The 121,896-nt window shown below is 41.4% G+C and overlaps 1 long non-coding RNA gene and 2 other non-coding genes across 4 annotated transcripts; 2 read left to right on the top strand and 1 right to left on the bottom strand.

Moving 5' to 3' along the window:
* The first annotated feature begins 7,829 nt into the window (after window positions 1-7,829).
* LOC138992030 (uncharacterized) lies at window positions 7,830-110,230 on the top strand. Of its 2 annotated transcripts, XR_011467833.1 has the most exons (4): window positions 7,830-7,958; window positions 14,749-14,856; window positions 107,234-107,369; window positions 109,519-110,230. It is a non-coding gene; the product is annotated as an uncharacterized lncRNA (long non-coding RNA). The 2 variants fall into 2 exon arrangements; XR_011467834.1 differs by lacking the exons at window positions 7,830-7,958; window positions 14,749-14,856 and adding an exon at window positions 34,723-34,853.
* TRNAC-GCA (transfer RNA cysteine (anticodon GCA)) lies at window positions 51,991-52,062 on the bottom strand. The gene has a single exon. It is a non-coding gene; the product is annotated as a tRNA-Cys (tRNA).
* TRNAW-CCA (transfer RNA tryptophan (anticodon CCA)) lies at window positions 53,949-54,022 on the top strand. Its single transcript has one exon. It is a non-coding gene; the product is annotated as a tRNA-Trp (tRNA).
* Window positions 110,231-121,896: the final 11,666 nt, after the last annotated feature.

Genomic DNA, 121,896 nt, shown 5'->3' with positions numbered 1-121,896 from the left:
GCTGCTAAGTCGCTTCAGTTGTGTCCGACTCTGTGCGACCCCATGGACTGCAGCCTACCAGGCTCCTCCGTCCATGGGATTTTCCGGGAAACAGTACTGGAGCGGGGTGCCATTTCCTTCTCCAATGCATGAAAGTGGAAAGTGAAAGTGAAGTCGCTCAGTCGTGTCTGACTCTTAGTGACCCCATGGACTGCAGCCTACCAGGCTCCTCCGTCCATGGGGTTTTCCGGGCAACAGTACTGGAGTGGGGGGCCATTGCCTTCTCCCTTGTTACTTTCTAATCATATCCAAAAAGTCAGGGAGCTGGATCCCACAAGCCACAACTAAGAGTTCACATGCTGCGTGTAAAGATCCTTCATGCCCCAACGAAGATAGACTTGTGTGCCACAACTAAGACCCAGTGCAACCAAATAAATAAATAGTTTTAAACAATTTAAAAAAACAGGATACAAAGTTGTATATGTAGCATAATCTGTACAGTGTACAGAACACATAGAAGATAAGAAGCTCTCCCTAATAATGGCCACCAAAAAGGTTTTTAAACCTAGGAAAAAACTGTATGTGCAATACCCTCATAAAGAAAACTACAAATATCCACTGAAGGAAAATTTTAAACTGCACAAATGAAAAGACATACCATGCAACCAGATGGGAAGACTCATGCTATTGTAAAGATGCCGTTTTACCCAAATAATTTACTAAATCAGTGCAATTCCAATCAAATTTATAATAGGATTGTTAATGAAACTGACATGCTAATTCTAAAATTCATCTGGAAGAATGCACACTTAAGAATAGCTAGGTATTTTTTTAAGTGTAATGAGAGGCCTCTTCCTGCCAGATATCAAAATATGTAATCACATGAAAGTGTGGTAATGGATCACAAATTTTAAAAAATAGATTACTGATGGATTCCCTGGTGGCCCAATAGTTAAGACTCTGCACTCCCAATGCAGAGGTCACGGTTTCCCATCCCTGGTCAGGGAACTAAGATCCCACATGTCGCATGACATAACCCCCCCAAAAAAAGTTATAAAAATAGATTAATGAAAGGGAATAGATCATCAAATCCTGATACAACCGTATGTAGGAGACATTTCAAAATAATTGAAAATAGGTGTTGAGACAATTGATTATCCATTTTTAAAAATTATTTATCTATTTGTTTGTTTTTGGCTGTGCTGGGCCTTCATTGCTGCTCTGACTTTTCTCTATTTGCAGAGTGCAGGGTGGGGGGGAGCTCCTCTGTAGTTGAGGTGCACAGGCTGCTTATTGCCGTGGCTTCTGTTATTGTGAAGCATGGGCTCCAGGGCACAGGGGCTTCGGTAGTTGCTGTGAGTGGGCTCAGTAGCTGTGGCTCCCAAGCTCTAGAGCAGAGTCTCAGTAGTTGTGGCACAGAGACTAAGTTGCTCCATTGCGTGTGGGATTTTCCCACATCAGGGATCAAAGCCATGTCTTCTGCATTGACAAGCAGATTCTTTATCACTGAGCCACCAGGGAAGCCCCTGGTTATCTGTTAAACTAACAAACAAAAGACATATTTCTTATATCACAATATTCAAAAATAAATTAATTCTTCACCTTCCCAGAAACCGGCACAGTCAAGGTCAAGGACTGACGAGACAACAGCCTGCAAGGTTTAATGTTATCCAGTGTTGTTGGGCAAACAAGGAAATAAAGGAGAATGGTGAAAGCAGACTTCTCTCTTTTGGAGGAGGGAGTTGCAAACATGGAAAGTGAGAAGCCCATAATGAACTCTGTAATTTTGGATTGGAGGAATTTGTGTGAACTCAAAGTTTTATATATCTGTGTTCTAATTTGGATGCTTGTGTTAAAGTTCTATAGGAGCATGTCCTTGTTTTTAGGAAATGTACACTGAAGTATTTAGAGGTTAGGGCTTCATGTCCACAATGGATCAGATGCCTCAAATGGTTCAAGGAAAAAAAAAAAAAACTGTATGTATATAACATATATGTAGGGTGGGGAAACAGAGAGAAGAGAAGAAGCAAATGTAATGAAATGATAACAATTGGGGAATCAAGGTGAACAGGTTATGGAAGTTCATGATGCTACCCTTGCAACTTTTCAGTGAGTTTGAAATTATTTCAAAATAAAAAGTTGTAAAAATAATTTCCAGATGTATCAAAATCTAAGTAATCCTCCTTCGTAGGATCTGTGCCCCCAAGTATCTCACATATACACAAAGATGTGCATGTATGAGTTCATATTTAGAAATCATAATGAGAAAATGTAGGAAATATGCATCAATAGGGAATGGTTAAATAAATTATAGTTAAACATTCCATGGAATGTTGTGCAGGCATAAAAGAGAATAAGGTAGATTTACTTGTACTGACAATGTACTGACGTGGAAAGAGCTCCAGGATGTATTGAAAGGAATAGCAAGTGACAAACCAAGAGGTAGAGTATGATCCCATTTGTGGTTTCATTTTTTTTTTTTAATATTTATTTATTTGGCCACATTGGGTCTTAGTTGTGGCTCCTGGGATCTTTCATTGAGATCTTTTGTTGGGGTGTGTGGGCTTCTCTGTAGTTGTCATGCACAGGCTTAGTTGCCCTGCAGCATGTCGGATCTAGTTCCCATGCAGGGATTGAACCCATGTCCCCTGCCTTGGAAGGTAGAGTCCTAACGCCTGGACCACAGGGAAGTCCCCCATTTGTGGGTTTTTTTTTTAAGTTTTTAAAAAACCTGCTTTGAGTGTCAGTTCTAAGTTGTATGTATGTGTGTATATCAATGCTTATAAACACATTTTAAAATAGTCTGAAAGAATACACATCCAGCTATTAGCAATGGTTAACTCTAGGGAAGGAGAATAGTATTGTATTTTCCACATTTCCTGTTTTGTTAATTTGCAACCCTATGGACTGTAGCCCATCAATCTTCTCTGTCCATGGGATTCCCAGGCAAGAATACTGGAGTGGATTGCCATTTCCTTCTCCAGGGGATCTTCCGAACCTAGGGGTCGAACCCATGTCTCCTGTACTGGCAGGAGGATTCTTTACCACAGAGCCACCAGGGAAGCTCATGCATGTAATAATTTCATTATCAGTTGGAAAAAAGAAGCCTAAGTACAAAAAGGCAGAAATATATATAATACATTCTAAAAGAATTCCTCTCAAGGTGATTATAATATTTAATGCTGGCAATTATCTCAGGTTATCTGGAAAACTCCTAGTCCAACCCCCACATATAGAGAACTGATCTTCCAGTGAAGGTGCCCAGGTACACTTGATCATTAATTTAATAGAAGATTAGGCAGCCGGCTGAGCCACTCCTCGCTTGCCAGGCCACCGTCCAGAAGCGAATTCCCTTGCAGCTCTCCAAAAGGAGGTCAAACGAGTCCCTGGGGATTCTCAACAGAAAGAAGTTGCCAGAGGCTAAATTTGGCATCGTAGCCAAGCCCTAGACTGGGATAAACTGTGCCAGCACTTTTCAGTTATGCTTTCAAGACCTTGATCAGAACAGGCAGGACTAGATAGCTGTTTCCAAGAGTGCCTTCGCAGCCTGAATTGGAAACAATTGTTCAAACCTGAATTGCGGGATGAACTTGAAAATGTCAAATTCCTCCTCTGCCTCCTTGACCTATATTATCATTTTTTAAAGGATATTTAAATTCCCTTTCTTTTCTCTTGCTCCAAGCAGTTTATCATAGTAATAATTTCTGCTGACCTGATCAGATCCTCAGTTTAGCCTTTCTTAAGACAGGAAATACAGGCTAGCCATCTGTTTTATTTTTCTTTTATCTTTTTAAGTGTAAATGGCCTATTTTGTATTTAAGTTCCTTTCCCTCCCCCCTTTATTGGCCTTTTTTTTAAAATAAAAATATTTTGGTGAACTGTAATTCACATACCATCAAATTCATCCTTTTTTAATAACTAATTTTTGTTTGTTTATTTTTGGGCTGTGCTGAGTCTTTGCTGTCGCACAGGCTTTTCTCTGGTAGTGGTGAGCGGAGGACTACTCTGCAGTTGTGGTGTACAGGCTTCTCATTGCAGTGGCTTCTCTTGTTGCAGAGCTCGGGCTGTAGGGTGCACAGTAGTCGTGGCTCCTGGGCTCCAGAGCACAGGCTTAATGGTTGAGGCACATGGGCTTAGTTGCTCCACAGCATGTAGGATCTTCCTGGATCAGGGATTGAACCTGCGTCTCCTGCATTGGCAATCGGCTTCTTTACCACTGAGCCACCAGGGAAGCCCCCTAAATTCATCCTTTAAATAATTCAGTGGGTTTTAGTAAATTCACAGAGTTGAGCAACCATCACCACCATAGACTTTAGAACATTTCATCATGCCAGAAAGAAACTGTTTACCCATTAGCAGTCATACCCCATATCTCTTTCCCTCCTGCTCTAGATAACTATTACTCTCTTTCTTTCTATATAGATTTGCTTTTTCTGGATATTTCATATAAATGAAATCTTTCAATATGTAGTCTTTCATGTATAGCTTCTTTCATATAATGTTTTGAGGTTCATCCGTATTGTAGCATGTGTCAACTCTCCATTCCTTTTTAAGTAGCAGAATAATATTCCATTGTTTGGCTATATCACATTTTATTTATCGATTCATCATTTTATGGCTATTTGAGTTGCTTCCACTTTGGAGCTATTATGAATAATGCTGCTATGAATATTTATATACATGTTTTTGTGCAAATATACATTTTCAGTTTTCTTGGGTATATACCTAGGAGTAGAATTCCCGAATCATTTGGTAACTGTATTTTTAACCTTTTTGCAGGGGAGAGGATGCTTCTCTGGTTTTGTTTCTCTTTTTTAATTTTTATTTTATATTGGATTATAGTTGAGTAACAATGTTATGTTAGTTTCAGGTAAACAGTACAGTGATTCAGTTATACATACACAAGTTTCTGTTTTCAAATTCTTTTCCCATTTAAGTTATTGCAGAATATTTAGCAGAGCTCCCTGTGCTATACAGTAGGTCCTTTTTGGTGATCTATTTTAAATATAGCAATGTGTACGTGTCAATCCCAAACTCCCAGTCTATCTATTCCTTTCCCCTACTCTCCCCTCAGGGTGGTGGTTGTTTAGTTGCTAAGTCATGTCTGGCTCTTTGTGACCCCATGGACTATATAATCTGCCAGGTTCCTCTGTCCATGGGATTTCCCAGGCAAGAATACTAGAATGGGTCACTATCTCCTTCTCCAGGGGACCTTCCCCACCCAGGGATCGAACCTGCATCTCCCGCGTCGGCAGGAGAATTCTTTACCACTGAGCCACCAAGTAAGCCCCTAGGGTAAGCATAAGTTTGTTCTCTAAGTCTGTGTGTGAGTCTGCTTCTGTTTTGTAAATAAGTTCATTTGTATCACTTGTTTTAGATTCCAAGTCCAAGTGATATCATATGTTTGTCTTTGTCGGTCTGACTTTCTTCCCTTAGTATAATAATCTCCAGGTCCGTCCATGTTGCTGGAAATGGCATTATTTCATTCTTTTTAATGGCTGAGTAATATTCCACTGTGTGTACCATTTTTAACTTTTTGAGAAATCTCCAAACTATTTTCCAAAGCAACTGTACCATTTTACATTCCTATCAGCAATGTATGCAGACTCTAGTTTCTCTATATCCTTTCCAATGCTTGCTGTTGTCCGTTCTTTTGATTATAGCTATTTTGTTGGGTGTAAAGTGGTATTTCATTGTAGTTTTTAAAAAATATTTATTTATTTTAAGTTTTACACTTTTTGGCTATGTTGGGTCTTAGTTGCATCACACAGGATCGTTGGTATGGTGCACAGGCTCCAGAGTGCATTGGCCCAATATTTGTGGTGCATAGGCTTAGTTGCCCCACGGCATGTGGGATCTTAGTTCCCAGACCCGAGCTCAAACACGCATTCCCTGCATTGTAAGGTGGGTTCTTAACCACTGGACCACCAGGGAATTCCCTTCATTATGGTTTTAATTTGCATTTCACTAATGACTAATGATGTTGAACATATTTTCATGTGCTTATTGGCCATTTGTATATTTCCCTCAGAGAAATAGCTATTTTCATCCTTTCCTCATTCTTTAATGGGGTTGTTTGTCTTTTTATTGTTGAATTGTAAGAGTTCTTTATGTAGTCTGGATAATAGTCCTTTACAAGATATATGGTTTGCAAATATTTTCTCCCATTCTGTGGATAATCTTTTCACTTTCTTGATGAGGAAGAAGGAATAATAGAAAGAGGACATTAATGGATAAAGATTTCTTTTTCAGGTGATAAAAAATGTTCTGGAATTAGATAGTCATGATGGTTATACAACTGTGAATATAGTAAAATCACTGAATATATTAAAATGGCAATTTTATGGTACATGAGTTACATCTCATTTTTAAAATATAAAAGTCACTTTAAAAAGTATCAGCTGATCCACATGACTTCAAACCTAAAATCACCATTTCATTTGAGTTGAACAATTTCTTTTTACTGATGCTGCTAGATGCTCAGATACAAAGGTGAAAAGACTTTGTTTCTACCTTTAAAGAGGCCAGAGTCTAAAAGGGGAGATCATCATATACACACGTCATTTTAATTGAACTTGGTTAGAACTAAGATAGAGGTGTGCTTTGGGATCATGAGGGTCATACTAAGAAACCTGGGCTTCATTAAGGCAGTAAAGAATCATTGAAATTTAAGCTGGGAATTGACATGATCAGTTTTGTGTTTTAGATACATCATCTTGGCAGCTGTGTAGAAAATTGCTATGAAGGCAGCATGGCTACTATCAGTTCAGTTAGGAGACAATTGCAGTAGTTTGATGAGAAGTAGTGGAAACTTGAATGGAAGCACTGGTGGTAAGAATAGAGAAGAGGTCAGGTTCAAAAAATATTAGGTAAAACTCTACAAAACTTGGTGTGATGAGGCATAAGGGGGAGGGAGAAAGCTGAGATGACTCAGATTTCTGGCTTGAGTCAGTGGGTGGATGGTGGTGACATTAACTGAAAAAAAATATAAAAAGAAGAAATTTGTGGGCTTAAGTAATAACTTTAGTTTTGCACCAAACTTTGGCATGAGACACCTGGAAAATGGTCAAGTGGATGTGTCCAGTAGGCAATAACCTCACTCTTTCTCTGATACAGTTTCCTGATTTATAAAATTGCAGTATTGTAATGAAAATAAACTAACTAACTATTAGAATTGGTGTTAGGGGTATTCACTTAATCTGCTTTGGAAAAATTGCAGACTCTATTAACTATTAAATATTTGCCTAGCTTTCTGAAAAGAAAAAAGAAAACACCTTGCTCAGTGGTATCAGAGGCATATTTATATTTACAGGTGCAACTTCATTTAAGCCCACCCAATGAAAATACAAAAAGATCAGTCGAGGGTGGTAATTTGCTGTCCCCAAAGACTCAATGTAAGATTCTTTTAATTAGACACTCCTCCTAGTGAATATAAACCAATTGCCTTAGAGATATTAGACTTAACATAAATTTCAAAAATAATAAAAGTTAACATTTATTTTGTGCTTGTTGCATGCCAGGCAAAGTGCTAAGCTCTTTATAACTATTAGCTTTTTTATCCTCACATTAACATATTGAGGTAGATATTCTTAGCATTCTCATTTTATAAAGAAAAAAATGAAGGTTTAGAGAGATTAAATAATAGAACCAAGATCATTAATCTAGTAAGCAATAAAACCAGGATTCAAACTCAGGTCTCTCCTGAGTATAAGTTTGTGAAGAAGAGCTATTATTTTATATGAAAATCCATGGTTATATGCATGCTTAGATCAATTTAATGATCAAAATAGCAATCTAATTTCACTTATACGGAAATTATTAACCTTCCACTATTGCATTCTTTGCAGCCAAAGATGGAGAAGTTCTATTCAGTCAGCAAAAACAAGACCGGGAGCTGATTGTGGCTCAGATCATGAACTCCTTATTGCCAAATTCAGACTGAAATTGAAGAAAGTGGAGAAAACCACTAGACCATTCAGGTATGACCTAAATCAAATCCCTTCTGACTATACAGTGGAAGTGAGAAATAGATTCAAGGGATTAGATCTGATAGATAGAGTGCCTGAAAAACTACAGACAGAGGTTTGTGACATTGTACAGGAGGCAGGGATCAAGACCATCCCCAACGAAAAGAAATGCAAAAAAGCAAAATGGTTGTCTGAGGAGGCCTTACAAATACCTGAGAAAAGAAGAGAAGCTAAAGGCAAAGGAGAAAAGGAAAGATATACCCATTTGAATGCAGAGTTCCAAAGAATAGCAAGGAGAGATAAGAAAGACTTCCTCAGTGATCAATGCAAAGAAATAGAGAAAAACAATAAAATGAGAAAGACTAGAGATCGCCTCAAGAAAATTAGAGATACCAAGGGAACATTTCATGCAAAGATGGTCACAATAAAGGGCAGAAATGGTATAGACCTAATAGAAGCAGAAGATATTAAGAAGAGGTGGCAAGAAAACACAGAAGAACTATACAAAAAAGATCTTCATGAACCAGATAATCACAATGGTGTGATCCCTCACCTAGAGCCAGACATCCTGGAATTCGAAGTGAAGTGGGCCTTAGGAAGCATCACTACGAACAAAGCTGGTGAAGGTGATGGAATCCCAGTTGAGATATTTCAAATCCTAAAAGATAATGCTGTGAAAGTACTATACTCAATATGCGAGCAAATTTGGAAAACTCAGCAGTTGCCACAGGACTGGAAAAGGGCAGCTTTCATTCCAATTCCAAAGAAAGGCAATGCCAAAGAATGCTCAAACTACCACACAACTGCAATCATCTCACACGCTAGCAAAGTAATGCTCAAAATTCCCCAAGCCAGGCTTCAACAGTATGTGAACCATGAACTTCCAGATGTTCAAGCTGGATTTAGAAAAGGCAGAGGAACCAGAGATCAAATTGCCAACATCCATTGGATCATTTTGATCCATTGGATCAAAAGCAAGAGAGTTCCAGAAAAACATCTACTTCTGCTTTATTGACTACGCCAAAGCCTTTGACTGTGTGGATCACAATAAACTGTGGAAAATTCTTCAAGAGATGGGAATACCAGACCACCTCACCTGCCTCTTGAGAAATTTGTATGCAGGTCAGGAAGCAACAGTTAGAACTGGACATGGAACAACAGACTGGTTTCAAATAGGGAAAGGAGTATGTCAAGGCTGTATATTGTCACCCTGTTTATTTAACTTATTATGCAGAGTACATCATGAGATACACTGGGCTGGATGAAACACAAGCTGGAATCAAGATTGCCGGGAGAAATATCAATAACCTCAGATATGCAGGTGACACCACCCTTATGGCAGAAAGTGAAGAGGAACTAAAGAGCCTCTTGATGAAAGTGAAAGTGGAGAGTGAAAAGTTGGCTTAAAACTCAACATTCAGAAAACTAAGATCATGGCATCTGGTCCCATCACTTCATGGCAAATAGATGGGGAAACAATGGAAAAAGTGAGACACTTTATTTGGGGGGGCTTCTAAATCACTGCAGATGGTGACTGCAGCTATGAATTTAAAAGATACTTGCACCTTGGAAGAAAAGTTATGACCAACCTAGATAGCATATTAAAAAGCAGGGACATTACTTTGCCAACAAAGGTCCATCTAGTCAAAGCTATAGTTTTTCCAGTAGTCATGTATGAATGTGAGAGTTGGACTGTAAAGAAAGCTGAGTGCTGAAGAATTGATACATTTGAGCTATGGTGTTAGAGAAGACTCTTGAGAGTCCCTTGAACTGCAAGGAGATCCAACTAGTCCTGGATGTTCATTGGAAGGACTGACGTTGAAGCTGAAACTCCAATACTTTGGCCACCCGATGTGAAGAACTGACTCATTTGAAAAGATCCTGATGCTGGGAAGATTGAAGACAAGAGAAGGGGACGATAGAAGATGAGATGATTGGATGGCATCACCGACTCGATGGACATCAGTTTGAGTAAACTCTGGGAGTTGGTGATGGACAGAGAGGCCTGGCGTGCTATAGTCTATGGGGTCGCAAAGAGTGAGACATAACTGAGGGACTGAATTGAACTATTGCATTCATATCCTTAATTCCTCTCTAGAATTCCTAATTAATTTCCAGATTCATTTTCTAATCTTCTTGTAGGTCTCATTTTTCTCTCTGCCCATCTTCCCATCTTCTCATCACATTGTTCTATTTGGTACACAGATTGAAGACATTCAGTAAAATAGGGAGGCTTCTGCTTTCACATAGCAACATTTATGGTAGCTTTCAGAAGGGCCTTTGTCAAACTCATTCCCTAGCTGTGTTCCCAGATTCAGGACTCATTGTGGTTCAGCCCAGAAGCCCATCAACACAAAAACTTATTGGAGGAGGAGGAAAGGCCAAAGCAAATGTATGTTCATGACAAGATGGCCAGTGGTCCCAGAGGAGTTTGCTGAGTGGGAATGGAGAAGTGAAGAGCCATTTGTTCTTCATTAGACAGCATGGCTGTGCTTTTTCAGAAAATGGAAAGAAAGCCAACTGAGCAGAATCATGTGTGGTAATGAGACATTTGGGCACACTGAATGGGCACCACAGAATTCTTCATAAGATGGGGGTAGGCTGGCAGTAGCTGCTTGGGGCTCACCTAGAATATGTTTGGGGGGACTTCCCTGGTGATCCAGTGGTTAAGAATCCGCCTTTCAATGCAGGGGACGCAAGTTCGATCCCTGGTAGGAGAACTGAGATCCCACATGTCTTGGGACAACTAAGCCCATGCACCCCAATGAAGAGCACCACAACAGCAATATGATGCTGCCAAAAATAATAAAATATAAAGAAATAAAGAAGATATGTTTGAGTGATGGTATTTCTGGACTCCTCAGACCCAATTAGATTGTTTAGGCTAATAACAATCCCTGCCCATGATTATTTATCTGAATAGTGACCAAAAGTTTTTAGAAGGACCTTCCCAAAGGATAGAACTTTAATTTAACTTGCAGATTTTAAAAAACTGTTGGACTGAATTTATCTTTTCAGGATGAGACGGCACCTCAAATAATCAGGATGCATTGTGCTCAGGATCTAATTTCCCAAATGTCAGCATGCAATCCATTTCAAAAGTAATTCACTTTGCAATGTGTTTTCCCCATTACACTCATATGGCAGAAATTATTGCAAATAATAGCCTACAAAGCTGGGATAGTCATTAGATCAGCTAAAGGGTCAGACTGGGCTGTTGATGGTGAAGCTTATTTCTGTTGAAAAGACAAAGAGAATCCACACTATTTCAAAAATAAACATATTTGATTTCTTCTATCAACTCTGCCTCTTTCTGGATTCACATATTCACTCCATTCTTCAAGCTTATCTGTACACAGTTGCTTGAACATGACTTACTATTTTGACTCTCTGCCTTGGGTGTTCTTCTCCCTGCTTAGAAAAATCTATGCCCTTTCTCTTCTATATATTCCCATCTAACCTTCAAAACCAGAACATATCTCTTTTCATATGCCTTTCCTAGGATCACATCGCAAATGTGATCATTTATTATTTTTAGTTTCCTTAGCTATTACAGCTTTCGTTTACACTATACTCTTTTTTTCTTGAAGCTATTAAAATATTTGTTTGGATTTCGTCTCAAATTGTGTTGTGTGCACATGTTTTAGCCCCAAATTATTAATAGATTTTACATTCTTTGAAGAGTTAGAGAGCTGTGGTTTTTATTTCTTTAGCATCTAGTAATAGAACAACAACTCACAAAAACTAAATACCATATTTGTGATAAACTCCAACCAGCTGTAGACATTTGACAGTGATACCAAGAAAGATTTCATTAAACAGGTATCAAATCAATTTCAGAAGATTAAAGATGAACATCTAATCTTTCCCTTGTGATTCTTTCATCTCAGAAGTTACTAAAGCTTTTCCTATATATGTTTATAGTAATTACCTTTATCAAATCTCAGTATAACAGTTTATTAACTAATGCATAGAAGGTTCTGTCCTAGAAAACACAAGGTCATCTCACTCATTACCAACTTATTCTTCAACAGATTTAATTATCCAACAAATATTTACTGAGCACATACTGTATAGAAAACATATAGTAGACACTTTTAAAAGACATTAAATTTACAGAAGAAACCAAGAAACACAAAGTAAAATAAAACAAAAAAAATAACAGCACAAAAAGTTGTCAGTTTAGGTTTTGAATAAGTGAGCCATACAACATGGTGCTGAGTTAGAGGGGTGGGAGAAGAGATATAATTGAAGTGTCAGTGAACTCTTCCTGAAGGTGTTGTGTTGTAAATTTGGCTTTAGAGAATGAGCAGGGGAGAGACCATAGGCCCAGAGACAAGAATGTATATGCCGTGTTTGAGTGGCAGTGGGTTTGTTCCATCTCTATGAAAAGCTTTTTAAACATCACATCCATTCATCACAAATAAAAGGGGGGAAAGTGGAAACAGTGATAGATTTTGTTTCCTTGAGCTCCAAAATCACTGCAGACACTGACTGCAGCCACAAAATTAAAAGATGCTTGCCCTTAGAAGAAAAGCTATGACAAACCTAGACAGCATATTAAAAAGCAGAAACATCACTTTGCCGACAAAGGTGCGTATAGTCAAAGCTATGAATGCCAAAGAATTTATTTGAACTGTGGTGCTGGACAAGGCTCCTGAGAATACCTTGGATAGCAAGGAGATCAAACAGTCAATCCTAAAGGAAATCAACCCTGAATACTCATTGGAAGGACTGATGCTGAAGCTCCAGTATTTTGGTCATCTGATACAAACTGTCAACTCATTAGATAAGTCCCTAATGCTGGGAAAGATTGAAGGTAGAAGGAGAAGAGGGCATCAGAGGATGAGATGACTGGATGGCATCACTGATGTAATGGACATGAACTTGGGCAAAATCCAGGAGACGGTGAGGGATGGGGAGGTCTGGTGTGCTGCAGTCCTTGGGGTTCCAAAGAGCTGACACGACTGGGTGACTGAAGAACAGTGGTTTTTCTGGTAGCCATGCACTGATGTGAGAGGTGGGCCTTAAAGAAGGCTAAGCACCAAAGAATTGATGCTTTCTGTATTGTGGTGCTGGAGAGGACTCTTGAGAGTTCCTTGGACTGCAAGGAGATCAAACCAGTCAATCCTAAAGGAAATCAACCCAGAATATTCATTGGATGAACTAATGCTGAAGCTGAAGCTCCTGTACTTTGGCTACCTGATGCAAAGAGCTGACTCATTGGAAAAGACCCTAATGCTAGGAAAAATTGAAGGCAGGAGGAAAAGAGGGCAACAGAGGATGAGGTGGTTAGATGACAGCCCCAACTCAATGGATGTGAGTTTGAGCAAACTCTGGGAGATAGTGAAGGATAGGGAAGCCTTGTGTGCTGCAGTCCATGGGGTTGCAAAGAGTCAGACACAATTTAGCAGCTAAACAATAACAACAACATCATTATTATTCTTGTTTTGAACAATTGGTACCAGTTTAGATATCTTCTTTCTGGTGTTGTTTGTTCCTTCCTGCGTTTCTGGGCTTCTAGTTCATTTTCTTTCTTTTTTTTTTTTAATACAGAAACTTAAAAAAAAAACTATTTATTGACCACACCATGTGGCTTGTGGGATTTTAGTTCCCCAACGAGGGATGAAACCCAGGTCCTTGGCAGTGGAAGTGCAGCATCCTAACCACTGGACCACCAGGGAATTCCCCTAGCTCAGATTCTTGGACTTCTACTTGAAAAATTCCTTCTATTATTTCCTTTTAGTGCACATCTGTTGACAATGAACTCTGTAGGTTCTTATTTTTATGAAGATGTCACTGTTTTACCTTAATTTTTAAAGAATATTTTTTATTAGGTATAGGATTCTAAGTTTGCTGTAATTCTTCCCACTCCAAAGATGTAATTCCATTGTCTTCTGGTTTCCATCATTTATTTTGAAAGTTTTATTGTACTGTCAACTTTACTGTAGCTCATTTGAAGATAATGTACTTTTTTTCACTCTGGCTGATTTTAAACATTTTTATATTAGCATTTAGTTTTCATTGGTTTGACTAAGTGTGGTTTTCCTTGTATTTATCCTGATTCAGATTCATAGGGGCGACACAGATGATGAAATGGTTGGATGGCATCGTTGACTCAATGGACATGAGTTTGAGCAAACTCTGGGAGATCGTGAAGGACAGGGCAACCTGCCATGCTGCAGTCCATGGGGTGGCAGAGTCAGACATGACTTAGCAACTGAACAACAGATGCATAGATCCTATTGATTCTATACCATGATGTCTTCTATTAGTTTGGGGACATTCTTGGCTAGTATCTCTTCAAATATGGTTCATGCCACATTCCTTGTCTCTCCTCCTCTGGGACTCCAGCGACAATTATAATGATACCGTTCATCATGTCCTATATGTCTCATATTCTTTTCTCTATATTCCATACTTTTTTCCTCTGTGCTTCAATCTGGATATTTTCTATTGCTCTATCTTCTAGTTCAGTAAGCTCTGCTGCTAGGTCTAATACTGTTAAACCCATCCATTGGATTCTTAATTTAGTTATACTTTTTAATTCTAGGATTCACAAGTAATTCTTTTTTATTAATACCAATTCTCTGCTGAAATTCTCCATATTTTCATATAATTCCTTGAACATACTAATTACATTTAATATATATATATATTTACAGCTGTGACTAAATAAATAAGTATGTTTGTCCCCTGTAGGTTTACCTCCATGGTCTATTTTCTCTTGATTTTCAATCATTTGGTCCTGTTTCCCAGCATTACTGATCTTTTTTTTTTTTTTTTTTTTTTTGAATGCTAGACTTTATAAAATTGTAAGACTCTGGATGATGGTGCTATTTTCCAAAGAAGACTTCACCTTTCACCTTCTGGCAGTGAGGTACACTTCAGGCACATTGCCTTTATCCAGGTAAGACTGGCTTACCCTCATTCTAGGGCATAACCCTTCCAGGACTTTAACTTAAAACCTTCTTTGTTTATCAGAATCCTTTCTCCTTAAGCAGCCCTGTAATGGTTAATTTTATGTGCCAACTTGACTGGGCTGAGGTGTACCCAAATAGCTGATAAAAACATTTCTGGAGATGTCTGTGAGGGTGTTTCCTGGAGACTTTAGCATTTGAATCCGTAGACTAGGTAACGAAGAGCACCCTTACCAAAATGGGCAGGCATCATCCAATCTGTTGAGGGTCTGAACCAAACAAAGAAGTGGAGGAGGAGAGAATTTTCTGTCTCTCTCTTGAGCTAGAATGTCCATCTTCTCCTGCCCTCTAGCCTTGGTGCTTCAGGTTCTTGGGCCTTTAGATTCCAAGACTTACCCCAGTGGGTCCCCTCTCTCAGGAGTTCAGCCTCAGACTGGGAGTGAATCATCAATTCCTCTGGTGATCAGGGCTTCAGACTTGAATTAAATTATACCACCAGCTTTCCTGGTTCTCCAGCTTGCAGATGGAAGATAATGGGACTTGCTTCCATAAATCCTTGAGTCAATTTCTATAATAAGTCTTAGGAATTCCCTGATTGTCCAGTGGTTAGGACTCTATGCTTTCATTGCCGGCAGCACGGGTTTGATCTCTGGTCAGAAAACTGAGATCCCACAAGCTGGGTGGCGTGGCCAAAAAAAAAAAGAATTGCTATAATAAATCTCTTCTATTATCTATCTAGCTGTCTATCCATCCATTCATCCTACTGGTTCTGTTTCTCCAGAGAACCCTGACTAATATAGACCATGAACTCCAACTTTTGTTTCCCAGGACAATCTCGAAATACTACTACTGGTACTAATACTATCACCATTGTGGATAAACTTAAAAAAATTTTTTTTTACTAATGTTCTGCTTCCTTTTTTTATAGTTGAACTACATCTACATTGTCAGAGCATATAGCCATTATATAACATATCTTTCTTTGCGCCCTCACTTGGTCTTACTTATGTAAGAAACTGTATTTAATGTTCACCACCAAGCCTTACACTGATGTCTCCCCAGTCATTTTGTTTTGTCTGAAGCTCATTTACCTGTAGATTCTTCAGAAAAGGCCCATTGGAATAATATTTCTTGAGTTCATAGATGTCTAGTAATTTTACTAGATTTTGTCATTCTGTGCTTCTGGAATGTTCTACCAGTGTGTCATTTCAAATATTTTTTTCCAGAAAGAATTTCTTGAATATAGTTTTACTGTTAATTGTTCTCTTATTTTGTTTTCTTCTTTAGGGTCTTCTGTTGTCCGTATTTTGGATCTTCTTGGTCACTCTTCAGTATCTGTCACTTTCTTTCAAATCCTTTTTTGTCCCTTCATCCAAAAATTTTAAAAAATATTTTCTTCTGTTTGACTGATTTCTTGTCAGGCACTACTGTTCAATTTATTTGCTCTTATTTCCTCTCTAGAATACTCTTTATTTCTTAAATTATTGTTTATTTCTTATTATTTCCAGAATGCTATCACGTCTTGTCTGAGTTTCAAATTCTTTATTTCTGTTATTTCATATCTTTTATTATTTTCTAGTGACTTTTAGCTCATCTGGAACTAGAAGTTTATGCTTGTCATCTGTTTTATGGTTGTCTTTGCGGAGTGCTTTCGTTGTCTGTTGGGATGTTACTCAGCTCTTTGTCTCCCTTTCTCTTTCCTTCAAAGAACTATGTGACCTCGAAATTTTTCTCTTGCTTCTTTTAATGTGAAATTCGTTTCCCTCAACTTTTTTTTCAGTTTATTTGTCTGTGCCAGGTCTTAGTGGCAGCATGCATGATCCTTAGTTGTGGCATATGAAAGCTTACTTATGAATAGTTGCAACATGAGGGATCTAGTTCCCAGACCAGCGATTGAACCCAGGCCCCCTGCTCTGGGAGCATGGAGTCTTAGCAACTGGACCACCAGAGAAGTCCCTAGTTTTTCTGAACTTTTCTTATAAGGTGGCATTCGGGAAAACTTTCCTTACTTCATAAAACTTCCTCTGATTTGGGGGCATGTCAAAAAATCAGGCAACTTGCTTTATGGTATTTCACCACTTTGGTCCGGAGGTTTTCTTTCCCTCCTGTCTGTTGTCCGTGTCCTGTTAACTTTTATTCTATTCCAAGTATTTTATCTTTTTGAGGTTCTGTCCTACGAAGAGGTTGGTTTTGCGAGTTCATAGGAGCTAGGCTGCTCCAGCTTCATCAGACCTTATTCCCATGGGTAGAGGAGCCTGGCAGGCTACAGTCCATGGGTCTGCAAAGAGCTGATCACAACCGAGTGACTGAGCACACTGGTTTTGGTTAAAACCCCTTCCAGCTTCAGCTGGTGTTCTCACATTGCTTGTCCTCATCCCAGTCAATGCCTTTGGGCTATTTTGGGGGTCTCCTGTTCTCAGTTCCATCAGGTGTAACTTCCTTATTGTTTCTTTCACATGGAACTGATACCATGAAGATCCTGGGGCTATTGATGCTTGGTACCCCTCTGCTTGCATTTTTGGAGTTTGTGAAAACACCTTGTCACTTGGTTTTGTTGAAAATGTTGTTCATGGGTTTTAGGTTTTGCTATCCATTTGTTCTGTCTGTTTTTATGTAAGAATTCAGAGAGATGAAAAATATGCTACTGATGCTGTCATCTTCCCAGAATCCTCTCCTGAGTTAATTCAATTATAAGTGTATTTTGTATTACAGTCCCTCTGGGAGTCTGCTCATAACTTATGGGTGTTGACATTTTGCTTCTGCTTGGGTCTGAGAAGGTTAAGGGTTTTAAATCTTAGCTGTTTAGGATACCACAATTAATGACCAAACATAAGGAAGCTAAAATATGAACATAGTAAATTGCCAACTCACATGAATTTTTAAAAAAACCTTTAAATTTAATTACAGCAGAAATATTTCTGAGGATGTGGGGATTGCTTTTAACAACAAATGAAAGAAACCATTTGTGTGTATATGCTTAGAATTAACACAGTGCAGCTTTCTTTTTATGGGGTACATATGCATAAATTACTTTATACATGCTCCATAGGATATAATATATTTGCATATATTATAAATTTTATTTTAATTTTATGGCTCTTGTACTTAGGAAATTGTAACAACTGGCAAAAAAGTTTTTGATTTTTAGTAGGCGGGCAATCATTCAATACTATCATTAGCTCTAAAAAGAATCTAGCATGGACTTTTAGAACTAGAAAAAGTCTTAAGTCTTTTTTCCAGACCAGAGATCCGGGCAATCCAGTTAGATTCTGCCTCCAGAACCTAACTCAACGTGTTTAAGTACACACAATTTTTTTTATTGAAATATAGTTGATTTACAATGTTGTATTAGTTTCAGGTTTACAGCAAGGTGATTCATATATATCTAGGCTTCCCAAGTGGCTCAGCAGTAAAGAATCCGCCTGCCAAGAGGAGACGCGGTTTTGATCCCTGGGATGGGAAGATCCCCTGAAGGAGGAAATGGAAACCCACTCCAGTATTGTTGCCTGGGAAATCCCATGGACAGCGGCGCCTGGCAGGCTACAGTCCATGGGGTTCCCAAAGAGTCAGACATGACTGAGCCACTGAGCACCACTATATATATTCAAGTATTCTTTTTCAGATTTTTCTCCATTATAGGTTATTCCAGGATATTGAATACAGTTCCCTATGCTATACAGTAGGTCCTTGTTGTTTATCTGGTCTACATATAGTAATGTATATCTGTTAATCCCAAACACCTAATTTGTCCCTCCCTTCCTGACTTCCCCCTTTGGTAACCATAAATCTGTTTCCTATATCTAGTACAGACAATTTTTTAACAATTAACAATCTCTGTAAGAAATAGCTTTCTGGTTTGGCTATCTATTTTCCTGCCAGATGAACTGAGGTGTACTGACAACAAGCATAACAGACAGAAACAGTACTTAAGCAGGACTTCAAAAAATTGTATCAGAGCTATGGTAGCTAGGAAACAGCAGCACAGATAGTGCAATGAAAAGGAATAGTTGAGGAGCCAGGGGTAACTCTAGGGCCATGTTATGATGCTATGCGAGTGGCATTGCACACAGTTGCCATAGCTACGGAGCTGCACGAGCTATAGACACGCAGACCCTATGTACCCACCCACTCTGCCGCTATTGCTTTCCACACCTGCCCCTCCGAGTTTTCTACAGCTCCAGTGTAAGGAGGAAAAGGCCATATGGCTTAAATCAAAATATTTTTTTCACTTCTAAAAATCAGAATACCAGAGATTCAGAGCAGAAGGCGAGGAAGCATTGGAAAACGCTTCTTTCCCAGGGGTCAGGAGGTTTCAGAACATCCATTTCAGGAGGAAAGGCTGGTGACCTTTAGTCGCCCACCTCCATGTCTGCTTTCATGTTCCTTTTTACCCTCTATTCCTCTCCTGGCGACATGGATCCTGTCTCTCTCTGCCTTCCCCACCCCCAACTCCTTGTCTTGACAGCAGCACCAGGGAGAGTTTTAATATTATTCAAAGGAATATATGTGGATTAAAGTGCTAGAGCAGGGGATTAGATATTTTGGTACTCTGTTTTCTTCCAAGGGGATTAAAGAAATTATTTTGGATGCCACTGCCAGTTTTAAAGCAAAACCAAGGTAAGCCAGGAAGGGGAAAAAAATCGTTGTTGGGGGTAGGGAGTAGGGAGGAAAACAAAGAGCAGGGACTTTCCTGGTGGTCCAGGGAGTGAGAAGAGAAGAACAGGCAGAGTACAGGGGGTTACAGGGTGGTGAAACTCTTCTATATAACATTTTAATAGTGGCTACATGTCATCACATATTTGTCCAAACCCTTTGACTGTGTGGATCACAATAAACTGGAAAATTCTGAAAGAGATGGGAATACCAGATCACTTGACCTGAGAAATATCTTTGAAATTTCAAAGAAATTTCACTTGAGGTCAAGAAATATCACTTGACCTCAGAAATATCCTGAGAAATATTTACTTGAGAAATCTGTATGCAGGTCAGGAAGCAGCAGTTAGAACTGGACATGGAACAACAGACTGGTTCCAATTAGGAAAAGGAGTACGTCAAGGCCGTATATTGTCACCCTGCTTATTTAACTTATATGCAGAGTACATCATGAGAAACGCTGGGCTGAAGGAAGCACAAGTTGGAATCAAGAATGCCAGGAGAAATATCAATAACCTCAGATATGCAGATGACACCACCCTTTTGGCAGAAAGTGAAGAACTAAAGAGCCTCTTGATGAAAGTGAAAGAGGAGAGTGAAAAAGTTAGCTTAAAGCTCAACATTCAGAAATTAAGATCATGGCATCTGGTCCCATTGCTTCATGGGAAATAGATGGGGAAACAGTGGACACAGTGGCTGACTTTATTTTTTTGGGCTCCAAAATCACCACAGATGGTGATTGCAGCCATGAAATTAAAAGACGCTTGCTCCTTGGAAGGAAAGTTATGACCAACCTAGATAGCATATTGAAAAGCAGAGACATTACTTTGCCAACAAAGATCTGTCTAGTCAAGGCTATGGTTTTTCCAGTGGTCGTGTATGGATGTGAGAGTTGGACTATAAAGAAGGCTGAGCACTGAAGAATTGATGCTTTTGAACTGTGGTGTTGGAGAAGACTCTTGAGAGTCCCTTGGACTGCAAGGAGATCCAACCAATCCATCCTAAAGGAGATCAGTTCTGGGTGTTCATTGGAGGGACTGATGTTTGAAGCTGCAACTCCAATACTTTGGCCACCTGATGTGAAGAGCTGACTCATTTGAAAAGACCCTGATGCTGGGAAAGATTGAGGGCAGGAGGAGAAGGGGACAACAGAGGATGAGATGGTTGGATGGCATCACTGACTCGATGGACATGGATTTGGGTGGACTCTGGGAGTTGGTGATGGACAGGGAGGCCTGGCGTGCTGCAGTTCATGGGTCACAAAGAGTTGGACACGACTGAGCGACTGAACTGAACTGACAGACTGTGCCACATCAAGAGTCAATTCTAGGACCTTCAGGTGGTTAAGACATTACCTTCTAATCCAGGGGGTGCGGGTTCGATCCCAGGTGAGGGAGCTAAGATCCCACATGCTCCATGGCCAAAAAACCAAATCATAAGACAGAAACAATAATGTAACAAATTCAGTAAAGACTTTAAAAATGGTCCACATCAATAAACAACAACAAAACACTTGGGCTTCCCTGGTGGTCCAGTGGTTAAAAATCCACCTACTAATGCAGAGAACATGGATTCGATCCCTGGTCTGGGACGATCCCCCATGCCACAGGGCAAGTAAACCCGTGTGCCACAACTACTGAGCGAAAATGCTTAAAGCCTGTGCTCTGCAACAGGAGAAGCCACCACCATGAGAAGCCCACGCACTGCAACAGAGTAGCCCCTACTTGCCACATCTAGAGAAAGCCCACGAACAGCAACAAAAACTCAGCATGGCCAAAAATAAATAAATAAATCTTAAAAAAAAAATAAGCCTTTAAAAAACAAAAACATAGAACAGAAGAAGGAAGCATCCTGGGTATAATTAGGGAGGTCTGCAGGTATCACCCTGGATTTGGGGGTGGTAAGATGAACAACGATAAACACAGGGGATGGTGCCCAGCATAACATGTAATTATCCCTGGTGGACTCTACCTGATGACATAACTTGTCAAGTGTGGAACTTACTTCTTCACATTCATAGATATAATGTGAACTGAATGGCTGAGGGACTTTCTGAACCTACTTTGGAATTTTCCATGAAGCCTCCAGATCCTTTACACACACATTCTTTCTCTGCTCATCCCACATAAGACAGTTCTGTCCTGAATGTCTTAAACTGGTGTGGCAGAGAGGAAAGATAGCTTTGCCATCTGCATTAGTTTCCTAGTTAGTTGCCATAACAAAGAACCACAAACTAGGTGACTTAGAACAACAGAAATTTATTATCTCACAGTTCTGGAGACTGTTGTTGTTGTTCAGTCGCCAAGCCGTGTCTGCCTCTTTGTGACCCCGTGGTCTGCAGCACACCAGGCTTCCCTGTGCCTCACCATCTCCCAGAGTTTGCCCAAGTTCATGGCCATTCCATCGGTGATGCCATCCAACCATCTCATGCCCTCTTCTCCTCCTGCCTTCAATCTTTCCCAGCATCAGGGTCTTTAACAATGAGTTGGCTCTTCCCATCAGGTGGCCAAAGTATTGGAGCTTCAGCTTCAGCATCAGTCCTTCCAATGAATATTCAGGGTTGATTTCCTTCAGGATTGACTGGTTTGATCTCCTTGCTGTCCAAGGGACTCTCAAGAGTCTTCTCCAGCACCAGAGTTCAAAGGCATCAATCCTTTAACACTCTGCCTTCTTTATGGTCCAACTCTCACATGACATCCAAAATCATACTTCTGAAACCTGCTGGTGAATCCTTGCTTGCCCAGTCCTAGCTTACCCTGGTTTGCCTGTAGTCCTTACTATTCCTTGGTTTGTAGATACATCCCTCCAATCCTGCAGTATCATGTGGAGGTCTCCCTGTGCCTCATCATGACATCGTTTTTCACAAGGACGCCCAACAAACTGGATTACAGTTACATATATTCACTGGACTCTTTATTGAAGTAAAGTGAAGTGAAGTCTCTCAGTTGTGTCCGACTCTTTGCGACCCCATGGACTGTAACCTACCAGGCTCCTCTGTCCATGGGATTTTCCAGGCAGTAGTACTGGAGTGGATTGCCATTTCCTTCTCCACTGGATCTTCCCGACCCAGGGATCGAACCCAGGTCTCCCACATTTTAGACAGACGCTTTACTGTCTGAGCCACCAGGGAAGTCCTATTTATTACTATTTATTACTCAGCCATAAAAAGGAACAAAATTGAGTCATTTGTAGAGACACAGATGGACCTAGAGAGTGTTATACAGAGGGAAGTAAGTCAGAAAAAGAAAAACAAATATGGTACATTAATGCATATATATGGAATCTATAAAAATGGTATATAGATGATCTTATTTGCAAAGCAGAAATAGAGACACCAATGTAGAGAACAAGTGTATGGATACCAAGGGGGAAGGGGAGGGGTGGGAAGAATTGGGAGACTGAGATTGACATATACATATATACTATTGATAAGTATGTATAAAATAGATAACTAATCAAAACATACTATATAGCACAGGGAACTCTATTGAATGCACTGTGGTGACCTGAATGGGAAGGAAGTCCAAACGGGAGAGGATTTATGTATATGTATGGCTGATTCATTTTGCTGTGCAGTAGAAACCAACACAACATTGTTATGCTATACTCCACTAAAAATTTATTTTTATAAGTGGAAAGAATTAAATACTGAAAAAAAAAAACTGGATTAGAGGCCCACCCTACTTCAGTATGATCTTACTCCTTACCTCTTACACAATTTATTTATTTATTGGGCTCATTTATTTAATAAAAAAAATAGTTGAGTATATTTTAAGCAGCATTTCTATGTGCATGGACTTGGAAATGGGGCTCTTTTAAATTACCTCCATTCTCCATATTGAGCAGAATTTCCCATCTTTTAAGATGAATAGCCTTTAAATGAATGAGTTAATAAGATGTTAGCTAGAAGGTTATGAAGAGTCATGAAAGACTTTTTTAGAGGTGAGAGATGACCATTACCTATGCACAAGGAGAGAGACCATGGACAAGGGAGAAATGACAGATCAGGAATGAGAGGGAGTAATATGTGTAGAAACAAGGCTTGAATCAAGAATGGAAGATCTTGGGATTTGGAGCACAGATAGAGGAATTAGCTTTGAATGAGAGTAGCTTCACTTCTTCCTTAAAAACAGGAAAGCAGGAAAGAAAGGGTACAGGCTTTCTTCAGTTATTGGGGAGAGTCTAGAAACAGGGGTCAGATACCTTTGTTTTCTCTGTGGTTGGATATAGGGTGAGCAATGGAGTTGGAAGCCTGGGAAGCATGGAAGCTTTGCAGTATCAGCTGTGAGGAACAGGAGAATGAGTCACATATGCATACATACAAGGAATTCCAAATAGACAAGCCTAGGATGGAAATTGTGATTTATAATGCACCAATACAGAGGCTAGGTAATGTATTTAGGGGCTGAGTAAGCCCTAAACTGCTCACAAAGAGACAGTAGAGAAGTACGTAGTTGAGTTGGTAGAGGGTTAGCATTTGCAAGGCAGTCACAAGTAAAGGACAGTCAGGTAGGGGTCCAGAGGATGGGAAGCGAGTGGATGAAGTGATGAAGTACAAAAGTTGAGCTGACCTTGAACTAAACCCATCCCCCAGTGGTAACAGGAAAATGGAACAGACTGGACAAAGGTCGATGACAGCGCCCCAGTGGCACCTCCAGAAATGGCAGCATCACTCAGGATGCAGTGTTGCTGTTGTGAGCAGGTTTTCTACCTACCCCTTCGGTAACAATTGTCCTGTCATTGTGGTGACAAGTACACTCTATTTTTGCTTTTGCTATTATATACATATATATAATTTAATTGTGTGTGTGTGAGGAGGGGCCGTTGCACTGGATCTTTGTTGCTTTGCACTTGCTTTTTCTCTAGTTTCGGTGAGTAGAGTCTACTCTTCGTTGTGGTGCTCAGGCTTCTCATGGTAGTGTCTTCTCTTCTTGTGGCTCCCTGGCTCTAGGGCATGAGCTCAGTAGTTCTGGCATACCAGTTTAGCTGCTCCATGGCATGTGGAATCTTCCCAGACCAGGTATCAAACCTGTGTCCCCTGCATTGGCAGGCAGACCAGGTGCCACCAGGGAAGTCCGCTGTTGCTAATCTTGGTACATAGATTCACTATCTCCAGAAGTCTTTAAACTCCCCGAGAGTGAGCATGAGATAGGTATGGCCAGTACTCAACCCTATTGAACACAGTCCTTAGATCAGGCCATTACATTGGTCTTTGACCTTTGGATCAGGTGTCCAGCCTTGGCCCAATCAGCTGAGGTCAGGGTGATGGGGTCATACGGCATGTACTTGATGCATAAGGGGCTTCTCAGAAATGTCAAAGACTTCTCACAATACTTTCCAGAAAGAATAAAACTGCAAGCAGGACTATTCTCATAAACATTGGAATAACATTTCTCCTCTTGGACTTTCTGACAGATCTCCATCCATTTCTCTCTTCTCTCCCATTTGGGGAGCTGGACATGGTTCAAAAAATTCCCTTTATAGAGCACCTAATTTTGTAAGTTGCATATGTTGTAGCTGCTTGAAAATTTACTCCACCCACACTCCCTATTCACATACACACATAAATAAGTTTATACACTTATATATATATATAACCTTGGATCCTGTTTTTGAGGAAGAAATGAATTATTTTCTACACATAGCTTTCTTTCTGGTGTGCTGATATTAACAGTAGTAATGTAGAATCTTCCAAAGTGTGACAAAATGAATGGTTTCAGTTTCAAGGTGGAATTTTTTACCACTTAATATAAAACATTCTGGCAATGTCTGCCAATGTCTATTATCTAGAGTAGGGCTCTGCAAACTCTTTCTGTAAGGAACCAGAGAGGAACTATTTTAGGTTTTATATCACAACCACTATCCATCACAACCACTCAACTCTCTCTTTGTAGGACTAACACAGCCGTAGACAATATGTGTATCAATGAGTGTGGCTGTGTTCCAGTAAAATTTTATTTACAAAAGCAGACAGCAGGCTGGACTTGGCCCAAGCTTGTAGTTCACTGATTCCCTATCTAGAGGATAATTATTTATGGCTTCTCCTGTTAGGCTGGGTAAGAGCTGAACCTCCCAATAGTAGTGTTTTTCTAACAGATGGCCTGGAGGTTCACAGCTCTATTGACTTTCCTTATGTAGATGTAGTTACACAATAATAAATAACTGAAGGTCACCACATCACACAGCTCTGGAGCCATGCAGTGCCTGGCCTGTGTGGCCATATGCAGCAGCACTGAATGTATTTAAAGTGTTTTTCTGCTGTTCCAATCTGAGACCAGATTGAAGAAGTGAAGTGAAAGTCGCTCAGTCACGTCTGACTCTTTGCGACCCCGTGGACTGTAGCCTGCCAGGCTCCTCTGTCCATGGAATTCTTCAGACAAGAATACTGGAGTAAGTAGCTGTTCCCTTCCCCAGGGGATCTTCCCAACCCGGGGATCGAACCCAGGTCTCCTGCATTACAGGTGGATTCTTTACCGTCTGAACTATCAGGGGCAAAGGAATACGATGTGTGTTCAGTTATTTAAACATCCAACATATTGGTTCAGACACTGTGACAACAGCCAATAATATATCAATTAAGATCCTTGTCCTTAAGGAGCTTGTGGTTTAGTAAGGTGTTTGCTAGAGCTGCCCAAACAAAGTACCACAAACTAAGTGGCTTAAAAAAAAACAAATTTGAGACTTCCCTGGTGGTCCAGTGGTTAGCAGGCTTGCAACGCAAGGGGACGCAGGTTTGATCCCTGGTCTGGGAACTAACATTCCACATGCCATGGAGCAACTTAGCCCGTGCATGGCAACTACTGAGCCCACACGCCACAACTAGAGAGTCTGTGCAACACACTGAAAGGTCCCGTGTGGCACATCAAAGATGGAAGATCTCAAGTGCTGCAACTAAGACCCAGTGCAGCCCAAAAACCAAATAGGAAAATCATCACTAACTCTGAGTGTTACTCACTCAGTCGTGTCAGACTCTCTGCGATCAAACTTGGGTCTTCTGCATTGAAGGCAGATTCTTTACTGTCTAAGCCACCAGGGAAGCCCTGTCACTATTATTTTAAAACACACACACACACAGAAAGTTATTATCTCAGAGTTCTGGAGGTTAGAAGTCTGAAATCAAGTTAAGAGCTGGGCCACGCTTCCTCTGAATGGGAATCCTTCCTAGACTTCCTAGACATGGGAAGGAATTCCTTCCTAGACATGGGAGAATCCTTCCTAGACTCTTAGCTTCTGGTGGTTTGCCTGCAATCTCTGCCTTATAACTGCAGCTCTTCAATTTCTGCCTCTATCATCACATGGCATTCTCCCCTCTTTTGTCTGTGTCTCTCTCTCTTTTCCTCTTCCATTAAGGATACCAATCATAATAGATTCAGAGCCCACCCTACTCTAGTATGACCTCATCTTCTCTGAGCTAATTATATCTGCAACAACCCTATTTCCAAATAAGGTCATACTCTGAAGTACAAGGAGTTGGGACCTCAACACATCTTTTTTGTGGGGGACACAATTCAGTCCCTAACACAAAGTGAGAATATGTGTGAAATGAATGTGAAAACTTAGGGGTGCTATGATGGAAGTTGGTGTCGAGTACACGGTGAGGGCAGAGAGAGAGAAGATAAACTTTACCTGGGAGAGTCAGGAAAGGTGGTATGAATGAGGTGAAGCTTGAGCAGATTTTGGAAAATGATGCTGAATGTTTTCCAGGTGCAGATGGGGTGTGAGCTGGGCCTGGGGATTGGAAGAGCGTTCCCTGTTGGAGCAGCAAGAGAGGCAGGAAGTAACTGTAGTATGATGTAACCCATTTCATAATGGTCCAGTACAACCTGAGAGGGCTTTAGGCTTCCTGTTTTCCAAAGAAATAAAAGTGAGGTCTAAACACTTTGGCTATTCGATGCATCCATGAGTTAAGATCACTGGCAGCTTCAAAATTTCAATACAGAAGGGGATCAGGAGGATAATCTAATTGGAAGGTTTGTGACTAATCAAAGCTGCTGCTGCTGCTGCTAAGTCACTTCAGTCATGTCCGACTCTGTGCGACCCCATAGCTACATGTGCATAAAAACACTGTTTTTCTCTAGTTTTGCTTAGTTTTCCTGTTATAGATGAATAAAGATAGCAATGCTGTCTAAAGATGCCTTCATTAGCACTTAACATAAAATGGAGAAAATTGAATATTTCTTTTTAAAAGTACTCATTTTTATTGATTAGTTTGGCTGCACCTGGTCTTTGTTGTGGCATGGAGGATCTTTAGTTGTAGTGTGTGGGATCTAGTTCCCCGACCAGGGATGGAAACTTGGCCTCCTGCTTTGGGAGCGTGAAGTCTTAGCCACTGAACCACCAGGGAAGTCCCAACTGCATGTTTCAAAGAGTAAGCACACTCAGAGGTGGCTTGAAGGGCCAGTGATGGAGACTGGAAAAGCACCAACCCTCCTCCTGGCCTCTCACCCATTCACATCTCTAGGGATTGAGTGTTGATTCTGTTCCTAACACTGTACTAAGTGCGTTGCTGCTGCTGCTGCTAAGTCGCTTCAGTCGTGTCCGACTCTGTGTGACCCCATAGACGGCAGCCCACCAGGTTCCCCCGTCCCTGGGATTCTCCAGGCAAGAACACTGCAGTCGGGTACTAAGTGTTACATGCATTATATCTCATTATCCCTAATTTATAGAAGAAGGCAGTGAGGTTGAGAGGGGTTAAATACATTCCCTCACTCAAACAACTAGTAATTTCATTTTAATGATCATCTAAAAAAATTATAATAAATACGTGAACTAGGATGCTGCCCTGTCCAACACAGTAGCCACTAGCCACATATGTCTATTTGAATGAAAATTAATTATTGAATAAAAATTCCGTTCTTGGGTTACACTAGTCCTGTTTAAGTTCTCCATAGTCACATGTGGCCAGGGGCCGCCATGTTGGACAATGCCAGATATAGAACATTTTAACTAAGAATAAGATGAATACTTTATCACTGAGTGCTAGCTCAGGATTTTGCTCCTGTTTGCTTTGTGTCTGTGATCATTTTGGCATGACCTGGCATTCCTAATTGTCCCAGGCTAATAAGAATAGAGTTGGCCTTAGTATGGAAATAATGCATTACCACTGTATTAATGAAGATAATCTAATAGTTCAAATAAAGAAAAATGGAGAGATTATTTCATAAATGCACCAACATCAAAAGAGCCTGCCCTGTGGCGATCAGTACCCTGTTTACTCTGTAATCAGTTATGGAGTTGCTGCAAAATAGCATCATTCATCTCATTAAATTAGTACTGTCTATTTAAATATCATTGGCTCCTTAGTTTTACTTAAATTTATTATTTAAAAGAAGCCTTTGGTTTATAAGAAGTATAACTTTTAGGGATTTGCACCTAGTTTTATTTTTTTGTATAGATTTCTTTGTTTCTTTGTTTGGCTGTGGTGGGTCTTTGTTGCTGCACATGGGCTTTCTCTGATTGCTGCAAGCAGGGGCTGGCTACCCATTGCAATGGGTTCTCTTGTTGCAGAGCACGGGTTCTAGGGCTTCAGTAGCTGCAGCACATGGGCTCAGTAGCTGTGACTCACGGGTCCTAGAGTGCTGGCTCAGTAGTTCTGGCCCACGGGTTTAGTTGCTCCGTGATACATGGGATCTTCCCAGACCAGGTGACCCTTGAATTTCAAGGCGAATTCTTGACCACTGAAGCACCAGGGAAGACCTGCACCTAGTTTTTGTGTGTACATACTAAGATAACATTTATACTAAGGATAATTTAAATAACTTATTCAACTTATATGCAGAGTACATCATGCGAAATGCTGGGCTGGATTAAGCACAAGCTGGAATCAAGATTGCCAGGAGAAATATCAATAACTTCAGTTATGCAGATGACACCACCCTTATGGCAGAAAGTGAAGAAGAACTAAAGACCCTCTTGATAACCGTGAAAGAGGAGAGTGAAAAAGTTGGCTTAAAACTCAACATTCAGAAAAACTAAGATCATGGCATCTGGTCCCATCACTTCATGGCAAATAAATGGGGAAACAATGGAAACAGTGACAGACTATTTTTTTGGGCTCCAAAATCACTGCAGATGGTGACTGCAGCCATGAAATTAAAAGACGCTTGCTCCTTGGAAGAAAAGCTATGACCAATCTAGATAGCATATGAAAAAGCAGGGACATTATTTTGCCAACAAAGGTCCATCTAGTCAAAGCTATGGTTTTTCCAGTAGTCATGTATGAATGTGAGAGTTGGACTATAAAGAAAGCTGAGCATCAAAGAATTGATGCTTTTGAGTTGTGGTGTTGGAGAAGACTCTTGAGAGTCCGTTGGACTGCAAGGAGATCCAACTAGTCCATCCTAAAGGAAATCAGTCCTGAATATTCATTGGAAGGACTGATGCTGAAGCTGAAACTGGAATACTGGCCACCTGATGCAAAGAACTGACTCATTGGAAAAGACCCTGATGCTGGGAAAGATTGAAGGCAGGAGGAGAAGGGGATGACAGAGGATGAGATGGTTGGATGGCATCACCGACTCAATGGACACGAGTTTGAGTAAGCTCCGGGAATTGGTGATGGACAGGGAAGCCTGGGATGCTTCAGTCCATGGGGTCACAAAGAGTTGGACACAACTGAGTGACTGAACTGAACTGAATTTAAATAAATATAAGAATCACTGGAGAATTTTCATTCCTCTTAGAAGAATTCATTTTAAGGACTTCCCTGGTGGTCCAGTGGTTAAGAACCTGCCTTGCAAAGCAGGGGAGGCGGGTTCCATCCCTGGTCGGGAAACTAAGATCCCACATGCTGCAAAACAACTGAGCACTGCCACTACTGAAGCCCAAGCACCATAACTAGAAAGTCCGTGGGCTGCAGTGAAAGGCCCAGATGACACAAGGAAGATCCTGTGTGCCACAACTAAGACTGGATGCAGCCAAATAAATATTAAATAAATATTCATTAAAAAAAAAAAAAGAATGGGTCATTATATTACCCAAGATTGAGAAACACTATGAAAGCCTTTAGGATGAAGAGACCTGAACACCTTACCTGTAACACATAGTCCCAGGCCCACAGAGTGGTATGATTGTCAGGATCCTATCAAATCTGGATGAACTAGAGCCTCATAGCTCAGTTGGTAAAGAATCTACCTGCAATGCAGGAAACCCCAGTTGGAGTCCTGGGTCAGGAAGATCCGCTGGAGAAGGGATAGCCTATCCACTCCAGTGTTCTTGGGCTGCCCTTGTGGCTCAGCTGGTAACGAATGGGCCTGCAATGTGAGAGACCTGGGTTGGGAAGATCCCCTGGAGAAGGGAAATAGCTCCTGCTATTCTGTCCTGGAGCACTCTATGACTGTATAGTCCATGGGGTTGCAAAGAGTCGGACACAACTGAGCGATTTTCACAATAGCAAGAGCCCTCTTGGGCACCAGTATGCCATAATTCTACCCAGGGGTATATGTTATACATATTTTTAACTTTATTTATTTTTGGCTGCACTGGGCCTTCATTGCTGCGTGTGTGCTTTCTCTAGTTGCAGAGACGGGGGCTACTCTTTGTTGCAGGGCACAGGCTTCTCATTGCGGTGGCCTCTCTTGTTGCAGGGCACAGGCTCTAGGCATATGGTCTTCAGCAGTTGCTGCTCAGGGTCTCTAGATTGTGAACTCAGTAGCCATGGCACACAAGCTCAGCTGCTCCGAGGCATGTGGAATCTTCCCTGACCAGGAATCGAACCCATGTCCCCTGAATTAGTAGGCGGATTCTAATCCACTGGATCACCAGACCCTACCCAGAGATATATTATTAACAGAAGACCAACTGCAGCTGTGGCAAGACTTTCACACTGACAAAGCACACTTTTCTAATTACCCCCTGTTCTAGAATTCTGACAGTGAAACTTGATTTACACCATTCCTAAATGCTGATTTTCCCACCACCTCATTCATAGTTCTTAGTACACAGAACATGTTTGTAGTGAGGAAGGAGACCACAAAGCCAGACTTATATTTCTCATTTTCTGGCTCATGAATATTTGTTTTTTCCTCGTCTTCATCAAATCAACTATTCTCAAGCACCTCATGGATGGGAAATAGGACTTGAGAGCATCATTTTTATATTACCACTTCACAATGTTTTACCAAAAGATTTCATGTCTTCTCACTTAATCCCTGGCCTCCAGCTTCCCCCTTGAAATCTGCAGATGAGTTTCACACTCTCAGAGGCAAACACCGCTTTTCTCGCCATAAATGAGAAACAGGTGTATCTAGGCTGGGCTATCTCACTGGGTGCACCCCAGGGCTACCATCAGCTCAAGCTGGTCTTTTCACTGTGATTGCAGTCATCAGAGAAGCCTATTCAGGCAACTCCTACATCACTGGGGAAGTAAACTATTATTTTTAGTGGTTTTGTAGATTACGTTGAGACTCCTTATTTATGTTGTTGCCCAGAATATGTATCCCCAGAACCTTGAATTTCTTACCTCTTATTTCTGAAAAATGCTTGGTAAATATTCCCACTATTTGCTGCAAAATGAGACTTCAGGAAGACACAGGTTCTTATGTAAGCAGCAAATAAGCTCCCAAAACCTATGAACTGGAAGGATACTGCTACTGCTACTCCTAAGTCACTTCAGTCGTGTTTGACCCTCAGCGACCCCATGGACCACAGCTTTCCAGGCTCCTCTGTCCATGGGATTTTCCAGGCAAGAGTGCTGGAGTGGGGTGCCATTGCCTTCTCCGGGGAAGGATATTAGAAACTGCTAAAAAAAAAAAAAGAAAAAAAACACCTGCTTACCACCTTTCAGTATCCCCCAAAGATATGCAAACTAATACTCACAAGAGTTTTTGAACTTCACTTCCCTCCCCTTGAGAAGTTTCTGGTTGTTAAGTAAGGCCATCTTTTACTCAGACTTTTGCAAGTGGAATTATAATTGTTGAAGTTCAATTATGCTACACTAATAATAGTGTTCACCACTTATTTGGCTCTTACTCTATACTAGATACTCTGCCAAGCTGTTTATGTGTTTTATTTATTCCTTACGACTACTTAGTGAAGGTAGGTAGTATTATCTCTATTTTATAGATTTAAAAACCAAAGGAGAAATGGGGAGGCTTAGAAATTAGTCTGAGGTCATGTAGATGCTGAACGTCTGAGTCAAGATTTGAATTCAGAACTTCATGAAATCCCAAGCCCACACTCTTAGCCTTGCAAACAGTAATAAAATAAGACTATATATAATAATTTGCCATATTCGAGTTAATTTGTTGTTACTTCTCAATCTAAGCATTCTGATTTTTTTTTTTTTTTTTTTTAATTAGAGGAGGGATTGGGGGCAAGAGGAGAAGGGGAGGAGAGAGGATGAGATGGCTGGATGGCATCACTGACTCGATGGATGTGAGTCTGAGTGAACTCCGGGAGTTGGTGATAGACAGGGAGGCCTGGCGTGCTGCGATTCATAGGGTCGCAAAGAGTCGGACACGACTGAGCGACTGATCTGATCTGATCATTGCTTTTTGGGGTCCAGGTGGCTCCGTGGTAAAGAATCTGCCGGCCAAGCAGAAGCCATGGGTTCGATCCCTGGGTCAGGAAGATCCCCTGGGTCAGGAAGATCCCCTGGAGAAGAAAACGGCAGCCCACTCCAGTATTCTTGTCTGCAAAATCCCATGGACAGAGGAGTGTGGTGGGCTATAATCCCTGGGGTTGCAAAAGAGTCAGACAGGACTGAGCAACTAAAGAACAACATTGTTGCTTTAGAGTATTGTGTCAGTTTCTGCTGCACAGAAAGTGAATCAGCCACCTGCATATGTATTAATATGTATTAATATATCCCTCTTTTCTTGGATTTCCTTCCCATTTAGGTTACCACAGAGCATTGAGTAGCGTTCCCTATGCTATACAGTAGGTTCTCATTAGTTATCTATTTTATACACAGTAGTGATTTTCAATATTTACTTCCCATTTTCGGGAAAATGTCAAGACAAAGTTTCACTATGGTCAGTTACAGATCATTCTTAAGTTATATCGCATGGTATCAGCAACTCAAATATCCTTCACAAAGTACCTTTTCTCCCTGCCCCCGTCCCCCCCACTTAGTTCACGAGGTTTGGCCCTGAGTCCCCAAAGCACTTTCATCTGTAGTCAGAGAGTCCTTATGAAGAGAACTGATGCCCCTTTTCATCCCAAGGTGAACTCTCAGCAGTGCTCTGCAATCAGGACTTCACTTCTCCAAGTGGGGTCACCTTTGCCAGAGAGTTCAGCCACCCACAGCTGGGCGTCCACGGGACAGGAACAGAATAATGAATTGCCCACTTGAAGATTCAAGGGGAATTTTGAGAGCCTGGTGTTTTTCCAGGTTCTTGGTAAGCATCCTAGTTTCAGTAAAAAAATTACTGCTCTTTAGAAAAGCACAAGCAGGGTTTACATTCAGATTACTTTTGGAGAATCTTGGTATTTCTTTTGAGTATCCTTAGGTAATCTTTGATAAGTAACTCCATAAACCCTAGAGTAGCCAGTTTGTTGTAAACTCAGCTTTGCCCTCCTCACTCTGCCCCCACGTTCAGGTCCAGGAGCATACTCAGAAGCCGGCTTGCTGGTGCTTGTGCTCAGTTGTGTCTGACTCTTCGTGACCCCAGGGACTGCAGCCTGCCAGGTTCCTCTGTCCATAACATTTTCCAGGCAAGAATATGGAGTGGGTTGTCATTTCCTCTTCCAGGGGATCTTCCTGACCCAGCGATCGAATCCACGTCTCCTGCATTGCCAGGCAGATTCTTTGCCACTGAGCCACCTGGGAAGCCCTATCTACTCATTATTTTTGCCCCTTATCAGTTTATTTAGGGGAAAATGTATCCCCAGAGAAGTGTAACAGTTTGACAGGTACTAACTGGTTAGTTATTTCACATGCTGTAAAACCTCTTCCATAAAATTTATCTAATGTGGAATTTGTGATGTTTGTTCTGAACTTGTCCAAAGTTTGTGTTTGCACCAGAATTACAAGGATTTGCTAGGCAAATAAATAATGTCTGCATAATAGTAACTTGCAAAGAAAAGAGCTTAAAGTGAAGGGAGTAAAAAAGTCTTTTGCTATGAACTGAATTGCATATCCCCCAAATTTGTATGTTGACGCCCCAACCCCAAATGCAATGGTACTTAAGGAGGCCCTTTGAGAGATAATTAGGTTCAGGTGAGGTCAGGAGGGTGGGATCTATGAGGGGAGTCAGTGTCTGATCAGAAGAGATAGCAGTGAGCTTATGCACTCACTCTGCCTTGAGTAGCCAGCTAGTTGGGTCGTCTGCAAACCAGGAAGCAAACCCCACCATGTCAGCTCCCTGATTTCAGACTTGAAGCCGCCACAACCGTGAGAAAATTAATTTCTGTTATTTAAGCCACACAGTTACGATGTTATGGTAACCTGAGCTGATAAATGTATCTTTCATGTCTTTAGAAGTCCCTATTTGCATGTAAAGCTAATTAGTAATTTTACAGTTATCATTTATGTGTGTGTTCATTAAAGGAAAGCTAAGCCTCTCCTTGGCCGATGTTTTTTTATGATACTCTTTAACTTGGAAGTGATAAAACTGCCTTTTAAAACATTGTATAGGGCAGCTTTTTCAATAGTTTGGACAGAGTTGTAGCCAATTAGCCAGAATTTGTGAATTTTTATTCTTTTGCCCCCAAACTCTGAAGAAGTTATTATGTATCATAACACGTTATAACCTATTAAACACTTGGGCATATTTCTCACAGCAGAATTGTGTATCTTATTAAACGAACATTGAAATGGAATGAATTTATGTGAATAATTGTTGAAGCTGGGTATCGAGTATGTGGGGTTTGTTGTATTATTCGCTCTATGTTTGATGTTTGTGGACATTTTAAGATGTTGATAATACAGAGTTTTAAATGATTATGTACACATGGGCTATGTATGAGCTAATGTGTTGACAAATTGACCTTGCAACAATATAAGTGTGGTTGCTTAGCTGTGTTTTGGTCCATAACCAGTTTTTTTTTTAATGGAAAAAAAACACAATCTCCTGGTCTTTTCTTCAAAAGTGCAAACCGTGCCAGCTGATTTGAATGAGAGAGAATGTTTTTCACTCTATTTTCACAGCTGTCTTATCAGTTTCCTAAACTCAATTAGGGTGGAGCACAGGAATTTCAATATGAGGGGACTAGGGGCTTTGTTGTGGTCTGAAGATAATGTTATCTTCCTGGGCTAACCTCTTAGAGTGAAGACATTTCCCCAGAGGGGGAAAAAGTAGCGCCTTAAAGATGTCTTCATAGACTTTGCAGAATGGTTGAAACTTAACAGTCTATGGAGAACTCTGCCAGCCTCGTGGGAAAATGATTTGGTATTCAATTGTTTTCACTTGGGCACTTTCCCAGACTAGATAAAGCCTCTCCATTCCATCCTACCCCTCCTCCACCCTAAAATTCCCTGAACCCTAGGTGTGGCAGGCTTGCTTTTGTTCAGGATGAAATAGGGCAAGAACTTTCAGGTAGATAAGGAAAGTACCCTTTCAGTTTCTTGCCTGCTGACGTCATGCCTGTGTTCTCTTGGCTTCAGTGTGGAAATGAGAATTTCCACAATTTTAGAGGGAGTGTCTGTTACTGTTCATCACGAGCTGAATAATTATTTAGGTTCTTGACCTCTTTACATGATCTGGATTTCCATGCCTGTGAGATATGAATCGAGCTGAGGACTTTATGAGAAAGAGGTTTTTTTTTTTTTTTTTGCAGAGTTTTCATTTTACTCATAACCTAGTTTTAGACTGGAGATGTGGGTGGTGCGTATTCAGGCCCTTCATGAGGCATTACACAATCTATTTGAGTTATACAAAGTGGACAGAAAAGTGCCTATAACCCATTTTTTAAAACGTGTTTCATAATAGACTCGAAAACCCTAGAAAATTCTTCAGGGCGTGGAATTCTTGACATTGTTTCTTGATGGAAGAGAAGAATTCTCAAATAATTGTAAATACTCCCTGCTTCTATAGTTCACAGGGTAGAAGGGGGGAAGGAGGTTAAGTGCGACAGACTGAGGGTGTAGGGGAGGCTTTGTCCCCTGGGACTTATCAACCACTTATTGGTTCAAAGGCCTGAACCCTAGACCTAGACGAGAATCCCATGTTCGACTAGAATCCCATATTTGGTGGACCGCAGTTAGTATAACTATTAGATTTATCATAACAGATTTTCACTGGAAAATTTCACTAAGAGTAATAGAAGTAATGAATGAAATCTGAAACTTAATTTGGAAGCCCCTCATGCCCCCTAAAAAAAATGAAAAAATGGCTTTTCATTAAGATAAAAGCAAACATTAAGATCTTCTCTTTCCCTGTCTCTCCAGAATTTTTACAGGAAATTTATTTTCTATGCTTTCATCATCATGAATCATATTTTGAGAGCTCATAAGATCTGTAGCAATGTCATTAGGCAATTGGGGAAATTATGTAGAGGTTTATGAGTCATAATGGTCCCAGATTTCAAAGATCGTATCTTGTACTAATTTATTAAATGTTGAGTACCTGCTATGTGCTAGGCACCCTTTTAGTGTGTATGGCAAAACTACCCTTTTCGTAGTGTAGGGTGTTTGGCAAAACACAAGACAGACGAGGCTCCAGCTCTCGCAGAGCTTGCGTTCTAATGTGGATGGACTCACACAAAGCAATGAAGCATCAAGTAGTAATAAGCACTCTGTGCGTGTGGGTGCATGCCTGCGCGCTCAGTCATGTCCAGCTCTCTATGGCCCCATGGACTGTAACCTACCAGGCTCCTCCATCCATGGAATTTTCCAGGCAAGACTACTGGAGTGGGTTGCCATTTCCTACTCCAGGGGTTCTTCCCAACCCAGGGATTGAACCCATGTCTCTTGCATGTCCTACATTGGCAGGCGGATTCTTTACCATTAGCACCACCGGGGAAGCCCCAGTAAGTGCTAATATCAAATAATTTAGGATAGGGTGATAGCAGATGAGTGAATGTTTTCAATTGGGTGATATGGGAAGGCCATTCTGAGAAGGTGACATTTGTTTTTTGTTGTTGTTTTAATTTCGTTTTGGCTATGCTGGGTCTTCATTGCTGTGCACAGGCTCTCTCTAGTTGCCATGAGTCGGGGCTACTCCTTGTGGCAGTGCCCTGGCTTTCCATTGTTGTGGCCTCTCGTTTTGGGGTGCCCTTCAGCATATGGGATCCTCCCAGACTAGGGAGTGAACTTGTGTCCCCTGCATTGGCAGTAGATTCTTAACCACTGGACCACCAAGGAAGTCCACAGAAAGTGACATTTGAATTGAGACCCGAGTATTGGAAGAAGTCAGCGATGGAAGATCAAGGGAGTTGATAATCTAGGGAGAGGGAGCAAATCATACAGAAGTTCCAAACCTTAACCTGCACAAGGAACAGAAAGACAGTATGGCTAGGGCTTGGAGAGCAGCAGCAGGAATGATCTGGTCAGAGGGAGGATGAGAACCCTAGCAATATAGAGCCACGAAAGCCAGAATTTATACTAACCATGATGGAATGACATTGAAGGGTTTTGAGCAGAGGAATGATATTACTTGAGTATAAAAATATTACTTTGGTTACCACATGGAGAATGGATTATATAAACTGTCTATAACAATTTCAGTAAGAGATAGTGATGGCTTGGATCAGGATCAAAATGGAGCAAAGCAGATAGGTTTGGGATGTGTTTGAGGTAGAGTAGATAGCTCTTGGTGGTGGGTTCAAGGTGGGGGGAGGAGAAAATGGATGATCCCCCCATGCTCTCTGGGCTCCTGTTAGAGCTTTTTGCCAGATAAGGAGGGGCTTCAGGCTGGAAGAGGCATTGATCTGGCTGGGGAAAAGAGATTTTGCCTTCAGTTCAGTTCAGTCGCTCAGTCGTGCCCGACTATTTGTGACCCCGTGAATCGCAGCATGCCAGGCCTCCCTGTCCATCACCAACTCCTGGAGTTCACTCAAACTCTTGCCCATCGAGTCAGTGATGCCATCCAGCCATCTCATCCTCTGTCGTCCCATTCTCCTCCTGCCCTCAATCCCTCCCAGCATCAGGGTCTTTTCCAATGAGTCAACTCTTCACATGAGGCGGCCAAAGTATTGAAGTTTCAGCTATAGCATCAGTCCTTCCAATGAACACCCAGGACTGATCTCCTTTAGGATGGACTGGTTACCTCCTTGCAGTCCACGGGACTCTCAAGAGTCTTCTCCAACACCACAGTTCAAAAGCATCAATTCTTCGGCACTCAGCTTTCTTCACAGTTCAACTCTCACATCCATACATGACCACTGGAAAAACCATAGCCTTGACTAGATGGACCTTTGTTGGCAAAGTAATATCTCTGCTTTTTAATATGCTATCTAGGTTGGTCATAACTTTCCTTCCAAGGAGTAAGCGTCTTTTAATTTCATGGCTGCAGTCACCATCTGTAGTGATTTTGGAGCCCCCAAAAATACAGTCTGACACCGTGTCCACTGTTTCCCCATCTATTTCCCATGAAGTGATGGGACCAGATGCCATGATCTTAGTTTTCATGAATGTTGAGCTTTTAGACAACTTTTTCACTCTCCTCTTTCACTTCCATCAAGAGGCTTTTTAGTTCCTCTTTACTTTCTGCCATAAGGGTGGTGTCATCTGCATATCTGAGGTTATTGATATTTCTCCTGGCCATCTTGATTCCAGCTTGTGCTTCTTCCAGCCCAGCGTTCCTCATGATGTACTCTGCATATAAGTTAAATAAGCAGGGTGACAATATACAGCCTTGACGTACTCATTTTCCTATTTGGAACCAGTCTGTTGTTTCACGTCCAGTTCTAACTGTTGCTTCCTGACCTGCATATAGGTTTCTCAAGAGGCAGGTTTTGCCTTGGGAGCATGTTAATTTGGAAATTAAACATCCAAATTAGGTGTGAAGTAGGCAGGGGTCACAAAGAGTTGGACACGACTGAGCAGGCACACAGACAGCTGGTTAAGAAGGTTGGAGCAGGAAATACATATTTGGGAGATGTCAGCATAGAGGGTAAGCAAGAGCCAATGAAGTGGGTTGAAGAGAAAATGAAAAGGTGAGAAATGAAGACAGTAGCTACAGACAGCTTTTTTTAAGGTGGCACTGTAAGTGGAGAATAGAGAAATACAGTTGCAAGAGCATGAGGGGTCAAGGACTATTTTCTTAAAAATAGTTTATATGAATATATATGCATATATATATACTTGTGTATATATATACTTTTTTAAGTTCTCATGCTCAGTCGTTTCAGTTCTGTCTGACTCTGTGAACCTCTGGATCGTAGCCCGCCAGGTTCCTCTGTTCATGGGATTCTCCAGGCAAGAATACTGAAGTGGGTGGCCATGCTCTCCTCCAGGGGATCCTCCTGACCTGGAGATCAAACCCGCGTCTCTTGGATCTCCTGCATTGCAGACAGATTCCTTACTGCTAAGGCACTGGGAAAGCCTATATATTTTCAGATGAGAGTACTAAACCGTGTAAGCTGATGGGAATGATGCTGGACAGAGGGGAGAATTATAGTTTAAGAGGTCACCTTTTCCATCTCCTCCAAGCATAGACCCAAATAGAGAGGACAATTTGGAAAGACTAAAAGCATAATTTACATTTGTTATGTATATATTTCAGGCTTTGGGAGAGCAGCGGGACAGAAAGAGAAGAGAAGCTTGGAGAAAAGGGAATTAGGAAAGGCAAGAGAAGAAAGAAATATGATTTTTAAAAATAATACAGAGTTAGAAAATATATCTGTGGGACCTGGAGAAGGGGGCTGAGAAATGAATGAGTTATACTTCTACCCTCTAGAGACACATTTTTCTAGGAGATAGCACTTCCATTGCCCACCAGAGTCTTTCTGCCCTAGGGAGGGCATCAGTTAAGAATGCTGCCGACATTCAGAGTTCCCTGGCGGTCCAGAGGTTAAGACTTTGTCTTCCAATGCTGGAGATGTAGGTTTGATCCCTGGTTAGAGAGCTAAGATCCCATATGCCTCATGACCAAAACATAAAACATATAAGCAATATTGTAACAACTTCAATAGACTTTAAAAACGGTTGACATCCAAAAAAACCTCTTAATAAAAAAAATTCTCAGTGCTTCCAATACAGGGGATGCATGTTCAATCCCTGGACTGGGAACTAAGATCCCACATGCTGTGCAGTGCAGCCAAAAAAAAAAAAAAAAATTTTTTTAGGCAGAATGGTGCCGACATAAACTCCTGGCTCTAGTTCTTGCTGGAAGGGAGCAAGTTATGGAAATTCTTTGTGCCTTGGTTTCCTTACCTGAAACATAAGCTCAGAAGTGCTTGCCTTGTGAGGTTAATGTGTGAATTGAAAAATGAAACTATTCTTGCAAAGCACATGGCAAACTCATTCTCCTTCTAGACACCTCTGAGCCTTTGAGCAGATCCTGCCTTAGGTCCCTTGAGGCCAGGGAACATGTCTTGTCTTTTAATTTTCCAGGGCATTTTATATATATAGCCCTAACCGTAAGTGAATTTTGAATGCTTGCCCTTTTCCCCCTTCTTTTCTTTCCCTTTCCTCCTTCTGTGCAAAACCCCGTCTCGTGCTGCTCACCCCCTACCTCATATCCCTTTATACTTGCATTTTTGGTCTGTAGAGTGTTCTGTTGGATGTAGAATCACAAAAAGGTAGGACTTTGGCTTTATTCTATCTTCCCTCCCAAAGCCAGAAAGATTTCAAGTTGAACACCTTGATTTAAAAATGAAAAGTTTATGCCAACACTAAATTTATCTTTTATTGCAGCATGTATAATTTCTTTTCTTGATCTAGTTGATCAGCGCCACAAAGATTGGTTCCCAAGAAACTCTCTGACCCAAGATCGAGCACAGCCCAACATCGGTTTCTGACATTCTTAGTCTGTTTTATTATGAAATATTTCAGTCAGAGGGAACAATAGAAGTAAAAGCAAAATATACAAACATAGACATTTCATCAAGTTTAAACTGCCTATATCCTCACTCTCCCCATAAGTAATCTCTATCTTGAAATTTGTACTTAGCTTTTATGAAATAGTATGTTTTTTTTAATTTTTATTTTTTTATTGGACTGTAGTTGATTTACAATGCTGTGTTTCAGGTGAACAGTGAAGCAATTCAGTCATTACATATACATATATCTATTCTTTTTCAAATTTTTTTCCCATTTAGGTTATTATAGAATATTGAGCAGAGTTTCCCGTGCTATACAGTAGATCCTTGCTGGTTATCTATTTTAAATATAGTCATGTGTACATGTCAATCTCAAACTCCCAACTTGTCTGTCTCCCCCACCTTTCCCCTTTGGTAACCATAAATTTGTTTCATATTCAGATATTTATCCTTGATTTCGTATGTATGAGTCCGTATCAAGTTCTGCTTTCCTCAGGTTTCTGATGTGAACATATAGTAGGATCTCAAAGTTTGTTGAAAGAATAAAGCTTGCTTGCTTGAGAATAGGAAATCGGTCTTTTCCTTCCTTTTCTGTTACTCTTCCCAAAGTCTGTCTCACATACTTGGTGATCTTGGATGGTAAAATAGATGCTTAACAACTTAATGACCAGAGATATATTAATCCATCTTTTGTTACCCAGTATTATTGACCAGAGATGTTTCAATGTTCACTTACATAACAAACAGCTGGCCACAGGCATTAGTTCCTGCAAAAATCCACCAATCAATAATGTGTTTTAATTACTGTTACCCTATATAAAATTTATGAAGTACATCATAGCTATCTAACCAATTCTCATGGGCTCTGCCTCTAATAGAGGCAGAATGTAATACCATAAAGTTAAGTAATAAAATCACCTATGTATAGAGGGAGAGTGCTCAGTCGATTCTGACTCTTTGGGGCCCCATGGACTGTAGCTAGGCAGGCTCCTCTGTCCATGGAATTTTCCAGTCAAGAATACAGGAGTAGTGTGCTATTTCCTACTCCAGGGGACCTTCCCGACCCAGGGATCAAACCCTTGTCTCTTGCATCTCCTGAATTGGCAGGTGGATTCTTCACCACTAGTGCCACCTGGGAAGTCCCCACAAATTATTCAGTTGAGTTTCGGGCATGTTGAAAATCCTTTTAGTTGCTGTTTGTGGCTATTCAGTATCTGTCTTTACCCACCGGAGAACATGTTGTCTTAGACTCCACTAATGAGAGGCACTTGCATGAGACCTGGTAGGGAAGAGGAGAAGCCATTGTCTTCTAGAGGCTGTGTGCTTAGTTACTCAGTCATTCATGTCTGACTCTTTGTGACCCCATGGACTGGGGCTTGCCAGGTTCCTCTGTCCATAGGGATTCTTCAGCCAAGAATAGTGGAGGGGGTTGCCATGCCCTCCTCCAAGGAATCTTCCCAACCCAGGGGTTGAGCCCAGGTCTCCTGCATTGCAGGCAGATTCTTTTCCATCTGAGCCACCAGGGAAGCCCCTTCCAGAGGCAGTTATGGGCAAAAGTATGGGCAGCAGCAGATGGAATGGCCGACTTGGGATTCTGCCTACAGCTTTGGGCGGGTGGTCTGAGAATCCTCCCATTGCTTTACAGGCAGCTGAGATGGCAGTAAGTGCATAATGACAGTAGCTTCCTTATGATCCCTGTACTTCTAGACTTCCTGAAAGAGATTCTAACCACCATCTTTCCTGCAGCTTTCCCAGAGTCATGAAAGCCTCTAATTCCCTGCATTAAACCCCTTCCTATTTGAAATACCTGGAGTGCTGACTGTTTTCCTGATGGTACCATGACAGATAATGATAGGACTTAGTCCACAAGCTTCTAGGAAACTCTAGAAGAATAGCACTTGATATGGTAATAGATGTTCCCCAAGCCCCTTAGAGCAGTTGTGATGGGACCATTGGAATTGATGGGCCCTTGACAACAGGGAATGGAAGCTCTTCAAGTTGTCACCCGAACCTATGCTTGTGGGATCTACAGAAACAGGGCTTATGGTAAAAATGAAATAATTAACATTGAGTTTGTAAAATGTGTAGAACCTACTGAGACAGAAGAAGTGCAATGGAATGAATTGTCTTATTAATTTATTTTTTTTTATTACATATTGTTTTATTACATATTGGGTTGGCCAAAAAGTTCGTTTGAATGTTATGGGAAAACCTGAATGAACTTTTTGGCCAATTCATACATTCTATGCAGTTACATATATCTGAAAAACACACAATAAACAGAATACAGGCCACAGAGTTAGGTGGCTGAGGGACGGGGTTTGGGGAAAGATTCATTTTCTACTACATATGCTCTTGTCCTTTCTGAACTTTATGTTGTGTACATGCATTTTCTACTCCAAAAGCATATTTATGTTTAATAGCAACAGTTGTATACTGGATTTTGTGTAGTGATTTTACAGTCATCAGAGTTTTTAAAAAATCATAAACTCTAACCATGTAAAATGTTGACCATGAAATGAAAAGACAACAATCTGTATCCACTGCTTATGGAACTTTGTAGAACTGCTTTCAGGGAATTAGAAAGGGTGTCAATTTGGTAATGTTTAGTGAAGTTAGAAATGCACAAGCTCGATCATCATCAAGTCCTCTTCTATGTACATACTCTGGAGAAAAACTCATACATCAGGAGAAAGGTACAAAGATGTTCATTACAGTATTGTTTATAATAGAAGAACTGGAATCACAAACGTCATTATTAGGAAGTAAATTGATAAAAAATAAAATACTATGGAGTGGAATCTAAAGTGTGACACAGATGAACTTATTTATGAAATAGACACATAAGTATAACAGATTCACTTTGCTGTACACCTCAAACTAACACAACATTGTACATCAACGATACTCAAAAAAAAAAAATAATAAACAATTTAAATGGCCTAACTCTATAAATGTCAGCATGGATAGTTCTCAAAAATGTATTCTTGAGAAAATAAAGGAGCTGCTGAGCCACACATACAATGTGGCAGCATTGAGGTAAATTCTAAAACACATACTAAACGTGTTTTTGAAAAGGGGGGAGCTATAACAGTTCATAACTAATTCACGAGAGCGGTGGTCTCTGTTAAGAGAGATGTAAAACAATAGACTTCATTCTTACTTTTTTTTTTCTAAAATTATGAATCAAAATGATCCAGTATCCTCTTTTTTTTCATTCTGGTAGTAGATGTAGTTTTATATTATCTGTACTTTTCTATGATCCTTCTCAAAATAATAATCTCTTATTCCTGATCTCCCACTCATTCCCCAACCAGCTACAGTCTGGATTGTGTCTTGCATCCATCAGGATCCCAGCAGGAAACAAAGGGTACACTCAAATTGGTTAACATTAGCAGGTTTATATAAGAATTTTGGAGAAGGAAATGGCAATCCACTCCTGCACTCTTGCCTGGAAAATCCCATGGACGGAGGAGCCTGATAGGCCACAGTCCATGGGGTTGCAAAGAGTCAGACACAACTGAGCGACTTCACTTTCACTTTCATATAAGGATTATTTACAAAGATGCTGACAGGATATAGGGAAGCCAAGTATGGCGCCCCAGGGGCTGGTAACAGCAGGAAACTGTCACTGTCCTGAAGGAAAAGGTAGTGATCTTTATCAGAGAGTGAGGCCAGTCTCTGGTGACCCTCCTCAAACTGGAACTGGAGAGATTATGGACCTCCACCTTCCTCTCCTCTCTCCCTCTTATTTCCTGTCAATGCTTTCCTTTGGCCAAGCCCAGCCTGAAACTGTGGAGCCAGGAAATCCACTGATGCTGCCCATACAGGTCAACCCCCCAGGGCTCAGAGCAGGGACAAACCTTCGGTTTGCTGGGAAGAGGCGCCTGCGAGGAGAGCAGCAGGGTAAGGGAGCCCAGGAGGACTGCTCTGCCGTGCGGCTTGCAGTCTCAGGTTTTATGCTGATGGGGTTAGTTTCCGGGTTGTCTCTGGCCAATCGTTCTGACCCGAGGTCCTTCCTGGTGACGCATGCATCGCTCAGACAAGATGGATTCCAGCGAGGAGGATTCTGGGAGGTTGGTAGGACATATGGACAGGTATCTGTCTCCTCTCTCCTTTTGACCTTCCCTGAATTCTTTCCATAGGTGGTAGCTTCTTATTTCCACATTCCTTCCCAGGACCTCCTGTTGTAAGACAACTCATGCAAGTGGCTACTAGCTAACCAGGGCAAGTGGTGTCAGTCAGTGGTTCCCCTAACAACTGGACTCAATCTCAGGAGCTCCCTGCTCCCCAGAGATGGGGCTGGGGGCCTGGGATGTGGAACTATAAGCCCCACCCCTCTAAAAGTGATTGGTTCCCCTGGCAGCCAGCCCCATCCTCTAGAGCCTTCCAAAAATTACCTCATTAACATAAACTTAGTGAGGTTGATAGGGGCTTGTTATGAATAACAAAAGACACCCATTTCACCTTTCTGCTTTAGCCTAAAGCTATTTCAAGAACTGAGCATAAAGCTAGATAGTGTAACAAAAGAAGCCCCTATGGTTCTTCACAAGGGTTTTAGGAACCATGTGCTAGAACAGTGGACAAAGACCAAATATATATTTCTTATTGTAAATCACAATATCACAGGAATGAACTCTGTCTCTCCCACACTAACCCCCCGCCCCCACCCAACAAATTCATATATTGAAGCGCTAACCTGCAATGCAATGTGACTGTATTTGGAGAGAAAACCTTTCAGGAGGTATTAAGGTTAAATGAGGTCATAAGAATAGAGCCCTAGGACTGGTATGCTTATAAGAAAAAAAAAACAAAACCCTGCTGTATAGCATAGGGAGCTCAGCTCTGTGTTCTGTGATGACCTAGGTGGGTGGGATGGGAGGGGAATGGGTTGGGAGAGAGGCTCAAGAGAGAAGGGGTATATGTATACATATGACCAATTCACTTAGTTGTACAGCTGAAACTAACATAATGTTGTAAGGCAACTATACCCCAATTGAAAAAAAAACCAGAGTTCCCACGCACTCCCGCCCAGCGCATGCACAGAGGAGAGGCCGTGTGAGGACTCATGAAGGGGGTCCTTTGCAAACCTTGGAGAGGCTGCACCAGAAACCAACCCTGACAGCACCTTGATTTTGGACTTTGGGCCTCCAGAACTGAGTAAACTGAATCTTTGTTTAAGCCACCCCATCTGTGGTATTTTGTTATGGCATCCCAAGCAAACTAAAATACCTGGTCGAGAGTCTAGACAGGGATCTTTCTCATAAACTCCCTGAGTGATTGTAATGCACAAGCCAGGTTGGAGAAGCACTGAGCCAGACAGAAAACTGGAGATACCTATAAAAAGACAAATGCGGTGACTAACCAGGGAGGCCAAGGAGGAGGAGCAGCCCAGATAAAGGAAAGCCAGCCTCTGGGAGGCCTTTAACATCTCGACACAGTTTCAGCTTGGGCTTCCACTGGCACGGCAGAGTAATTAAGGGGATCAGGGTAGAGTGGCCAAGCCCTCAGCAGTCATCAGCTCCTGATAATTCCACCTCCTATTTTCCAGTTCTGCCTCCTCATCTCCATCAGCACTGTCCCTTTCCTCCTCTGCTCCAGTATGGGGGTTGGCAAACCATGACCTGTGGGCCAAATCTGGCCAGCCATCTGATTTTTTGTTGTTGTTGTTTCTTTTTAAATGTTATTGAAGTATAGTTGATTTACAGTGTTCCATTAATTTCTGCTATACAGCAAAGTGATTGATTTATCCATATATATACTTTTTCATGGCAAGATCATGGCATCTGGTCTATCCCCCATCTATTTCCCACTTCATGGGAAACAGTGTCAGACTTTATTTTTCTGGGCTCCAAAATCACTGCAGATGGTGACTGCAGCCATGAAATTAAAAGACGCTTACTCCTTGGAAGGAAAGTTATGACCAACCTAGATAGCATATTCAAAAGCAGAGACATTACTTTGCCAACAAAGGTTCGTCTAATCAAGGCTATAGTTTTTCCTGTGGTCATGTATGGATGTGAGAGTTGGACTGTGAGGAAGGCTGAGCGCCGAAGAATTGATGCTTTTGAACTGTGGTGTTGGAGAAGACTCTTGAGAGTCCCTTGGACTGCAAGGAGATCCAACCAGTCCATTCTGAAGGAGATCAGCCCTGGGATTTCTTTGGAAGAAATGATGCTAAAGCTGAAACTCCAGTACTTTGGCCACCTCATGCGAAGAGCTGACTCATTGGAAAAGACTCTGATGCTGAGAGGGATTGGGGGCAAGAGGAGAAGGGGACGACAGAGGATGAGATGGCTGGATGGCATCACTGACTCGATGGACGTGAGTCTGGGTGAACTCCGGGAGTTGGTGATGGACAGGGAGGCCTGGCGTGCTGCGATTCATGGGGTCGCAAAGAGTCGGACATGACTGAGCGACTGATCTGATCTGATACTTTTTCATATTCTTTTCCTTGCGGTTTATCACAGGGTATTGAATATAGTTCTCTGTACTATACAGAGAACTGTTGTTTATCTTGTTGTTTATCCATTCTATATATAATAATTTGTATCTGCTGATCCCAAACTCCCAATACTTCTCTCCCCCTCGGCAACCACAAATCTGTTCTCTTTATCTGTGAGTCTGTTTTGCTGATAGGTTCATTTGTGTCCTATTTTAGAGTCCGCATATAAGTGGTATCATATGGTGTTTGTCTTTCTCTTTCTGACTTGCTTGGCTTAGTATGATCATCTCTAGGTCCATCATGTTGCTGTAAATGGCATTATTTCATTCTTTTTAATGGCTGAGTAATATTCCATTGTATATATCACATCTTCATTATCCATTCATCTGTTGACGGATATTTGGGTTGGCTATTATAAATAGTGTCTTGGCTATTATAAATAGTGCTGCTATGAACATAGGGGTGCATGTATCTTTTCAAATTATAGTTTTGTCTGGGTATATGCCCAGCACTGGAAATGCTGGACATGGCAAATCTATTTTTAGTTTTATGAGGAGCCTTAATACTGTTTTCCATAGTGGATGCACCAACTTCCATTCCCACAAACAGTGTAAGAGAGTTCCTTTCTCCCACAGCTGTTCCAGCATTTATTATTTGTAGACTTTTTGATGATGGCCATTCTGACTGGTGTGAGGTGATCCCTCATTGTCGTTTTGATTTGCATTTCTCTAATATTAGCGATGATGAACATCTTTTCATGTGCCTATTGGCCCTTACGTCTTTTTTAGAGAAACTAGGTCTTCTGCCCATTTTTTGATTGGGTTGTTTGTTTTTTTTGCTTTTGAATTGTATGAGCTATTTGTATATTTTGAAAATTATGTCACATCAATTGCAAATTTTCTTCCAAGCTTGCAGGTTGTCTTCTCATTTTGTTTATGGTTTCCTTTTTGTGCAAAAGCTTATGAGCTTAAGTCCCATTTGTTTGTTTTTGCTTTTATTTCTATTTATGTCAGAGAATGTTTTGCCTATGTTCTCTTCTAGGAGCTTTGTGGTGTCTTATATTTAAGTCTTTAAGACATTTTGAGTTTATTTTTGTATGATGTGAGAGTGTGTTCTAACTTCATTGATTTGCATGCAGCCGTCCAAGCTTCCCAGTACTGCCTGAAGAGACTGTCTTTTCTCCATTGTATATTCTTGCCTCCTTTGTCAAAGATTAATTGTCCATAGGTGTGTAAGTTTATTTCTGGGCTCTCTATTCTATTTCACTGATCTGTATGTCAGTTTTATGCCAATATTATGCTATTTTGATTACTGTAGCATTGTGGTATTGTCTGAAGTCTCAGAGGGTTATGCGTCCTGCTTTGTACTTTTTCATCAGGATTTCTTTGGCAATCCTGGGTCTTTTCTGGTTTCATATAAAGTTTAGGATTATTTGCTCTAGTTCTGTAAACTAAAAAAGTCATGGGTATTTTGATAGGAATTGCATTAAATCTGTAGATTGCTTTGGGTAGTATGCCTATTTTAACAGTAGTATTTCATCCAATCCAAGAGCATGGGATAGCTTTCCATTTCTTCGAATAATCTTCCATTTCCTTTATTAATGGTTTGTAGTTCTTAGCATATAAGTTTTTACCTCCTTGAGGTTTACATTCTTATTTTATTTTTCTTGATGGGATTTTTAAAAAGATTGTTTACATTCCTTTTCTGATATTTCATTGTTAGTGTAAAGAAATGAAACTCATTTCTATATGTTAATCTTGGATCCTGCTACCTTGCTGAATTCATTTATTAGTTCTAGTAGTTTTTGTCTGGAGTCTTTAGGGTTTTCTATGTATAGTATCTTGTCATCCCTACCAATCTGAATACCTTTTATTTCTTGTCCGATTGCTGTGGCTAGGACTTCCAGTACTATGTTGAAGAGAAGTGATGAGAGTGGGCATCCTTGTCTTGCTCCAGATTTTAGTGAGAAGGCTTTCAGTTTTTCACTGTTGAATATTATATTGGCTGTGTGTTTGTCATAGTTTTTATTATGTTGAGATATGTTCCCTCTATACCCACTTCCATAAGAGTTTTTAGCATGAATGGCTGTTGAATTTTTATCCAATGCTTTTTCTGCATCTGTTGAGATGATCAGGTGGTTTTGCCTTTTCTTTTGTTGATGTGGTGTATCATATGGATTTTTCATACACTGAACCATCCTTGTGACCCTGGGGTGGTCCAACTTGGTTGTGGTGTATGATCTTTCTTATGTATTGTTAGATTTGATCATTTTTTTTGAATTTTTGCCTCTATATTTATCAAAGATATTGGCCTGTAGTTTTCTTCTTTTAGTGGTGTCTTTGGTTTTGATATCAAGGTGATGGTCAACCACCTGTTTTTATAAAGTTTTATTGGAGAACAGTCACAACTGTTTTTGTACGGTTGAAACTTATATGCAGGTCAGGAAGCAACAGTTAGAAATGGACACAGAAGAACAGACTGGTTCCAAATAGGAAAAGGAGTACGTCAAGGCTATATATTGTCACCCTGCTTATTTAATTTATATGCAGAGTACATCATGAGAAACGCTGGGCTGGAAGAAGCACAAGCTGGAATCAGGATTGCCAGGAGAAATATCAATAACCTCAGGTATGCAGATGACACCACCCTTATAGCAGAAAGTGAAGAGGAACTAGAAAGCCTCTTGATGAAAGTGAAAGAGGAGAGTGAAAAAGTTGGCTTAAAGCTCAACATTCAGAAAACAAAGATCATGGCATCTGGTCCCATCACTTCATGGAAAATAGATGGGGAAACAGTGGACACAGTGTCAGACTTTATTTTTGGGGGCTCCAAAATCACCGCAGATGGTGACTGCAGTCATGAAATTAAAAGACGCTTACCCCTTGAAGGTTATGACCAACCTAGACAGCATATTCAAAAGCAGAGACATTACTTTGCCAACAAAGGTCTGTCTAGTCAAGGCTGTGGTTTTTCCAGTGATCATGTATGGATGGACTGTGAAGAAAGCTGAGCACCAAAGAATTGATGCTTTTGAACTGTGGTGTTGGAGAAGACTCTTGAGAGTCCCTTGGACTGCAAGGAGATCCAACCAGTCCATCCTGAAGGAGATCAGTCCTGGGTGTTCATTGGAGGGACTGATGCTAAAGCTGAAACTCCAATATTTTGGCCACCTCATGCAAAGAGCTGACTCATTGGAAAAGACCCTGATGCTGGGAGGGATTGGGGGCAGAAGGAGAAGGGGATGACAGAGGATGAGATGGCTGGATGGCATCACCGACTCAATGGACATGAGTTTGAGTAAACTCTGGGAGTTGGTGATGGACAAGGAGGCCTGGCGTTCTGAGATTCATGGGGTCACAAAGAGTCAGACACGACTGAGTGACTGAACTGATCTGATAGCTGTTTTTGCACTATGAGTATTTACAACAAAGACAATAGTAGCCTACAAAGCCTAAACTATTTACTATTTGACCCATTACAGAAAAGCTTTGTGGACCCCTGTAGTAGATGATATACCCTAATGGTGGTATAGAGGCCAGAGACCAGTCATTTATATATTAGTGTCTCATTGGTCCAAAATAATAGAAATCCTTCACAGTGTAACCAAGTTGGCATTTACTGAGCACCTACTATGTGCCAGACTCTATAGTAAGCAGTAGGAATACAATCCTAGACAAGAGAACCATATTGTCCTTGCACTCCAGCAAGAGGGAGCCCTACCGGGGGTTCCTCACTTTATGAAGTCACGCATATTACCAATACACAGACACAAATTTATGGGAGAATACATTGTGTTTCTGTCACTTGCACCCTCATGCTGAGCATTGGCAGAGCATGACCTCTAACTCTAAGCAATGATTCTTTGCAGCTTATTCAGATCCCAGGGAGATGATTCACTACATCCCTGACAGTATGTCCTCAAAATTCTAGATGACTTTGTCAGTATCACAGAGGTTTGTGGAATGCGCCACTGCTGATGTTGGAGAAAAACACTTCTTTGGCACACAGGGAGAATTTGAGCAGTGGGAGGTCTCAGTGAAGTTGCTCAGTTGTGTCTGACTCTTTGTTACCCCATGGACTATAGCCCACCAGGCTCCTCCATCCATGGAATTTTCCAGGCAAGACTACTGGAGTGGGTTGCCATTTCCTTCTCCAGGGGATCTTCCCAACCCAGGGATTGAACCTGGGTCTCCTGCATTGCAGGCAGACACTTTACCGTCTGAGCCACCAGGGAAGTCCCAGGTAAGATCAAGGCAAATTAAATATGTGGTCAAATCTACTTCCTTCCAGCAGTAGATTGTTGCAAAATGACACATGATTTTGCAGTGGAGCTGAGGGTCCATTTTCTTCTCTTAGTACCCTTCCAATTTATGGCTCTCAGAGTACTTATGAAATCATATGATATTAACTGTATTAAACCATTTGTATTATATTTGTGCATTTGTGGTCTAGACATACTATACAAAGAGTGATGCCAGTTCTGTACATTGTCAACTAATAGGCTTCGTACACTAGAATTGAACTCCTTTTATTTATGTATCTATTTAATAAGATTTCATCAAATCTTTACAAAATTAAATTTAACGTTTAACTTTAAACAGTTTCAATGTAAAATTTTGCCATTCACTATATGTTTTACTTTGCCTTTTTTTTTTTTTTTTTGCTGGTCTGTGCTGTGCATGGTATGGGATCTTATTTCCCCTACCAGGGATCAAACCTGGGCCCTCAGCAGTGAAAGTACAGTGTCCTAACCACTGGACTGCCAGGGAATTCCCTTATTTTGCCTTTTTAATGCATGGTTTTGAATAACTTAGAAGAAAAATAGCATATATAAAATCATGTTTTCCTCATTTTTACTTTACATTTTGGGTGTAAGTAATCCAAATTTTTTGTACTTTTAATACAATTTTATTTTTAATCCTTTAGATTATTACAAGCAATTGAACACACATTATGTGAAAACCTAGATTATAATAATATAACGTGGTTTGGCCAAAATGAAGACAAAAATAAATTTATAAAATAATACAGTAGTTCATTTTCATTACTCAGATAAACATTGGTCCATCAGTGGAATACTCATCCACTCATAATTTAAAATTTTGCCAGCTTTTAATCACATCAAAACAGTACCTTGATGTGTACTTTTCACCACATATGAAGGAATACTTGTCAGGGTAACAAGAGTTTAAAGGTTTTTTATTTAACTGTTTGCTAGCTTATAGTTTATAATGCTTAATATTTAGGCAAATGATACATGGGAATTTATACTCTTGCCCCAGGGCCCTCAAATGGAGAAGCTGGTCTGTAAGACCCAATCTTTGTACTTAAGGAGCTCATAGTCTAAAGGGAGAGACTAGTAGGCCATTGTAATTGTTGTTGTAAAATAATAGAGTGCTAGAGAAATGTTTTCAGCGGATGGGATGTGGTCATGGAGGTCTTTCTGGAGGAAGCTATTTCTAGGCTTAGAGCTAAAGGATAAATTAGCTGTTAACTAGGTCAAGAGCAGGAAGGAACAGAAATGGGAAAAGGACATGGGATGAGAGTTCCAGCCAGAAGGAACAGTGTATGGCAGGGGTAGTAAAACTGTCCTTTTTTTTTTTTTCCAAACTTTTATTTTGTATTGGGGGAAAGCCGATCAACAGCATCGTGATAATCTCAAGTAAACAGGGAAGGGACTCAGCCATACGTATACCTGTATCCGTTCCCCCTCGTACTCCCCTTAGCAGCAGAGTTTTTCTATAAAGGATCAGATAGTAAATATTTAAGCCTTTGCAAGTCATGCAGTCTCTGTTGCAACTACTCAACTCTGCTGTTGTATGTAAAAATATGTTGCTATGTGTATTGTAGACAAAACATAAGTGTAGGGGTGTGGATGTGTTCCAACAAGACTTTATTTACAAAACAGGGTGTGGATGTGTTCCAACAAGACTTTATTTACAAAACAGGTAGCAGGCTCGAAGATCCTAGTTTGCCATTTCCTTAGTAAATGGGAAGGCCCAGAGTTGAGAGAAAGCTTATTTGAGGTGCTGAGAGTCCATTAAGATGGCTGGTGCAGAGAGGATGGGGTGGGAGCAGGGAGGGAGGAGTTTGAGGAGTTAAGAACAAGGCTACAGGGACTCCCCTGGTGGTCCAGTGGCTAAGACTTCATGCCTCCAATGCAGGGGGCCCAGGTTCAATTCCTGGCTGGGGAACTAGGTCCCACATCCTGCAACTAAGAGTTTGTGAGCTGCAGCTAAAAATCCTGCATGCCGCAACTGAGACCCATGCAGCCAAATAAACAAAATGGAGTGTTTTTTGAATTTTATTTATTTATTTGGCTGTGCTGGGTCTTCCATGCAGCGTGGGCTTTTCTCTAGTTGTGGTGAGCAGGGGCTACTCTCTAGTTGAGGCGCAAGGGCTTCTCATCGTGGTGGCTTCTCCTCTTGCAGAACCCAGGCTCTAGAGTGTGCAGGCTTCAGTAGTTGCGGTCCAGGGCCTTATTTGTCCTGGACCAGGGATCGAACACACATCTTCTGCACTGGCAGGTGGATTCTTTACCACTGACTCACAGGGAAGTCCAAAATAAAATAAATATCTTTTAAAAGAGAACAAAGCTGCAGAAAGTGGACGGGAGGAGTCTGGATGTGGAGACTGGAGAGGTTGCTGCCATACGTGTCCTGGGCTAAGGTAGTAGTGGGCAGAGGGAGTGAATGATTTGGGGAGACAGTCAGTGAGTGGTAATAGGTAGAGAGAGGGAGGGAGAGGGTCGAGGCCGACTACCAGACAGGCAGTGGGTAGATGGTGCTGGGGGAGGCAGGAGACCTGGGGGAAGCAGATTTGATGGGAAGGCAGGGTATCAGTGATGAGATCTCTTCCCTCAGGGTTCGTTCAGTGCTTGCCCCGACACCCACACACATATTTATATGCAGACTGGCTTTTTTGGTCAGAAATGTGGCTGGCAGTTTCTATGAAAATACAGTCTATGAACCCTGAGAAAGTTGAGGGAAGCTGAGCCTACAGAGCTAAATACCTTTGTAATGACAATCCTGGGGAATAATTACTATTGACAGGTTTTCTCTAGCCTCTGAGGACTGTAGGCTTTAGTTACTCTGGTTCCCTTTTATTCACAACTAATTTAATGACAGCGCAAGGACGTGGTATCTGCTAGTAACAGCAGCCAACTTGGTCAGGAAAGACAGCTTCACCCAGGCAGTAAATCTGGTCAACCAGATGGGCTGGCACTTGGAATGTAAAGTGTCCCAAGATGCTGGCTCCGGGGTGGGGATGGGGGCGTGGGGGATGCTGATATTGCTGTAGCTCCTCGCCAATAGGCACCCTGGGGTGGTGGGTGTCCTGTGTGAAGTGAGGGTGCATGAGGAGAGGGGGTGAGAGGAATAAGCTTGTTGAATACACCTGACGCATACCCTCACCGGGGTGGGTTAGCTGTAAACCTTGCTTGTCTTATCAGGACAGAACAAGGGGGAGCGTTTGCATGGCTGAAACAATTAGAGATTTTCCAGATGTGAACTGATGGACTTGTGGCATTTGTCATCAGTCGGAAACACAGGCCACAGACCAGCTACCTTAGAACAGAAGCGGCTGGGGCACTTTGAAGAGCGGTGGCCCCAATGACACAGTGGGAAGCAGGTGCCTTTTGGTGCCTCTTAGGCTCTTAGACTGGCGTTTCGTAGGCCTCCATCATCTCACCTGGATGACTGCCTCCCTGGTTCTCCTCTTGCCCTCTTCCCATCAGGCTGCCTGAGTGACCTTTTTAAAATGTAAATTGGATTTTGTCACTTCTCTGTTTAAAAGCCCTTCACGCTTTTCCACTGCGTTTAGGAGAAAATCCAGACTCTCTATCACAGCCTGCAAGACTGCCCACTGTGGCCCAGGTCTCCCTCTGCAGTATTTCTCCTCTAGAATTCCTTCGGCTCAAGTACACTGGCTTTCTCTCAGTCCTTCCAGTACTCCACGCTCCCCACTCTAGGGTTCTTGTTGTTCAGTTGCTAAGTCACGTGTTACTCTTTGCGACCTCATGGACTACAGCACGCCAGGCTTCCCTGTCCTTCACTATCTCCTGGACTTTGCTCAAACTCCAGTCCGTTTGTGTCGATGATGCCATCCAGCTATGTCCTAACTATTCCCTTTATTCCCTTATTCTAGAAAGTTCTTTGTACCTACCCCAATCTCTAACGTGGCTGACTCCTCGTATTTCAGATATCCACTTTAAAATCACACCTCAGGACACAGACAGTAGAGAACAGACCTATGGACATGGCAAGGGGGCGGGGACGCAGGGAAGGGGAAGAGAGGGTGGGATGTATGGAGAGAGTAACATGGAAACATATATATCACCATATGTAAAATAGATAGCCAGTGGGAATATGCTCTGTGACTCAGGGAACTCAAACCAGGGTCTGCAACAACCTAGAGTAGGGGGATTGGGAGGGAGGTGGGGAGGGAGGTGGGAAGGAGGTTTAAGAGGGAGGGGACATGGGAATACCTGTGGCTGATTCATGTTGATGTTTGGAAAAATCAACACAATATTGTAGAACAATTATACTTCAATTAAAAAATAAATTTATTCATAAAAAAATCACACCTCAGAGCTTCCCTGGTGGTCCAGTGGTTAAGACTGTGCTTCTGAAGTGGGCGCTGGTTCAATCCTTGGTCAGGGAACTAAGATACCACATGTCACTAGGGAAGGCCAAAAAATAAAAATAAAAATCACATCTCAGAGGAAGTTTTCTTGACCACACAGGCTCCCACCCACTGCTACCCACTAAACTGTAAGCTCCTTGGAGGCAGGCACTATAATTAATTTGTTCACCACTGTTTTCCAGAGACTAGCACAGTGCCTGGAACATGTATGCTCTGTAGATATTTGTGGAGAAATTAATAAATGAGTAAATAAAAAACTATTCAATTGATCCATCAGTGGATGGATCCATCCATAACTGTATCTGTCCATGTGAATGGACATCTGTGAATGTGTAACTTCTGGTTACCTCTTATGGATTACAAACCACTGAGTTTAATGGCTTAACACAAATTTATTATCTCGTGTTCTATGTATCCAGTGTTTTCAACCAGACATTTTCTCTTGAGGTCTCTCATGTGGTTGCCATCAGGTGGCAGCTGGAGCGAGAGTCATCTGAAGTGACAGTTAATGCAGGCTGTCAACAGGGAACAGAGCTGGGCTGTCAACTAGAATGTCTACCCCTGGATTCTCCATGTGGCTTGGGCTTGGTGGCCAGGTTCGAGAAGGAGTGTCCCAAAGAAGTATCTCCTTTTGTCTAGGAGAGGGGGTCCCCAATTTCTGGGATCTAATGCCTGATGATCTGAAGCTAATGTAATAATAATAGAAATAAAGTGCACAATAAATGTAATGCATTTGACTCATCCCAAAACCAACACCCCCTGATTCCCCATCCATGGAAAAATTGTCTTCCATGAAACTGGTCCCTCGTGCCAAAAAGTTTGTGGACCACTGGCCCAGGAGACCAAGGCAGAAGCTGCATGGCTTCTTATGACCTGGTCCCAGAAGTCCCACATTGTCATTTAAGCCATATTCTACTAGTGATCAGTAAGTCACAGGCAAGCCACATTCAAGGGAGGAAATTTTATAAGGGCATAAAGGGCTAGTACTGAGAAGCATGGCTCCCTGGGGGCCATATTTGCAGGCTAGTTGCCACAGCCTCTTACATCATGAAAATATAGGTGCCTCTATTCCTGGTTTTGGAGAAGGAAATGGCAACCCACTCCAGTATTCTTGCCGGGAGAATCCCATGGACAGAGGACCCTGGTGGGCTACAGTCCACAGGGCTGCAAAGAGTTGGACAGGACTAAGCGACTTCACTTTGACTTTCATTCCTAGTTTACATTCCTTTGTTTATTTGTCTTAGGCTCTTCCCCTCACCTTCTATAACTTGTGTCCGTTACTGCAAGGACACTTATGGGTAAGAGTTGAGCATCTCTCCCTCAAGTGTTCAGAGGGCTGACACTAGCCATTCAGTTCCTAGTTACTCCAGGAAACTGGTCTCTGTTTTGGATGCTAACTTGCTGTGGGAGGAGCAGCAGTCTTTCTGCGCTTCTTGGTGTGATGGAAGAGAGGCCAGGGAGGCTGGTCGACATCCAGGAATCTTGGTGCTCACTGTTCATCGCCAAGAGCAGTGCGCTGACCCCGGCCAGCACACTCGGCACTGAAATCACCGGCTTTGAGAGCCAAGCCCTCAGAGAATTGAGTTTGGGATAGTTTCAAGGGTGAGAGATGCCAGGCCTGTCTCAGTTCTGCCTTGGAGCTAGTGTTTTTCATCCAAATGTGAAAAACTCTGTCCCTCCACCTCTCTCGCACTCCCACACCTCCTCCTTCCCCTCTTTTCCAAATGTCCTTCCAGCTGCTATTTTCGATTCCAGCCTCAAGGCAAATGTTTCACTGTAGCAGAGTTACTGTAAAATTCCTTCCCGTGCTCCCACAGATAATGGGACAATTCCCTTGAGGACCTCAGAAACCTACCACTTCAGAAGTGGCACAAAGGCAATCCCAAAAGGCAGATCTAAGGAAACAGAGCTCTCATAAAAGGTTATCATCAGAGGGACAGGGTCAGACGGTATGATTGTTTTTCATGGCTCTGGCTGAGTCTAGGCACATTTTCTTTCTCTTTTGAGGACCATCTGTTTCAAAGCACCAGAGACAACTGGGGGGCAGAAAACAGTGTTACAAAGTTTGCCTAATGGGCCCGTAAACATACGAACCTGGGATATAAAAAGAACTTCAGTGGGCAGTGTATACACAAGGAGAAATACCTTATCTAAAAACAACTTGAAAAACTGCAGAGGAAGCAGCATCCTTGAAAAACAATGAGTCATAAATCTTTTTTTTTTTTTTTAACTCTGATGGACAGAGAATACATAAAAAGGGCTGCACCGAATACTGATGATAGGTGTTTCCATTTCACTGCCATTTCAGCATGTCTGGGGAAGGCGGGAGGATCGTCTATGTCAAGTTTAAGAAATAACACTGTCTGAATCATCATGAAAAGGAATCCCTCCAATTAAACAGTTCTGGAAATCTGTGTGTTGTCTTGAAGTAGTGCTGCCTGGTTGCTAATTGGTTTCTCCTGTCATGCTTCAGCTTTTGAAATATACATTTCAGTTCAAATTCATTCCTTCAGTACTAAGGCAAGTTCAGGTGGTCACGTTTATTGAATCTGCTTTAAATTGTAAAAACTGGTTGTTGACTGTCAGAGACAGAGATAAACATCCTTCCTAAGCAAGTCAGAATGTAATTTACAAAAGTTACAAAAAGTGATGATAGTCAAGTGTTTCCTGTGGGACTCTCCCAGGAGACAGGTAAGTAGAAAGGTGAAGGTTTATGAGGACAAATTTATAGGTGTGGGGTAGATTTGGCCTCAGTTTCTAATCCCTTCCTCTCTTTATGTCCCTTACCAGGGCATTTTGTAGATCCTCCCCAAGAGGGAAGGAATAGATTTTTCTACCCTTTGACTCTGAGTTTGGCCATCTGATTTACTTGGGCCAAAGGAACTTTCATATGGATGGTATAAATAGAGGCTTAAAGAAGGACTTGCTCCATTGAACATCTTACTTTTCCACCTTTGCCACTGCCAAGAGAAGAATGTGACAGGCTGACTGGCTGGTTCCTGGAGAAGAGGGAAAGACACACGGGCAGAGTTGCCCTGCTAAGCTCAGTCTGCAAGAGAGCCTCAGCTGACTGCCCATGAATGAGCAAGCTCAGTCCAGATCAGCCAACCCCAGCCAATCCCTAGATGCATGAACTGTAATAATAAAGGATTGTTATTATTATGGTGGATTACTATTGTTATGCAATAGCAACTAATCCATAGAGGTGTTATGGGGTCATATTGACTCAGGTAGTTCTACAACCTCAGAATAGCCCTAATATCATAAGGGTTAATAACCAAATGAGTCAACAGAGACAGTAGTGGATATTTGCATAATGGGTCCACCGTTCCTATCCAAAACCACAGGAAGCCTTCCTTAGCCTCAAGAAAATTCCTGAAACTTTACCTGAAACCTCCATCTTGGCTTGGATTCCTCCACAAGTTGACATTGAGATAAGGACTCAAATGCAAGTAGTTTAAGTGGTGTAAGTGTGGGAGTGGGTGATATAAGGGAGGGAGCAGATATTAGACAATAAAAGATGTGTTGCCAAACCAGGCGGCTCAAGTGGTAAAGAATCTGCCTGCCAATGCAGGAGACACAGGAGATGCGGGTTCGATCCCTGGGTTGGGAAAATCCCTTGGAGGAGGAAATGGTAACACACTCCAATATTCTTGCCTGAAAAATCCCATGGACAGAGGAGCCTGGTGGGCTACAAAGAATTGGACATGACTGAGCATGCATGCACACTCGCATGTCAGCTACTATGAACAACTGGAGCTCAATCACACTGGGTGAGCTGAGAACTGGTGCTGAACATTCCTCAGAGTAATCCCATCCAAGGGACAGGGAACTGGGGTATTTCTTCACCTCTGGACAGTCACTCTGTCTGAAGGCTGCCACAGGAGTATAATATCTGGGTACTTCCAGCCACACTAGCAGTGGCCAGAAAAACTCTCAGACACGGAAATGCAAAAGCTGGTGATCAGAAGTGTAATCGTCTTGTACCAGAGTGATAAGGCAAGGGGATAAGGGTGGGGTACTGATGTGTCTGTTGCTACTGTTGAGGTTCTGCCTCAATTTGGGGAGCATGAAATCGTGGTAGGCTGGGTGCCAGGTGGGTCAAGAATGTGCAGGTTAGATGGGAGTAGTAGGACTCCACGTGCTTCCCCATGCTGGTCTTTTTTTTAAATATATATATATATATACACATACTTATACACATTTTTCCTGTGACTTTTCCAGTCGTTTTTTATCCCTCCTATCACTTTCTATTGTATCCATTCCTCTGGGGTGAAGACGGGTGGCAATACCCATGACTGGCTTTTTTTGTAAGCTGCCCACAAGTCTTGACAGCCCCAGGTCTGTCTAGTCTTTGGAGCAAGGAGATTGATGCTATGAAATTGGAAATGCAGGCCCTGCAATTTACAACACCTACATACAGTGTCAGATTTCCATTTGAAAAGCACAACATCCAGTGTGATAAGGACAGTCACAGCTAACTCAGTAGCTGTGGTGTTAAAAAGCCACGTGTATTGATCAGTGCTCCTCAAACGTTTTCATCAGTTCCAATACCAACAGAAAAAGTTAAACCATGTGCCCTCAACCCTGCTGGTAGCCCAAAGTGGGTTTATTTGAATATAAAATGTTTTAAATTATTTAACACTGCATGTAGTGGACATGATGGTTTTGTCTGCCAACATCATTTCCTGAGGGAAATCACTGTCCACCTACTCCATCATTGCCGGGGGTGTATTGTTCATAATGGCTTTGATCCCTAGTCACAGGGCTGAGCTGCTGGCATGGACCAGGGAAGGGTACCAATTCTGTACCGATCATGGCACCCCACTGACACAGCACATATCTCAAGCAAAGAACAATTGCAGTGTCTTCATAAGTGAAAGTGTTATTTGTTCAAATAGTGTCCAACTGTTTGTGACCCCATGGACTGTAACCTGCTAGGCTCCTCTGTGCATGGGATTCTCCAGGCAAGAATATTGGAATGGGTAGCCATTCCCTTCTCTAGGGGATCTTCCCAACTCAGGGATCAAAGCAGGGTCTCCCACATTGCGGGCAGATTCATTACTATCTGAGCCACCAAGGAAGCCCCGTCTTTTCATAGGTGTATGGATATAACGAAAAAGAAGTTCTTTTCCTTCTTGTGGCTGGCTAAGTAAGGTAAATAAGGATCTGAGTTGCCAACAGTCAGCTTAAGTGTAAGTTGGAGAAAGCCTCCATACAGAAGGGGGCAAGCAGAGCAGATAGATGGAGAGAGTTCTGACAACATCACTGGAGCACCTGTATATCCAGCCGTACCTGAAGTTGCATGGGCTTTCCAAATAAGTGAGTCCTGCCAATAAAAGGCAGGTAGTTTGTTTAAGCTAGTTCATTTGAGATGGAACAATTTCAACAATTGCTTAGTAAAATAGACATTCCAGGAAAAGTGCCTTGTTTATCCTGTGGCTTCATATTTACCCCTGCACATGGTCACCTATCCCCTCAGCATGTGTGAGGCCTTAGCATCTTTATCTCAGTTCAGTTCAGTCGCTCAGTTGTGTCCAACTCTAGTCTTCAAAGCAGCATTGATTCAGAACACTTTTGCTTTAAATTTCCCCAGCTCCTCCCCAATCCAAGCTGCCTTCGAAGAGTTTAAGCTCTTTGCTGTGTCTTATCCCAGCTACCTATTCTTCCCACCAGTCTCTCCAAAACTTACAGGTTTGCTCCCGTGCCTCCTTTCTTTATATATGTGTGTGTGTGTGTGTGTGTGTGTGTGTGTGTGTATTATTGTTATTTATTTATTTTTGGTTGTTGCTGTTAGGGCTTTTCTCTAGTTGCGATATGACAGCTTCTCATTGCAGTGTCTTCTCTTGTGGCAGAGCTCAGGCTCAGTAGTTGTGGGCATGGGCTCAGTTGCTCCGTGGCATGGGGAATCTTCACAGACCCAGGATCGAACCCATGTCTCCTGCATTGGCAGGCGGATATTTTACCACTGAGTCATCAGGGAAGCCCCTCCTATGCTGCCACCTTCTTCTTTTTAAAGCTAATAAGTTTAAAAAAATTATTTATTTGGCTGCTCCGGGTCTTAATTGTGGCACACGGGATCTTCATTGCCAAGTGCAAGATCTTCGTTGAGGAATGTGGGGTCTTTTTCAGTTGTGGCCATGTGGGCTCCTAGTTTCAGCCTGCAGGATCCAGCTCCCTGACCAGGGATCAAACCTGAGTTCCCTGCATTGGGAGCCTGGAGTCTTAGCCACTGGGCCACCAAGCAAGTCCCCTTCTATTCCTTCTTGGATCCTCTACTATCCACTTAATATCATTCTTTGCAGATCTCTTTTCTGTGCCTCCCTACCCTTACTATCTTGATTATGGAAAATCTAACCTTTGGGTTCGCACAGAGTCGGACACGACTGAAGCAACTTAGCAGCAGCAGCAACCTTTGGGAAAATCAAATCCATGGGATGTTAGGAGAGAAACTTGTGACCGATTTCTGGGGTCAGAGCAGAGAAGAATATAGCAGGGCAGCATACCATCACCAGAGCAGACTGGGGACATCACATGGAGTGGAAGCGGCGAGTCTGGTTTTCAGGCACAGAAAGCAAAGGCAGGATCCCAGCCCCAAGACAATAACCACAAAGCATTCCTCTTTTATGAAGAAGCTATGTACCTATCGCACTATACTTATGTGCTATAGAAGTACACAAAAGAAGTAGACAGGCCCTACTTTCAAGGCAGTTTTAATTTAGCCGAAGGATAAAGTAAAAATCTAGAGAATGATCACGAGGTAAAACATAACAGTGCGTGGCAGAGCAGAACAAAGAGCATCAAATGAGTAATCAGCAGATGCGGTGGAAGGGAATGGCTGAGTGAGGTAAATTCGTGAAAGAGGGAGTCTTGGAGGAAATTAATCTTGAGCCAGGCCCTGAAGGAAGTAATTGACAAATGTAAACTCGCCAGCTGGCTATGGGGAAAGCAGCTCTGTCTGCAGGGGTTGTGTAACTCAAATCTGCTCTGACCTGTTTGTGAAGACACAGGCCAACTCTGAAGCTATTCAGCCTGCATCTGTAAGGCTGCACAAAACCACTGTTTTGGTCAAAAGAATGCAGTAGTTTGGCGCTGGGTGCACCCTGTAGATGATATCATGTCTGTAGATCAAAGTGGAGCCAGTGTCACCTGCAAGGGGAAAAAAAGAGTTGGAAAATAGTTTCTAGTTAGGCCTTTTTTTTTTTTTTTTTGGCCTCTGTTTCCAAGGTGAATTTTTAAGATAAAGATTTTCATCTTGATTACAGCTCTTGGTAAGTAAAGGTCATTTAAAAACTGTGATTCCTTGCAGTGAAGTGCAGAACTTATGGCCATATAAATTCTTGTTATGTTAAACGTGCTAATTGAAGCAGAAGTCCTCTACAAAACACAAACAAAAAAGCAAACCTACTTTTTGCCTCAGGAGCACAAAGCTAAAGAGAATCCAGGAGGTTGCAGGTTGTTCTCTCCTTGTGGAAGATACCAGATAAAACATGGTCTTTAGCTATAACAAAAACGTATTTTTAAGTTTCTTATTCTGGCAAAATAAAACCAAGTTGTAAAGAAACCACTTCTGTCAAGACTAGAAGCTTTGGCCTTATTGCCATTGTTAAAAGCAATCCAAGAAATACTATTTAAGGCTAATTTTGCTGTCCTTTTAAGAAAACATTTGAAACCATAAACAGCCTGTAATGAAAAAAACAAAACAAAACAAAACCAACAATAATCCGAATTGGAAGGACGAATTCCTCTTTGTTGGCAAGTATCAAATTACAATGTCCCCTGTCCGTGGATAAGACAGAGAACTGTGTTCTTTGAGGCGGCCAACCTCTCACTTGACAACCAGTACAAAAATTTAACAATAAATGAAACTGACAGCCTACTTCACCAAACTGAGAATACATCTGAACTTCTCCAGAAAGACAGCCAGACTTGAGTTCATTTCCCTGGAGGCTGAGTTACAGCAACACCTAATGCAAACAATGATGGGCACATATTTATTTCCAAGGCATTGGTAGCCTGTGTCTGGTTCCAGTCTTACCGCAGAACCAAGATCAACTTTCACAGCTTTTCACTAAATGGATGGGATGTGAAATTACTCACATTGACAATCGGCGTTTGCACGGGCTCCAGTAATTACGTAGCCGAGCACAGCAGGAAAGAGGCACTAACAAAAGCATATAGACAATTGGTTATCATCAGTTTCCTCGGGGGCTGGCACATGTATCTGCAGTAAAACAAAAACAAACAAAAAAAGAGGTATTGGGTAAAGCCTATTCCTTCCAAATCCAACAGGCAGAATGCAGTTAGCAGGTGACTTCTCCAGCCATCTTTAGAAAGTCTGTGCACCCATATCTAAACATAGTCAGGATCTGTGGGCTGAGGAACCAAGGACCTCACTATCTGTCTCATCATTTCTGCCCTCCACCCCTCTTCCATCTCATTCCACTAATCCCATCTTTTATTCTGCTCCATTTGTGACATGAGAATCAAAGGACCTCTTTCACAATGGACCAGAGTGAACAGCTTCATTTTCATCTTTTTTAAAAAAATATATATATATTTATGTACTTATTTATTTGGCCCCACTGGGTCTTAGTTGTTGTACGCAAGACCTTCCATTTTTGTCGCAGCATGTAGGATCTTCAGTTGCAGCGTGTGGGATCTAGTTCCCCGACCAGGGATGGGACCTGGGCCCCCTGCATTGGGATCTCAGAATCTTAGCCGCTGGATCTCCAGGGAAGTCCCCCTTCATTTTCATCTTTAAAGGCTTCCTACCTTCGGATTGGTTTTTATCTCAAATGTATCAGTCTATGTAACAAGGACAAAGAATGAAGACAAAGGTAAAGCAAATTAGGACCCAGATAGAGAGCCTGTGGAGTGTGGATGTGAGAGAAACTGCTCATTGTCTCCAGATCTCAAATTTGTCTTGCAGTCACCAAAAGATTTGCCTTGCAGTCCTGATCCAGGACTTAAGAAACATCCTTCTCAGGAAGGAGTCCACAAGGTCAACTTCCTCACTGTTACAAGAATGATTTATTTCCTCTAAAAGATTCCATCTAATTCAACCAAAAGCGAATTTAATTTTTTAAAAAGCCCTTTATGTGCTTGTATAAATATAACTTAAGTAGGAAGTTTCTATTAATATTTTGACAGTTTTGGGAATAAAGGTATAAGTGGGAAAACAATTCTCATGAAGTACATTAAAAACTGGATTAAAAATGCTAGAAGATCAGGTTCATCTTTTGTTAATTTTGGTTTCATTTGGGATCTAGGCTGTCGATCTGTCAAGAGAAAGACTCATTTCTTTCATTCCTTTGCCTGTCCAAAGTTAAAATAATAATAGGAAAATATTCCTATCCATGTTTGGTATCAATTTCCTTTTTGCAGTCCCAGAAAACCAGATTGGAGAAGAAAACCAACAGTTTACTGAATGTCAGGCATTATGTTAGGTACTTTATATACAGTATATATTTCATAAATGTTATCTAATTTAATTTTTACAACACTGAAGAATTATTAAACCCCAGGGTGTCTGGCTTCTAAGCTTGAGATCCTCCCTCACCATTCCATTATGGCACATGGTTTGCCAATTTTCTGAGAAAGAGAATACAATAAAATTTACTTGACAGTAAAATCATAATGAAAATAACTTAATCTTCTACTGTGATCAAAAAGGCACTTTATCTCCAAGTTTTATTTTTCTAAACAGCAGCTATCAAGGCTTAGTTTTATCTTATTACTTTTATATCCATCACAATAAAAAATAAAACAGGAATAGGTTAGGCTGCAACTATATGATCCTATGTCATATTCTAATATCAAATTATTAATCGCTGTTTCTAATACAATGAGAGGCTAGAAAAAAAGTAATTATTTGGTTGTCCAGAAAGTCTGTTCAGGTTTTTCCATAAGAGTGTACAAAAACTCAAATGAACTTTCTGGCCAACCCAGTATTTAAGAATATTGATTGTGTAGATTCCATATGGTATTTGGTATTATTTACTTAGTTGTATAAATCCATTATGGCCTGCTATCAGCATTTGGGCCCAAAGACTTTAGGCAAAATTACAGGCCTTAATCTCTCAAACAAACATCTTGTTTTCTCTTTAACTGTGACCTTAAATGATAGTAGACAACATAAACAGGTTCGAGAAAGGTTGAGAAAAATTTGTAGATCTCAGCTGCCTAATAGATTTAGAAGAATTAAGTAATTTTGGGGTACATCCATAATTTCTGAGAGCGTTATCATGGAAAACCACCACTCTTCCCACTGAACGTCCCTTAGAGAATATTGAGAGATTGCATTTTTAATGCCTTTCTCATCATCTTTCCCTCAAAACCCATTTTGCTTTTTAACTATCTAATCTGTTAATTTTATCACCATTTTTTAAGTCTCCCAGGATAAAAATCTTAGAATGGCATCTCCCCAAATAAGTTCTATGAAATACTAAGGCCTGTGATATACTCGTAAGGTTTTACCAAAAGAAGAATCTCTTTAGGGAATGCTAGGTTAAAGAAAATTACCGAGATTCCACTTCCAGTGATGGCCCAGGAGCCAGATACTGAATGTGGCCAACACTATTAACAAGGGAATGGCATGGGATGAACTTCCCATTTTTACAGCTGTTTGCCTTCATATAAAGCAGGCCCCTACTGGGAGCTGCCCCAAGCAGAGTGGCTAAAACTCAAATAAAAACTCAGTGTTACTGAGTTGAAGAACTAGAAGACACAGTTTGGGTGACTACAGCAGCTAGAAAATGGAAGGAATTTCAGAAAAAGAACCAGAAAGGGGAAGGCCCACATTCTATGCATAAATTCTGCTCAAATCTGTCAGATATTTGTACTGTGCATGTATGGTACAGACTCCAAGCAACCCTAAAAGAAGTATACTGAGATTTCAGTTGATTCCCTTCTCAGAAAAGATAAGTGTTTGTAATTTGAGCTCAGCCACATTATCTTTCTACTAAAAAAACAAACAAACTTTTTAAAGGAAGATAATAGAATTCAGGATTTCTACAGTGTATTATTATCAATGTCCAGGATGCAATCCAAAATTCAGCACACAAAGAAATGTGATTCCTACTCAAGAGAGAAGATAATCAACAGAGACCAGCCCCTCTAGATGACCTAGATAATGGGACTGCAGACAGTAATTTTAAAGTAGGCCTATATGGGGAAAGAAACTTAAAAAAAAGAGAGTAGATATATGTTTATGTGTAACTGATTCACTTTGCTGTATATCTGGAAATATTAATAACACAACACTGTAAATCAGCTACACTCCAAGGCTTCCTTGGTGGTCCGGTGGTTAAGAATCTGCCTTGCAATGTGGGAGATGCTGGTTCCATCCCCGATCTGGGAAGATCCCACATGCCACAGGGCAACCAAGCCTGTGTGCCACAAGTACTGAAGCCCACACAACCTAGAGCCTTTGCCCCACAACAAAAGCCACTGCAATGAGAAGCCCGCCCACCACCGTTAGAGAGTAGCCCCTACTCGTGGCAACTGGAGAAAGGCTGCATGCAGCAAAGAAGACCCAGCACAGCTAAATACAAAAAAATAAATAACCCATTAACAACTATGCTCCAATAAATTAAATAAAAATGTTAAGTAGCCATTATAACAAAGTTCAATGATTATAAGAGAAAATAAGCTCACAGTGAATGAAAAGATATGAAATCTCAACAGAAAAATAGAAATTCTACAACCAAAAAATATAATCTCAAAATTATACAGATTGCTTCAGTGCAGAATTTTTAAATGTGTTCATGTGCATCGTGAATGAATAAAATGAACGATGAAATTGTTTCCCGAGTTTCATCACAGAATACCAAGAACATCTAGAGAACACAGAGTAATACTACTGAGATTCAAGTGAAGGTATCTGTGATTAATCTGTAAACAAAAGCTCTAGGACTTTGGTTTGACTCTGGTACTAAAAACTCTATAGGGCAGATATATTTCTGAGATATGAGACAGAGAACAACTTTGTATTAAGTACTTATTATGTGCCAGGCAGTTAATTTCATAAAATAATTTTATTGTTCTTGATTTCATATAAAGTATTTTACTAATGAATTTGAGCAAACTCTGGGAGATAGTGGAGGACAGAGGAGCTTGGCATGCTGCAGTCCATGGGGTCACAAAAAGTAGGATACGACTTAGCAACTGAACAACAACAAAATTTTACTAAAAAAAAAAACAAAAAACTACACATGGACATCACCAGATAGTCAACACTGAAATCAGATTGATTATATTCTTTGCAGCCAAAGATGGAGAAACTCTATACAGTCAGCAAAAACAAGACCGGGAGCTGACTGTGGCTCAGATCAGGAACTCCTTATTGCCAAATTCAGACTTAAATTGAAGAAAGGGAAAACCCCTAGACCATTCAGGTATGGCCTAAATCAAACCCCTTATGATTATACAGTGGAAGTGAGAAATAAATTCAAGGGATTAGATCTGATAGACAGAGTGCCTGAATAACTATGGATGGAGGTTCATGACATTGTACAGGAGGCCGGGATCAAGACCATTAACAAGGAAAAGAAATGCAAAAAGGCAAAATGGTTGTCTGAGGAGGCCTTACAAATGGCTGTGAATGGAAGAGAAGTGAAAGGCAAAGGAAAAAAGGAAAGAAATACCCATTTGAATACAGAGTTCCAAAGAATAGCAAGGAGAGATAAGAAAACCTTCCTCAGTGATCGGTGCAAAGAAATAGAGGAAAATAATAGAATGGGAAAGTCTAGAGATCTCTTCAAGAAAATTAGAGATACTAAGGGAATATTTCATGCAAAGATGGGCACAATAAAGGACAGAAATGGTATGGACCTAACAGAAGCAAAAGATATTAAGAAGAGGTGGCAACAATACACAGAAGAACTGTACAAAAAAGATCTTCATGACCCAGATAATCACAATGGTGTGATCACTGACCTAGAGCCAGACATCCTGGAATGTGAAGTCAAGTGGGCCTTAGGAAGCATCACTATGAACAAAGCTAGTGGAGGTAATGGAATCCTAGTTGAGTTATTTCAAATCCTAAAAGATGATGCTGTAAAAGTGCTGCACTCAATATGCCAGCAAATTTGGAAAACTGAGCAATGGCCACAGGACTGGAAAAGGTCAGTTTTAATTCCAATCCCAAAGAAAGGCAATGCCAAATGTTCAAACTACCGCACAATTGCACTCATCTCACATGCTAGTAAAGTAATGCTCAAAATTCTCCAAGCCAGGCTTCAACAGTATGTGAACCGTGAACTTTCAGATGTTCAAGCTGGATCTAGAAAAGGCAGAGGAACCAGAGATCAAATTGCCAACATCTGCTGGATCATTGAAAAAGCAAGAAAGTTCCAGAAAAACATCTGCTTCTGCTTTATTGACTATGCCAAAGCCTCTGACTGTGTGGACCACAACAAACTGTGGAGAATTCTTAAAGAGATGGGAATATCAGACCACCTGACCTACCTCTTGAGAAATCTGTATTCAGGTCAGGAAGCAACAGTTAGAACTGGACATGAAACAACAGACTGGTTCCAAATAGGGAAAAGAGTATGTCAAGGCTGTATATTGTCACCCTACTTATTTAACTTATATGCAGAGCACATCATGAGAAACTCTGGGCTGGAGGAAGCACAAGCTGGAATCAAGATTGCTGGGAGAAATATCAATAACCTCAGATATGCAGATGACACCAGCCTTATGGCAGAAAGTGAAGAGGAACTCAAAAGCCTCTTGATGAAAGTGAAAGAGGAAAGTGAAAAAGTTGGCTTAAAGCTCAACATTCAGAAAACTGAGATCATGGATCTGGTCCCATCACTTCATGGCAAATAGATGCGAAAACAGTGAGAGACTTTATTTTTTGGAAGGGCTCCAAAATCACTGCAGATGGTGACTGCAGCCATAAAATCAAATGACACTTGCTCCTTGGAAAAAAAGCTATGACAAACCTAGACAGCATATTTAAAAGCAAAGGACCTTTGCCAGCAAAGGTCCATCTAGTCAAAGCTATGGTTTTTCCAGTAGTCATGTATCGATGTGAGAGTTGGACTATAAAGAAAGCTGAGCACTGAAGAATTGATGCTTTTGAACTATGCTGTTGGAGAGGACTCTTGAGAGTCCTTGGACTAAAAGGAGATCCAACGAGTTCATCATAAAGGAAATCAGTCCTGAATATTCATTGGAACGGAGCAGGCGATGGCACCCCACTCCAATACTCTTGCCTGGAAAATCCCATGGACGGAGGAGCCTGGTAGGCTGCAGTCCATGGGGTCACGAAGAGTCGGACACAACTGAGTGACTTCTTTCACTTTTCACTTTCATGGATCGGAGAAGGAAATAGTAACCCACTCTAGTGTTCTTGCCTGGAGAATCCCAGGGATGGGGGATCCTGGTGGGCTGCCATCTATGGGGTCACACAGAGTCGGACACAGCTGAAGTGACTTAGCGGCAGCAGCAGCATTTATTGGAAGGACTGATGCTGAAGCTGAAACTCCAATACTTTGGCCACTTGATGGGAAGAACTGACTCATTTGAAAAGACCCTGATGCTGGGAAGGATTGAAGGCGGGAGGAGAAGGGGCCAACAGAGGATGAGAAGGCTGGATGGCATCACTGACTCAATGGACATGAGTTTGAGTGAACTCTGGGAGTTGGTGAGGGACAGGGAGGCCTGGTGTGCTTCCCTCCATGGGGTCGCAAAGGGTCGGACACGACTGAGCGACTGAACTGAAGAAAAAGAACTTTTCAAGGTCTTCCATTAGTACATATACACCAGCATTCAAACTCAGTTCTGAAAAAAAAACAAAAATATTTGGCCTTCCCTGGTGATCCAGTGGTTCAGACTCTGCTTCCAATGCAGGGGCCACAAGTTTCATCCTGGGTCAGGGAACTAAGGTCTCACACATACCGTGTGGCAAAAAACCCCACCACCAACAAAAGCTCAATTCTCCCTGAATTCAAAGTCCACACTCTTCATTCTATTCCCTTGATACCCAAAATATGATATGTGAACCAGCAGAAAGAGAATTATCTGGGAGCTTGTTAGAAGTGCAGAATCACACAGTCCTGTTGAAGATCTACTAAATCAGAACCAATCTGCATTTAACAAGGTGTTTGGAAAACTTGTATGCACGTTAAAGCATACAAATGCCTTGAGAAGCATTGGTCTAAACAGTGGTTCTCAAAGTGTAATCTCTGGACCAGCAGTATTAGCATCACCTGAGGCCTTGTTAGAAATGCAAATTCTTGGACCCAGTTCTAGAACTACTAAATCAGAACATCTGTGTTTTAACAAGCTCTTCAGATGATTTGATGCACACTAAAGTTTGAGAGCAGGCGGTTATACTATGCTGCCTTACATTAAATTACTGAAATCACTGAGCCTAGCTAGATGGGAGAATGTGTAAAAGGCAAGAGTGAGTGAAACTTGGATTCTGGCAAAAATGAATGAAGACCTAATAGGATAAAGTTTCAAGTTATAACCTATATGAAGAAAAGCATACAATATTACTGGAAGACATATAAAGATATTAAATCTAAATATGAAGGAAATGTAAATGCCTTAAAAATTAACATGCTCATTGAATATAATTAGAATTGCTGTCCTAGTAAGCAGGAGTTTAATAAAGCATAAGAATTTATAACCAGATCAATGAAACAGATTATATGACTCCAAATGTAGTGATTTTCAGAAGCATAACCCCTACTATACATTATACCCTCAGTGTTAATTTAATTTATAACTGGAAGTTTAAACCTTTTGGCCTCCTTCACCCATTCCACCCATACCCACCTTCTACATCTGGCAACCACCAATTTCTTTATATCTGTGAGCTGACTTTTTGTTTTAAATTCCCATTATAAGTGAGATTATACAGTACTTGTCTTTCTCTGTCTGACTTATTTCATTGACCATAATGCCCACAAGGTCCATCCATGTTGTTGCAAATGATAATATTTTCTTCTTTTTTATAGCCAAGTAATATTCCAACACACACACACACACACACACACACACACACACACACACACTCGTGCTCAGTTGCTTCAGTCATGTCCATCTCTTTGAGACCCTGTGGACTGTAGCCTGCCAGGCTTTTCTGTCCATGGGATTCTCCAGGCAAGAATACTGGAGTGGGTTGCCTCCTCCTCTAACATTTTCTTCCTCCCATCCATGGACACTTATGATGCTTCCATATCTTGACTACTGTAAATAATGCTGCAGTGAATATGGTGGAGGAGGGTGCATGTATCCTTTCAAGCTAGTGATTTCATTTTCTTTGGATAAATACTGAGAAGTGAAATTTCTGGATCATATATTTCTATGTTTAATTTTGTGAGGAAACTCTATACCCTTTTCCATAGGGGCTAAACCAATTTATATTTCCACCAACAGTATGCAAGCATTCCCTTTTCTCCAAATCTTCACTGATATCTGTCATTTCTTTCCTTTTTTTGGTAACAAGGGTGACAAGACTTGATAACAAGTCATTCTGATAAGTGTGAAATGATATTTCATTTTGGTTTTGATTTGCATTTCCTTGATGATTAGCGATTTTGAACACCTGAAATGTACCTGAAATACATAAAAATGTACCTTGTGGCCATCTGTATGTCTTTTTTGGAAAAAGGTCTGTTCAGATCTTCTGCTCATTTTAAAAATCAGGTTGTTTGCCATTGAATTGTATGAGTTCTTTATACATTTTGGATATTAATCTCTTATAAGATATATGACTAGCAAATATTTTCTCCCATTTGGTATGTTACCTTTTCATTTTGTTGATGGTTTTCTTTGCAGTGTAGGAGCTTCTTAGTTTGATGTAGTCCTGCTTGATTTTTGGTTTTATTTTTTTGCTTTTGTTGCCTTTGCTTTTGGTGTCAAATCTAAACAATTTTCATCACCCAGACCAATGTCAAGGAGCTTATTGCCAATGTTTTCTTCTAAGAGTTTTATGGTTTCAGGTCTTTCATTCAAGTCTTTAATCCATTTTGAGTTAATTCTTTTGTATAAGATAGGGGTCCAGTTTCATTATTTTGCACATGGCTGTCCAGTTTTTACAACAGCATCTATTGAAGAGACTGTCTTTTTTCCATATTCTTGGCTCCTTTGTCTTAAATATATGAAGCATATTTGCATGAGTTTATTCCTGGGCTCTTTATTCTGCTCCATTGATCTATGTGTCTGTTTTTATGTGAATAGCATACTGTTTTGGTTAATAATTATATTCCAAAATTTAAACCATTAATAATGTTAATTAAAACACATGTTTTTACTTAAATTTGGTTGATTTCACTAGGTAATACATAAATACCAGAACGTTTCCATATGGAATGGCAAAGTAGCAGAACTTTTCTAGAAAGCTAGTTGACAATGATTTCATCCAGTAATCCCACTGATGGAAATTAATCCTAAACAAGTAATCAGAGTTTATCCCATAAAAACAAAAAATTAAAAACAGTATAAATGACAAAACCCAGAAAAACAATTGCAGATATATGATGGTAGATTCATTAGATATAATCTTATGCAGCCGTTAGAGTCATGTTTTCAAAGAAAATTTAATGATATAAATATAGTTTAATATTAGGTTAAACAAGATAGAAAGTTATAGACAGTAGAATTTAAACTTTGTACAAAGTGAAAATAAGCTAAAATATTAACAGTGATTTTTCTCTGGATTGTATAAAGAGGGTGATCTAATTTTTCTTATATTTTCTCTTTAATGATAAACATTTATTAACTTTTTATAATGACTTAAAGGCATTTTTTAAAAATAATAAGGAGATTCATGAAAACTCATTTTCTGCCACTATTACCAGCACAAAAACAGGGCTATATCTTACAGAATTGATCAATTAAAAGCTATTTATGGGGTTAGTCATTGAGTTATATGCTACTAGCGGCAAAATAAAGAAATAGTCACTTTCTCTGGCCCCATTAGCTTAAAAACTCAAATGGAGACATTTACTCCAGTCTCTCTTTTATGTGTACACAGGTGATGAGAAATAAGCAAACAATGCCCCCAGATTCCCCCCAAAATGAATTTTCACTACTTGCTTCTATTACTGCAAATCTCAGAATTCTGATCTTAATCATTGCTCCCTGATGACTGCTTTCTGCCCTGTTTGTTCCCTCCTCCCTTCTCTGTTGGTTGATAGTGGTTCTCTGCTTCTTCCAGAGTCCCCCCTAGCCACACTTCCCCCCAACCCCCATATATATATACACATATATGTGTATATATATATAGTTTCACATCCCTTCCTTTTTTTGTTCACTCGCTAAGTCATGTCTGAATCTTTTGCTCACCAATGGACCACACCCTGTCAGGCTCCTCTGTCTCTGGGATTTCTCAGGCAAGAATACTGGAGTGGGATGCCATTTCCTTCTCCAGGGGATCTTCAAAACCCAGGGATCAAACCTGTGTCTCCTGCATTGACAGGCAGATTCCTTACCACTAAGCTACCTGGGAAGCTGGAGAAGGCAATGGCACCCCATTCCAGTACTCTTGCCTGGAAGGTCCCATGGACGGAGGAGCCTGGAAGGCTGCAGTCCATGGGGTCGATACTAATCGGACACGACTGAGCGACTTCACTTTCACTTTTCACATTCACGCATTGGAGAAGGAAATGGCAACCTACTCCAGTGTTCTTGCCTGGAGAATCCCAGGGATGGGGGAGCCTGGTGGGGTCTGTGGGGTCGCACAGAGTCGGACACGACTTAGCAGCAGCAGCACCTGGGAAGCCCCTGCCTTCCTTAAGGTGTCTGTTAAATCACACAACACGAGAGAGAACAATACATATCAACATCTGGCAATTGGTTGACAGTTTTCATCTTCACTGCTTTTGTTTTCTGGCCAAGAACTATGATGGTTCTGAGATTTCCCCCTACATGCAAATTAAGAAGTTAGCCTGTCATGGTTTCCTGGTTTCTGGCAGATGATGTCAGGCTCTAAGGTCAGAGACAAAGGACTTTATTACTCATGGAACATCCAGCAATATAAGCTTCATGATTCCATTGGTTCCTCTTGCCCTCAAAGTCTCAAAGAGCAATATAGAAGGCTCTAGGTGGATTCTCTGCACACAGTAGATATGTCTCAAGGCTGAGGAACCTTAAGTTCAGGTGATCTGAATTTTTAAATAGACTGCAAATAATCCTGCTCAAACTTTGCCCTGTAGGGAGACATTATATTATTATATTTGACAGTAAACAAACTTGACCTTGGTTCCAGTAGGGGATACAATCTCTTTCTTCTAAGGTCTTAAATGATACAAACATCCATGAAAAGTTAGGCTGGGAAAAAAGCTGCCAGTGTCCCTGCTCACAAGATAGGAAAAGAAAACACGGACAACCCATGGAAAATTGTCTCCTCACATTTTTTCCAACATTTTTGGACAACTTTTTGTTTTGATATAACTTAATCTTGAAAGTCACTCAGTTTTGTCTGATTTTTTGTGACCCGTAGACTGTAGCCCACCAGGGTCCTCTGTCCATGGTATTCTCCAAGCAAGAATACTGGGGTGGATTGCCATTTCCATCTCCAGGGGATTTTCCCAATCCAGGGATAGAACCTGGGTCTCCTGCACTGCAGGCAGATTCTTTACTGTCTGAGCTACCAGGGAAGCTCCCAATCTTAAGTTGCAAGCAAGACCCTCAACCTTAAGTTGCAAGCAAAAATAGTTCAAGGAAAGCCCTTATACCCCTGTGTCTGCTAATTGGTTTGTCTCATTTGCTTTTATCATTCTGTATATATGTGTGCATAAATGCACACATGCATATTCTGAGCAAACTGAAAATAAGTTGAAAACATCATGCCACAGAGTAGAGGTTTTTCCCAATGTTGGTGATGTTAAATTTGATCTGTAGGTTAAATAATGTTTGCTCAATTCCTCCACTATAAAGTTATTCTTTTTCCCTTTGTGATTAGTAGTATTTTGGGAACTACTTTGAGACTATGTAAATATGCTATTCCACATAAAAAAATTTACCCACAGGTTTTAGCATACAATTATGACTACCCAACTTCATCATTTCCTCTATATTCTTATTGCCTTGCTACTATAAAGAAGAGCTTTTGCCTCTCCCACATTTATTTTTTCATTTATATTTTGTCAATATGGGCTCATAGATTCCTATTTTGCTAAGCAGGTTATAGTCTATCACTATAATTATTATGATGCTCATATTTTCTCATATTTGGCAACTAGGAGCATCTTCAAGTCCTCTCCAGTGCAACAAGATCTTCTAGGCTCATCTTACACTTTTCCCATTTCAGACCTGGAAGAAGTCTTTTCTCCAGTGCTTGCTTTCAGAATTTTGAAATCAAGATCTTAATTCTTAATGTGCTGATTGCTACTGGTGTGATATTGTTTCTAGGCTCTCACAGCAAACACATACAATCATAAGTTCATGCTGGTATCTCCAATTTCAAACCAACACTGAAAGATACAAACCACCACTGAAAGAAAAAAGTTTTTTTCTTTATTGAGACATAATTAACATATAATGCTGTGTCGATTTTAGGGATACAGTATAATAACTTGATTTATGTATCTGTTGAGAAATGATTACCACAGTTTTAGTTAACATTCATCACCACATAGTTACAAGGTTTTTTCACTTGTGATGAAAACTTTCAAAATGTACTCTTAGCAAATATACAGTATACTGAAAGTGAAAAATGAAAGTGAAGTCACTCAGTCGTGTCCGACTCTTTGTGACCCTGTGGACTGTAGCCTACCAGGCTCCTCCATCCATGGGATTCCCAACCCAGGGATCGAACCCAGGCCTCCCACATTGGAGGCAGACGCTTTAACCTCTGAGCCACCAGGGAAGCCAAATGTACAGTATAATTTTGTTTACTATAGTTACAATGCTGTACATTACATCCCAGAATTTATTTTTAACTGTAAGTATGCACTTTATGGGGGTTTCCCTGGTGGCTTCAGTGGTAAAGAATCCTCCTGTCAATGCAGGAGATGCAGGAGATGTAAGTTCAATCCCCGGGTCAAGAAGATCCCCTGGAGAAGGAAATGGCAACCCATTCCAGTATTCTTGCCTAGGAATTCCCACAGATAGAGGAGCTTGGTGGACTACAGTTTGCTGCTGCTGCTGCTGCTGATGCTAAGTTACCTCAGTCGTGTCCAACTCTGTGCGACCCCATAGACGGCAGCCCACCAGGCTCCCCAGTCCATGGGATTTTCCAGGCAAGAGTACTGGAGTGGGGTGCCGTTGCCTTCTCTGGGACTACAGTTTATGGGGGCACAAATCTGATCTCTTTTTCCTAAATTAAAAAAAAAAAAAAAACGCTATTGGACTCTTGGTAAGGATTACATTTAACCTATAGATGGCTTTTGGGAGTATGACCAGTTTAACAAAACACCCTGAGTATGACGTTAGCTATATATGGCCTTTATTATTGTTGAGATACATTTCTTCTAAACCTAATTTGTTAAGAGTTTTTATCATGAGTGGATGTTGAATTTCATCTGTTTTTTTCCTTGCATTTACGGTGATCATGTTTTTCTCTTTAATTCTATTAATATGATGTCTTACATTGATTTGCAATGTTGAACCATCCTTGTATCCCAGGGGTGATTTATGCTTGATCATGGTGAATGGTCCCTTTAAGAATGCTGTTGAATTTCATTTGCTAAAACTTCATTGAGAATTTTTGTATCTGTTTTTATCAGGATAATGGCCAGTAGTTTTTTCCCTTTTGTCCTTTTCTGACTTTGTTATCAGGGTAATGCTGACTATGTAAAACGAGTTTGGGAATGTTTCTCCCCCTGCCCTTTTTCAGATCAGATCAGTCGCTCAGTAGTGTCCGACTCTTTGCAACCCCATGAATCGCAGCATGCCAGGCCTCCCTGTCCATCACCAACTCCCGGAGTTCACTCAGACTCACGTCCATCGGGTCAGTGATGCCATCCAGCCATCTCATCCTCTGTCATCCCCTTCTCCTCTTGCCCCCAATCCCTCCCAGCATCAGAGTCTTTTCCAGTGAGTCAACTCTTCGCGTGAGGTGCCCAAAGTACTGGAGTTTCAGCTTTAGCATCATTCCTTCAGAAGAAATCCCAGGGCTGATCTCCTTCAGAATGGACTGGTTGGATCTCCTTGCAGTCCAAGGGACTCTCAAGAGTCTTCTCCAACACCACAGTTCAAAACCATCGATTCTTCGGTGCTCAGCCTTCTTCACAGTCCAACTCTCACATCCATACATGACCACAGGAAAAACCATAGCCTTGACTAGACGAACCTTTGTTGGCAAAGTAATGTCTCTGCTTTTGAATATGCTATCTAGGTTGGCCATAACTTTCCTTCCAAGGAGTAAGCGTCTTTTAATTTCATGGCTGCAGTCACCATCTGTAGTGATTGTGGAGCCCAGAAAAATAAAGTCTGACACTGTTTCCACTGTTTCCCCATCTATTTGCCATGAAGTGATGGGACTGGATGCCATGATCTTCGTTTTCTGAATGTTGAGCTTTAAGCCAACTTTTTCACTCTCCACTTTCACTTTCATCAAGAGGCTTTTGAGTTCCTCTTCACTTTCTGCCATAAGGGTGGTGTCATCTGCATATCTGAGGTTATTGATATTTCTCCCAGCAATCTAGATTCCAGCTTGTGTTTCTTCCAGCCCAGCGTTTCTCATGATGTACTCTGCATACAAGTTAAATAAACAGGGTGACAATATACAGCCTTGACGTACTCCTTTTCCTATTTGGAACCAGTCTGTTGTTCCATGTCCAGTTCTAACTGTTGCTTCCTGACCTGCATACAAATTTCTCAAGAGGCAGATCAGGTGGTCTGGTATTCCCATCTCTTTCAGAATTTTCCACAGTTTATTGTGATCCACACAGTCAAAGGCTTTGGCATAGTCAATAAAGCAGAAATAGATGTTTTTCTGGAACTCTCTTGCTTTTTCCATGATCCAGCGGATGTTGGCAATTTGATCTCTGGTTCCTCTGCCTTTTCTAAAACCAGCTTGAACACCAGGAAGTTCACGGTTCACATATTGCTGAAGCCTGGCTTGGAGAATTTTGAGCATTACTTTACTAGCATGTGAGATGAGTGCAATTGTGCGGTAGTTTGAGCATTCTTTGGCATTGCCTTTCTTTGGGATTGGAATGAAAACGGACCTTTTCCAGTCCTGTGGCCACTGCTGAGTTTTCCAAATTTGCTGGCATATTGAGTGCAGCACTTTCACAGCATCATCTTTCAGGATTTGGAATAGCTCAACTGGAATTCCATCACCTTCACTAGCTTTGTTCGTAGTGATGCCTTCTAAGGCCCACTTGACTTCACATTCCAGGATGTCTGGCTCTAGGTCAGTGATCACACCATCATGATTATCTGGGTCGTGAAGATCTTTTTTGTACAGTTCTTCTGTGTATTCTTGCCACCTCTTCTTAATATCTTCTGCTTCTGTTAGGTGCATACCATTTCTGTCCTTTATCGAGCCCATCTTTGCATGAAATGTTCCTTTGGTCTCTCTGATTTTCTTGAAGAGATCTCTAGTCTTTCCCATTCTGTTGTTTTCCTCTATTTCTTTGCATTGATCGCTGAGGAAGGCTTTCTTATCTCTCCTTGTTATTCTTTGGAACTCTGCATTCAGATGTTTATATCTTTCCTTTTCTCCTTTGTTTTTCGCTTCTCTTCTTTTCACAGCTATTTGTAAGACCTCCCCAGACAGCCGTCTTGCTTTTGTGCATTTCTTTTCCATGGGGATGGTCTTGATCCCTGTCTCCTGTACAATGTCACGAACCTCATTCCATAGTTCATCAGGCACTCTATCTATCAGATCTAGGCCCTTAAATCTATTTCACACTTCCACTGTATAATCATAAGGGATTTGATTTAGGTCATACCTGAATGGTCTAGTGGTTTTCCCTACTTTCTTCAATTTAAGTCTGAATTTGGCAATAAGGAGTTCATGGTCTGAGCCACAGTCAGCTCCTGGTCTTGTTTTTGCTGACTATATAGAGCTTCTCCATCTTTGGCTGCAAAGAATATAATCAATCTGATTTCGGTGTTGACCATCTGGTGATGTCCATGTATAGAGTCTTCTCTTGTGTTGTTGGAAGAGGGTGTTTGTTATGACCAGTGCATTTTCTTGGCAAAACTCTATTAGTCTTTGTCCTGCTTCATTCCATATTCCAAGGCCAAATTTGTCTGTCTTGAGACCCTATGGACTGTAACCCTCCAGGGTCCTCTGTCCACGGAATTGTCCAGGCAACAATACTGGAGTGGGTTGCCATGGCTTTCTACAGGGGATCTTCCTGACCCAGGAATTGAACCTGCCTCTCTTACATCTTCTGCATTGGCAAGTGGGTTCCTTACCCCTAGCACTACCTGGGAAGCCCAGTTATAACTGAAATCTACAGAATTTCCCTTTTAATTGATGCTCTGATGCATTGGTTGCTCAGGAGAATGTTTAATTTCCATGTATTTGTGAGTTTTCCAGTTTTCCTTCTGTTACCGATTTCTAGTTGTACATCATTATAGTCAGAAATATTAATACTTGGACTGATTTCAATCTTAAGTTTTTAGGACTTGTTTTGTGGCCTAGTATATGGTCTATCCTAGAAAGTATTACATGTGTGGCTGAGAAGAATTTGTTTTCTGCTGTTGTCAGTGGTGTTCTGTATGTCTGTCAGGTCCATTTGCTCTATTGTGTTGTTCACATCCACTATTTCCTTACTGAGTCTCTGTGTGGATGATCTATCCATTGCTGAGAGTGGGGTTATTAAAATCCCCAACTACTATTTTGTTGCTGTTTATTTCTCCTATTAGATATTTTAATTTCTCCTTTATATATTTAGGTGCTTCCATGTAGGGGCACAAATATTTACAATTGTTACCTCTTCTTGGTGTGTTGATCCCTTTATCATTAATGACCTTTGTCTCTTTTTACCATTTTTAGTTTTGAGTCTGTTTTGTCTAAGTATCTGATAGCTACCTCTATACTTTGAGAAGTCTGATAGCTAGCTCTATTTTTTTTTCACCTTTTGCTTGAAATACCTTTTTCCATTCCTTTACTTTCAGTCTGTGTGCTTTAAGGCTAAAGTGACTCTCATATAGGCAGTATGTCATTGGATCGTGTTTTTATATTTATTCAGCCATTCTGTATCTCTCGATGGGAGAATTTAATCCATTTACAAGTAAAGTAATTATTGATAGGTCAGTACTTATGATTGCCATTTTGTTAATATGTTCTGGCTTTTGTAGATACATTATTTCTTCTGCTGTTGCTGTTTGTGAGTGTGTTTTCATATCTTTTTGTATCAGTATCATGTATCAGAACTTCTGTACCATGTTCCTTTGTGTACTTACTACAGGTAATTCTCCCGTGTGGGTACCATGAGGCTTACATAAAGTATATTAAAATAACAACACCCTATTTTAAAGTGATAACTTCAGTAGCATTTCAAAACTTTTACTTGTCCTTTTCTTCCCCCTCACATTTTAGATTGTGATGGTATACTTTACATATTTTTTATATTGTGAAACCAATAAGAGATTATTATAGGTTATTGAAGTTTTTTTTCTATTCTGTAACTTATCTTTTAAAAAAATTGGAGTATAGTTGGTTTACAATATTGTGTTAATTTCTGCTGTACAGAAAAGTGAAGCAATTCTACATATAAATATATCCACTTTTTTAGATTCTTTTCTCATATAGGTCATTACAAAGTATTGAATTGAGTTCTGTGTGCTATACAGTAGGTCCTTATTAGTTATCTATTTTATATATGAAGTGAAGTGAAGTGAAGTCGCTCAGTCGTGTCTGACTCTTTGTGACCCCATGGACACCAGGCTCCTCCGTCCATGGGATTTTCTAGGCAAGAGTACTGGAGTAGGTTGCCATTTCCTTCTCCAGGGAATCTTCCTGATCCAGGGATCAAACCCAGGTCTCCCACATTGTAGACAGATGCTTTACAGTGTGAGCCACCAGGGAAGTCCTTATTTTTTATATAGCAGTGTGTATATTTTAATCCCAATCTCCCAATTTATCTCTCCCCATCACCTCACCTTTCCCCCCTGGTAACCATAAGATTGTTTTCTACATCTGTCTTATAAATAGGTTCATTTGTACCATTTTTTAGTTTCCACATATAAGTGATATCATATGATATTTGTCTTTCTCTGATGTACTTAACCCAGTAACACCATCTCTAGGTCCATCCATGTAGCTGCAAGTGGCATTATTTTGGTTTTTTATGGCTAAGTAATATTCCATTGTATATATGTACCATATCCTCTTTATCCATTTATCTGTCAATGGACTTTTAGTTTGATTCCATGTCTTGGCTATTGTAAATAGTGCTGCAGTGAACATTGGGGTTCTTGTGTCTTTTTGAATTATGGTTTTCTCTGAATATATGTTCAGGAGTGTGATTGCTGGATCATATGGTAACTTTATTTTTAGGTTTCAAGGAGCCTCCATAGTGCTCTCCATAGTGGCTATACCAATATTTCCACCAACAGTTTTCTCCACATTGTCTCCAGCATTTGTTTGTAGATTTTTTTTTTTTTTTGGATCATGGCCATTCTGACTGGTGTGAGGTAATACCTCTTTGTAGTTTTGTAGATTTTCATTTCTCCAGAGAAGGCAATGGCAACCCACTCCAGTACTCTTGCCTGGAAAATCCCATGGATGGAGGAGCCTGGTAGGCTGCAGTCCATGGGGTCACTAAGAGTCGGACACGACTGAGCGACTTCACTTTTACTTTTCACTTTCATGCATTGGAGAAGGAAATGGCAACCCACTCCAGTGTTCTTGCCTGGAGAATCCCAGGGATGGCGGAGCCTGGTAGGCTGTTGTCTATGGGGTCGCACAGAGTCGGACACGACTGAAGCGACTTAGCAGCAGATTTTCATTTCTCTAATAATTAGTGATGTTGAGCATCTTTTCATGCACTTCTTGGGCATCTGTATGTCTTTAGAGAAATTTCTATTTAGGTCTTTCACCCATTTTTTGATTGGGTTTTTTTAATATTGATCAGCATGAGCTGTTTGTATATTTTGGAGATTAATCCCTTATCAGTCGCTTCATTTACAAATATTTTTACTCATTCTAAGGGTTGTCTTTTCCTCTTTTTTATGGTCTCCTAAGCTGTGAAAAATCTTTTAAGTTTAGTTAGGTCCCATTTGTTTATTTTTGTTTCTATTTTCATTATTCTAGGAGGCAGGTCAAAAAAGATCTTGCTGTGATCTATGTCAAAAAGTGTTCTGCCTATTTTTCCTCTTAAGAGTTTTATAGGGTTACACTTAGGTCTCTAAATCCATTTTGAGAATTTTTATTGTTTGTATGCTGTTGAAAAGTGAAGTCGCTTAGTCGTGTCCTACTCTTTGTGACCCCATGGACTGTAGCCTCCCAGGCTCCTCGGTCCATGGGATTTTCCAGGCAAGAATACTGGAGTGGGTTGCCATTTCCTTCTCCAGGGGATCTTTCTGACCCAGGGATCGAACCCGGGTCTCCCGCATTGTAGGCAGACGCTTTACCGTCTGAGCTACCAGGAAAGCCCATGTATGCTGTTAGGGAGTGTTGTAGTTTCATTCTTTTTCATGCAGCTGTTTGGTTTTCCAAACAACACTTTTTAAAGAGACTGTCTTTTCTCCATTGTATACTCTTGCCTCCTTTGTCATAGATTAGGTGCATGGGTTTATCTCTGGGCTTTCTATCTTGTTCCATTAATCCATATTTCTTTGCGTGTGTGTGTGTGTCAGAACCACACTGTCTTGATTACTGTATCTTTTGTGGTATATGTAGTCTGAAGTGAGGGACCTGATTCCTCCAGTTCCATTTTCATTTCTCAAGATTGCTGTGGCTCTTCAGGGCCTTTTGTGTTTCCATACCAACTGTAATTTTTTTTGTTCTAATTCTTTGAAAAATGCCATTGGTATTTTGATAAGGATTGAATTAAATCTGTATATTGCTTTGGGTAATATTTTCATTTTCACCATATTGATTCTTCAAATCCAAGAACATGGTATCTCTCTCCATCTGTTTGTGTCATCTTTGATTTCTTTCATCAGCATTTTATAGTTTTCTGAATACAGGTCTTCTGCCTCCTTAAGTAGGTTTAGTCCTAGGTATTTTATTCTTTTTCACACAATGGTGAATGGGATTTCCTTAGTTTCTCCTTCTAGTCCTATGTCACTAGCATATTTGTTGTTGTTCAGTCACTAAGACATGTCCGACGCTTTGCCACCCCGTGGACTACAGTACACTAGGTTTCCCTGTCCTTCACTGTCTGCTAGAGTTTGTTCAGTCATGTCCACTGAGTCAATGATACCATCCAACCATCTCACCCTCTGCCACCTCTTTCTCCTTTTGCCTTCAGCCTTTCCCAGCATCAGGGTCTTTTCCAATGAGTCAGTTCTTCACATCAGGTGGCCAAATTATTGGAGCTTCAGCATTAGTCCTTCCAATGAATCTTCAGGGTTGATTTCCTTTAGGATTGACTGGTTTTATCTCCTTGTAGTCCGAGGGACTCTCAAGGTGACTCCCCAGCACCACAGTTCAAAAGCATCAATTCTTTGGCACTCAGCCTTCTTTATGGTCCAACTCTCACATCCATACATGACTACTATATAAAGCAGCTTTGACTATATGGACCTTTGACAGCAAAGTGATGTCTCTGCTTTCTTATATGCTGCCTAGATTTGTCATAGCTTTCCTTCTAAGGAGAAAGCGTCTTTTAATTTCATGGCTGCAGTCATCATCTGTGGTGATTTTGGAGCCCAAGGAAAGAAAATCTGTTACTGCTTCCACTTTTCCCCTTTCTATTTGCCATGAAGAGATGGGGCAGATGCCATGATCTTAGTTTTTGAATGTTGAGTTTAAGCCAGCTTTTTCACTGTCCTCTTTCACCCTCAAGAGACTCTTCATTTCCTCTTTACTTTTTGTGTGAAAGTGGTATAATTTGCATATCTGAGTTTATTTCTCCCAGCATTCTTGGTTCCAGCTTGTGAGTAATCCAGCCTGTCATTTTGCATGATATACTCTGCATATATGTTAAATAAGCAGGGTGACAATATACAGCCTTGTTGTACTCTTTTCCCAATTTTAAGCCAGTCCATTGTTTCATGTCAGATTCTAACTGTTGCTTCTTGGCCTACTTAAAGGTTTCTCAGGAGACAGGTAAGGTGGTCTGGTATTCCCATCTCTTTAAGACTTTCCCACAGTTTGTTGTGATCCACACACAATCAAAGGCTTTAGCATAGTCAGTGAAGCAGATATTTTTCTGGAAGTCCCTTGCTTTCTCTATGATCTAACGATGCTGGCTATTTGATCTCTGGTTCCTCTGCCTTTTCTAAACCCAGCTTGTATATCCGTTAGCTCTCAATTCACAAACTGCAAAAACCTAGCTTGAAGGATTTTGAGTATTACCTTGCTGGCTTGTGAAATGAAGACAGTTGTATGGTAGTCTGAGCATTCTTTGGCCTTGTCCTTCTTTTAGATTGAAAACCTGATCTTTTCTAGTCCTGTGGCCACTGCTGGGTTTTCCAAATTTGCTGACATATTGATTGCAGCACTTTTACAGCATCATCTTTTAGGATTTTAAATAGCTCAGCTGGAATTCCATCACCTCCACTCACTTTGTTCATAGTAATGCTTCCGAAGGCCCACTTGACTTCACAGTCCAGAATGTCTGGCTCTAGGTGAGTGACCACACCCTCGTGGTTATCTGGGTCTTTAAGGCCTCTTTTGCATAATTCTTCCGTGTATTCTTGTCACTTCTTAATCTCTTCTATTAGGTCCTTACCTTTTCTGTCCTTTGTTGTGCCCAAACTTGCATGAAATGTTCCCTTGATATCTCCAGTTTTCTTGAAGAGATCTCTAGTCTTTCCCATCCTGTTGTTTTCCTCTATTTCTTTGCATTGCTCATTTAACAAGGCCTTCTTATTTCTCCTTGCTATTCTCTGGAACTCTGCATTCACTTGGGTATAACTTTCCCTTTCTCCCTTGCCTTTCATTTCTCTTTACTCAGCAAAGCCTCCTTAGACAACCACTTTGCCTTCTTGCCTTTCTTGTTCTTTGGGATGATTTAGGTCATTGCCTCCTGTACAATGTTATGAACTTCCATTCATAATTCTTCAGGCACTCTCTGTACCAGATCTAATCCCTTGAATCTATTTGCCGTCTCCACTGCATATTCATAGGGATTTGATTTAAGTCATACCTGGCTGGCCTAGTGGTTTTCCCTGCTTTCTTTAATTTAAGCCTGAATTTTGCTATGAGAAGCTGATGATCTGAGCCACAGTCAGCTCCAGGTCTTGTTTTTTGCTGACTGTATAGAGTTTCTCCATCTTTGGCTGCAAAGAATATAATCAATCTGATTTTGGTATTGACCATTTGCTGATGGTCATGTGGAGTTGTCTCTTGTGTTGTTGGAAAAAGACGTTTGCTATGACCTGTGTTCTCTTGATAAAATTCTGTTAGCCTTTGCCCTGCTTCATATTCTACTCCAAGGCCAAAGTCTGTTACTCCAGGTATCTCTTCTCTTCCTACTTTTGGATTCCAATCCCTTATGATGGAAAGGGCATCTTTTTTAGTGTTGTAGGTCTTCATAGAACTGGTCTACTTCAGCTTCTTCAGCATTAGTGGTTGGGGCATAGACTTGGATTGCTGTGATGTTGAATGGTTTGCTTTGGAAATGAACCTAGATTATTCTGTTATTTTTAGGTTGTATCCAAGTACTGTATTTTCAACTCTTTTGTTGACTATGAGGGCTACTCCATTTCTTCTAAAGGATTCTTGCTCACAGTAGTAGATATAATGCTCATCTGAATAAAATTCGCCCATTCCCATCCATGTCCATTTTTGTTCACTTACTCCTAAGGTGTTGATGTTCACTCTTGCCATTTCCTGCTTGACCACATCAAGTTTACCTTGATTCATGGACCTAACATTCCAGGTTCCTAGGCAATATTGTTCTTTACAACGTTGGATTTTACTTTCACCACCAGACACATCCACAACTGAGCACCGTTTGCTTTGGCCCAGCCATTTCATTCTTTCTGGAGTTATTAGTAATTGCTCTCTGCTCTTCCCCAGTAGAATATTGGACACCTTCTGACCTGTGGGGCTCATCTTCCACTGTCATATTTTTGCCTTTTCATATTTTTCATGGGGTTCTCACAGCAAGAATACTGGAATGGTTTGCCACTTCCTCCTCCAGTGGACCACGTTTTGTCAGAACTCTTCACTGACCCGTGTGTCATGGGTTGCCTTGCATGGCATGGCTCATAGCTTCATTGAGTTATGCAAGCCCCTTTACTACAACAATGCTGTGATCCATGAAGGAGTTGCTAGTGTGCGGGAATGCAAGAAATGTCTGCGCAGTAATTCTATATCCTGCAACTTTACTAAATTCATTGATCAGCACTAAGTTTTCTGGTGGCATCTTTAGGATTTCCCAGGAAGGGCGGCGGTGAGGAGATACCCCTCGTCCAAGGTAAGGAGCATTGGCTGCGCTTTGCTGGAGTAGCCATGAAGAGATACCCCACGCCCAGGTAAGAGAAACCCAAGTAAGATGGTAGGTGTTGCAAGAGGGCATCAGAGGGCAGACACACTGAAACTATACTCACAGAAAACTAGTCAATCTAATCACACTAGGACCACAGCCTTGTCTAACTCAATGAAACTAAGCCATGCCCGTGGGGCAACCCAAGATGGGCGGGTCGTGGTGGAGAGATCTGACAGAATGTGGTCTGCTGGAGAAGGGAATGGCAAACCACTTCAGTATTCATGCCTTGAGAACCCCATGAACAGTATGAAAAGCCAAAATGATAGGATACTGAAAGAGAAACTCCCTAGGTCAGTAGGTGCCCAATATGTTACTGGAGATCAGTGGAGAAATAACTCCAGAAAGAATGAAGGGATGGAGCCAAAGCAAAACCAATACCCAGCTGTGGATGTGACTGGTGATAGAAGCAAGGTCCAATGCTGAAAAGAGCAATATTGCATAGGAACCTGGAATGTCAGGTCCATGAATCAAGGCAAATTGGAAGTGGTCAAACAAGAGATGGCAAGAGTGAATGTCGACATTCTAGGAATCAGCAAACTGAAATGGACTGGAATGGGTGAATTTAATTCCGATGACCATTAATCTACTACTGCGGGCAGGAATCCCTCAGAAGAAATGGAGTAGCCATCATGGTCAACAAGAGAGTCCAAAATGCAGTACTTGGATGCAATCTCAAAAATGACAGAATGATCTCTGTTTGTTTCCAAGGCAAACCATTCAATATCACAGTAATCCAAGTCTATGCCCCAAGTAATGCTGAAGAAGCTGAAGTTGAATGGTTCTATGAAGACCTACAAGACCTTTTAGAACGAACACCCCAAAAAGATGTCCTTTTCATTATAGGGGACTGGAATGCAAAAGTAGGAAGTCAAGAAACACCTGGAGTAACAGGCAAATTTGGCCTTGGAATATGCAATGAAGCAGGGCAAAGACTAATAGAGTTTTGCCAAGAAAATGCACTGGTCATAACAAACACCCTCTTCCAACAACACAAGAGAAGACTCTATATATGGACATCACCAGATGGTCAACACCGAAATCAGATTGATTATATTCTTTGTAGCCAAAGATGGAGAAGCTCTATACAGTCAGCAAAAACAAGACCAGGAGCTGAATGTGGCTCAGACCATGAACTCCTTATTGCCAAATTCAGACTTAAATTGAAGAAAGTAGGGAAAAACCACTAGACCATTCAGGTATGACCTAAATCAAATCCCTTATGATTATACAGTGGAAGTGAGAAATAGATTTAAGGGCCTAGATCTGATAGATAGAGTGCCTGATGAGCTATGGAATGAGGTTCGTGACATTGTACAGGAAACAAGGATCAAGACCATCCCCATGGAAAAGAAATGCAAAAAAGCAAAATGGCTGTCTGGGGAGGTCTTACAAATAGCTGTGAAAAGAAGAGAAGCGAAAAGCAAAGGAGAAAAGGAAAGATATAAACATCTGAATGCAGAGTTCCAAAGAATAACAAGGAGAGATAAGAAAGCCTTCTTCAGCGATCAATGCAAAGAAATAGAGGAAAACAACAGAATGGGAAAGACTAGAGATCTCTTCAAGAAAATCAGAGAGACCAAAGGAACATTTCATGCAAAGATGGGCTCGATAAAGGACAGAAATGGTATGGACCTAACAGAAGCAGAAGATATTAAGAAGAGGTGGCAAGAATACACAAGAGAACTGTACAAAAAAGATCTTCACGACCCAGATAATCACGATGGTGTGATCACTGACCTAGAGCCAGACATCCTGGAATGTGAAGTCAAGTGGGCCTTAGAAGGCATCACTATGAACAAAGCTAGTGGAGGTGATGGAATTCCAGTTGAGCTATTTCAAATCCTGAAAGATGATGCTGTGAAAGTGCTGCGCTCAATATGCCAGCAAATTTGGAAAACTCAGCAGTGGCCACAGGACTGGAAAAGGTCTGTTTTCATTTCAATCCCAAAGAAAGGCAATGCCAAAGAGTGCTCAAACTACCGCACAATTGCACTCATCTCACACACTAGTAAAGTAATGCTCAAAATTCTCCAAGCCAGGCTTCAGCAATATGTGAACCGTGAACTTCCTGGTGTTCAAGCTGGTTTTAGAAAAGGCAGTGGAACCAGAGATCAAATTGCCAACATCCGCTGGATCATGGAAAAAGCAAGAGAGTTCCAGAAAAACATCTATTTCTGCTTTATTGACTATGCCAAAGCCTTTGACTGTGTGGATCACAATAAACTGTGGAAAATTCTGAAAGAGATGGGAATACCAGACCACCTGATCTGCCTCTTGAGAAATTTGTATGCAGGTCAGGAAGCAACAGTTAGAACTGAACATGGAACAACAGACTGGTTCCAAATAGGAAAAGGAGTACGTCAAGGCTGTATATTGTCACCCTGTTTATTTAACTTATATGCAGAGTACATCATGAGAAACGCTGGACTGGAAGAAGCACAAGCTGGAATCTAGATTGCTGGGAGAAATATCAATAACCTCAGATATGCAGATGACACCACCCTTATGGCAGAAAGTGAAGAGGAACACAGAAGCCTCTTGATGAAGGTGAAAGTGGAGAGTGATAAAGTTGGCTTAAAGCTCAACATTCAGAAAACGAAGATCATGGCATCCGGTCCCATCACTTCATGGGAAATAGATGGGGAAACAGTGGAAACAGTGTCAGACTTTATTTTTCTGGGCTCCAAAATCACTACAGATGGTGACTGCAGCCATGAAATTCAAAGACGCTTACTCCTTGGAAGGAAAGTTATGACCAACCTAGATAGCATATTCAAAAGCAGACACATTACTTTGCCAACAAAGGTTCGTCTAGTCAAGGCTATGGTTTTTCCTGTGGTCATGTATGGATGTGAGAGTTGGACTGTGAAGAAGGCTGAGTGCTGAAGAATCGATGGTTTTGAACTGTGGTGTTGGAGAAGACTTTTGAGAGTCCCTTGGACTGCAAGGAGATCCAACCAGTCCATTCTGAAGGAGATCAGCCCTGGGATTTCTTCTGAAGGAATGATGCTAAAGCTGAAACTCCAGTACTTTGGCCACCTTATGCGAAGAGTTGACTCATTGGAAAAAACTCTGATGCTGGGAGGGATTGGGGGCAGGAGGAGAAGGGGACGACAGAGGATGAGATGGCTGGATGGCATCACTGACTCGATGGACATGAGTCTGAGAGAACTCCGGGAGTTGGTGATGGACAGGGAGGCCTGGCGTGCTGCAATTCATGGGGTCGCAAAGAGTCGGACACGACTGAGCAACTGATCTCATCTGATCTGATCTGATGTGTAGTATTAGGTCATGTGCAAACAGTTTTTTTTCCAATTTGGATTCCTTTTATTTCTTTTTCTACTCTAGACTGCTGTGGCTAGGATTTCCATAACTGTGTGAATAAAAGTAAGAGTGGACATCCTTGTCTTGTTCCTGACAATAGAGGAAATGCTTTCAGTTTTTCACCATTGAGAATGATGTTTCCTGTGGGTTTGTTGTATATGGCTGTTATTATGTTGAGGCATGTTCCCGCCATGCCCACTTTCCAGAGAGGTTTTTTTTTTTTTTTTTTCCATAAATGGGTATTGAATTTTGTCAAAAGCTTTTTCTGCATCTATTGAGATGATCATATGGTTTTTATTCAGTTAACATGATATATCACATTGATTTACAAATACTGAAGAATCCTTGCATCCCTGGGATAAATTCCACTGGTTCATAGTATATGATCCTTTTAATGTGTTGTTAAATTCCCTTTGCTAGTATTTTTGTTGAAGATTTGTGCATTTTTGTTCATCAGTGATATTGACCTTATAGTGGTTTTTTTTTTTTTTTTGGTAGTATATTTGGTTCCTATAATGGGGTGATGGTGGCCTGGTAGAATGAGCTTGGGAGTTTTCTTTCCTCTGCAATTTTTTGTAAGAGTTTCAGTGGGATAGGTATTAACTCTTCCCTAAGTGTTTAATAGAATTTTTCTGTGAAGTCAGCTGGTACTGGACTTTTGTTTATTGGGAATTTTTTCATCACAGTTTCAATTTCATTACTTGTGATTAGTCTGTTTTTATAATTTCTATTTCTTTTTGGTTAATCTATTTACAGGTAAGGTAATTATTGATATATATTTTCTTATTGGCACTTTCTTAATTGTTTGTGGTTTTGTTTTTTGTTTTGATAGGTCTTTTTTCTTCCCTTCTTTTGTTCTGTTGTGATCTGATGACTATCTTTAGTGTTGTGTTTCGATTGTGTTTTCTTTTTCATGCATGTATTGTAGTCCTTTGGTTTGCTGTTTCAATGAGGTTTTGATATAGCAGTCCACACACATACACACACACACAAGGTTGTTTTAAGTTGTTGGTCTGTTTCCCACCTAGGGAAGTTCTTTAGCATTTGTTGTAAAGCTTGTGTGGAAGTGAAAGTCTCTCAGTTATGTCCGACTCTTTGCAACCCATGGACTATACAGTCCATGAAATTCTCCAGGCCAGAATACTGGAGTGGGTAGCCTTTCCCTTTTCCAGGGGATCTTCCCAACCGAGGAATCGAACCCAGGTCTCCTACACTGCAGGTGGATTCTGTACCAGCTGAGCCACAAGGGAAGCCCAAGAATCCTGGAGTGAGTAGCCTATCCATTCTCTAGCATATCTTCCTGACCCAGGAATCGAATCAGGGTTTCCTGCATTGCAGATGGATTCTTTACCAACTGAGCTATCAGAGAAGCCCAAAGCTGGCTTGGTTGTACTGAATTCTTTCAGCTTTTGCTTGTCTGTAAAGCTTTTGATTTTCCATTGAATCTGAATGACAGCCTTGCTGGTAGAATATTCTTGTTTGCAGATTTTCCCCTTTCATCACTTGAAACATATTGTGACACTTCCTTCTGGTCTGCAGAGTTTCTTCTGAAAAATTAGCTGGTAACCCTACAGTAATTCCTTGTATGCTATTTGTTGCTTTTCCCTTGTTGGTTTTGATTTTTTTTTCTTTGTCTTTAATTTTTTGTCAATTTGATTAATATGTGTCTCAGTGTGTTACCCTTTGAGTTCATCCTATATGGAACTCTGTGCTTCTTGTGTTTCCTTTCTCATGTTAGAGAAGTTTTCAGCTATAATGTCTTCAAATATTTCTAAGGTCTTTTCTCTTTCTTTTCTCCTTCTGCAATTCCTATAATGTTAATGTTGGTGCATTTAATATTGTCCCAGAAATCTCTGGGACTGTCTCATTTCTTTTCATTATTTTTTCTTTGTTCTGTGACAGTGATTTCTACCATCCTATCTTTCAGCTCACTTATTTGTTCTTCTGCCTCATTTATTTTGCTTTTGATTCCTTCCAGTGTATTTTTCTGGAGAAGGCAATGGCACCCCACTCCAGTACTCTTGCCTGGAAAATCCCATGGACAGAAGAGCCTGGTAGGCTGCAGTCCCTGGGGTTGCGAAGAGTCGGATATGACTGAGCGACTTCATTTTCACTTTTCACTTTCATGCATTGGAGAAGGAAATGGCAACCCACTCCAGTGTTCTTGCCTGGAGAATCCCAGGGACAGTGGAGCCTGGCGGGCTGCCGTCTGTGGAGTCGCACAGAGTCGGACATGACTGAAGCGACTTAGTAGTAGTAGTAGTACTAGTAGAAGTAGTAGTGTATTTTTCATTTCAGTTATTTTATTGTTCATTTCTGTTTGTTCTAAATATTCTGGCTCCTTGTTAAGCATTTCTTGTATCTTCTTTATCTGTGGTGATGGTTTCATCGTTAAGTTGGGTCCAACTCTTGTGAGCCCATGGACTGTAGCCCATCAGGCTCCTCTGTCCGTGGGGTTTCCCAGGCAAGAATACTGGAGTGGGTCACCATTTCCTTCTCCAGGGTATCTTCCTGACCCAGGGACTGAACCTCTGCCTCCTGCATTGGCAAATGGTCTCCTGCATTACAGACAAATTCTTTACCAACTGAGCCACTAGGGAAGATGTGCCTCTATTCTTTTTCTGAGATTTTTAAAATCATCTTTACTATCATTACTCTGAATTTTTTTTTCAGGTAGATTGCCTATCTTCTCTTGGATTTAGTTGTTCTTGTGGATTTTTACCTTGTTTCTTTGCAACAAATTTCTCTGTCATCTCATTTTATCTAACTTTCTGTGCTTGTGGTCACCTGTCTGCAGCCTGAGGATCATAATTATTGCTATGCCTGGTGTCTGCCCTATGGTGGATGAGGCTGGTCCAGGGGCTTATGGGGGCTTTCTGGTGGAAGGAACTGCTGTCTGCCCTGTGGTGGGTGGAGCTGGGTCTTATCCCTTTGGTGGGCAGGGCTGTGTCATATGGTGTGTTTTGAGGAAGTTGTGAGCTCAGTATGACTTAAGGCAGCCTGTCTGCTAATGGGTGGGGCTGTGTTCCTGTCTTGCTCATTGTTTGGCCTGAGGCATTCCAGCTCTGGAACCTGTAGATGGTTGGTGAGGCCTGGTCTTGGTGCCAAAATCGGGACCATTTGGAGAGCTAATGCTGATCAATATTCCTTAGGGTCTCTGCCAGCAGTGTCCTTGCCCCCAAGTGAGCTAGTCAACCTCTGCCTCTAAAGAAGATCCTTCAAGACCCCTAGTTAGGTCTAGCCCCAGTTCCTATGGAGGTACTGCTTTCTGTTGGGTCCCACTACACACAGAGTCTTGAATACACCCTCCAAGAGTGGAACCTCTGTTTCTCCCAGCCATATGGAGCTCCTGCACTCAGTCTCTGCTAGCCTTCAAAGCCAAATGCTCTTGGAGTTCTTCCTCCCAATGCCTGACCCTCAGGACTGATTTGGAGGGCTATTTTTATGTGGGAACTTCCCTGTGTAGCCTGTATGACTTTAATACTTTTTGATGCAAGGGCTGTTTATAGTATAAGTGTCTTCCACCTCTTTTCTGAATGTATGCAGGACATTATCCCTTGATAGGAGGTATGACTGATGTTGTGGTGACTTGAGTCTGCACTGCATGTTGAATGGGGCCTCCCCCTTGATCTGTGGTTGTTACTACCCTGTCAGGGGTAGGGTTTGCTCCCTAGTTGTTGGAATCAGATCAGATCAGTCGCTCAGTCGTGTCCGATTCTTTGCGACCCCATGAATCGCAGCACACCAGGCCTCCCTGTCCATCACCAACTCCCGGAGTTCACTGAGACTCATGTCCATTGAGTCAGTGATGCCATCCAGCCATCTCATCCTCTGTCGTCCCCTTCTCCTCCTGCCCCCAATCCCTCCCAGCATCAGAGTCTTTTCCAATGAGTCAACTCTTCGCATCAGGTGGCCAAAGTACTGGAGTTTCAGCTTTAGCATCATTCCTTCCAAAGAAATCCCAGAGCTAATCTCCTTCAGAATGGACTGGTTAGATCTCCTTGCAGTCCAAGGGACTCTCAAGAGTCTTCTCCAACACCACAGTTCAAAAGCATCAATTCTTCGGCGCTCAGCCTTCTTCACAGTCCAACTCTCACATCCATACATGACCACAGGAAAAACCATAGCCTTGACTAGACGAACCTTTGTTGGCAAAGTAATGTCTCTGCTTTTGAATATGCTATCTAGGTTGGCCATAACTTTCCTTCCAAGGAGTAAGCATCTTTTAATTTCATGGCTGCAGTCACCATCTGTAGTGATTTTGGAGCCCAGAAAAATAAAGTCTGACACTGTTTCCACTGTTTCCCCATCTATTTCCCATGAAGTGGTGGGACGGGATGCCATGATCTTCATTTTCTGAATGTTGAGCTTTAAGCCAACTTTATCACTCTCCACTTTCACCTTCATCAAGAGGCTTCTGAGTTCCTCTTCACTTTCTGCCATAAGGGTGGTGTCATCTGCATATCTGAGGTTATTGGTATTTCTCCCAGCAATCTTGATTTTAGCTTGTGCTTCTTCCAGTCCAGCGTTTCTCATGATGTACTCTGCATATAAGTTAAATAAACAGGGTGACAATATACAGCCTTGACGAACTCCTTTTCCTATTTGGAACCAGTCTGTTGTTCCATGTCCAGTTCTAACTATTGCTTCCTGACCTGCATACAAATTTCTCAAGAGGCAGATTAGGTGGTCTGGTATTCCTATCTCTTTCAGAATTTCCCACAGTTTATTGTGATCCACACAGTCAAAGGCTTTGGCATAGTCAATAAAGCAGAAATAGATGTTTTTCTGGAACTCTCTTGCTTTTTCCATGATCCAGCGGATGTTGGCAATTTGATCTCTGGTTCCTCTGCCTTTTCTAAAACCAGCTTGAACACCAGGAAGTTCACGGTTCACATATTGCTGAAGCCTGGCTTGGAGAATTTTGAGCATTACTTTACTAGTGTGTGAGATGAGTGCAATTGTGCAGTAGTTTGAGCATTCTTTGGCATTGCCTTTCTTTGGGATTGAAATGAAAACTGACCTTTTCCAGTCCTGTGGCCACTGCTGAGTTTTCCAAATTTGCTGGCATATTGAGTGCAGCACTTTCTCAGCATCATCTTTCAGGATTTGAAATAGCTCAACTGGATTTCCATCACCTCCACTAGCTTTGTTCGTAGTGATGCTTTCTAAGGCCCACTTGACTTCACATTCCAGGATGTCTAGCTCTAGGTCAGTGATCACACCATCGTGATTATCTGGGTCGTGAAGATCTTTTTTGTACAGTTCTCTTGTGTATTCTTGCCATCTCTTCTTAATATCTTCTGCTTCTGTTAGGTCCATACCATTTCTGTCCTTTATCAAGCTCATCTTTGCATGAAATGTTAACTATGGAATGAGGTTCATGACATTGTACAGGAGACAGGGATCAAGACCATTCCCATAGAAAAGAAATGCCAAAAAGCAAAATGGCTGTCTGGGGAGGCCTTACAAATAGCTGTGAAAAGAAGAGAAGCAAAAAGCAAAGGAGAAAAGGAAAGATATAAACATCTGAATACAGAGTTCCAAAGAATAGCAAGAAGAGATAAGAAAGTTGTTGGAATAGGGAGCCCCAGATCTGTTTCTAAGCTGTGTTGCTGATTTCAGTGTGAGGTAGGCAGAATTGGAGCACTCTCACTGAGAGAGGTCACTGGGTTTTCCTCCTCTTGAGCTGTTCACCTGTGAGTGTATTCTGCTGTGTCACTTTTCACCCATTGTGCTCACAAATTGCACTGTCACTGGAACTGCTCTCAGCCCCACCTTAACCGTGAGTATGCTGGCAGTTGGCCCTGATGTCTCTCAGGCATTGTTTTCACCAGGCCACCTGTGCAGATTCACTGAAGTCAGGTCCCTGGACTGCAGCAATCATGCACTTGGACCTGCTCTGGGAGTTACGGAGGAAGCTCAGATTCTGGCCTGGTCCAATCCCTATGTGTACTTGCTCACAAAGCCCACATCTGCTAAAGCCAGACCCATCCCCCATTTGGATGTTCCCCAGGTACTGACTTTACAAAGCCAACAGCGGGGGTGTAAATCTATGGTTCCTACAGCTGCAAGGAGATCTCTCAGCTCTGCTTGCACAGCCTCTGAGGCTCAGCTGTGGTTTCGCCCCCACCTCTGTGTGGGGGCCTCCCACCAGCATCTGCTGCTGAGGCTGCCCCAGAGTGCACTCACCTGCCCAGGGGGTGGGGGTGGACTGGCATCAGGCAGGGCACCAACCCACTGGGACTGGTGTGGTCAGAGGAAGTGGCAGCATTTTTTAACTCTTAAACTAGGGTTGTAAGTGAATTACACACTGCTGTTACCATATTACAGAATCTAACTTCGACTATATATTTACCAATAGCAGTGAGTTTTACATTGCCTTCTTATGTTTTTATGATGTTGAGTGGAATCCTTTTATTTCCACTCAAAGAACTCCCTTTAGCATTTCTGGTAAGGCTGGTCTAATGATGAACTCCCTCACCATTTGTTTGGGAAAGGCTTTATTTCTCCTATATTTCTCAAGGACAACTTTGCCTGGTATAGAATTCTCGGTTGATAGTTTTATTTTTTTTTCTGTCACTATAAATTGTACATAAACCAACAACATAATCTAAAAGATGGGGGGAGGGGGTTGGAGAATGAGAAGTGTAAAGTCTGAGAATTCTATTGAGGTTATCACTTTAAAATAGGGTATTTTAACTTGTTTTATAAAAGCCTCATGATACCCACAAGGGAGAAACCTGTAGAAGTTACACAAGATAATAAGATAAAGAAATCAAAGCATACTGGTATCAAAAAACATTCAGAATATTTTGAATTTATCATGCCATTCTCTTCTGGCCTAAAGAGTTTCTGTTGAGAAATCTACTGATAAACTTGTGAGATACCTTCTCTTTTATTTTGCTGCATTCAAAATTCTTTCTTTGACTTTTGACAATTTAATGATGATGTGTCCTGGTGTCACCCTATTTAAGGTCAACTTATTTGAGGTCCTTTGGGCCTCATGGATCTAGATGTCCATTTCTTTCCCAAAGTTGGGGAAGTTTTGAGCCATTATTAAAACTTCTAAAAATAAAAAAATATATATTTTTGGCTGTGCTGGGTCTTTGTTGCTTGTGGGCTTTCTCTAGTTTCAGTGAGTGGGGGCGGCTCTGTGTGTCACGTGGGCTTCTCACTGTGGTGGCTCCTCTTGCTGTGGAGCACAGGCTCTAGGTGTGAGGACTTCAGTATTTGCAGCACGCAGTTTAACAGTGGCTCACACGCTCTAGAGCACAAGCTCAGTAGTTGTGGCCCATGGGCTTGGTTGCTCTGCAGCATTCCCAGATCAGCGATCCTCTGCATTGGCAGGTGGATTCTCAACCACTGGAAGTCCAGCCATTACTGCCTTAAACATACTTTGTTCATTTTTCTCTTGTCTTTCTAGAATTCTCATAATGCAAATATTGCTTCCACTGATTATATCCCACAGGTTCTATAGGCTTTTTTCACTCTTTCATTCTTTCACCTTTCAAGTGTCCTGTCTTCTAGGTCACTGATTCTTTCTTCTGCAGAATTGAGTCTACTTTTGAGACTCTGTTGAATTCTTCAGTTCGGTCATTGTATTTTTCAGCTCTAGGATTTATTTATTTCTTCTAACTTCTCATTTTGCTGATGCATGGTTTTCCTAATTTCACTTAGCTTTCCAATCAATAGATTGGTATCACATTTCCATATGAAGAACAGCATTATTATGGCAAAGAAATCTTATATTTGTTGATCAAATACACTGTCACCCCTTTAACCAAGAAGGCAATAGTAGTTTTTTATTTTTAAGAATTACAAAATAAAAATACATTAACAGAATCAATAAATGATGTTCTGCTTAACAAACTGCTTTTCTCGAATCCTAAGTAGGTAACTGTTTTCTAGTTATAGGTTCTCTTCTAGGCTGTTTAAAAGGCAAATTTAAATAGCACAAAGAGAAAAATAAACACTGAAAGAGGCTAGTATTTTATGGTTGTGCTATGAAGCATGCTTGATAAATTGCACCTGTGGGGATTTCCAGGTGTACGTGTGTGCACATGATGCAGTGAAATTCACTGACTGAGAGAAGGGGAAAGTGGAGATGTATAACTCAGCTTTTTAGAAAACTAGCAGGCAGACACACTAAGATATTTAGGAATGCTGTCTTTAAACATAAAGACATATATAGGACATAGGGAGAAACACCCCAGTTTAGGAACTGGATAGGACTAATTTTGAATCCTGGCTTGGCTATCAGCCAATTGTAACTCCTTGGAGCTTCAGTTTTATTTATAAAATGGTGATAAGAATATCTAAGTAGGAGGGGTGTTGTGAGAATTAAATGAGATTAAATGTTAGTGACTTGTGGTTAGGAATCAGGCTTTTATTCATCACACAGCCAGGGGTATCTGTCTGCTTTCCTGTTCCATCTGCTCTTAAGGGTATAATGTCATAAAGAATGTGAATTTGGGAATCAGTTCGATTCCAAAGAGGAATTCTGGCTTTGCTACTTAAGCATTTGTGATCTCAGGCAAGTTAATGTCCCTGAGCCTTATCAGAGATAGGGATACCCACCACCTTAGATTAAAAATGTGCAGATTAAATCATATGATTATACTTAGCTCCTGTCACAGCAACTGGTAGGAGATAGGCAATGCAAACTGTACTGCTAACATGTGTTTTACATGTGAATTACCTTACCTGCCATAGGTAAATAGGGAATTGATATAACACGGAAGTCATGTTGTTTCCTATGCAATTGTTTTTCTTAGCATGTTAATATTTTGAAGCAACCAGAGACACAGAGGCACTCTTTCTTATAGCAACTACCTCTAAGAAAAGCTGAATTTTTTTAGCTGCAAAAAGTAACTGATTCAGTGACTTTAAGAATCCCTGTTATCATCATGTTGTGCTTTCTATGAGAAGTCGGGGTACAGACGATGAATCTGTGAAGACATTTCCCTTTAAACTACAACACTACTCCTTAAATCACATGTTTAATTTTGATTAAACTGATCCCTCTTAGAAATGAATGTTCTCCAGGACTTTTATCTCAAAAGAAGCACCAGCAGTCCCTGAATTCAAGGAATGCAGTGTGCAATGTTCAAGCTAAGGTTTAGTAGGGCTACTATTTTGTTAGTGCTGACATTGTTTTTGTTAGTGCTTGGGTTACAAAATTGTACTGGTTTTTTGAGTGGTCTTCCCAACCTTATTTTTTTTTTATCCCAGGTAGTCCAGTTCTTTTCAATGGGCTATGCTGTACACCATAGGAACTTTACAGGAACACATAGATGGTGTTGTAGCAGGGACATCTGTATACATTCCCTTTCCCTCGAATTTTTTTTGTTTTGAATTTTTTATTTTGTATTGCAGTATAGCCAATTAACAATGTTGTGATAGTTCCAGTGAAGGGATTCAGCTACACATATACATGTATCCAATATTTCTTTCTGTATAAAATCCAAGCAACACAAAGTATAATAATGAAAACAATGGCTCTCATTTATTGTGCAGTCTTTACAAATGAGTCAACCCTCATTTAATTCTCAACAATCCTGTGAACTAGGGGCCACTGTTACACCCATTTCATAAATGCGGAAACTGAGATTTATAAATAACATGAGTAAACGGAGATTAAGTAACTTGCCCAAGGTCACAGCTAGAAAGTAGTAGAGTGAGAATTTAAAAACCTGTGCTTTTTCATTGCCTTTAAGCATGCATCGTATTGTTTTACTTTGTCAGTCTGTTAGCATACATGGGATTACACTAAAATGGTTTAATTTTACAGGCGTTGCCCTATTAGGCGATGTAAAGGAAACTGTTAGTAATTCACAGCTATTTACATTTCACAAGACTCGTGTTCCATTCTAAGAGATCAGGCTCATCAATTATTTGCATTTGGTAACACGTTAATTATACAAATAATTAGCCTTGAGATGAGACATGAACATGAAAGTATAATGAATAGTTTTGCTAATTGCTCTTTTCTGTTATGGACAGTCCTTGATCCAAATTATTACCACCTCAATGTTCAGCCTGCTAAACTCTAACTTTCACTTCATGGAAAAGTCCAAATCAGTGATGACAATTAGATTTCTCTGTCATGCCAACCCTGACCTGTTGATTAGGACTCTCCAGAGCACTGTGTTGAAAAGCATTCTGGTGGTGGTGGTTGGGGGGAACGAGGCGATCTGGGCCTCAGGGGCATCACAGGATGATAGATGAGTCTGTTCACAAAGGTGAGCCTAAGTTGACAATAGGTGAGCCAGAGGAGCTGCCATCTCTAGCCTGAGCATTGAGAAACTTCTGCCTTGGACATCATTTGTTGTTGTTGTTCATAGCTTCTTACTTTCTGTTCCCTTGAACAATCCTACAAGTGAGCTGTATTCTTGGCTAGGAATATAAAAATGAATCTGTCATGGATTGTCTTCTAATAAGAAAGGCGTAAATGGCCATACAAATCAAAAAGTACTGAGTGCTCTAAAAGTAACAGATACAGTGACACAAAGAATCAGAGGAGAAAATGGAGCATTTATAGAAACAGGGAGGCTGGGGCAGAGTGTCTCTTTTGAGTTTATCCTTAAAGGATAACTAGAAATGGTGGGGGGGGGTGCCAAAGTGAGAAAGGCTCAGCATTTTTTCCTTTTTTGGGGGTAGATGTGAATCACTTGCTGTAACAGTAAAGAAGGAAATGTGAAACAGGGGCGGGTACAAGGGGAAAGAGTTCAATGTGGTTGGAATGTAGGAAAATAAAGGAAGGTAAAGTTGGGAAACAAGGGTGGGCCCGGGTTGTGAAGGGCCTGGGAACACCAGGTTAGGAATTCTCTAGAACAATGTCTCTCACAATATGTCCACAGGATGCTCATCGTTTTCATGTAACAAAAGAATCCTGTTGTTAACTGTTGGAGAAACATTGAATAAAACACACAGATTTCTATAACATAGAAGTTTGAGCTTCTAAAATGCTTATATACACTGTAGATTTCCACGAGGCACTTGCAGTTTGCAAAAATCCCAGACTTAGTGATTGTAGAATGTTTTTCTTGGGCACCTCATGAGGTTAGCATTCTGCTGGAACTTTATGCAAAGCATGATGCCCACAGAGTACATAGGTCAACATTACCTGCTAACTGATCAACTGACGGATCTTCTAGGAACCTGTACTAGTGTTACAGGAATACAGAGAAGATTCTTTGCCCCCAGAGAAGCCATCAACCCCTTCCCTCCCTCTCTGTTAACCCCTGTACTTTATTGTTTTAAGTCTCTGTCTTAGCTCGGTTCAGTTGTACTACTCTCATTCCTGGAACTCAGATTCATCCCCTGATAAAACCTTGCCTTGTTTCAGAGCTCTGATAGTACCCTGTTTTAAGTCTCCTGTCATCCTGGATCCCAAACGTGGTGTCAGCACTCAGCTGCCTGATGCCCCCAACCTGCCTGGACTCTTTCTTAGCCACTGCTCTGGTTGCCACATTTTTTGAGTGCTTCTGGTCCTCCTGGGAAACCTCAAGCTTTCCCCACTCACAGCCATGGGGTGACTGTGGATCTGGCTTCTGTTACTTGTTCAGAAATGAGGCTCCTGTTTGCTGCATTCTGGAGAGCTGGGCTCATGCATGTCTGAGAAATATCCTTCTGCCATTCCTGGTTGTTGCAGCTTCCAGGTGAGAGTCTATCATTCTGCTTGGAAAAGATGAGCAAGCAACCTCTAAATTTATCATTTGATTATCCCCCTATGGAAGAGAAAAATCTTAGCAGTGACATGTGAGGGCTGTACTCCTTGAGTCGATTGGGCAAAATTAGGTGGGATCACTCAACCGTCTGGAATAAGCAGTGGAATTTCTAAGTGTTTAGAGATTTGAGACTGTCTCTGTTGGGTGTTGAACAAGAAACCAACGGGGGTGAGATTAAATGAGGCTGGCTGAGTGGGCAAAATCTTAGCAGACAAACTTTGCTGAGAATAAGGGCATGATAGGGAGGGAGAGTACAAACTATAGAAGATGGCACTGCCACTACGAACCAGCTATTGTGACCCAGAAAAAGGACTTGGGATTCATTGCAAGCGTGTGCAGCAAAGACTCTGGGCCCACAGAGGCCTACGTGTTTTGTGAAATTATTAGGAAGAATAAGGAACAAAAACAGAAAATATTACCTTTGTAAGGAATGTGTAGCTCGGGTTGATGCAATTTTGAGAAAGGTGATGAGGCATTTCAAGTGGCCCAGAGACTGGACAGGCTTCTGTTTTAGGACAGGGTGGAGGGTACAGGGGATGTGCTACAGTCTAGAAAATTGCTAAAGGTTCAGGTAATAGGAACACAGACCAAAATACACTTATTAGAACTAGGAATTGTCCTGAGACAGTCTCAGGATTTCAAGCAAGTAAAAAAATGGTTACTAAATGTATGGCATTCGTTACCCGCCCCCCCCAAAGAGGTAGCACAGACTGAAAATAGAAATAGCCTCCAAACAGACAGGCTATTGGGCTGACATAATATTGTGCCCACTGGAACTACCATATATGACTGAGTGAAATCTGATTGTCATAGATGAAATAGAGAGGCCAGTTGTGTCTTCCTAACACACAGCATTAGCTTAATTCTCAGCATCAGTGGAAAAGATCTTGGGTTAGAATTACACATGCCAATCTTAAAAAAAATAAGGTAAGGTGCCTGCATGATATGTATATTGTCATATTATCAAGTGCCTACCTTTTATTGGATACCAGGCTAGGCACTTTATACATGATCTTTAATCTTTTTAATAACACAAGAGGTAATAATTATCCCCATTTCATAGACAAGAAATTGCTCAGATAGGTTAAATAACTCTGCAGGGTCACAGAACCAGTAAGATGGAGGCAATGTAACACTCTCAATGGTAACACTGGATTTCCCAGGCGGTGCAGTGGTAAAGATTCTGCCTGCCAAAGCAAGAGACACAGGTTTGATCCTGTGTTGAGTTGGGACAATCCCTTGGAGAAGGAAATGGCAACCCACTCCTGTATTCTTGCCTGGAAAATCCCCATGAACAGAGGAGCCTGGTGGGCTACAGCCCATGGGGTCATAGACTTGGACATGACTGAGCAGGCATGTGCGTGCACACACACCCAACCAGCCAACAGTCCTCCAAATGATGCTTCTGTCCTTGACTCATTGCTAAATAAAATGACCTCAGTCATTGTAAGATCAGCACATTTGTTCATATTCCTCAAAAGTTCAAAGTACAAGAAAGAACAATTGGGGTCCTGGGGCTGAGACACAAAGGGAAATAGAGCAGGATGGGGGTCAGGGCTTTCACGTGTTCTGACACGTAGCTCTCACAAAACCCATTTTGGAGTTGAGAAGACAGTCTTCTTAGGTCTTTTACTAAGAGGCCCCAGTGCATAGTCAAGGGACTCGTTATGTGAAACCCAATCTGTCTAATGCCAAAGCTGCATCCCTTTTCTCTCTCTTTCCTACAGGGAGGCAACCTCAGAGGTTCCTCCATTGCCACAAACTCCTGGGGGACTTTGCTCTACACGTGCCAAGTGAGTGCTGGCAGGGGCAGAGGAGTCCCATGCATACAGAAATTCCAGTTGGAATTGTCTATTTTTCAAAAGTCTTTATGGAATTTGTTACAATATTGCTTCTGTTTTATGTTTTGGTTTAGTGGCCATGAGGCATGTGGGGTCTTAGCTCCCTGACCAGGGATCGAACCCTTGCCCCCTGCATTGGAAGGTGAAGTCTTAACCACTGAACCACCAGAGAAGTCCCTGGAATTGTCTACTCAATGGATTTTCATCAGTCCCATCTTTACCTTGTCAACATTTTGACAGTTGTCTTGTCTAGTCGGCTATTGTGTTGGTTTTTAACAAGGCGGATAGATCTTCTGATTTCTCTAAATGTTGAGGTTTCTCAACCTCGGCACACTGGCATTGTGGGTAGGCTACTAATTTGTTGTTGGGGACTGTCCTCTGCCTAAACATCATAGAATGGTTAGCAACATCCCTGGTCTCTACCCGCTAGTTAGCAATAACATCCCCCTCCCCCACCAGTTATGACAACCAAAAATGTCTGCAGATCTTGCCAAATGTCACCTGAAAGAGAGAGGGGGCAAAATCACCCCTGGTTGAAAACCAAGGCTGTCACTCAAGGGGGCCACATGGCCTCCTTCCTTGCCTTTCTACCAAAAACCCAACAAACCAACTCAGCCCTCCCAGGAATGTCAGCCAAGGAGCGGTGGTCCAGTGAACACCTGTGGGTGAAGCCTGGCTTTTCTGCTTTGGGGAGGGAATGAAGTACACAGATTGCTGGCCCTGTACTTACTCGATGCCCCCACGAGATGTGAAAAATGTAGAGCTTTCAATGTGCAGATGGCTTGCACTGCTTAATTACCAGCCAAAAGCATGCTAACATTTTTCCTCCCTCCCTCTGCCTGCAGCAGCCCGCCAGGAGCAGTGGAGGCATTAACCGCAGGGAGTGGGTGCCCTTTCCTGCATCCTTATCACACACTAATTATTTGATTCTAAAGAGACAAAGTAGAGAGAATGTAACATATGATTCTGATGACAAACAGTTTTTTAACTGTCTACTGTTCCTAGTGACTAGAGCATAGGAGCTGGTTGCTAAGCAACTGGGAAACTGCAGACTCGTGTACTGGCCATGCTGGTTTCGGAAATGCGCCATAAAAGGAATTCCCCAGTGAGAAGGGATCCCATACCATTGCCTGGTTGCCATGGACACCATATATAAGTGATGGATCCTGGGCTATAGGCCGTGTTTAAGAAAAACTGTGTTACCATTGCTTAAGGCTTGAATGGTATGAGACAGGTATGGAAGACATCTTCTACGTTATTCACGCATCCAGCCCCTTCTCACGTGCTCCCCAGAAAGAGGTCTGAATCTAAGTGGCTGAGACATTCCATCCAATTTCAGCTCTGCTCTTATTTAATATGTTCCAGTCTTTGCTAGCATTGGAAAGGAGTCTGCAATCTGGGGAGCAAGTTTTTAAGCAAGAAAAGATGCCTCGGGTGGCAGACAGGCTGTCTGTCTGTCTATCATCCAACCCTGTTTGGGGGCCACAGAGTGCCTGGATCAGGCACCAGGGCAACTCTCTCTGTTCACAGGTTCTATGGGGATTTTGCAAAACAAGAGATTAGCGGTGAAAAAGACAATAGCCGTGACTCCAAAATGCAACTGGTGTGTCAGGCCGAGCGAGGCACACAATGGGCCACTGCGATTCTGTCAGAAATTAGAAACAGACCTCAGATACTAGGATGAAAAATCTGAGGCAAATATAAAGATGTGGAGCTTAACGTACAAAGACGTGCAGGTTTAACCAGGCTTCCTATGCTGAACAGTTGAATAGACAGGGCTTGTTGCAACTTCACAGGCTACACAGCCTTGTGGACAGGAGACTTGGGACACTCACTAGCCTCTAAGCCCCAGGCCTCACAGATGGGGAGACTGAGGCCCAGCCAGCACAGCAACTTGCTCAGAGAGCACAGGCACTTCTGAGGGGAGGTCTGTAAAGGACAACTGTGCATTTTTAGTTTTGCAGCATAACCAACTGCCCCCCAAACTTAGCAGCTGAAAACAAACACTTCACTATTATTAAAATAATCAACAAGGACCTACTACATATCATAGGGAACTCTACTCAATATTTTGTAGTAACCCAAAGGGGCTTCCCAAGTGGTGCTAGTGGTAAAGTACTCACCTGCCAGTACAGGAGACGTAAGAGACATGGGTTCGATCCCTGGATCAGGAAGATCCGCTGGAGGAGGGCATGGCAACCCACTCCAGTTTTCTTGTCTGGAGAATCCTATGGACAGAAGAGCCTGGTAGGCTCTCAAAGGGGTGCAGAGATTTCAACATTGTAAATTGACAGTACTTAAAATTTTTTTTTTAATTTATCATGTTACAGTTTCTGTGGGTCAGGAATCCAAGAGCATCTCAACAGGGGGCCTCAGACTTGGGGGTCTCTCACAGGCTACCATCAAGGTATCAGAGGGGCTGCAGTTGTCTCCAGGCTCCACAAGAAGAAGATCACTCCTGTGATGGTAAGCCGACCTGAGATCCTCGCTGGCTGTTAGCTGGAGATTTCAGGTCCTTGTTCCGTGGGCCTCTCAGTAGGACAGTTTACAACATGGCAGCTGGCTTCCTCATAGTCAAAGATGGAAGCCACAGCCTCTTTAAACCTAAGCTTACAAATGATGTCCCATCATTTTGGTCATATTTTATTCACTAGAACTGAGTTATTTAATACAAGGTCCATCCTGTACCAAGAGGAAAGAGATTCCATGAGGGCATGGAGACCAGCCGGGGATCATTGGCTATCACAGAAGCTGCCTACCACCATATAACCAAGTATGCTTCCAGGATCCAAGATGGCAGAGGGGGAGAGCCAGGGAGCCTAGGAAAGGGCAGCTAAGAGACGTGATAGATAAATATGAGAAAGAGAAATACAGTAGTACAGAAGAGGAAGAACCTGATAGAGTGGGAACAGAGAAATGGTGGAGGAAGGGAATTAGGGAGTTGGGATGAAGGACATGAGCTATAAGAAGAGAGAGAAAATAGTTCCTGGGTTGTGGCACCAAAAACAAACAAAAGGAGTGAAAATAGGATGGAGAATGAATGGGGAGTGGAAGTAAGGGAAGGGAGCTGGGAAGCAAAGAGCTCAGTGTGAGAGCCATGAGAGTCTCAGTCTTCAGCTTCCCAGACAGCCTTGCACTGTCCTGAGCAGGTATACTAGAAATAAATGTGGCCCCAAACGTTTACTTCTCCTGAATCCACTGAGAACCTCTGCTGCTTTATTAACTGCATGGGAAGTGAGAAGAGACTGGCTTTCTCTCCCTTCAGCCCAGCTCTTGACTCCCTGTTTGACTTTGGGTTTAGTGACTCAACCACGGTGGAATGCAGGGTCCTTATCAGCAAAACAGGTTGGCTGGATGATCTTTAAAGTTTTTTTCTAGCTCTGAAACCTCACAAATTACACATCAGGGACTAGAATGAGGAGTCAGCATAGAAATGGTCCCTGGATCTGATACAGGCTGCCACTTAGGCAGATCTGATGCAGAACTGACCTGCAGTCCATTTTGCCAAATGCCAGTCCATCAGTATGCCTGTGAGGGAAGTTCAGCTCCACTCATGTGTAGTATCTCTGTGCAATAGAGACTCCATGAGCTTAATTCTCAGCACCAAGATCCTCATCTGATGCTATGTTAGGAACGTAGACTCTTCAACCCTCAAAATAGTAGGAAACCACCCAAGGCATGGTTTGTTCAGCTGCCAGAGAGCCATTACGGATAAAGACAAAGCAGGACTCACCGGGAACGTGAGGCTCCAGGGCCTCCAAGATATAGATACTAGGATGCCTGGGTTTAATCACTCTCTTCAGTTGTCGGTGTTTTGTAAGTACCAGCTGCAAAGGACAGCATCCCATACCTCTGTTGGAGCCCTGCCTACTTGGGCAAGTTATAGATGGTCTGCCTGCCACACCATGGTTCATGAGGTACCCAGAGATACGCACACACTTTCAAAAATTGTCTAAGATACATAGAAAACAAACATATGGATACCAAGGAGGGGAAAGGGGTGGGATGAACTGGGAGATTGGGATTGACATGTACACATTACTTTGTATAACAGATAATTAACGAGAACCTACTGTATAGCACAGCTTCCCTGGTGGCTCAGCAGGAAACAATCTGCCTGCCAAGGCAGGAGACACAGGTTCAATCCCTGGGTCAAGAAGATCCCCTGGAGAAGGAAATGGCAACCCACTCCAGTATTCTTACCTGGGAAATCCCATGGACCGAGAAGCCTGGTGGGCCACAGTCCATGGGGTTGCAAAAGAGTTGGACGTGACTTAGCAACTAAACAACAACTGAATATAGCATAGGAAATTCTACTCAGTGCTCTGTGGTGACCTTAATGCGAAGGAAATCCAAAAAAGGAGTGGATATAAATATATATAGCTGATTCACTTTGCTGTACAGCAGAAACTAATACAACATTGTAAAGCAACTATACCCCAATAAAAAATATCCACTGCAAGTGATGGATGGAGCATTTTGAAAAGGCTTGATGTTAAGCCTTGGCTGTGGCCACTGGTTCCATTTCCTAGTGTTTCTATATAAAGAAAATATTTTGAAGGAAAACTTCACTTTCCTAATAATAAGTTTCTAAGAACCTTTTTCTGATTTGCAGAGAATTCAGCTAGAAGACACTTAACGATGAAGAAGAGTGGGTGTAGTAACTCCCAGGCATGACGGAGAAGCTGAGTGTAGCAGATGCGCTGGTGTCCTGCCCACAGCCACTTACATTTGGCCTGGCTTCCATTTGCCAGCATTTACCATCCAAGAGCTGTCTTGGATTTCGACAGCCCTGCCTGGGTAGAAGGTAGAGTGCTAGGAACTGATTAAATATCATCCACTCTCTCCCCCAGAAGCAGCCCTCCACCAGTGACTGAAGGAGTCTGATATAAATAACCCTAGTTCCTCACCCTCACATGGCACAGATCTGAGGGGTGTCTTTACACTGCTTCCTAGAGTTCCCGGAAGGATCGAGGCCCACTACCTTGCCTAAGTAGGAACCAGCTCCAAGATGCACCTCGTATTGACTTCCTCCCCTTGCCTGTATCCACTCTCCCTCTCCTCCTGGTGTTGGATGGCATCACCGACTCAATGGACACGGATCTGAACAAACTCTGGGTAACAGTGAAGGACAGGGAACCTGGCATGCTGCAGCAACAAAGAATTGAACCCAACGGAGTGAACGAACAACAACAACAACTGGTGTTTCCTGGCGTGCCTTCTCTAATAAACCATCTGCCCTTTAACTCTTTTCTCGCGACCTGCTTCTAGGTGAACCCAAATGTCTGCTAGGCAATAGGAAGGAACAGGAAAAAAAAAAAAAGACGGTTATTTAAGGATTTCTGTAAGCAGTGTGCTCTCCTGGTACATTTAAGAGCTTGTTCACAGTGCATTACCCTCCTTTATAGAAATGCTGTAGGACAGGTTAGGGAAAAAGTGCCGCCCACAAGACAGACAAGTCAGAAATGAAGATGAAGCATCTCTGAAATGGTCAAGGAGGTTGCTAGGAACATTGATGCAATTGACAAAACTTCTGTTGACTCACAACTTTCCTGATAGGAGCATCACTAGAGATGCATGTCCACAGAGTCATCTGGGAAAAGGCACTGACAGGGGCAGGGTCTTTTCAGAGGAGATGGTGCTGGAGTGTGGTGGTACCCACACTGGATCATATGATTGCCTCCGGCAGCATCTGGTCCCGAGGCTGCAGTGCTGCCGAGTAATGGGGGAAGGGAAAGCTGAGACACCATAACTTGAAGGGCAACTGAATAGGAAGCAGCTTACCGCATGTGGCCTCAATTTTCCTCTAAAAGCGCATAATACAACTGTCAAAAATGGCACTCTGAACCCAAATTATGAGATAATTATGTTCAGTCCCAAATTCAACACAATAAAGGTTATTTGCTCACAAGCCCTAGCAACCGTCTCATAAGGGGGAGAAAAACACCGCACAAAAACAAAATGTAAACTCACAAGGCAGTAATAAAATGAGCGCACAGCTATTCATTTCAAGTCTATTTTGAAAAGCCTTTGGTAATACCAGTAATTCCCCGTAAAGCTCCTATTCTCCTGCCACAATTCCCTTCTGGAGATAGAAAAAGGTTTTTCTGTTCTACTGTCATTCCATTTAGGGAGATGAAGTCCACTTTCCTTCCCAATTTTGTGTTTTTCATTCTTAAATAAAGTTAAAGAAACCCCTGACCACTTTCTATACAGCTAAGCCTACCGCCTAGGCAGGCCTCAGTGGCAGTCTCTATGTGGATCCTTGTTTTGCACAACAACATTCATCCAATGGTCTTAACAAGGTGCTTAAATGGAGCCTAAAAGCTTTGTCCACAAGTCAAGAACATTTCATTCCCCCAAAAGGTAAAAGAAATTCAACCAACCATCTGCCGATCTCTAAATATTCTGAATCTTCCGAGCATGCAGGCCTGGAGGTCTTTCATGTCCTGGAGGACACCAGGGAGGCTGAGCAACCCCTCAGGGTACCTACAACAGAGGAAGGAAGAGATAAGGGCTCAAGACACACCTTTGATTGCAAGAACAGAAACCTACTCAAACAAGTTCAAGTAAGAGGGTGATGGCTATATGATCTCATGGACACGGAGAAAAAGTTGAGCAATCAAGCCTCAGAGAGGATGGGGACCAGCAGCAGCTTCGGGAGGTGGTGGGGGAGTGAGGTGGTGGGGAAAGGAGAGGCAGGGCTGTGTGCAGGGTGAAAGGGCATGTGGGCACTTAGTCCCTTTAATACAGGAAGACAGAAAAAGAATAGAAGCTGCGGAATTAAATAATAGGAACCAAAGCCAAAAGGAATACATGCATTAACTGAGGAGTGAAGAAATGTCATCAACAAATGCTTCAGCCGGCAGTCAGCACCTCCCTGGCACTAAAGGTCAGCCTGTCCCCGTCAATCAACTAAAACTTGGACTCTGCCTACCTTTCAAGCCCCTTCACAAATGTGCATGTACCCACAGTTAAGACTTTCCCCAGTTTGCTACTTGGAGAGACACTGCTTTGAGAAACATCCCCAGTGTTCTCCTTTCTTGCTGCAAGTAATAATAAACCCTCCCTTCTAGGTGTGGGGTGAAGATCAGCTGTCCCTAATGTACAACCAGCCTTTTCAGTACTACAAATATACTACAAAGACCTCGTTTATCCACAATGGTCATTCTGATTTACATGGTTATATTCTGATTTCTATGGACTAATTTTAAAGAAAGTTGTATTCATGGAAAGAACCAGACAATAGCCAGGACATAGAAGCAACCTAAATGTCTGTTGACGGATGGATGGATGAAGAAGATGTGGTACATATATATAATGGAGTACTGCTCAGCCATAAAAAGAAACAAAATTGGCTCATCTGTAGTGATGTAAATGGACCTAGTGTCTGTCACACAAAGTCACATAATGAAAAACATATGGTATATTAATGCTACATATATAGAATCTAGAAAAATGACACAGATGAACCTATTAGCAGGGCAGGAATAGAGATGCAATCATAGAGAATGGACTTGTGAACACAGGGTGGGAAGGGGAAGGTGGGATGGACTGAGAGAGTAACAATAACATTTGTACACCACCATGTGTAAAATAGCTAGCTAGTGGGAAGCTGCTGTATAGCACAGGGAGCTCAGCTCATTGCTCTGTGATGATCTAGAGGGGTGGGGTGGGGTGGGATGTGGGGGTGGGAGGAGAAGAGTACAAGTACAGAAAATGGGAACTGCATTTGAAATTGAGACCAGCAACTTAACCTTTGTGTGTGTAGAAAGTGTTAGTTGCTCAGTGTGTCTGACTGTTTTCAACCCCATGAACTATAGCCTGCCAGGCTCCATAGGTTCTCCAGGCAAGAATACTGGAGTTGCCATTCCCTTCTCCAGGGGATGTTCCCGACCCAAGGATTGAACCTGGGTACCCCACATTGCAGGCAGATTCTTTACAATCTGAGCCACCAGGGACGCCTGGTTATTGCTATATTAAAACCTTATAGGAAACGCAAACCAAAAAACTACTAGAGATACACACACAAAAAAGGAAAAGCAACTGAAACACAGCAGTAAAGATGGTCATCAAACCACAAGAGAACAGAAAAAAAGAACGGAAGAAATAAGACCTACAAAAACAAACCCAAAGCAATGAAGAAAATGTCAATAGGAACATATATATCAATAATTACCTTAAATGTAAATGGATTAAATCTTCCAACCAAAAACACAGATTGGCTGAATGAATACAAAAACAAGACCCCATATATATGTTGTCTATAAGGGACCCAATTCAGATTAGGGACACATACAGACTGAAAGTGGAATAGAAAAAGGTATTCCATGCAAATGGAAACCAAAAGAAAGCTGGAATAGCAATACTCATATCAGACAAAATAGGCTAAAACAAAGACTGTTACAAGAGACAAGGAAGGACACTGCATGATCAATGGATCAATCCAAGAAGAAGATATAACAATTACAAGTATATATGCACCCAGTAAAGGAGTACCTCAAATGCTAACCAAAGCGATATCTGGTTAAGCCAAATGCTAACATCTTAAAAGGGGAAATGGACAGAAACACAATAATAGTGGGAGACTTTAACACCTCACTTCCACCAATGGACAGATCATCCAGACAGAAAATAAGGAAACACAAGCCTTAGTTGACAGATTAGACCAGATCAGATCAGTCGCTCAGTCGTGTCCAACTCTTTGTGACCCCATGAATCGCAGCATGCCAGGCCTCCCTGTCCATCACCAACTCCCGGAGTTCACTCACACTTATGTCCATCGAGTCAGTGATGCCATCCAGCCATCTCATCCTCTGTCGTCCCCTTCTCCTCCTGCCACCAATCCCTCCCAGCATCAGAGTCTTTTCCAATGAGTCAACTCTTCGCATCAGGTGGCCAAAGTACTGGAGTTTCAGCTTTAGCATCATTCCTTCCAAAGAAATCCCAGGGCTGATCTCCTTCAGAATGGACTGGTTGGATCTCCTTGCAGTCCAAGGGACTCTCAAGAGTCTTCTCCAACACCACAGTTCAAAAGCATCAATTCTTCGGCGCTCAGCCTTCTTCACAGTCCAACTCTCACATCCATACATGACCACAGGAAAAACCATAGCCTTGACTAGACGAACCTTTGTTGGCAAAGTAATGTCTCTGCTTTTGAATATGCTATCCAGGTTGGCCATAACTTTCCTTCCAAGGAGTAAGCGTCTTTGAATTTCATGGCTGCAGTCACCATCTGTAGTGATTTTGGAGCCCAGAAAAATAAAGTCTGACACTGTTTCCACTGTTTCCCCATCTATTTGCCATGAAGTGATGGGACCGGATGCCATGATCTTCGTTTTCTGAATGTTGAGCTTTAAGCCAACGTTTTCACTCTCCACTTTCACTTTCATCAAGAGGCTTTTGAGTTCCTCTTCACTTTCTGCTTACTTAATTGATATTGATAAAACATTCCATCTGAAAGCAGAATACACTTTTCTTCTCAAGTACATATGAAACATTCTCCAGGATCACATCTTGGGGCACAAATCAAGCCTCAGTAAGTTAAAGAAAATTGAAATCATATCAAGCATGTTTTCTGACCACAATGCTATGAGATTAGAAATCAACTATGGTGGAGGGTGGAGGGGGACACAAAACACAGAGGCTTCTCTGGTGGCTCATATGGTAAAGAATCGGCCTACAGTGTAGAAGACCTGGGTTCAATCCCTGGGTCAGGAAGATCCCCTGGAGAAGGGACTGGCTTCCCACTCCAGTATTCTTGCCTGGAGAATCCCATGGACAGAGGAGCCTGGCGGGCTACAGTCCATGGGGTCACAAAGAGTAGGACATGACTGAGTGACTAACACTTTTACTTTTCATGGAGACTAAACAATATGTTACTAAACGATCAATGGATCACTGAAGATAACAAAAAGGAAATTAAAAAAAAAAACCTAGAGACAAATGACAACAAAAACATGACAATCCAAAACCACTGGGACACAGCAAAAGCAGTTCTAAGAGGGAAGTTTATGGCAATACAATCTTATATTGGGAAAAAAGAAAAATCTCAAACAATCTAGCTTTATACCTAAGCAGCTGTAGAGAGACAAACAAAACCCAAAGTTAGTAGAAGGAAAGAAATCATAAAGATCAGAGCAGAAGCAAATGAAGGAGATGGAGAAAACAATAGAAAAGATCAAAGAAACTAAAAGCTGATTCTTTGAAAAGACAAAATTGATAAACCTTTATCCAGACTCATCAAGAATAAAAGGGAGAAGACTCAAATCCATAAAATTAGAAAAGAAAAAGAAGTTAAACTGACGCCACAGAAACAAAAGATCATAAGAGACTACTTCAAGCAAGTATATGCCAATAAAATGGACAACCTAGAAGAAATGCACAAATTCTTAAAAAAGTACCCCCTTCCAAAACTGAACCAGGAGGAAATGGAAAATAAAAACAGGCCAAGCACAAGTACTGAAATTGAATCTGTGATTTAAAAAACTTCCAACAAACAAAAATCCAGTACCAGATAGCTTCACAGGGGAATTCTATCAAACATTTAGAGTTAATACCTATCCTTCTGAAACTCTTCCAAAAAACTGCAGAGGCAAGAACACTCCCAAGTTCATTCTACAAAGCCACCATCATCCTAGTACCAAAACCAAAGATATCACAAAAAAAGAAAATTACAGGCAAATATCACTGATGAACATAGACACAAAGATCCTTAACAAAAGACTAGCAAACAGAATCCAACAACACATTAAAAGCATCATACATCATGATCCAGTGGAATTTATCCCAGGGATGCGATGATTCTTCAATATAATAAATCAATCAATTTGATACACCACATTAACAAACTGAAGAATAAAAACCATATGATCATCTCAATAGATGCAGAAAAAGCTTTTGACAAAATTCAACACCCATTTATGGTAAAAACTCTATAGAAAGTGGGTATAGAGGGAACCTATAAGGTTCAACACAATAAGGGCCATATACAACAAATCTATAGCAAACATCATTCTCAGCAGTGAAAACTTGAAAGCATTTCCTCTAAGATCAGGAACAGACAAGGATATCTACTCTCACTACTTTTATTCAACATAGTTTTGGAAGTTCTAGCCATGGCAACCCAAGAAGAAAAAGAAATCAAAGGAATCTAAATTGGAAAAGAAGTAAGACTGTCCCTGTTTGCAGATGACACGATACTGTGTGCAGAAAATCCTAAAGATGCCACCAGAAAACTACTAGAGCTCATCAGCGAATATGGTGAAGTTGCAGAACACAAAATCAATACACAGACATCTCTTGCATTTCTATACACCAACAATGAAAGATCAGAAAGAGAAATTAAGGAAACAATCCCATTTTCCGTCACATCAAAAAGAATAAAATACCTAAGAATAAACCTATAAGATACTGATGAAAGAAATCAAAGATGATACAACCTGAGAGATATACCCTGCTTTTAGATGGGAAGAATCAATATGGTGAAAATAACAATACTGCCCAAAGCAATATACAGATTCAGTGCAATCCCTATCAAAAAATATCAGTGGCATTTGTTTTACAGAATGGATGCCATAAATAAAACAAAAAGACAGCCCACAAAATGGGAGAAAATATTTGCAAATGAAGTGACCGACAAGGGATTAATCTCCAAAATATACAAACAGCTCATGAAGCTTAATTAAAAAAGAAAAGAAAAGAAAATGGGTGGGGGACTTCCCTGATGGTCCAGTGGTTAAGAATCCACCTTGCAGTGAAGGGGACTTGGGTTCCATCCCTGGTCTGGGAACTAAGATCCCACATGCCTTGGGGCAACTAGGCTGATGTGCCACAATTAGAAAGTCCGTGTACCACAACGAAGCTCTCATGTGCCACAACTAAGACCTGATGTAGTCAAATAAATATTTTTTTAATTCATTAAAAAATGGGCAAAACATCTAAGTAGACATTTCTCCAAAAAAGACATATAGGTGGCCAAAAAGCACATGAAAAGATGTTCATCAAGACTAATAGAGAAATGCAAAACAAAAGTACAACGAGGTATCACCACATAGCACTCAGAATGGCTCTCATCAAGAAGTCTGCAAACAACAAATTCAAAGAGAGCGTGGAAAAGGAACCCTTCTACATTGTTGTTGGGGATGTAAATAGGTACAGCCACTATGAAGAACAGTACAGAGATTCCTTAAGAAACCAAAAATAGAGCTACTATATGATCCAGCAATCCCACTCCTGGGCATACATCCAGAGAAAACCATAATTTGACAAGATACACGCACTCCATTGTGATTGTAGCACTGTTTACCATAACCAAGACATGGGAGGAGGAGCCTGGTGGGCTGCAGTCCATGGGGTCGTGAAGAGTCAGACACCACTGAGTGACTTCACTTTCACTTTTCACTTTCATGCTCTGGAGAAGGAAATGGAAACCCACTCCAGTGTTCTTGCCTGGAGAATCCCAGGGATGGGGGAGCCTGGTGGGCTGCCGTCTATGGGGTCGCACAGAGTCGGACACGACTGAAGCAACTTAGCAGCAGCAGAAAAATGGTACAAATGAACATATTTACAAAACCAAAATAGAATCGCGAGTGTAGAAAACAAACTTATGGTTACCAGGGCAGGGGGTAAAAGAGTGGAAGATAAACTGGGAGATTGGGATTGATATATACATACTACTATATATAAAATAGATATCTAAAAGAGCTTACTGTACAGCACAAGGAACTCTACTCAATACTCTGTAATGACCTACGTGGGAAAAGAATCTTGAAAAGAGTGAGTATATGTATATGTATAATTGATGCACTTTGTGGTACACCAGAAACAAATCAACATTGAAAATCAACTCTACTCCAATGAAAATTTTTTAAAAAGAAGACAAGACTATTATCTGCTTCAACACAGGTTCTTTAAACCTCTTCCAGCTCCCTGATCAGAGCCTTTGTCCACCCCTCATCTGTTACTTCTCCCAATCTTTCTATCTAATTCTTTCCCATGCTTTCCTACTACTCATTTCATAACCACACTCTGTTGTCCCATCGCATGTGATCTCTTTGGAACCTCTGCAGCCTTTGTGTATTCCAGTGTGATGGAAGTTATCACTGGAGGTTCGGTGATGCCTTTAAGATATCCTGAGTTAACTGATACCTTGAACATGCCCCAGGGAAGACCCTGAATACCTAAAATCTTCCTGATCTGCTTGGCACCCTCACCTCTTTTGCTACACAGACACTTACTCTGCTCTCATTTCTGGTTTCATTTGGGACTTCACACTTCTGATTCCAACCATAAGAGTTCTCCATGGTTTTTGATCAGACTGGAGAGTGTGTGCAGGCACAGACGTACCAAAGAGGAAACAGTAACTCTGATGATCCTGCCTCCATTCCTTCTTCTGCCTTCCTGTCCTCAGCTGCCTCTGAAACATCCAGATGTGAGACTGCTACATACCACTCAGGTGCTGAGGGGCTCACACAGCGCCATCAGCCCTGTCCCTGGAGAGAGGCTTGGCCAAGGTCAGGCTGAGCCTGGTGCCTGTGGAGATGCTTTGAGGTTGACGGTACAGGCGGGTGTATCCTGCTGGAAAGCCTGTCCCTGGAGATTTGGGTCCTGCAGCTCCTGCCTTCATTTCCTCTGCCCTGATTCTGATGGTGACAAGGGATCAAATGTACCGCTGGCATCACTGCTTGCCGATTACCCAAGAGTCCTCACAAGACACCTCTGGCCCGCAGCCCAAGTTCCATGAGGGTAGTAATAAACTCTCACCGCTTTGGAAGTGTAGCACTCAGCACTGATCCTGGCCAAAAGCAGCTGATTCTTATCAGAGGCTGAAGGACTAGTTTTACTAGAGTTCCCATGCCCAAACTTGAAAAGCAAGTTCAGCTGCCCCTTTACTCCTCTCACTTGGGGTTCCATCCTATTCTTTAAAAAAAGGCCAAATGCGCTAGCTCTCTAATGACTCTTGAGATCACCATGTGGCCCAGTGACCACTGGCTGCAGGTCACTGAAGCTGACCAACTGTGCTGGTTTGCCTGGGACTGAGGGGTCACCTGGGACTTTGGCGTATTTGATGCTAAAAGCGGGAAAGTCCCAAGCCACCCAGGACAAGTTGATCAGTTTTTCAGAACTCTTGGTGTCAGAACCCTCACATGTGCACAGGATAGAGTGTTTCCCTGGAGACTTGGATGGGAAGGAGCAAGAAGAACAGGAATTTTCGTCATCACCACGTAACTGGACTGTATGCTAAAAATGTTGATGGTTATTTGTAGGTTGAGGACTGTATCACTCGTCCAGAATTGGGCCATGGCCCTGGAACACCCAAACCTTCCTTCCCTCCACCATCCACTCCTTCCTGCAAGGTCACCAGGGAACCTCTACTCACTGAGGACAAAGTGCAGCAAAAGGATACTTACTCTGACACTTTGGCCCCAACCCGTACTGTCACAACTCCAGTGAGTTGGCCAAAATCATTCATGGAGCTGAATCAGAAGCAAAGCACATATCCAATCCTGAAGGTCAACCCACGCCAATGTGAGGAAAAGCCACGCCAGCAAAGTCCCCTTTGAGCAGAGCAAAGAAGAAGGCAGGGGTACATGGGCAAGAGTATTTGCCCCAATGGCCAAAGTCAGGTGGGTCTCCTAGCCAGGGCACAGGGATATCAGTTGAGCCTGAAACCAAGACCCCTCCTACCCCTCAATCCCTTGCAAGCACTGCCATCCAAACTCAGGCAGAGGCTGGGCCTTCAGGCCATGCCTTATTTTCCTGGAATCCTCACATGCAAAGGATACAAACAGACTCTCCATGTGCTCTGCGGCCTTTAGCTATTTTAAAAGTTCTATGTCTATAACCCATTAAAATGCCCTGATTGACCAATTTATTGAGCTTGCCTCCTTTGGGGGGAGCCAAGTTTCTCTGCTTTGGAAACCATTACTGTGTAAGTGTAAGTATGTAAGTATTCATACTTACATACTGGTGGTTAAGAGTCCCAAACTCTGGTGTTTTTAAAGGTATCTGTTAAAAAAAAAATAAAGGTATCTGTTATATGGGAAAAGAATCTTAAAAAAATGAGTATGTATAACTGATTCACTTTGCTATACACCTTAAACTAATACAATATTGTAAACCAACCATATTCCAATTAAAAATAATTTTTAAAAAGATATCTTTGATTCAGACAATAAATGCTGGAAAGTTGTGGAGAGAAGGGAACCCTCCTACCCTACTGGTGGGAATGTAAACTGGTACAGCCACTATGGAGAACAGTACCGAAGGTTCCTTAAAAAACTAAAAATAGAGCTACCATATGACCATGCAGTCCACTCCTAGGTATTTATATATGGAGAAAAACATGATCCAAAAGGATACATGCAGCCCAGTGTTCATTGCAGCATTGTTTTCAATAGCCGAGATATGGAAGCAACCTAAGTCCATTAACAGTGGAATGGATAAAGAAGATGTGGTACACATATCCAGTGGAATATTATACAGCCATAAAAAAGAATGAAATAATGCCATTTGCAGCAATACAGATGGATCTAGAGATTGTTATATGGAGTGAAGTAAGTCAGACAAAGAAGGAGAAATATTGTATAACATCCTTTCTATGTGGAATCTAAAAAGAAATGATACAAATGAACTTACAAAACAGAAAGAGACCCATAGACTTAGAGAAGGAACTTACAGTTGCAGGGGGAATGATGTGAGGGAAGGATAATTAGAGGGTTTGGGATGGACATGTAAACACTGATAGATTTTAAATGGATAGCCAACAAGGACCTACGTACAGAACAGGGAGCTCTGCTCAATGTTATGTGGCAGCCTAGATGGGAAGGAAGTTTGGGGGAGAATGGATACATGTATATGTGTGGCTGAGTCCCCTTTGCTGTTCTCCTGAAACTATTACAACATTCTTAATTGGCTATACCCCAATATAAAGTAAAAAGTTTAAAAAATAAATATCTGTGATTGGCTTAAGGTGAAACTTCAGCTTCTCAGTTTCCTCACCTATAAACTTGACAGAACTAAATTTGGGGCATTAAGATTTCTTCTCACTTTATGATTCATCTCTCTCTCTCTCTCTCCCCCTCCCTCTTTCTTCTCTCTCTCTCTCACATACACACACATTCTGCTTTATTTCTGGATATTAACTCCAAATGTCATACCAAACTATATTACAGCCTGAGGCAAAAAAGGAAAAATCAGTAGAACTTGTCCTCTATTTAAATATTGATATTTTGTTCATGGGGTTTTTGCATTAATTTTAATACACTATTTAAAATCTTGACTTAGCTGGATTTTTGGTGCCCCCTTAAATGATGTGCCCAAGGCAAGCACCTCACTTGCCTTGCCCTACTTCCAATCCTGTTAGGCCCTCTCTCCCTCTGGGTGATGAGGGAAGGGAGACTCCACAGATGGGCAGAAAGAAGAGACTAATGTGATTCATTCTATGAAGTTAGCCAGAGCCAGCTGTAGTGGTTATTTTATTATAGATAACCCACTCTGCTGGCTCAGACAGTAAAGAATCTGCTTGCCAAAGCAAGAGATGCGGATTTGATCCGTTGGTCAGGAAGATCCCCTGGAGAAGGGAATGATGACCCACTCCAGTATTTTTGCCTGGAGAATCCCATGGACAGAGGAGCCTGGTGGGCTACAGTCCATGTGATCGCAGAGTCAGACATGATTGAGCGACCAACACTTTCACTTTTTCACTTTCAACCCACCTATAATTTCTAGTTTTTATTTTAGTTCCCCCAGACTAACAATTCTTTGAGTATGGGGACCCTCATATCTTTTTTTTTTTTTTCGTTCTTGGCCTTTACACATCAAATGCCCCGCACAGTTAAGCACTGAATTATTAGAACAAAATGACAAGACACACAATGAATTCTAGATTTCACACCCACCTTCTCTTGACCTTCCAGAAGACACCTATCTGTCATTTAAATTATTTTTAAGTTCAAATGATAAAAACACAAGTAGCTAGAAAACCAGAAAG

This window comes from Bos mutus, chromosome 19 (genome assembly GCF_027580195.1).
Source record: "Bos mutus isolate GX-2022 chromosome 19, NWIPB_WYAK_1.1, whole genome shotgun sequence".
Taxonomy (NCBI): domain Eukaryota; kingdom Metazoa; phylum Chordata; class Mammalia; order Artiodactyla; family Bovidae; genus Bos; species Bos mutus.
This window is presented reverse-complemented; position numbering and strand designations above follow the sequence as displayed.